Source organism: Carassius auratus, chromosome 37 (assembly GCF_003368295.1).
Source record: "Carassius auratus strain Wakin chromosome 37, ASM336829v1, whole genome shotgun sequence".
NCBI classification, from domain to species: Eukaryota; Metazoa; Chordata; class Actinopteri; order Cypriniformes; family Cyprinidae; genus Carassius; species Carassius auratus.
The window spans coordinates 7,427,794-7,569,319 of NC_039279.1; the positions used below are offsets into that span (position 1 = coordinate 7,427,794).

The 141,526-nt window shown below is 36.7% G+C and overlaps 12 protein-coding genes, 2 non-coding genes and 1 pseudogene across 29 annotated transcripts; 8 read left to right on the forward strand and 7 right to left on the reverse strand.

Moving 5' to 3' along the window:
* Positions 1 to 657: 657 nt before the first annotated feature.
* Positions 658 to 1,525, forward strand: LOC113056489 (probable endonuclease 4; annotated as a pseudogene).
* Positions 1,526 to 22,595: 21,070 nt separating this feature from the next.
* LOC113056039 (cdc42 effector protein 1-like) lies at positions 22,596 to 32,970 on the forward strand. 4 transcript variants are annotated; one of them, XM_026222494.1, is made up of 5 exons: positions 22,596 to 22,781; positions 24,956 to 25,321; positions 25,449 to 25,491; positions 26,234 to 27,023; positions 31,080 to 32,970. In XM_026222494.1, the coding sequence occupies exons 4-5, from the start codon at positions 26,573 to 26,575 to the stop codon at positions 31,688 to 31,690; spliced, it is 1,062 nt and encodes a 353-aa protein (XP_026078279.1). In that variant the 5' UTR covers positions 22,596 to 22,781; positions 24,956 to 25,321; positions 25,449 to 25,491; positions 26,234 to 26,572; the 3' UTR covers positions 31,691 to 32,970. The 4 variants fall into 4 exon arrangements, with proteins under 4 accessions (XP_026078279.1, XP_026078278.1, XP_026078277.1 ...); XM_026222493.1 differs by having other exon boundaries at positions 24,956 to 25,491; XM_026222492.1 differs by lacking the exon at positions 25,449 to 25,491 and having other exon boundaries at positions 24,956 to 25,384.
* LOC113056038 (SH3 domain-binding protein 1-like) lies at positions 32,844 to 42,662 on the reverse strand. Its single transcript, XM_026222491.1, has 18 exons — positions 42,445 to 42,662; positions 40,160 to 40,202; positions 39,911 to 40,015; positions 39,256 to 39,332; positions 39,005 to 39,116; positions 38,845 to 38,921; positions 38,632 to 38,719; positions 37,968 to 38,036; positions 37,465 to 37,555; positions 37,217 to 37,353; positions 36,934 to 37,045; positions 36,439 to 36,520; positions 36,240 to 36,320; positions 36,010 to 36,123; positions 35,831 to 35,928; positions 34,695 to 34,824; positions 34,317 to 34,585; positions 32,844 to 34,241 (listed from the first exon to the last, which is right to left on the reverse strand). Exons 1-18 carry the CDS (start codon positions 42,489 to 42,491, stop codon positions 33,955 to 33,957), a joined length of 2,019 nt encoding a protein of 672 aa, XP_026078276.1. The 5' UTR covers positions 42,492 to 42,662; the 3' UTR covers positions 32,844 to 33,954.
* A 1,426-nt stretch (positions 42,663 to 44,088) lies between these two features.
* Positions 44,089 to 49,871, reverse strand: LOC113056041 (28 kDa heat- and acid-stable phosphoprotein-like). Its single transcript, XM_026222496.1, has 6 exons — positions 49,639 to 49,871; positions 49,180 to 49,262; positions 48,991 to 49,059; positions 48,116 to 48,240; positions 47,873 to 48,024; positions 44,089 to 45,230 (listed from the first exon to the last, which is right to left on the reverse strand). Exons 1-6 carry the CDS (start codon positions 49,649 to 49,651, stop codon positions 45,196 to 45,198), a joined length of 477 nt encoding a protein of 158 aa, XP_026078281.1. The 5' UTR covers positions 49,652 to 49,871; the 3' UTR covers positions 44,089 to 45,195.
* A 3,006-nt stretch (positions 49,872 to 52,877) lies between these two features.
* On the reverse strand, positions 52,878 to 55,425 carry LOC113056536 (monocarboxylate transporter 3-like). 2 transcript variants are annotated; one of them, XM_026223311.1, is made up of 5 exons: positions 55,208 to 55,425; positions 54,979 to 55,122; positions 53,854 to 54,124; positions 53,294 to 53,778; positions 52,878 to 53,200 (listed from the first exon to the last, which is right to left on the reverse strand). In XM_026223311.1, the coding sequence occupies exons 1-5, from the start codon at positions 55,422 to 55,424 to the stop codon at positions 53,025 to 53,027; spliced, it is 1,293 nt and encodes a 430-aa protein (XP_026079096.1). In that variant the 5' UTR covers position 55,425; the 3' UTR covers positions 52,878 to 53,024. The 2 variants fall into 2 exon arrangements, with proteins under 2 accessions (XP_026079096.1, XP_026079095.1); XM_026223310.1 differs by having other exon boundaries at positions 53,294 to 54,124.
* Positions 55,426 to 60,231: 4,806 nt separating this feature from the next.
* On the forward strand, positions 60,232 to 74,404 carry LOC113056042 (zinc finger CCCH domain-containing protein 7B-like). 4 transcript variants are annotated; one of them, XM_026222497.1, is made up of 22 exons: positions 60,232 to 60,479; positions 61,483 to 61,543; positions 61,661 to 61,697; positions 61,811 to 62,008; positions 62,175 to 62,333; positions 62,952 to 63,032; positions 63,115 to 63,174; positions 63,305 to 63,347; positions 63,454 to 63,704; positions 63,807 to 64,107; positions 64,328 to 64,386; positions 64,525 to 64,627; positions 64,729 to 64,890; positions 67,149 to 67,354; positions 67,460 to 67,560; positions 67,688 to 67,869; positions 68,543 to 68,619; positions 68,735 to 68,985; positions 69,171 to 69,276; positions 70,974 to 71,082; positions 71,201 to 71,334; positions 71,431 to 74,404. In XM_026222497.1, exons 2-22 carry the CDS (start codon positions 61,485 to 61,487, stop codon positions 71,467 to 71,469), a joined length of 2,718 nt encoding a protein of 905 aa, XP_026078282.1. In that variant the 5' UTR covers positions 60,232 to 60,479; positions 61,483 to 61,484; the 3' UTR covers positions 71,470 to 74,404. The 4 variants fall into 4 exon arrangements, with proteins under 4 accessions (XP_026078282.1, XP_026078283.1, XP_026078284.1 ...); XM_026222498.1 differs by having other exon boundaries at positions 64,528 to 64,627; XM_026222499.1 differs by having other exon boundaries at positions 63,454 to 63,695.
* Positions 74,405 to 75,221: 817 nt separating this feature from the next.
* LOC113056043 (thyrotroph embryonic factor-like) lies at positions 75,222 to 81,143 on the forward strand. Of its 2 annotated transcripts, none has more exons than XM_026222502.1 (5): positions 75,222 to 75,446; positions 77,687 to 78,055; positions 78,280 to 78,488; positions 79,106 to 79,317; positions 79,451 to 81,143. In XM_026222502.1, the coding sequence occupies exons 1-5, from the start codon at positions 75,371 to 75,373 to the stop codon at positions 79,470 to 79,472; spliced, it is 888 nt and encodes a 295-aa protein (XP_026078287.1). In that variant the 5' UTR covers positions 75,222 to 75,370; the 3' UTR covers positions 79,473 to 81,143. The 2 variants fall into 2 exon arrangements, with proteins under 2 accessions (XP_026078287.1, XP_026078286.1); XM_026222501.1 differs by lacking the exon at positions 75,222 to 75,446 and adding an exon at positions 75,793 to 77,044.
* A 1,254-nt stretch (positions 81,144 to 82,397) lies between these two features.
* On the reverse strand, positions 82,398 to 83,792 carry LOC113056045 (PHD finger-like domain-containing protein 5A). Its single transcript, XM_026222503.1, has 4 exons — positions 83,645 to 83,792; positions 83,293 to 83,316; positions 82,757 to 82,923; positions 82,398 to 82,589 (listed from the first exon to the last, which is right to left on the reverse strand). Exons 1-4 carry the CDS (start codon positions 83,694 to 83,696, stop codon positions 82,500 to 82,502), a joined length of 333 nt encoding a protein of 110 aa, XP_026078288.1. The 5' UTR covers positions 83,697 to 83,792; the 3' UTR covers positions 82,398 to 82,499.
* A 2,466-nt stretch (positions 83,793 to 86,258) lies between these two features.
* Positions 86,259 to 89,103, reverse strand: LOC113056046 (PHD finger-like domain-containing protein 5A). The gene is made up of 4 exons (XM_026222504.1): positions 88,965 to 89,103; positions 88,660 to 88,683; positions 86,907 to 87,073; positions 86,259 to 86,740 (listed from the first exon to the last, which is right to left on the reverse strand). Exons 1-4 carry the CDS (start codon positions 89,014 to 89,016, stop codon positions 86,651 to 86,653), a joined length of 333 nt encoding a protein of 110 aa, XP_026078289.1. The 5' UTR covers positions 89,017 to 89,103; the 3' UTR covers positions 86,259 to 86,650.
* Positions 89,104 to 92,784: 3,681 nt separating this feature from the next.
* LOC113056047 (aconitate hydratase, mitochondrial-like) lies at positions 92,785 to 103,563 on the forward strand. Its single transcript, XM_026222505.1, has 17 exons — positions 92,785 to 92,904; positions 93,880 to 94,022; positions 94,231 to 94,489; positions 94,659 to 94,751; positions 94,906 to 95,064; positions 95,175 to 95,325; positions 96,974 to 97,078; positions 97,169 to 97,260; positions 97,366 to 97,471; positions 97,587 to 97,744; positions 97,855 to 97,928; positions 98,482 to 98,593; positions 98,704 to 98,982; positions 99,057 to 99,248; positions 99,364 to 99,496; positions 99,594 to 99,715; positions 102,280 to 103,563. The coding sequence occupies exons 1-17, from the start codon at positions 92,869 to 92,871 to the stop codon at positions 102,418 to 102,420; spliced, it is 2,355 nt and encodes a 784-aa protein (XP_026078290.1). The 5' UTR covers positions 92,785 to 92,868; the 3' UTR covers positions 102,421 to 103,563.
* An 839-nt stretch (positions 103,564 to 104,402) lies between these two features.
* Positions 104,403 to 109,249, forward strand: LOC113056048 (cold shock domain-containing protein C2-like). Of its 2 annotated transcripts, none has more exons than XM_026222506.1 (4): positions 104,403 to 104,684; positions 105,140 to 105,349; positions 108,220 to 108,342; positions 108,799 to 109,249. In XM_026222506.1, exons 2-4 carry the CDS (start codon positions 105,174 to 105,176, stop codon positions 108,959 to 108,961), a joined length of 462 nt encoding a protein of 153 aa, XP_026078291.1. In that variant the 5' UTR covers positions 104,403 to 104,684; positions 105,140 to 105,173; the 3' UTR covers positions 108,962 to 109,249. The 2 variants fall into 2 exon arrangements, with proteins under 2 accessions (XP_026078291.1, XP_026078292.1); XM_026222507.1 differs by lacking the exon at positions 104,403 to 104,684 and adding an exon at positions 105,047 to 105,050.
* Positions 109,250 to 110,837: 1,588 nt separating this feature from the next.
* LOC113056049 (BTB/POZ domain-containing protein KCTD5-like) lies at positions 110,838 to 123,975 on the reverse strand. Of its 6 annotated transcripts, none has more exons than XM_026222510.1 (7): positions 123,445 to 123,975; positions 119,073 to 119,181; positions 118,420 to 118,511; positions 117,998 to 118,141; positions 115,472 to 115,597; positions 115,063 to 115,191; positions 110,838 to 113,617 (listed from the first exon to the last, which is right to left on the reverse strand). In XM_026222510.1, the coding sequence occupies exons 1-6, from the start codon at positions 123,796 to 123,798 to the stop codon at positions 115,087 to 115,089; spliced, it is 930 nt and encodes a 309-aa protein (XP_026078295.1). In that variant the 5' UTR covers positions 123,799 to 123,975; the 3' UTR covers positions 110,838 to 113,617; positions 115,063 to 115,086. The 6 variants fall into 6 exon arrangements, with proteins under 6 accessions (XP_026078295.1, XP_026078298.1, XP_026078293.1 ...); XM_026222508.1 differs by having other exon boundaries at positions 110,840 to 113,617; positions 117,998 to 118,144; positions 123,445 to 123,971; XM_026222512.1 differs by having other exon boundaries at positions 110,843 to 113,617; positions 118,046 to 118,141; positions 123,445 to 123,968.
* A 6,627-nt stretch (positions 123,976 to 130,602) lies between these two features.
* Positions 130,603 to 130,675, reverse strand: trnar-ccu (transfer RNA arginine (anticodon CCU)). The gene has a single exon. It is a non-coding gene; the product is annotated as a tRNA-Arg (tRNA).
* Positions 130,676 to 131,009: 334 nt separating this feature from the next.
* Positions 131,010 to 137,978, forward strand: LOC113056051 (ran GTPase-activating protein 1-like). 2 transcript variants are annotated; one of them, XM_026222514.1, is made up of 16 exons: positions 131,010 to 131,117; positions 131,583 to 131,712; positions 131,812 to 131,939; positions 132,022 to 132,081; positions 132,329 to 132,508; positions 132,663 to 132,797; positions 133,042 to 133,200; positions 133,290 to 133,403; positions 133,496 to 133,595; positions 134,720 to 134,804; positions 134,923 to 135,055; positions 135,191 to 135,295; positions 135,395 to 135,497; positions 135,794 to 135,882; positions 135,974 to 136,098; positions 137,202 to 137,978. In XM_026222514.1, the coding sequence occupies exons 2-16, from the start codon at positions 131,601 to 131,603 to the stop codon at positions 137,278 to 137,280; spliced, it is 1,707 nt and encodes a 568-aa protein (XP_026078299.1). In that variant the 5' UTR covers positions 131,010 to 131,117; positions 131,583 to 131,600; the 3' UTR covers positions 137,281 to 137,978. The 2 variants fall into 2 exon arrangements, with proteins under 2 accessions (XP_026078299.1, XP_026078300.1); XM_026222515.1 differs by having other exon boundaries at positions 131,026 to 131,117; positions 131,567 to 131,712.
* A 2,621-nt stretch (positions 137,979 to 140,599) lies between these two features.
* trnaq-cug (transfer RNA glutamine (anticodon CUG)) lies at positions 140,600 to 140,671 on the forward strand. The gene has a single exon. It is a non-coding gene; the product is annotated as a tRNA-Gln (tRNA).
* Positions 140,672 to 141,526: the final 855 nt, after the last annotated feature.

Consider the following 141,526-nt stretch of genomic DNA (forward strand, 5'->3'; position numbering starts at 1 on the left):
TAAAAGTCCAATAACTCCTAAATTGGCCGTTTCTATAATAGTAAAAAAAATTAATGTTTATTTTGAGGCATTGTACTTTTTGTGTGGTTGTTCAGTTGCGCATAAAGTACAACGCTACATCGGTCTGCAGGATGAAGACTAATAACGTTACCTCATTTTCAAATCTCACGTTATTTTAATATAGATAATATTTTTTTTTTTATAAGTACGTTTTCACATTTAAATAATAGTTTTTTTATGCTGACATTGTTATAAAGCTATTAAAGACAAATATGTTATTTGGGAAAAAAAATACTTATTTAATCTTTCGTCTAACCACTGTATAAAATTGATCGATTAATCAGTTATGTTTAAGAACACAGAATGAAATAATAAGAATGTCATTTTTTATTTATTTATTTATTTAATTAATTTTTCTATTTTAATTTTTTATTATTATTATTTTGGTCCCTTGGGTGTCCCCGGATCCAAGTTCGAAGTCTGTAAACTTTAAGTATCACATATTGTTTGAAATATGTGCTTTATGTCAGATCACAAATGTCCTGCCCTTAAATTTAAAGTATTATTAGTGTGTTAGAAAAAAACATTTGCTCTCCAGTTTTTGCTTCATCGTTAGTAATGTTTTCATAAGTACAGATTATCATTAGTGGTGTTTTCATGAGTATAGTTTATTTTTTACGGTGTTTGAACAAGAATGTCTAACCACGTGTTTATTCTTGACTCAGAAAAATATGGCCGCACGAAAATAAAAATAAAAAGTAAAAAAAGGCGAGAAGAAAAGAAAGACGGAGGTAACTGAAACAAAGGAGTTAGAACATTCTGTTGCAGAACCATCAGATGGCAGCAGCAGAGAAGAAAAAATGGCATGGAGAAGGAAGATAAAGCCAAAGAAAAAATACATAGGCGCTCATGTCTCCATATCAGGTGATCAAAGATGTTTTATTCTAAATACAGTGTTTGTGCTGAACACATATCACTTTTACAATAATATGTTTAAGGAAGAATATGGAATGCAGTTAAATCAAGTGTGACCATAGGAGGTCATGCTTTTGCCCTTTTCTTAGGCTCCCAGCGCTCCTGGGCGATACCAGCTCTTGATACAGCAGCTGCAGTTAAATTTCAAGAAGCCTGTGCTCAACATGGCTTTGATCCGATAAAAATCGTGCCACATGGATCTTATTTGATGAACTGCGGTTCCCCCTGTGGAACTGTGCATCCACCAAATCCTGCTTATTTAAAGATGAAGCCACAATGTTGGCATATTTAAAAACAGTTCTGTTGATTTCATCGATGCCCAGTCAACAATTAATACTCTGTTTTTTTATATTGTAATCTTGTAATCCAGATGTGTTCAGTAAGAGCCAGGCCATGCTTGTGGATGAACTGAGTCGCTGCAGTGCACTGGGCCTCAGCCAGTTTAACTTTCACTCTGGAGCTTCTATAGACTCCATCCCAGAGAAATGCATGGAGAACATTGCCCAAGCTATATAACCACGCACACCAACAAACCCCCTGCTATGCTTGATTCCTCCTAGATGCTCCACAGATGTTTTAGTGATAGTTGTTTATGAGTCCTTTGTTTGTCCTGAACCGTTAAACTGTCTAATGTTCTTCAGAAAAATCATCCAGATCCTGCAAATTCTTTGGTTTTCCAGCATCTTTTGCAAATTTGAAATTCTTTTCAGCAGTGACTATATGATTTTGAGATCCATTTTCCACAACTGAGGGACTCATACGCAACTATTACAAAAGGTTCACACGTTCACCGATGCTCCGGAAGGAAAGAAGATGCATTAAGGGCCAGGGGTGAAAACTTTTGAACATTATGCAAATGTGTACATTTTTCTTATTTTGTTGGAATTATACTTACATGTTTCCCCAAAAAATACAAGTTAACTTTACCCTGATCTTCAAATTCAAAAAGTTTTCACCCCCTCATTAATGCATAATGTTTCCTACTTGAGCATATCTGAATTAGTCCCTCAGTTTTCATCAACGTGACCTCTTGAGTAATTAACATTTTGCAGATTCTCCAAGATATGTATTTGATGTTATTCTCTTCAGGGTAGGTTGCGACATTTCACCGTCCAGAGGAGTGAAGAACATGCTTGATGAATTTGACCATGTGGTAGGGCTGCATTATTTGAGAGCCGTTAATTTAAATGGCTCCAAAGGCATGCAACATTAATTTGAACTTATCAGTATAGAGTGCTGCGGGAATTTGGAGGCCAAAACCTAGAAACATGTTAGTATTTAGCAGGTCCTCTTCCATTATTCTTAATGCTATTGTTTTATTGGGGGGTTGAATGCCTGAAATAAGGCTGTGGGTAACACAAGCTCAATACCTTTTGACGTTTCTCCATCTAGAAATACATCACTTATGTGCCCATATGATTAAATTTTTTTTTAAATAAAGCAAATTTGGCTGGCCTACAAAAATATGTCATCACTACAGCACTTTATAATTGCTGTAAGTGTTTGTGCAATTACTTAATTTATATGCAAAACGCTGACAGTGTGACAGGTTTAGCTTAAATGTCACATATTATGTAGCATTGTTCCTTCTTTTGAGATTGTGTAATTTTAAAAAATTAGGCTGCCATCTGGAGCGCCATGAAGACATTGGACGTGTCGTGGCCAAATAGGAATTACTGCTTTCCGAGAAATTGTTAATGAGCCTCGACTGGATAATATCCCTCTGATTCTAGAAACACCTGGTCGGCAAGTTTCAGGTTGGATAAACAAAATTTTTTTTGTGAATTAAATGAACAGGCACCACTGACATGCATTTAATCTGAATCCTCTCTCTGTCTTTGAGTATTCTGAACAGATAGAGCTCCTTTACTTCCTTTGTGAAAAAAGGGGAACAATTAAACATCTGCTTGATGCCAGTTATTATTGATGAAGCATAATACGTATTTCCCTGATTATGACGGCCTGCATCCTGTTAAATGAGCATTTACTGAGGTCTTTATTTAATGAGGTCATCTTTATTGCTGTTCTTATTGTTTACAAATACTGTTTGTATTTGTTTTTTGTCACATTATGACAAATTTTCATTTTTTTTTTTCTTTTAATTAAAAATCAATGCATTTAGTCTTCACACAGATTAAATATATCAACATTTCATAAGACTCTGCCAATCCTGGTGTTATAAATTTGTTTAATGTATTCAAGTAAATGTTTGTAAATTGCTGTATTTGAGTATATTTTCGGATTCTCTGTAGTTTTACTGAGTATCAAAGATATTAGCAACTTTTACTCTCTACTTCTCTACATTTTGTTTGTAAGTATCTGTACTTTTTACTGTACTGCATTGTAATGAGTGCTTCAATTACACATTACATTTTGCATGGCGTCTAGTTTTGACTTTTTAATTTACTTTACTTTACATTATTTTATTTATCCATTATACTGAAGATAACTTTTTGAAGGATTATTGTTTTTTTGTGCAATTTTGAGTATTTCAGTTATATTCCGGTTTTAGAAAATAAACGTGATTGATCTTCTCAGAAAAAAACTCTTTCTTGTTTTTCACTGCCATGTCTCTTTGACTAGTGTATCTTTGAGCCTATATTTAGCATAAGTAAAATACTTAAATACTGTTAAAATCAGTTACTCCAAAACATTTACTCAAGTTTTTTTTGGAATTGGTGGCTTGTAACTTGTAATGGAGTTATTTTCCCTGTAAGGTATCTGTACTTTTACTGAAGTGTCTTTACACCTCTGGTTATAAACAATATTTTGACCATAAGAGAGAATCAGGAACCAGAATATGGACACAAATGTCAGAAAAAGCAACTGTAACCTTGTTCATTGTGTCATGTCTTTTCAATGTTGTAAACATGCAGTCTTGCAACAACACATTTTTGGTAAGGCTGTCGTCTGTAAGAATGAGGAGGACATTTACGCGATGAAATTGGAATTTGGGAAGTTTAGCATGTTTTGCCGAGACTTTTAAAGTAACAGTGGGAAGAAGGTTTTAAAGTGTGAATTTCATACAGGAAGACAGAAGTGCCTTATACTGGAATCCTTTACTCTTTGACAGCCAACAGTAAAAATAATTCAGGGCGTTAATAAACTAAAGGCCAAACCAGGGATTTTGAAACATAATCATAAGAAGTATTTGAATGAATATGTATTGATATCTAATATTTTGCCCCTGATCTGTGTGTTGTTTTGGTTTCTCTTTGTGTCATGCAGGGATAAAACATTTGGTACACATATGGCCCGAAAAAGTTTCCAAGTCTCATTATGAGTTACTTGAACTTTACTTGAAATGAAACAACTAAACTTATTTATTAGACCCTGAGGTTTAAAACTCTGAGAGTCTGATATACTTTGTGAAATACTCAATTCTAGATAAAAAGGGCTATAATATTGTGTAATCATTTATATCCAGACATGCACAATTCAGCTTGCCTTAAAAACAGCTAAAGGCAAAGAAGAACAAACTCCTGCTAATGCTTGGTTGGGCCTTCACATAATCAGATGTTACTGTTTGACCAGTAGTTTACCCCATGTCGCACATTTGTTGGGATCCATCAGAACAAACCTTTTTGGGTTAAAAAAATATTTTAAATCCTTTGAGGTTTTCGTTGGCCACAGTTGCTGAGTGTCCTTAAGAACTGCAAATGCCAATGTTTTGGTAAGTGCATGTAACATTAGGCTTAGCAAAGCCTTACATCAACAGACTGAGAACCTTATGAGCCAGATGAACAAAATCAATGGACCACACAGACTTTTTCTACTGCAATTCTCACAAATCCCAAACCAACTGTAATAACTCTAATTTAGTTCTAGAGTCATGTTCGTCAGCAAGGAAAGCAATGTATTATTTATTTAAAATGTGGAACCACATGAATGTGCATCTTTTTGACTTGCATTCTTCAGCAAACACATTTAATGATTTAACAGTTCAGTTAGTGAAAAGGCTGTGTATGGCTTTGACTGTATCTCCGCTGCTGACCCTTACCGAGGAATTTTCCGGAGTGGTTGCTGGGCATAGAGCCACAGAGTGACAGGCCTTCACACACAGCAGCCCAGCGGCCGCAGGCTCCAGCCTGGTCCTCCAAGAGTCCTGTTGCTATGGTAACCATATAACAACCACATAGTCTGTGCCTGCCAGTGAATATGTACATCCCTGAATTTTAGCTGAAGGATGCAGATGGAAATTTTTGATGGAGTGCTAATGAGACGACAGATCTGAAACTCATGAAAGCATGTCCAGGTCACTTTTTACTCTTTTGTAAAGCACCCAACTAATTGTGATTCCAATAATGCTTCTCCAGTGACCCTCAACCTTCTAGATTCAAATATCTTATATCAATATATATTTCCTCTGGTATTTCTCATGTACTTTTGACAATTATAATTATAAATTATAAATTTTTTTACATATATTTTATTTGATATGTCAAATTCATTAAACGGCTTATTTTGTGATTCTGGAATTCTGGATTTATCAGCATAAATTAAAGGCAGTAACAAATGTTACCATGATGTAAAAAAAATTCATGCATTTTTGCAATAATAGACATTATGTATTCAAATGGATAAACTATATATAATCCATGCACTATTCTTAATTCAATAAACCCCTAACTTTCATAAGACCTTTTTTTTTTGGTGTAAATTGCATTAAAATGATTTGAACAGTAAGAAATTATGAAATGACAAAAACATCTATAATATCTATCTGTGTATGTGTGTGTGATTTTAATTTCTCCACTTTAAAATGCTGCTACTGTATGAAAACACAGATTACTTAGAGTGCCATGCATTATGCCCTCCTTGACACCACAAGGGCAATTACACTGAGATATGTGCACAGACTTCAAATGCACAGGCAAAAGGATCAAAGAGAAACAGACTAGAAACCCCAAGTTTGCTCAGACAGACACAAGCATTTATTTGCAATATACACACGATGCTAATTCTGAAAGAATGACAGGTACGTGAGGATACAATGGTTCATTTGTTTGTTTTAGGAAGCGTACACTTTCATGTGCTTTACTTTGACTATGTGGAAGTCCTTGTCAAGGGCCAGCGGGAAAGATTTCAGATCCTTTTAAGCGTGTGTGTGCATGAGTGGACTCACAAACACATAGAAGGGTCAGAGGTCAACTTGAACATTACTCACAGATCTGACACACACACACACTCTTGACCTGTGTTTTTGTCCTTGGACACACTCTAAAGACAGGCTAAACAATGTAAACAAACACACAGTTATGTAAGCTGTCCTCCCAAGTGTTATCACACCATGCAATTAGATACAGGATTAGGGAATGGTACAATATTTCCCATGCGATCAACAGTAGACCCTTCACATCTCATTGGCCACTTTGACTTCAGGGAACTGTTTGAAGTCACAAAAGTTGATTCTGACACTGTGGGCATTTGTGTGTGTGTTGAGTTTCCTGCTAGCTCAGGTCCAGCCTCACAATTGCCTATTGTCTGGGCTGAGTCACACTTCCTGACAGGGCAGAATTCACGGAAGCAGGGACATAGTCCAAACAAATTCTTTGGGCTACACCTCCACCCCGGTTTAATCGCACCCGCCACTCCAAGGAGCCTTGTGCTAAGAAAAGGCATGTTCCCAACAGGAAGTTAATTAGCATCTGGCTCCTCAGGAAAGCAGGGTGAAGCAGGTGGAGTCGGGAATATGACAGTCATCATGTAATCTACTTAGTGAAAAAAAATATGGATGTGTTTATCTTAATTATGTGTTCAATTAGTCTGTAAGGTCATAAAAATGCTCTATCTTTAGATTTTAGGTTGATTTTAGATGCTAAAAATTCTCTAATAGCCCCGACCCACACATTAAACACCCTATCCTCCATTCAACCCTAGACCCACACACACAAGAAACAAGAAAAAACTCTTTCCTTTTCAGACGGCAACATCTGGCTTTCATAACTCAAGTTAATGCTCCTTCCCAGCTACTAATGGACTTTAAATTGGAGATCTGACCACTGGGCTCTGTGTCTGTGCCTTGGCGCAACAATTAGACAAATATTTGCTTTTAGGGGAAAATTGGAAGGAGAAATATGTGAAAAAAATATGTTAGAGTTTGCGAGCATGACATGTATTGGCAGATGCTTGTATAATTGACAGTCTCTGAAACTCTCCATTGTTCTTGTCAGTCACTTAATACCAAACACACACAAATCCCACAAAGAGTATTCTTCAGAAATGTAAATGATGGAGTAGATCAGGAAATTTGCCATTAAAACAAGACAGACGGGATTCTCTGATAGTTGAGTAATGTTTGGCAAGTAAATAATTCACTGAATGATTCACTGCATGGATTCCAAAATCCTAAATTTAAAGCTCCAAAATAGCAAAAAGAAAATGGACACGTTCTCAACTGCTTGAGTACTTAAGAGGTGGAAACTTCTGATCAAGAAAAATTATTTCCACAAGCTCAGTCAACACAAACCTTCCTATGTGGTTTGTAGTCTGATTAAAATCTGATTTTTAATCATGCTTTTAAGCCTGGTAGTTCATTTATGTCACATAAAGGGGAAAAAAACTTACTTTGGCAAATTTTGACAGAAAAAATAATAATCATTAGAGAAAAGTCCAAATTATGAGATACTAAGTCATAATTAAGAGATAAAAAGTCAAACTTATGATATACTGAGTTTTACGTATGAGATAAGAAAAACCCTGAACTCATGATGAAAAAATTATTATCATAATACAACATTGCAATTTTATTATAATTAATGAAGTGACATTCAGCCAAGTATGGTAACCCATACTCAGAATTTGTGCTGTGCATTTAACCCATCCAAAGTGCACACACACAGCAGTGAACACAAACACACACACACACACACCCGGAGCAGTGGGCAGCCATTTCTCTCTAACCACTAGACTACGACTTCCCCTTATGACTTTTCAAATCATAATTATGACATAATATCTCATAATTCTGGAATTCTTGGGTCAAAAATGGGTTTTCATAGTATGGTTAGGTCAGTTTTTTTGTTATTTGTTGTGTGGTTAGTCATTACGAGGGTTTACTTTTATGAATATATTAAACGTTTTCACATGCCATCCTTTTCCCATTTTTTCTTTGAATTTGTACAGATTTCAGACTGCCCTTATGAAGAACATAAACAACGGTGAAACATCCATTGCTTAAGTTTCTAAGTTTGTGTTGTTACTATAATAAACAATTACACACTAGCAAAAGCGAATGCTCTGGGCATATATATATCGGCAGTTTAAAAAGCTGATCTACATTACAGAACAAAGATTTGTGAACAAAATTATTTGAGAATTGACATGGACACCAAATTGGAGACTTCTGAAAAGATTAAATGGATCGCTTTTTGAAAAGGTTTATTTAACTAACCTGCACTGTCAGAGAAAAAAGGTAAAAACTATTACTGGTTTGGAAACCCTTTGAAGAGGTACATTTTTGTACTGTGTTTACCCCAAAGGGGTGTATATTGCAGAACCTGATTTTACCAAGTGAGACATGTTCCTGGGACAACATCTTTGTTGTCCCTGGAACAACATTGTGATTTACCAATCAGATTTGAAGAACCAGTTTATAAATTTTGTGAAGTTTACGCTTAAAATCAATGTTTGGTGCTTGCACATCAGTGTCATTCATCTATCATTTCCTCTGATTTTAGGGATTACTCATGGTTAAGGTTAGGTTTAGGTGTAGGGATATGGTCAAGAATACATTTTTGGAGTAAAATGTTGTTCCAGGGGCAACAAAATTTGTTGAACTAGGAACACATCTAACTCAGCAAAATAAGTATGTGCGGTGCATATTAGTACTATAAAGGTACATGTTTGTTCTTTTTGAAACGTTATGGCAGCAGTGACAACTTCAGTTCCATCGGTTTTCTAAGAGTGCATGAAGTATAGAAAATATTACCAAAAAGAATATGATACTTGAGTTGGACTTGTCCTTGAAAGACTTGAACTGGACACTTTAAACATATAAACATGCCTGTTATTACCTATAACAGCACAGAGACGTGAAAGAGCATGACTGTTTTGCTTTGTGCAACTGAAGGAATTTAATTTCACACCCAGACAAGAGAAGTCTAACTAAATAGGTCACAATTTTTTGTTACGTCAAGATGTTACTACATCCAGTTTACTACATGGATTAAACAGTTTAAGCATAAAAAAAAACTGAAATGCTGACAGAGTTTAAATCCTTGGCAGGCTTTGTAACCTATGCAAAAGTAATTTCCTGAGGAGAAGTCCTTTTTCACCAGGAACATTTTTTATTTTGTTTTACTGTTGCCCTTTCCCCAGCCTCCACCTCCCTTCCTTAACCTCCACTACTTTAAAGTGCTCTTGATCCTTATCCTTACACTGCACAATCCTTGAAACCTGATAGTGATATCTTGTCTTTCAAATGCATTTTTACATGTAGGATTTAACCAAAGCCTTGTCACACTGATCCAGCAAGATATCATTGATATTGACATCTAATGGTATTTTGCTGTAAGCAAGAAACACAGTCCCAGTCACACGGACAAAACACTGGGCAAAAAGATCCATCATCCAAGATGTAGATAGGTTTGTTTCTTCGTCGAAATAGATATAGCATTACATCATTTACTCACCAATGGATCTTCTGCAGTGAATGGGTGCCGTCAGAATGAGAGTCCAAATATCTGCTAAAAACATTACAGTGACTCAAAGCATGACAGAGGATGGACTTTTTTACCGGATGAAGGGTTTTTATGGATTGTGGATTATGGACACATATTTTGGTCAGAAGCAATGGTTTAAAGTTAAAATATATCAATGATGGATTTGTGTTATAGCAAACACGCATATTTCATTTCACAAGATGGCAACTGATGGACTAGATTTACATTTTACTTTATCCAAAAAAAAAACAATTGCTTTATATGTCAGAGGTTGCACGCCCCTGGAGCAACTAAGGGTTAAGTGTGTTGTTCAGGGACACATTGGCGTCTCACAGTGGATTCGAACCCAGGTCTCTCACACCAAAGACATGTGACTTATCCACTGCACCAGCTGTTGGGACTGTCATTCTGCCGGCACCCATTCGCTGCAGAAGATCCATTGGTGAGTGAGCAATGTAATGCTAAATTTCTCCAAATCTGTTTCTGTGAAGTAACTAAATCATCTTGAATGGCCTGGGGGCAAGAACATTTTCAGCAAATTTAAATTTTGGGGTAAACTATTCCCTTAAAGACATAAGTCTCTCGTCAAGCTATCCTCATGGAAATAGGATGATCAGTATCTCTACAAAGAGATGATGGCCTAGACTAAACACAGAGAAGAGTGATATTGGTAAGAGGAGCGGATGCAAGAAGAAACACTTTTAAATCAGTGCAACTCAAGAACAGGATGAGACTGAAGTGAGTTTTGAATACAAAATATGTCAACAGTCAAAAAGGAAATAAACAAAAAGGCCAAAGCACAAAATAAAACTTAAAGCACAGGAGGGAGGAAACTCTGATAAAATTAGACTTGTAGCAATGTATACTGTACATACACTCAGTTACAAGCTTATCTTGCTTTTTTTTAATAATCACCTCACTATCAATAATAAGCATCAAGTGTAGGAAAAAAAGAATCACATTGTTTTCTCAAAGGCATTTGTCATCATCAGATCATGTGTGAACATAGCTTTAAATGTTTAAATGACTTTGTGACCTGTTTGAAGCTATCAAGCAAAACATGATATTACAAACTTCAACACTTGCTATTTGTTAACCCAGAGTTCATTATGAGGAAGCATAGAGGAAAACCAACCCCAGGACATCGCTCAAATCTGAGCTCTGTAAACATTGCCATAATAAGCTAAAAATAGTCTGCTGGATCCGTTCCCTTTTTGGCACTGATCTCAAGACAGCAGTTTCTACATCATCATGGGAGACTGTAGGAAGAAAGCAGGAAGACAAAACACATGGATGTGGTAGACACATAGGGTAGCAACTTACAGCTATTTATTTAATTAAGGCCCAAGCCATGGGCGCAAGGTACTATTGTTCTTCTAAAAAAAAAAAAGTTTCTTTTTTTTTCACGTTTTTTGAGGTGAATTAATGCATACTCCTTCTAGGAGAATGCTGCAATTCACAACAAACTTTGTCAACATGATGCCAAGATACTGAAGATTAGCATTGCATTGTGAACGGATTTTGGATATGTAGAAAGGTGTCGCCATGGGTTTTTAGAAAATCACAGTAAATAAGATAACAGTTATTTTCTTATAACTTTAAAGTGCATTATCCAAACTCTTTAAAAAAAATTACATATGGAGAACAAGTAATTCTGAGGAAACATGCTTAGTTTTGTAAATTGTAAATCCTCAGGGGCCAGCTGAAAATTAAAAAATATCAGACATTTCAGCTGACAGATGAAGGCTTTAATACTAAGGATGTCCAATATATGAAGCCATATGATTAGAAATATTTTAAGCCTAATTTTGTTCAGCTCAATCTCCATCTATTAGTATGACAAATACATGCATAGGATCAGTTGATATGTACTGTACTGTTAGTATACTTTTACATAGTTATTTTAGAAATCCTTATAGAGCATTAACTTTCAACACACACACACATCAAACACACCTGCCTTTAATTTTTAAGTGATCCTGAAGTCCTTAATTAGTTGCTTCAGGTGTGTTTGATTAGGATTGGAGCTGAACTTTGCAGGACGATCGATTGCCAGGAGCAGGGTTGGTTACCCCTGTTATAAATCATTAAAAGTTTGATATATCAATCAATCAATCAATCAATCACCTTTATTTATATAGTGCTTTAAACAAAATACATTGCGCCAAAGCACTGAACAACATTCATTTGGAAAACAGTGTCTCAATAATGCAAAATGATAGTTAAAGGCAGTTCATCATTGAATTCATTGATGTCATCTCTGTTCAGTTGAAATAGTGTCTGTTTTAATTTGCAATCAAGTCAACGATATCGCTGTAGATGAAGTGACCCCAACTAAGCAAGCCAGAGGCGACAGCGGCAAGGAACCGAAACTCCATCGGTGACAGAATGGAGAAAAAAACCTTGGGAGAAACCAGGCTCAGTTGGGGGGCCAGTTCTCCTCTGACCAGACGAAACCAGTAGTTCAATTCCAGACTGCAGCAAAGTCAGATTGTGCAGAAGAATCATCTGTTTCCTGTGGTCTTGTCCTGGTGCTCCTCTGAGACAAGGTCTTTACAGGGGATCTGTATCTGGGGCTCTAGTTGTCCTGGTCTCCGCTGTCTTTCAGGGCAGTAGAGGTCCTTTCTAGGTGCTGATCCACCATCTGGTCTGGATACGTACTGGATCCGGGTGACTGCAGTGACCCTCTGATCTGGACACAGACTGGATCTGGTGGCCACGGTGACCTCGGAACAAGAGAGAAACAGACAAATATTAGCGTAGATGCCATTCTTCTAATGATGTAGAAAGTACGGTGTTATGTGAAGTGTTCCGGTTCCAGTTTACCTAATTAATGCAGCCTAAAAATCCTTACGGATTTGGATATTAAAAGCATATTAGTATGTTATGTGTATGCCAGGTTAAAGAGATGGGTCTTTAATCTAGATTTAAACTGCAAGAGTGTGTCTGCCTCCCGAACAATGTTAGGTAGGTTATTCCAGAGTTTAGGCGCCAAATAGGAAAAGGATCTGCCGCCCGCAGTTGATTTTGATATTCTAGGTATTATCAAATTGCCTGAGTTTTGAGAACGTAGCGGACGTAGAGGAGTATAATGTAAAAGGAGCTCATTCAAATACTGAGGTGCTAAACCATTCAGGGCTTTATAAGTAATAAGCAATATTTTAAAATCTATACGATGTTTGATAGGGAGCCAGTGCAGTGTGGACAGGACCGGGCTAATATGGTCATACTTCCTGGTTCTAGTAAGAACTCTTGCTGCTGCATTTTGGACTAGCTGTAGTTTGTTTACCAAGCGTGCAGAACAACCACCCAATAAAGCATTACAGTAGTCTAACCTTGAAGTCATAAATGCATGGATTAACATTTCTGCATTTGACATTGAGAGCATAGGCCGTAATTTAGATATATTTTTGAGATGGAAAAATGCAGTTTTACAAATGCTAGAAACGTGGCTTTCTAAGGAAAGATTGCGATCAAGTAGCACACCTAGGTTCCTAACTGATGACGAAGAATTGACAGAGCAACCATCAAGTCTTAGACAGTGTTCTAGGTTATTACAAGTAGAGTTTTTAGGCCCTATGATTAACACCTCTGTTTTTTCTGAATTTAGCAGTAAGAAATTACTCGTCATCCAATTTTTTATATCGACTATGCATTCCATTAGTTTTTCAAATTGGTGTGTTTCACCGGGCTGTGAGGAAATATAGAGCTGCGTATCATCAGCATAACAGTGAAAGCTAACACCATGTTTCCTGATGATATCTCCCAAGGGTAACATATAAAGCGTGAAGAGTAGCGGCCCTAGAACTGAGCCTTGAGGTACTCCATACTGCACTTGTGATCGATATGATACATCTTCATTCACTGCTACGAACTGATGGCGGTCATATAAGTACGATTTAAACCATGCTAATGCACTTCCACTGATGCCAACAAAGTGTTCAAGTCTATGCAAAAGAATGTTGTGGTCAATTGTGTCAAACGCAGCACTAAGATCCAATAAAACTAATAGAGAGATACACCCACGATCAGATGATAAGAGAAGATCATTTGTAACTCTAAGGAGAGCAGTCTCAGTACTATGATACGGTCTAAATCCTGACTGGAAATCCTCACATATACCATTTTTCTCTAAGAAGGAATATAATTGGGAGGATACCACCTTTTCTAGTATCTTGGACAGAAAAGGGAGATTCGAGATTGGTCTATAATTAACTAGTTCTCTGGGGTCAAGTTGTGGCTTTTTTATGAGAGGCTTAATAACAGCCAGTTTGAAGGTTTTGGGGACATGTCCTAATAACAATGAGGAATTAATAATAGTCAGAAGAGGACCTATGACTTCTGGAAGCACCTCTTTTAAGAGCTTAGATGGTATAGGGTCTAACATACATGTTGTAAGTTTAGATGATTTAACAAGTTTATACAATTCTTCCTCTCCTATAGTAGAGAATGAGTGGAACTGTTCCTCAGGGGGTCTATAGTGCACTGTCTGATGCGAAACTGTAGCTGACGGCTGAATGGTTGCAATTTTATCTCTAATAGTATCAATTTTAGAAGTAAAGTAGTTCATAAAGTCATTACTGCTGTGGTGTTGGGAAATGTCAACACTTGTTGAGGCTTTATTTTTCGTTAATTTAGCCACTGTATTGAATAAATACCTGGGGTTATGTTTGTTTTCTTCTAAAAGAGAAGAAAAGTAATCAGATCTAGCAGTTTTTAATGCTTTTCGGTAGGATATGCTACTTTCCCGCCAAGCAATACGAAATACCTCTAGTTTTGTTTTCCTCCAGCTGCGCTCCATTTTTCGGGCTGCTCTCTTTAGGGTGCGAGTATGCTCATTATACCATGGTGTCAAACTGTTTTCCTTAACCTTTCTTAACCGTAAAGGAGCAACTGTATTTAAAGTGCTAGAAAAGAGAGAGTCCATAGTTTCTGTTACATCATCAAGTTGTTCTGAGGTTTTGGATATGCTAAGGAATTCGGATACATCAGGAAGATAACTTAAAAAGCTGTCTTTTGTGGTAGAAGTGATGGTTCTTCGATACTTGTAACAAGAAGTAGAATTTACAATTTTGGCTATATGAAGTTTACACAGAACTAAATAATGATCTGAGATATCATCACTTGGCTGAATAATTTCAACACTATCAACATCAATTCCATGTGACAGTATTAAATCTAGAGTATGATTTCGACAATGAGTAGGTCCCATATCCTAACCTCTCTCACGCAAAGGATAATACATCTTTAAGCCTGATCGTTTACTTCACAGTTAAATTAGTTAGATAGACAAATAAATACATAAAATAAGTTAATGTGTACTCAAATGGTAATGTGGTTTCATATAATTACTTTACAAATGCTTATAGGTCATTATAGGGGTCATACGGCTTAGCTAAAAATAAGATTATTTTGTGTATTTGGTTTAATGCAATGTGTTTACGTGGTTTAAGGTTACAAAACACATTATTTTCCACATAGTGTGCATGATTTGGTTCTCTATGCCCCGCCTTTCTAAAGTGCATTGATTTTTACAAAGCTCATCGTTCTGAAAAGCGAGGTGTATGCTGATTGGCCAGCTATTCAGTGTTTTGTGATTGGCCAAATGCCTCAAACATATGTCGGAAATGTTATGGCCATTACCATACTGTGATGCGTGACATGACAAAAACAATTAAACCCATTACAAATGAGGCTCTGTGACGGCTGGTGAAAGACAGTCCGGAAACAAATGCGAGTTAACAGGATTTAATGAAATGAAGACAAGTAGAACAATGATACACAAAGACGATGGGACGATAACACTCCAGGGAGACGGTGGTTGGTGAGAAATCCGGCCTGAGGTGGAGTGTAGGTGGGAAGTCCGGGTCTTGGTGGCGTGAGGCAGCAGGAGAGAGTGGCACAGGAACTGCGGGGAATAGAGCCGAAGGTAAGTGTCCGTGGCTGAGTGATCGTGCGGAGAGTGGATGAGGTTCTAGGAAAAAACACAGACATCCAAACACAAACTAACACTTTAACCAGACGGGGGTAACACAACGACATGAAACAACGATCTCACAAACACAAGACGTGAGACAAGCCATATATATAGGAGATGAGTAATGAGTGGCAGCTGTTGCTGATACAATTAACGGAGACGCCCACAACTAATCAGTGCAAATGCAGAACACACAGAATTCACCACAAAGTGTAAACAACCCGAGATCACAGTTTACCAACCGTGACAGTACCCCCCCCTCTAAGAACTCCTCCTGGAGTTCCCAGAAGGGCCTACCTGCTGATTGAATTCATCAATAAGGGAGTGATCCAATATGTCCCTAGCAGGTACCCAACTCCTCTCCTCCGGACCGTAACCTTCCCAGTCCACCAGATACTGGAATCCTCGTCCCCTCCGTCTCGAGTCCAGAATACGATTAACCGAATATGCTGGTTCCCCTTCTACGAGACGCGGCGGCGGGGGAACCGGAGTAGGCGGATTAATACGTGCATAAAACACGGGTTTAATTTTGGACACATGAAAGGCGGGGTGTATCCTCTTGTACGCAGGAGGTAGTTTGAGGCGGACTGTCACCGGACTAATGATCTTGGTGATAGTGAACGGGCCGATAAATTTGGGAGCTAATTTGTTAGAAACGGATCGCAATGGAATGTTACTGGTAGAAAGCCACACTTTTTGACCCACGACGTAGACGGGAGGCTTTGACCGGTGGCGATCGGCCTTGGCCTTAGTGCGCTCCCTCACCCGGAGCAGAGTCTCACGGGCTCTGGTCCAGGTGCGGTGGCACCTCTGGACAAACGCGTGAGCGGAGGGGACCGTGACTTCAGATTCCAGACTGGGAAATGCTGGTGGCTGGTACCCTACACTACACTGGAACGGAGAGAGGCCCGTAGCAGACACTGGCAACGAATTGTGGGCGTACTCCACCATAGAGAGTTGTTGACTCCAGGAAGAAGGATTCTTGGAGACCAAACATCTCAATGTCCTCTCTAAATCTTGGTTGGCTCGCTCAGACTGTCCGTTGCTTTGGGGATGATAACCCGACGACAAGCTAACTGACGCTCCTAATAACTTGCAAAATTCTCTCCAAAATTTGGATATAAACTGGGATCCCCTGTCTGAGACCATGTCTACCGAGAGGCCATGAAGCCGAAAGACGTGATCTAACACAGTAACCGCTGTCTCCTTGGCTGTAGGTAATTTGGACAAGGGAATGAAATGTGCCGCCTTCGAGAACCGGTCCACTACAGTCAAAACGACTGTCATGCCATTAGAGGGCGGGAGGGCGGTAACAAAATCTAGAGCGATATGTGACCAGGGTCTCGAAGGGACAAACAGCGGTTGAAGGAGCCCATCAGGAGGTCGGTTAGATGACTTACCACTGGCACACACTGAGCAAGCCAAAACAAAATCGCGGACGTCGCGAGCCATACGTGGCCACCAGAATCGTTGTCTAACCAACCCATTAGTTCTACTTATCCCTGGATGACAAGCCATGTTGGAACAATGACCCCACCGGACAACTTCGGACCTTAACTCCTCCGGCACAAATAAGCGGTTCGGTGGGCAACCGGACGGAGGCGTTACCCCTTCTAAGGCCGTCTTGACCTTCGACTCGACCTCCCATACGAGTGCTGAGACAACTAATCTCTCAGGCAAAATACACTCAGGAGTAACGGGACGGGCGGAGGGATCAAAAAGACGTGACAAAGAATCGGGTTTAACATTCTTGGAACCCGGGTGGTACGATAGGGTAAAATCAAAACGAACGAAAAAAAGTGCCCACCGAGCCTGCCTGGAATTGAGTCTTTTAGCAGTTCTAATGTATTCTAAATTCTTATGATCGGTCCAAACAATAAAGGGAACCCCTGAACCCTCTAACCAGTGGCGCCACTCCTCCAACGCTAATTTGACCGCCAACAACTCTCTATTGCCAATGTCATAATTACGTTCGGCAGGAGATAATCGATGAGAGAAAAACGCGCAAGGGTGGACCTTATCGTCTGAAGCAGCACGTTGGGACAACACTGCTCCTACCCCCACTTCTGATGCATCGACCTCCACCACGAACTGCCGTGTGGGATCAGGGGCGATAAGGATGGGAGCCGAAACAAAGCGGCTCTTTAGGTTGGAAAACGCAGTTTCAGCTGCGTCAGACCACCTGAACGGAGTACTGGGGGAAGTCAAGGCTGTCAGAGGTGAGGCTAGTTGGCTGTAATTACGAATAAAACGCCGATAGAAATTGGCGAACCCCAGAAACCGCTGTAGGGCCTTACGGGAATCTGGAGATGGCCAATCTATCACAGCCTTTACCTTGTCAGGGTCCATTCGTATTCCCTCAGACGACACGATAAACCCTAGGAAGGGGACCGACTGTGCATGGAATACGCACTTCTCCGCCTTGACAAAAAGCCCATTCTCTAGTAACCTCTGGAGCACTCGTCTGACATGTTGGACATGTTCCTGGAGAGATGAAGAAAAAATCAGTATGTCATCCAGGTAAACATATATAAACTGATCTACCATATCTCTCAACACGTCATTTACGAGTGCTTGGAAAACCCCGGGCGAGTTGGAAAGCCCGAACGGCATAACCAAATATTCAAAATGCCCTCTAGGGGTATTAAAGGCAGTTTTCCATTCATCCCCCTTCCTGATGCGGACCAAATGATAAGCGTTACGTAAATCCAATTTTGTGAATACCGATGCTCCCTGCAACCTCTCGAAAGCTGAAGACATGAGTGGTAATGGATAAGTATTCTTAATAGTAATGTTGTTCAGCTCCCGGTAATCAATACAAGGTCGCAGAGAACCATCCTTCTTACCCACAAAAAAGAACCCCGCCCCCGCTGGAGATGAGGAAGGACGGATGAATCCAGAGTCAAGGGAATCAGAAATGTATTTCTCCATGGCCTCCCTCTCAGGAATAGAAAGAGAGTATAACTTGCCTTTAGGCGGAGATTTACCTGACACTAAGTCTATGGCACAGTCGTAGGGACGATGCGGAGGAAGAGAAGCAGCCCGGGACTTACTGAACACTTCCTTCAGGTCCAGATACTCTACGGGCACGTTTGGCAACGCCATGATCTCCTTCTGAAAGACAGACACAGGAACAACAGGACAGGCAGAAACCAAACAAGACTCATGACAACTTTCACTCCACAATGTGATAGTGTTCGAACCCCATTCCACTCGTGGATTATGTTTGGACAACCAGGGGTGACCTAAAACAATGGGAGCAACAGGGGAGTCCATGAGAAAAAAGGATATAGTTTCTTGATGATTGCCGGATGTGATGAGTGTGATGGGTTCAGTATGATGGGTGACAGGAGGCAGTTCCTGGCCGTTGAGTGCGGTGACATGGATGGGGAGAGACACAGGAAGGACAGGAATGTTCAGGTGATGTGCAAGTGAAGAATCAATGAAATTACCTTCGGCTCCAGAGTCCAGAAGAGCTTGGCATTCATGATGTTGATTCCTCCACCGCAGTTTCACCGGAAGGAGGGTCGAGGATGTGGGTGAGGACTTCTCGGCGGAGATCCCACCCGATAGTAGCCTCAGGTTTACTATCGGGCTGACTCTTTTACCGGGCAAGAGTAGTTGTTATGATTAGCGCCTCCACAGTACAAGCATAGTCCTTGGGACCTCCGCCGTTCCCTCTCCCTCCGGGATAGCCGAGCTCGACCCACCTGCATGGGCTCGTGATCGTCGACTGAACCGACCGTGTTCTCTCGACTCAAGCGCCCCCTACCGGAAGAGAAGGGTTGTCTGGAGGGACTGTGTTGACGGCCCAGGCGATTAAACCTGGCCTCCACCCGCAACGCCAGGTCAATGAGTTCGTTGAGGGTAGGAGGCAGCTCGAGGAGGTAGATCTCCTGCTGAACACGGTCGGATAACCCATGCAGGAATCTATCCCACTGCGCCGCCTCGTTCCACTGGCACGCGGCCGCCAGGGTCCGGAACTCGATGGAGTATTCAGTGACAGATGAGTGTCCTTGTTGGAGTTCCGAGAGGCGATGGGCGGCCTCCCTGCCGGTCGCGGCCCGGTCGAAAACTCTCTTCATCTCTTCAGATAGGAGGTGGAACGAGGCACAGCACGGATGTTGATTCTCCCACACCGCCGTTCCCCATAAGGCAGCCTTGCCTGATAATAGTGTGAGCGTGAACGCTACCTTGGATTCTTCTGAGGCGAAAGTGCGGGGCTGCAGAGCAAAATGCATAGAGCACTTGTTAAGAAATGTTCTGCAATAAGTTGGCTCACCAGCGTAATTCTCCGGTGCCGGAAGTCGCGGCTCAGGCCGGAAGTGGTCCTGGGGAATCCCCGGGGGAACGGTCGGCGCAGGCGGGGCGATGGGCGCAGTGGGAGACGTGAGCTGATGGATCTGCTGGGTGAGCTCGGACACCTGTGCCACCAGCGCTTGGACAGCGCGTCCGGTGTTCGAGATGCTCTCCTGCTGCTGATCCATTCTCTTGACGCTATGGTGCATGAAATCGGTGAGGGTGTTGGTGCTCGCTGCTTCCATGTTGGGTGAGATCGTTCTGTGACGGCTGGTGAAAGACAGTCCGGAAACAAATGCGAGTTAACAGGATTTAATGAAATGAAGACAAGTAGAACAATGATACACAAAGACGATGGGACGATAACACTCCAGGGAAACGGTGGTTGGTGAGAAATCCGGCCTGAGGTGGAGTGTAGGTGGGAAGTCCGGGTCTTGGTGGCGTGAGGCAGCAGGAGAGAGTGGCACAGGAACTGCGGGGAATAGAGCCGAAGGTAAGTGTCCGTGGCTGAGTGATCGTGCGGAGAGTGGATGAGGTTCTAGGAAAAAACACAGACATCCAAACGCAAACTAACACTTTAACCAGACGGGGGTAACACAACGACATGAAACAACGATCTCACAAACACAAGACGTGAGACAAGCCATATATATAGGAGATGAGTAATGAGTGGCAGCTGTTGCTGATACAATTAACGGAGACGCCCACAACTAATCAGTGCAAACGCAGAACACACAGAATTCACCACAAAGTGTAAACAACCCGAGATCACGGTTTACCAACCGTGACAGGCATTTGTTGCATCCAGTGGGGACATAATTACTGATTATAATGACTTATACTCTCTTTTTTGTCATGCATTGTGTTGTGTAACGCGCTGCGTAAACATAAAACCATGTCTGGAGAAATGACAAACATCAAGTGCTACTATACAGTACACTGATCAGAACTCATGTTTAAATCATCAGTGGCAAATTCTTTAAATATGAAAACATACTTACAAACTGTAAAGAGTCAGAAGCTATTATAGTTAATGTTCACAACTGAAACTTTGAGTTTTATATATTGTTCTGTGTGTGTGTGTGTTTGTGTTTAACACTCTTTTTGATACAGTGTAACCCTTTCATTTATTTAACCCTTTAAACCAGACTGCCAAAGGGTTACTGTAAAGGCATGTCCCTGTTGTGTAGCATTTTCCTGATGCCACTGGGGTGGCAGTTGCACTGGTGGCTTGGGGCCATCATGGGTTTTTGTTTCCTTGTTGCATTTGTATTAATATAAAACAAAAATAATTAAAAAGACCATAGGCACTGGACTTATGTAAAAGGAAACGGAGGAAATGGGGGGGAAACAGACTGAGAGAGACAGACTTGGGTGGACAAAGGAAATGATAGACTGTTGTGAAGTCAAAAAGGGAGAGAAAAATCTAAAATTATATCCCTGCCTCCCTTTTGGGGCCAGCATCTGAAAACTATCCAAAAGCTACATGTTATTCACAGCAAATAGCTGGCATGCTTGAGCAGAGGGGATTGTTTACTCTAGGAAGAACAAGATAGAGCAGCTGATGGGACAATAAAGGAGCAGAGAGAAAAACAGAGAATAAAGATGAAAAGATATATGACCGAAAAGATCAGACAAACAGACACAGTCAAAAACAGAATGAAATTCTTGTAGCTGATATTAAATGCAATCGATGCAGTTACATCTCTGAAATGGCTGTTTTATAATCCATGATGACTTTAGAAACTTTACCTCCGCAAATGTATTATTTATTTATTTTTATTTTTTTACCAGTCCATCTCTTATTTCTAACAGCAGCAGTGGTTTTGAAAACATCAGCTTGTTTTTCCGGGCTATTTTCCCTCTCAGTACATGAGAGGACTGTTCTGCATCACAATCAATGCATCACTTATGCTCATGCATTGCCCTTGGATACACACTGCAGGGCTTCCATTGATCTACTGATCTGCTTACATCAAAAACACTGCTCTGGGTTATGAATTTTTTTGACCCAGTGGTGACTCCAACACTATAAAGCCATCTAGACTTTGATCACAGGCCTTTTTGCAGTTTATGCAATCCCTGCTGAAAGCAAACATCCTCAAACAGTGATGCATTATCTACATTTGAAAACTGAAGACTTTATAATTACAGTTCCCTGAGCACAGCACATGCTTTGATTAAAATAAATAAATAAAAGAAACACTAAGTCTACACATGAGGATACTTAAAATGGAATCTTGTTGCCGAGCTGAGCAATAAACCTATAAACTGCATAACTATTTAATGTTTTTATTATTAAATTAATAATGTATTATTATGATTATAATGTATTATATGTTTAAAAAGACATTTGACAGGGCTGGCTATGGGATTTCAACATAGCAGCACCCATGACGGGGTAACATAAAAAGCTTTGTCTGGAAGACTAATGTTTGGAGCCTTTCTCTTATATAAGCGCATCATTAAAATCGATGGCATTAGCTACCCAAAAATGCTTTTCATTTTCAGCAAATAAATAAACAGGCCTAAATAAAAACTGCTTTAAACATAAGATATGTGACATTTCAGCACTAAACACTCGATAAATGTCTGCAAACTGAAAACTACTCGAGGGATATACAGTCGTAGCACTGAACACACACACTGGGAACATGGAACTTGTCCAAAGTGTTCGAAACGCCCGCCCCGCGATTCTCGCCTGACCAAACGCGACACGGAGCTCCACACTGACCGCTGCCTCTCAAACTGAAGTCTGGACTAAAGAGAAAAGATTTATGGTGGACTGCATGATCTTGCTATGTGGAGATAAATCTCATTCATCGCTTTTTTGAGGCATGATACACGTGTATTTAACAACACATGAGGTGAGTTGTACTGGTTTACTCAATTGTAACATTGATGCCTCAGCATTTTGAATTGTGTCGACTTATTTAAGAGCATATTCAGTTTCCTAAAGTCGCTTTTTGTTTAGTACGTACTATTAACAGCTTATTCTATTTGTTAATTTAGTCAACAAGTAGTCTACCTATGGCATATATTCAGACTAGTCGTGTGTTATTGAGTGCATGACGGAGGAAACCTAGTATGTGCTGCTGTAAAATTAGTATGCGCGCTCCACGGCATACTTACAGTTCATGCCAGTTATGAACGGTGGTTATTAATCACTTCATTCTTTATAATAAATTAATTTAATTAGTTGTTTGAATTTAAGGTTTACATACTTGTCAATAAACTTTATTCAATATTTGCTTATGGTTACCGATGAGGTCTTGCAAGTCTACTTTTAAGTTAAACTTTAGGGTAGGCTACATTTGAAAAGTGAATAAACTAGGTTGGCATTTCTGTGAAGCAATGAAATCCAAAGTTCACAAATGACTAGATCAATGGACTGTTACAGCAACATCGATCTGTCCTTGTCCCATATAGCCTATTCAGTTGCTTTTATTTGTCATTTTCTTATATTGTGCATTACAGGGTAGAGGTCTGTTATGGTATTCTATTGTGTTACTTTGCTTTTTTTAGATTCGTTTAGATTAGGTATTGTTCTGAAGATAGCATTTAGATTTCTAGATAAAGAAGTTTAAATAGGAAAATATGGGGAATAATGACATGAGTAAAACAGACAGGGCATGTTACAGTATATTTTCACACAGAACCATTGAGATTTGCATCGGTGGTATTTTCCATAATGGTCTCACTCCGCCAGACGGTCATGCCGAGTGCTTTGTAAAAATAGGATATGCTCAAATTATGAAATGAGAATATTTGTAATCATGCTTTATGCCTTTGCAGCCTTTTTTTTTCTTCTTCTTCTCTAGACCACACAAGATGAGAGAAAAAATGGGGTGAAAAGGAAAAATGAGGCCTTATCTTGAATGTTTGTTCACCTAGTTAGCGAAGTTATACAGTAATTTAGCCTAGCTGATCAAGAAGTAGTTTCAGGGGCATGCGAGAAATATGTTAGGTACTGTATATTGAACTCCTTTTTAACCCTTTTTCAGTGCAAAAGATTAAATGTTCAATGTGACTGATGTTAAATCGTTTACTTAATTATATTATATAAATCTGTATTGGACGGCTGCAAAGAGCAAGTGCTATTAAGATTGGCCAGATCAACATGAAGGACGGCCGACATGTTTCTAATCTTGAATGTGGGTATTGTACTGGATGTCTGACAGAGATGTATCCCCCAGGAATGCATGCACACACACTGGATCTATTAGACTGGTGTTTAGGGGTTGACGGCACATCTCCTTCTCTCAAACAATGCCCAGACATAATTGTATTGTTTGCATTCACTAAAAACAGCTGCAATAATGATGTGTTTTAGTTTACTGCCATTTGTCATGTCAAGAGGCAACAGCAGCTCTGCTGAATGTCAGTGTATTCGTTTGTTAAGTTATGTTAAGCACATTACACAACACCATACCCCACCACCCATTCCTTCTCAGATGTTTTTGGTGAAAAATAGTTATGACAACGTTCCCAAAATAAATTTTTGACCATAAATCTAGATATGGACATGTGATTTCATGATTGACCAATACTTATTAAATCCACTTAATGTCAAGACTTTGAAAACATATGAACAAAATTTTTGTTATAATATTAAGAATTATTTAATGTTTTTGCTTGCCAAAGCTGAATTTGATTAAAAATACAGTAAAATTTGTGATACAGTAATAAAATAACAATATTCCACAATAATACTGTATTTCTGATCAAACAAACCCAGCCTTGGTGAGAAAACATGATTATTATTATTTTTAATTATTCCAACCATTTGACTTGCAGTGTAATATTATTTAATATTATATACTATGTAAAACAAAGACATATATAAATAATAACATACTTTAGAAATAAACAATACATAATATTAATAAATAAATGCCAAGACATTCTGAAATTCATGTTATTTTTTAAATTCAACTTTTCACTCAAATTGTTATGCTGATAATATCATTTGTATTGGACTTTTAGTCTGCTTTAATCATGGTCTGTGTTACGCATCCACCTGTTTCACTCTCTCATACAGGACGTTTGTTGATTTTACAAGAACCCCACTGGGACGACTGATTGGAATAAGAGAGCAGGATTCGGAGTGAAGGAAGGGAAGAGGGATTAGGGGCTTATCCTGAACATGACCAGTCCTTAAGGAGCCTCCGTCAAGCCATAGGCTACTATTGCCCAGATTATTACATTTAATTTATTGCCTTTTAAAGACCTTTTATCTCCCCCTGGAGATTCCTGGCGAGTAAGCCGTTGGATTTGAGTATCTTTAAAAACAAAGGATCAGGAGCAGAGGCCAGTGGGAGTGGAGGAGCATGAGGAGAGTATACATGCAGGGATAAAGCAACAAGCCTCCCTGCCACCTTACACTTCAGCAGGGTGCAGGTCAAAGGTTACCGAATGAACTTGTATTGGAAAAGCATGTGATCACATTGATTACTCAAGTTGGATTAAGGTATGTGGCCGGTGTAATTTTTAGCAGTATATTTAAATGATATATATTGTAGTGTTTCTCATAGGTCCAGCAGAATCGATAAGATTTACAACCTTAACATTTATCAGGTAAAAAGTTTGGCTAATTGACTTGTGCTTATCACAGATAGTGAGTCTTTACTGGTAATTTAGCATGAAATGTGGAACACAGCCAAAGCAAAGCTTGTCGTGGTTTGATGGAATGAGACTTTGCTCCTTTTAAAATGTTTCTCATGACTTTAACTAGTCAAGGACAATTTAAAAGTCTGAGCTGACCCAATGCTAAACAAAATGTTTTTTCTATTAATTGAATGTTTTTTATATGGAATTTTTTTTGGAGAAAATTGTCAAACTTCATGTCATTGTGAAATGTAACCTTAGCATCTCTTTACATTTATATTCTGAGAGTGGACAAATTCTCTGGTAAATATGCATACTTTGGTAAAAGGATACCCTTACAGTGCAAGTGAGTTAAAGCAGAATTTAGGTTTTTAAAGGGCACTGCACTCAATAATTCAACTCAAATTTACTCAAATTTACTCAGTTTTACAAAACATGCAATATTAAAAACATATACATTTGTACATTAAAATTTGATAATTAGTGTAGCATGTCTGTGCATATGTCTCATACCATATTATATCACTTTCTTTTAAGCAACTGAATTGTTTACAGATATTTTGTTAATATTTGCATCTTCCAGAGCATGTAGCAGCAGACTCTCTGGACCTTACTAAAGGAGCACATGGTTTCAGTCCTAAACCACATATCTGCAGTCTGAACTAAATTTATTTCTGAACTGATTTTTTTTTTCTTCTTTTTTTTTCAAAAGCACAAACCCAGAACAACTGTGAGGCCCAGAATCTTTTACCACATATGCAGCCGAGGTTTTCAGGAATTGGAGTCATGCATATTTTCAGCTCACATTTATCTTCACAGAATCTTTTTGGATATGAACAAAGACCGATGGCCAAAACGGGACAAAGCTGAATGCGTCTGCCTTTTGAGAAACTGTGCAAAAAAACTTTCCACTCAACTGCGGTTGTTATTCTAAAGGGGGATGCATGTATAATCAGCTTTTTTTTTACAGTGTTGTCACCATTTTTTTAAACAAAATTTTGGATTCTTTTTTTCTGATTCTGGAAACGTGCTTATTGTACCCGGAGAAGCCATGAACCTGGGCAAGCTCGCCAGCCTGAAGGGCCTGGTTTCCCACTCCTCAGGAAAGCGTCGATTTAAAGGTGACCTCACCCCAGAAATGATCAGCCCCCCGTTGGGCGACTTCCGCCACACCATGCATGTGGGCCGTGGAGGGGATGTGTTCGGGGACACCTCGTTCCTCAGCAACCATGGTGGAGCAGGAAATAGCACAGACGGAGACTCTTGCACTTCAGAGAAGAATGAGGGATTCTTCTCCCGCACGCTTCGCCGTGTCCGCAGGACCCCCGAAAGGCCCCGCGGCAGCTCCAAGGACCTTTCACCCCCACCACCACCCATTTCTCCAATCATAAAGAATGCCATTTCCCTCCCCCGGCTGGACGTGGACTCACCCAACGGCTGTCCTGTGAAAGTGCTTTTCCCTAGTCCACCCAAAACACCAGAGACCTCCACATACTTGTACGGTGAGTTTGTAAGTGTTGTTCACCTTTGACAGACTCGGATTCAAATGCAGAAGTCATGGGCCTTCTGTGTGTGTACATATGTCCCTCCTGATATGATTGAAACCGCATGGCTGATTGAAGGTATGATGGTACAAAATCATGGAATTTTAAATCTGAGATACCTAGGCTTTAGAAGGTCATGAAAATAAACGAAATCCTTATAAAGATGGATAAAATCTATGGAAGCATATGGGTAGCATTATTCAATTTGGGATGTAATATGCAAAATGACAATGCAATATGTAAAATGGCAATGCATTTCTGTATTTACATTTACATTTTCCAATACATCTGTGCAACGTTTGGTGCAAAATGAAAATGAAAATTAAATTACATAATTTTCATTTGGCATTTACTACACCAGTTTTAATATGTAAAATGAATATTAATTTTAACGCTTTATAAGTTGCAAAATTAAAATGAAAATGTATTACAGAAATGATTAGATATGTCTAACATGTTAAAGCAAAAACTGTGGCAAAATGATCATTTAAATGCTATTTTTCTTAATTGCATTAACACTCACAGTCAAGACACTTACGATTGCATTTTCATTCGGTGTCCCGCAATGAATGTAGCAAAATTCAATGTGCACATTGAAAATGCATTCCGAGCCGATCACGTGTCCCCGCCCTCGCGCCACGTCAATCATTGTGTGAACAAGGCGGGGCTTACAGAAGGTCAGAGACTCAAGTCTCAAGAAGAGGATTCAATCAAGTGAGACAACATGGACAAGACAGTTAGTCCGTGTATGTTTTGATCATTTCGGTTTATGGCTTCAATATTTCATTCGGATTTGTGGGCGGAGCTGAAACGCTGCTTTCATCTGATTGGTCGAATCGGATCGGTTTTCATCTGACAGCCTTCAGCTGAAATGTCTGAAACTACACTCACTGTTAATTAGCATAATATTTGAATCAGATGTAGCTGGGCACATAATTCGTGCTGCTGAGACCTGCAAATTATTTCTAGGTTGTAGTATTGTATGAATATTGTCCCACTGATAAAAACAGTGCAAATAGTTCTGTCCCTTTGGATAACAGTAAAGTGGAAATAAATATAGTTACATTTATGAAATAAAATTAAATAGGATTTTTTGGGAAGGTAAGTCTGGCCAGTTATACAAGCAACACGAGTCGGACGAGTCTAAAGATATGAGCTGAATTGGGTGAAACATTAAAGTTCTAGTCTGTGTCAATTACTCTCATAATAAATAATAATAATAATGTTAACTGTATTTTTCGGTATAAGTTGCATCATTCCAAAAATACGTCATGACGAGGAAAAAAACATGTATAAGTCGCACTGGACTATATGTCACATTTATTCAAGACCAAGAGAAAACATTACCGTCTACAGCCGCGAGAGGGCGCTCTGGGGTAGGCTACAGGAGCACTGAGCAGCATAGAGCTAATTTTACTATTTTTATTTAGAAATGTAACTATATTCATTTTTACAATTATTTATTAATGTCACACACACACATACCTAGTGCCTTATGACTTAAAATATGAGAGTGGTAAATGTTACAGACATGGAACTGTTCAGTCTATTATTGATTTTAATTTCCACTTTACTGTTATCCAAAGGGACAGAAATATTTGCACTGTATTTATACAATATTCATACAATACTACAACCTAGAAATAATTTGCAGGTCTCAGCAGCACGAATTTGCCCAGCTACATCTGATTCAAATATTATGCTAATTAACAGTGAGCATAGTTTCAGACATTTCAGTGCTTCACTCGCACTGACTCTTATTTTGCCTGAAAGAATGACAAGACCGAGCTGAAGGCTGTCAGATGAGCGTTTCAGCTCCGCCCACAAATCCGAATGAAATATTGAAGCCATAAACCGAAATGATCAAAACATACACGGACCAACTGTCTTGTCCATGTTGTCTCACTTGATTGAATCCTCTTCTTGAGACTTGAGTCTCTGACCGTCTGTAAGCCCCGCCTTGTTCACACAATGATTGACGTGGCGCGAGGGCGGGGACACGTGATCGGCTCGGAATGCATTTTCAATGTGCACATTGAATTTTGCTACATTCATTGCGGGACACCGAATGAAAATGCAATCGTAAGTGTCTTGACTGTGAGTGTTAATGCAATTAAGAAAAATAGCATTTAAATGATCATTTTGCCACAGTTTTTGCTTGAAGGTGTTAGACATATCTAATCATTTCTGTAATACATTTTCATTTTAATTTTGCAACTTATAAAGCGTTAAAATTAATATTCATTTTACATTTTAAAACTGGTGTAGTAAATGCCAAATGAAAATTATGTAATTTAATTTTCATTTTCATTTTGCACCAAACGTTGCACAGATGTATTGGAAAATGTAAATGTAAATACAGAAATGCATTGCCATTTTACATATTGCATTGTCATTTTGCATATTACATCCCAAATTGAATAATGCTACCCATATGCTTCCATAAAAATCATGAACCTTACCCTGATGAATATAATCTTGCACATTTTTGTAGCACCACATCTGCATTAACAAAAACATTCAGTTCCATACACATTACGTTGATTTAATATACATTAAATGAAAGCAGTAAAATGAAATGAAATGTAAAATAAAATAAAAGAGAAGAAAATTAAATATGAATAACTGAAATGTGTGTACTGAACAGGATTAAGCAATATAAAAACGGACACATTAAATTGATTAAAATTGACTGTAAAGACATTTATGATGTTACAAAAGATATTCTATTCATCAAAGAATCCTGAAAAAAAAGTATTCATAGCTGTTTTCACAAAAATATTAATCATTGTTAGTATATCAGCATAAATATTAATCATTAACAATGGTACAAAATAAGGAAATTTTACTTGAGCACCAAATTAGCATATTAGAATGATGTCAGAAACAATCATGTGACTGAAGCCTGGAGTAATGGCTGCTGAAAATGTAGCTTTGGCATAACAAAAATAAATAATATTTTTAAATAGAAATGTTATTTGTAAATTGTTATATTTTGTAATTTTACTGTTTTATGGTATTTTGGTCAAATAAATGCAATCACCTTGAGCATAAGAGACCAAATTGTTTGAATGGCACTGTGTCACGTGTATGTTTTGTCTGAATTAAAAATGTTTGTTTACTAGCTTTGTGTCCTTCAGGGAAACACGTGTCAGATCAAACAGAAATTGTTTGATAAACCATCTAAACACCTGCGGCAATCCCAGACTCCTTAGACCCAGACATTACAGTTCAGTGATCAGCGTCTGCCTCACCCTTTCAAATACCTCAAACATGCCTCACTGGCTGCTCTACAGGAGAGCCTGTTCAAAAACAACCCCCTGCATACCAAAAAAAAAAAAAAAACATGCGCCAAATGCACACCCAAACAGTCTGATGAGTTTAATTATCACTATATGGAAAGTTTTAGTAAGCAAACCAAGTGTTTAATTCAGCTGACTGAATGACTCCCCATCAGACTGTTGTTTTGACCGGGAGCTATGAATGAGATGTTTTAGTGCTGAGCACACATCCTGTCTTAGAGCCCTGTTTTCAATCATGTGAAGAGTTTCTGTATCCAAGATTTTCCTGTAAATTGTAATTGCTGCCCTTTCTGTGCCAAGTGTGCAGTGTTACAGAGTTCAATATGGTCATGATCTTAAAAGGACAGTTCACCTAAAAACTTACTTTCTTCGTGTTGTTCCAAACCTGTATGACTTACTTTCTTTTAACACATAAGAAGATATTTTGACTGCATTTGTCCATATAATGAAAGTCATTAGGGGCCATAATTGTATGGACTCCATTGACTTTCATTGTATGCAGAAAAACACTGAGACATGAGGGTGAGTAAATGATGACAAAATTGTACATTTGGGCTGAACTATCACTTTAAGGCCATTCAACCATCTGGCAGAGATTATTTGCTACTCCTGCTGCTTTCCGAAAGTTCTAAATGCAAAGTGTTGGTTCTCACTGCCCTCTGTTGGCCTAACTCATAAGAAACATTAATTTTGTTCTTTCTTTGTTTTGAAGGTTTGGAGTCTGGCTTTGTAACCTTGCCGAGACTGTCCCGCACTGAGCGTCCAGCCCAGGGCAGTTCTCCATCAGCCTGTCTGCCTGAAATCCAAAGAGGCTCGCTCACAGACACGGGTATCCCGTCCTTCCCCTGTTCAGACTCCATCAGTCCTTCTGACTCCATGAACTCCTTCACTCTTGACCTGGGCCCTTCCCTCATGTCTGAAGTCTTTGCCCTGATTGACAGCCCTGTGTGTGAGAAGACTGATCCCATCAGCGAAAAAACACAGTCTACCGATGATAACTCTGAGGTGGACTCGGACCCAACCACATCTTTGGTGGACTCTCTCCTGAGAGAAGACTATGACGGTAGGACACGGTTGTATGGAGGAGAGTGGAAGCATTCAGACTATGTAAATGGTGAGTCACCCAAAAAATCCATGCTGGGGGATCAGATGCACCCAGTCTCCATTGAGGATCACGGCATGCAGCCGGAGAGTTTCCAGAGGGCTGCTGATGTGCTGGCACGTCATTATGGGAGTGGAGGACTCAGGAATACAAACAACAACAACTCTCATAGGAGAGGACCATACAGCTATCCTGATGAAGAGGAAGAAATCAAAGTCTAACACTACGAGATGCCTAACATCCAAATACAGCAGTTTTAAAGGGATACTTTAAAAGTCAAAAATGAACATTCTGTCATAACTGACTCGTGAACCAAATCAATTCAGTTTTTGAACGAATCATCCAGACTGGTTTTCTGTATTTGATAAACTGATTCATTTAAAAGATTCAATGTTCAGTACTTAAAAGATTCAATTCCATGTTGTTGGGTTCCCAACATTCTTCAAAATATTTTGAAAGAAATGCTTGGAAGGTTTGGAATGAGATCAGGATTTTTCTTTTTGGGTGGGGGGTGGGGGTACCTTTAATAACAATTAAATAATAAACTGTAAATGTAACAATAATTAAATTTGTTCTGTTCCTCACAGACAGCTATGGTAGGACTCCAGGAAACTACTTGCAACCCAAAAGTGAACGGGATTACTTTTGTTAAAGTTTTGGTGCTTTTTTGTCATTTTGGAGTGTACAGTTATGTGGAAAAGAGCACCATATTCACCTAAGATATTCACCTAAAATTTTGGTTCCTCAAAAGGAAGGTCTTACAAGTTCATAATGATATATTTTTTTGGATGCACTATTCCTTACAATTTGGGGGAAAATGAAAGCGGATTATTTGTCATTTACCCCTTTACGTACATAAGAGTAAAACTATACATTTTCTAATATTGGACAAGAACATACATTTTGGCATCTCAAATGTTCACCTATATTTGATCCTACCTTCTCATTCCTAAAATATTAGATTTGACCCAGGGAAATAAAACCTGCCACAGTAGCTTTGTAATGCACAATAGACACCGCTAGCTATACAGTGATAACATTATACCATTAAAATACGCAAAATTTGAGTTTACAGTATTTAGATTTCAAGTAAACCTCAATCGTATGTAATGAACAGTGATACCATGTAGAAGTACAGACATATACCTGCTAGCTATCTTGTATCTAATACAAGTGTATCTAACACTTAGCATTTTGCATTCATGTAGTTTTAATAGCTCATATTCCCATTGTGAACACTGTGTGGCAGTTGGAAAACAAGCAATCTTTAAAAGAGAAGACGGAGACCCACTGGTCAATGTGATGCACAAAGCTGTGATGTGCTTTATGTTTTCACATTAGCACAAACAAAACAGATAAAACAACCAACCATGACTTTCATTTTTCTTTCATTTATTACATGATAAATATCTTAAGAGCAACACAGTATATAGTAACATTATATGATGCCCAACAACTTTTATCAATGTATTATGAAATGATGATTAAATATCAATATGAATTTTGTTTGAATTTACGTTTTATTTTGACAGTTAACCTCTCAATTCCCTTAATCACAATATAATATCTACATACTGTACGTACGAGCGGCTTTGCACAAGAAATTTACAAAATAGCAATGTATGTTACCCTTCAATGACAGCAATAAAGTTTCATTAAAAGAAGCTATGAACAACATCAGCCTTAAAATGCTTTAACAAGGTTGTAGATGATTGTACTGTTATGGCGTTTATAAATGTCATGCTTCTATATAAGCTTCTATATTAATATCTAACGTGAAGCTTGTCAGTACGCCTTAAACGAAAACCAAAGGATGTCAGATTGTGCTGTGGTATATTTGTGTTTGACAGTTCTTAAAACCCGTATCTCTAAAGCTGATCTAAGATACCAAAAGGAAAACCAAAACGACATATACTTTTGTTCAAAGGCTTGGGGTCAAAGGTTGTTTTTTTTTGAAGAAACGTATTCTTTTATTCAGATTGCATTAAACTGATCAAAACTGAAAGTGAAAGATATTTATAAATTTAGAGGAGAGTGCGGTTCTCTTGAACTTACGTTCAAAGAAACAAATGCATCACGGTTTTCAGAATTGATAATAAAAAATGTTTCTTGAGCACCAAATCTAACATATTGAAATGATTTCTGAAGGATCATGTGACACCGAAGACTGGAGTAATGATGAGTAATAGAGTAATGGAAATTCAGCTGTGCCTTCACATGAATAAATTACATTTTGAATATTAAAATAGAAAACGGTTCTTTTAAATTGTAACAATATTTTACAGTATTACTGTTTTTTTACTGCAATTTTGGCAAAAACATTTTTGTTTTTAAATCTTACAGACCTCAAACTTTTGAACACTAGTGTATTAAAAAACACTGCAGTTAAAAGCTTAACCAGAAGATACTGCACATGAGAAAGTACAAACTGTTAGATGTCATAGCAAACCAGTGCTTTTTCCCAGTCGACTTTCTTTTCCAAGACTCACTGAGCTGGAGACGAGAGCTGCTTGATCAGTGCTTGGGGGGGTTGTGGAGGAGGAACTTTAGGTCTTCTGCCTTGGGGTTTCTTTTGTGGTCCTCCTTCAGGCAACGTGGCCAATGAAGCTTGGGTGTTTTCGGGCTTGGGTGAAGGTGGTGGTTTTATTTCAGAGCTTCTCGGCAGAGGAACAGGAAACACTTTCGTCTGGGCTGCTGGGAAAGCACCTGCCTGATTCAAAGGAGGGCCTTTGGCAAGGTTTGGTGCCTTGTGCTGAATGAAAGACCTCCTTGCTGCAGAAATCAATTGGAAATTTAGGTTCTACCACAATGAGACAACACAAACAGCATCTATGATCACCAACATACGTTTAAAAGGAGCAGCGATCTTCAGGGTGGGCTCCTGGGATTGGGAGGGCAGCTCCTGAGTCGGCTCTGATTGGCTGGAGCACTGTGTCTTAGCCTGTGATTGGCTGTGGGCGTGTACCGGAGTGTAACGAGGAAGTGCTGAAGGCATGTGATTGAGTACAGGTGGCTGAGCAGTTGTATAAGAATCGTTGTTGTCCCACACAACAGCGTCACGGTTCACCAGAGGTTTCACGACTACTGTCACCCCAAGGTCCTCCGATGATGCAGAGCTGAAATTAGAAGCACACAAAGCCAAAACAAAAATAAGACTTTTGTAACTTTATTAGTCTCATTAAGTAGAACGTTTTGAGCATAAAAATGACAAAGTTGGTTGACTACCTGTCAGTTTTTAATAGTGACGATCGAGCAGAGGAGAAAGGGGGAGAGGGTAAGATGCTGTCAGAAAGTGGTCTCCGGGATATTTTCGGGATCGGGCTTTCAGGAAGTTCTGGGACCTCAAATTCAACCTCTAAAAAGAATTTAAGAAAGTTTGTGTTTAAAAAAAATTATATTTAATTTAAAAAAAATTTATTCTTTGCACTTCAGTGTTTTAATTATATTTTATATCTGATAGTTAATTATTCAGCAAAAATAAAAACAAAAAACTTCCTAATAACATAGAATTAAGCAGGGTTGCCCCAAAGGAGATTCATGAGTTGATGGGAAGCTAAAAATATCCAATTAAAATGAAAATATTGGGCGACACAATAATCACAATATAGTGATTATCAAATGAAAGGTTTCAGTCAAATTAAATATTTACTAAAATACATGTAAAAAAAATGTGTACACATTTGCATAATTTCCAACATTTGTGTGAGCAAAATTTGCAGCAATTCAGCAGTATTCCACCATAATAAGAGCTTGAGCATCTGACATTTTTAAAGCTCGATGGTTTAGACATTTGAAATTTAAGACAATAATAAATATTCATATTGTAACTGAAATTGAAATAAAATTATAATTATTAGCAAATATTCATTTGTATTGTACAGTATAATTGTAAGTTACAAAATAAATATAATTTACAAAAGATAATAAAAGTTACAAAAGATATAAATTTTTTGTAATTAAAGTAAAACATAATAATATTGATATAGTTTTTATCAGTATTACTCAATTTAATTGGGTTCTTAAAACAGCGGTGTGAATGTAATGTGGACTGAGACCGTATCAAAGCTAAAAAGAGATTTGTGTCTACTTTAAAGACAAAAAAATCTTTTATCTTGTTTGTATGCCATGTGACCTTAAAGCAACATCAGAAAATTATAAACATGCAAAAGTTTAATAAAATGACTGAAATATTAACTTAAAATACCACGGGGTACTTCAAGAAGATATTTAATTTAAAAAAAGTTTGGCAACCTCCGCATTAAAGAATGAACAGAAATGAAATTCTGGAAGCAATACGATATTAAAGATATTTAATGCTGTTTTTACAACAGTGAACCATGACTTATGTAACATTCCATTACCTTCTGGGAAGAGGCTCTTGGAATACTGTATAAGCGGCTCTATGACAGCCACAACTTGCACTGAAGAGGCAGATGCCATGTCCAGCAATGCTGTCTCGCTGAAAAAGAGAAGCAGAGTGACATTTTAGGAGATTACATTTTAGATGCATACTTTAGTCTAGACTTGGTGCTATACTGACTCTTCACTGCGAGGGCGCAGAAGATTAGGTCCAAGCACTATGGCTATATTACTGGGTGTCATCTTATTCACCGCTTGCTGCTCTGACAAGTATGACAGGAACTGGACAAGGTATCTGATGGAGAGGTAGAGAAATCAAAGAAAGATAGACATAGTGAATGTGAAGTGTGAAAATGTGCATTAATGGTTTGACGTGGAAAGGAGACATTCAGAGTTGAAACTCTGACGTACTTCAGGTTGTCATAGTTTTCTTTAGGAAGTTTTTGCAACACTGTCCGCAACTGCTTTAATTTTTCATCCGTTTCTTTTTCTCTAAAAAAAAAAAAAAAAAAAAAAAAACACGTCAAGACAATTAAAATGCATCCAAACTCAGTATCTAAGGAGTTTTATCACTGATGCAGAAATAAACAAGCTGCATGTACAGACTTACGCTGCAGCTTTGAACCATTCATTATACAACTCAAATGTCATGAGCGGTTCAGGCAACTCTCTCAAGTAACTCTTGAGAGCCCCTGCAAACACAGTACAAACAAAATAACATTAAACACCAGTATAGGAGGTTAAAGCTTAATTCAAGTCATTTTTAGACACCATCAGTCCCTGTTTACTATTAGCATATATAAAAAAAGAGCAGCCTGAACATTTTGCTAAGTTTCTCTTATAGTTTTCCACATAAGAAAATCATATGAGTTTGAAACAACATGAAGAAATGATGGTTGAAATGTTACAGTAAGAATCCTAACAACATTTTTTTTTTCATATATGCTGCAGTTTGTTACTTCAACCACATATTGTAACCACGTTCGGCGTATCACAAAGCACTTTCCCCGTTATCATCAGTTAAGGCATCAGCTAATACCAAACTCATACAAACAAAGTCAAGCTCACACAAATCGCACAAAAAAAAGTCACTATGGCCTTTCACCTGCCACAGCATGTGGGTCATAGCTGAACTCTTTCTGGTCGACAGTCCCTGAATCCAGACAGCTCTTCAGTTTTTTTACAACCGATGCAGCAGCTGCCAGCCTGAACAAACCCTAGATGACAGTTGTAAAGATAGATAGTGAGAGAGTGTTTAGATGAGAGTGGAGAAGTGAAACACTATGCTCATGATACTGGGCATGCAGTTATGTGGGTGTGCAGTCATCTGTGTGTAGGTGCATTTGTGGCTTGTAAATATGCATGTGTGCGCGTGTGTGTGTGCTAACCTCTTCCCTCAACCCTGTACGTAGCAGCATGCCGACACACTCCTCAATAGGGACAGCGATCTTTCTTCCACAGCTCTGAAGGTGAGACAGCAGAGGCTCTCCGAAAACCTTTTCTTCTGATGAACTCATCTGGGGCTCTTCAAGGAGACAGATATACTTGTCAAATAAGTTGTGCTAATGCTGCGGTTTGTACGATTTGAATGTTTCGATGTTTTATTCACTGATAATCAATCTTTTCCTCTGCTCACCTGTGTTGCTGTGACTCTCTTTGAGCTCGGTTATGTTTTTCTCCAGGAATTCGTATGAGGCCTTGTGATATTCAGCTTGCAGATCTAGAAGCTATGAGAAAAGGAACGCAAACAATCTCAAGTATGTTTTTTTAACCCCTTGACTGACGGAAAAACTTCCAAGGAGTCATCCCAGGACAACTGAATGGCAATGATAAGATCATTATTTATATACAAGCCACAAGTAAATAAATCATTTTATACACATAATACAAATAACGCAAAATGTCAGACAAACACATTTGCTTTTTCCAACTCACTGTATTGACTATTTGTTGATTTGATAACTATTAATTAACATTTTCATTAGATCAATGATAATGATCAATGATATCGAGTGCAATAAGAGTTCAAAGGAACACAATTCTGACATGGTATCGGTGAAAAAGGGCACTTGGGCATTACTGATGATGGGTCTGTGGGGATGCCAAAGTTTGAGAAACACTTAGGACATAGGTACTCACACGGATGAAGTAGCTGGCATACTCATCCTCTTTAGTGGCAAAATGATAGAGGTCTGCAGAGTACTGATCCTGAGAGAAAGAAAATGTGTTTGTGTTATTGATTTCCTTGAAAATACGACAACCTCTTCTGATGAAGCCACGCGTTTCATGTCGACTTCGTAAACCTAAAAATATTTGTTTCGCTAACCTTTTTCACAGTACATTCAGTACACACAGGCCTTCTGACAGTATGAACAGTAGAGGAAGGAAATTAGATAATCGAGTGGTGTAAGTTAGATTTGAACAAGCTGTAATGTTTCAGTTGGTAGCCAAATTGTATTTTATCATAACCATTCGTATAAGCACCCTAGTTTAAAACAATCTGAAGAGATCTACTTTCATGATTCTGGCTGGAGATCAGATCTGGGTGTCCAAACTCAGTCCTGAAAGGCTGGTGTCCTGTAGAGCTTAGCTTCAACCCTAATCAAAAGAACACATGAACCAGCTAATCGAGCTCTTAATAGAAAGTATGCCTTCCAGGCAGGTGTGCTAAAGAAAGTTGGAGCTTAACTCTGCAGGACTGAGATGGGACATCCCTGATCATGACTGAACTAGATATTGAATTGGCCATAATAGCATAATAAATCTGTGATCAGTGAAGAAGCCAACTATATCCAAGTTTAACCTTAATAGACTCCAGTCTCTTCCAGGCCTCCTCTAAATCCTCTCTTAGTCCGTCTTGCTTGGCCTGTGGGCCTGTGCTGGTCTGAGATCTACAAGTGAGACACATAAAAGTTCATGTCTTCATAAAAGAGGATCGCAAAGTTTTGAAGGTGTGACTTGTGTTTAAAGAGAAGTTGAGACGTATTCTGGTCATAATGTTGAAAATAGAAATCACCTGACGCGAGCATTATTCCAGTCTGTTGTAAGTTTAGCAAACTGTTTCTTGTTTTTCAAGATCTCCGGCAGATCATCCTGCATAGATAACAAGGTTCATGAATGGGTCATGAATACGGACTGTTTCGGCTCATATAGTTTGCTAGTAAGAAAGAAGCTACCTCACTGAGCTTATTCAGAGGCACAAGGACTTCTTTCTCCAGCTTCATCTCAAAGTCAGCCAGGGTCCGTGCCAGGAAATTTTGCATAAAGCAGCACATTTCCAAAACCTTTCTGCAGGAAAGTTCAGGTGTGCTTAGAAGCAGACTGTAAAGGGTGTATTTCCAAGGCAGCTTTGCTATAATGTCATTTACTCTTAACTCTGCCTGAGGTAAATGAACATTACACAACATTAAAACATTGAAATATTTACCTTATGGAGGAATCGCCATCAAAATCCTTAAAGCTCTCAGCCATACTGACAGACAGCAACATGAGGGGTAACTTTTTCTGGAAACAATGAAAAATTTGAATGAGCGAAGTGATTGAAGAAATCAGGAAGTATTGCGTAGCAAGTTTTCTGATAGTTCTGCTTTAGAACTAGCTACTTATATTGGTTTACATGGGTATCGCAGTTAAGGGACGATATAAAATAACAGTGTAAATCCATGACCCAAGGCGATACGCAAAAGGAAGAAAAATTAAAGGAAAAAGAAAATAAAGGCCTGTGTTTAGCACTTATGAGCAGCTCCCGCATGTTAAAAGCATATCCAAAACTTTTTCTCCAGACATAATCATCCACATTTAAAGACAAAACGAAAACCTCAGAAGACAGATTCAAGGACTCTCCATCAGCAATTAGGGATTAGCTTTTTTTAACACAAAATGATAGGCCAAGATAAACTATTGAACTATTAAACTGTGATGGTGGTCCATGTAGATGATCTTCACAGCCACAGCATTTCATCATATGATCATTTCATATGTCTTTTTGAACGCTACTCATTTTTCATATACAGCAACTGCTTAATCTGCGTCAAAATTTCATCCAACACACTTACAAACCACATGATTGAATAGGGGCTTACCATCCGTTTCTCAGAGTCCAGTCCCTGCTGACTCTGCAGGCAGCCTACCAACTTCTTGTAGATGATCTGGGCAGCTTTCTTTGCTGGCTCCACACGTTGTTCCACCTTAAATGAACCAGATGGAGTATTCATTTACAGGGCCCTGTATTCATATTCTGGTAACACAGCTTGTGTGTATAAAGGCCTCTCAAGAACTGTGCCTTAAGCAGATGTATTAGTTTAGGTGTAATAGTGGTGGAAATGCCTCACCATAACAAGATCCTCTGAGAGAAGGTCAGTTGCATCTTGTGACCTACAGTAAAGAAACAAGTGCATTTAACATTACTTAAATAACACAGATATTATGGTAATATTCTGACCAACAGCATGACTGCAAATGTAAAACTGCTTAATAAGCAAGAAGTTCAATAAACAGGTAGTTTACTGAGTAAATTGGTTTGAATGGACTTGAATGGAAAGATTCAGTGACGCACTCGTGATGACCTTTTTGTTCCTCAATGATTCAGTGGTTTTTGAACAAATTGGATGGATGAATGATTTAATGACTCACTCATAAAGACAGTGGCTGCGTCTGAATATGTATAGTTCTCTACTATTTAGTAGGTTAAAACAGTATGTAGTATATCCGAATATACAATAATCTACAACATTTTTCAAATGGTAACAAATTATTTACTTGTGATTTTTGACGCAGCTAGTGTTCCTGAATGATCAGTGGGTGTATAAACAAATCCACTGAATGAATGATTCAGTGACTAACTTCCCACAGAGACCATTTTCGCCAGATACTGCTAAAACACAGACTAACAGTGATGCAAAATTAAAAAAATAAAATAAAAAAAAACCCAGTTTTGTTGTACTGTGTATCCATACTCCTGAAACGCTGCTTGGTGATTAAATTTAAGGGCCAAAACTAACTGCTGTATAAATATATTAAACTCATAAAGAGAGTGTAAATGACGTATAAGTAGCTAATTTTGAAACCTAGTTAGTATTTAAACAGCTGAAACTCATCCGGATTAAGAACTGCATCCTCTACGCTTTCACTTTTCCTTATTTCCTCCTTGTTCTAGCTTGTACTTTTCTGAACGACGGCGGAAACATTCTATTACTAGCACTTCTCGTGTATATTGCATCTGCTAAATTAATGAATGTAAATGTAAAAACTTAAATCAAAAGAAATTCTAAACTTTTACCTAGAAAATGTTGCAACCCACTGTGACTCAAAGCATCTAAAACTAAAATTAGAGAGCCGAGGCCGCTGTAGAAAACAGGCCAAACGAAGTGGGTAGAGGGGAAGTGGACTGCAAACTGAAGCACAAACCATTTTACTCTCTCGTTTTCAATCACAGTCTGTTGTGTAGCACGTATGATACGAGGACATACACAGAACATAATTTCAAGCCTGAAATATCATCACAGAGACAGATGAACGGTGTCATTTCTCACTTTTGAAATGTTTCTAAAAGCATCCAATCAAAAATCATGAGAAGCCATTTTTGTGTCGCTTAAGTGGTGATCAGCTTACACTGTGATTGCATCAGATATTCTTATCTGTGTTTTTAAATCTTATCAGTCAGTGAAAATGAGATGATGTTAGTCATCTTTTTTATACCGTAACATTATAAATGTACTATCACGTTTGATCAATTACAATACATCCTTGCTGAATAATATAATGAATCTTATTGACCCCAAACTTTTGAACACTTACATGTGTACATTCAATATATCAAGGACAAAATAATATATATATTTTTTTTGTTGTTGTTGTTTTTTCCTGGCTTTATTCATTGTATTGCGGATTGTAAAGACTAGTTCCATAGGACCAAAACAAGCACATGCAGTACGTGGTATACATTTTCCGCTTCAAAGGTCACACAAACAATTTTATCAGCGTGGTATTGTCTCTGTTATGAGTCTGGGGTTAAGAAGTTTATTAATATCCTGTTAACGTCATATCAGTGCAGGCTGCAAAACTAGCATCCTTGCAAACTGCAGATGTGCTCTCCACCCTCACAAACTAAAAATGTACACCTTTTATCATGGCCTCTTTCAAGACAATCACCTAATCACCGTCAAGTTATTTAGACTACATAATTACATGTAGAATGAAATCATATTTTAGGTATTCACAGAGAGAGGAAACGTCAATTAAAATCCAAAATCTAATGTTGGTACACAATGTTAGCACGACATTTCATTTTCAGGCTTAAACAAGACCTAAACCGAAATGAATTTACCAATCAATGTAAGAAATAAGTGCTAAAGTTCTAGACATATCAATTAATGAACTACTGTTATTATATTAACGTTTTCACAGAATATGAAACAAATCGCCTTCTTCATTTCAAACCACCTTACACCACAACTGACTCATGCTAGGATACATAAAACAGCTATCAATAATATTAATATTTTGATTTTTGATAAAGGCTAAAACAGTCACTTGGTCACATGTAGTGACATTCCTGTAACAGAGTCACGTTAAACACCACAAACATAGTCTGAACGCAACAAATGAAAGTACTTACTTCCCCCCATTTCCAAACTGTTTTAAGATGTTAAACTGCTTTAGCATGATTGTGAAGAATCTGTCGCCTTTAGGTCCTTGTTTCGTACATGCAGGTTAAGAGTATATTAGTTTCATTTGAAGGAGAATATTGCTCTCTGAAGTCAGTAAACAGGCATGTCATTCAGACTCGTGTCAGCAACAGTTTCGACTTGACTGTTTCACATTTGTGCACACACCTCATCGACACGGAGAAAGAGGAAGTTACCAAATGCATAAGAGGAAAGACATTTTCGTATCATGCTGTGAAAGTCATACAGTCCTCTCTGGCCACAGAGAACACTGAAGTAGATTTGGACAACACAGAGCATTCATTTGTGATTCACCTGCCAGGAGTGAGGTCGATGGAGTAAGGGCTTTACATACTAGAAAGAAAATGAATTAATAATGTAATTACTTATATATACATCAGCGTTAATTGTAAACTGGGAGTTGCTTCGCCATAGTTAATTTGGTAGCATTAATAAAGGTTTTCTTATTCTTATTGCTTTTGGCAATCAATTTAAAAATGCACTGTTTGTGTGTGCAAACAGCAGGATGTGAAAGATAGGTGAAAGGGGAAATCATTTTTTATATCATATATATATTGTGGTGTCATCACAAAATCCTCTTGGGAAACACTGTGGTTATGACAATGAACTGAAACCAGTCCCAAGTTAACATGCAATGAGGCGGAGATGGAGCCTCCTACAGGGAGCCCAATGAAACACAGACAAATACAATATCAGTTCTAATGTAAATAAATAAATAATAAATCGTAAATAAATCATGCCATACTGGCGCACGCAATCTATGGTTAGCTATGGTTTTTGTAAGTGACAAGATGAATCCGCATTGGACGTTTTTTGATTTGCCTGTCAGAAACATTGGATAGGAAACGTGTGTTTTAAATATTTACTACTAAGACTACGTCTTGTATACATTTTTCTGGAAAATCCTGTCATATGCACACAAACGGACAGTCACCACTTATAAAGCTACTACTAAATATTGTAGAAACGTAATTTTCTGTAAAGTTGCTTTGTAATGAAAAAAGGTAAAAAGGCGCTATACAAATAAGCTTGAAATGAAATATTTAAAATTACATGGATTGATCTATGATATTTAAATGGAAAAAAAAAACTAGTGATTAACTTTCGAATAATAAACTATTCAATTATTAAACACCGTTTTGAATACTGGAAAACATCTATTTGTGTAACCACAAGCGCATACAATTGGTCCTTTCACGTCAGCGTTGAGAAAAGTAACTGGAACAGGTGACTCTCGCTCCTCGGCTTCAGGAGACGAGGTACAGTATTATGCGACACCGAAGCAATACGAGTATTTTATTAGTTAAGAATACCTAAATAATCCATAATCCACAGACCATTTGTTCACCTTCTAGATCCTCAACGTCAAGATTTATCACATCCTTAGATTAAATATAAGATACATAAAATGAACTTTTCAATGAATCTTAAAAAATGAATAAATGTAAAAGAAATTAATATTCGATTAGCTTTTATTAAAGTATTTTTATTGCAAATGTCTACATCAATAATGGGAATTAAATATCCCTGTGTTGAAATGCAAAAGTACTGACTGACAAAAGAGAAAACACTTATTCTTTTACAAATTTATTTATTTGCATACAACAAAGTTTCAAATAAGGAATACTACTGATCACTGATTTCATACCAATAGCCCAAGTAATTACTTACATCAGTACAGGTGAGTGCTTTACAAATGTTAAAATACTTTGTAAATAACTGAGTTTAAGAACTGGAAAAAAAGTTGCACCATCATCATCATCATCGGTAATATTGCTTTCCTTTAACGGTCAAGGCAAGTCAGGTCCCAGCAATGGGCTAAAGCATAAAACTCTTCAAAATACTATGAGGATACACCAGTGAGTCTAGTAGTGACAACAACAACAAAAAAAAAGTTATATTTGAGCAATGGTCCCACCTCAAGAGAACTGCAAAACCCCTGAGTAAAGGGGCATTATAGAAGATGATGTGGTGAATGTGGAGACAAGCAACAGCTCAACGGGCTGTGACGAAGCAGCTACTTTAATACTGTCCTAGTGATGCCTTTTATTGATATTGCATTATATTGTGTTTAAGCACTTAAAAACAATAACATTTTAAACGAGGATGTAATCTGCAGCATCCTGAATTCACCAGGTAACAACCAAAATACCCTTCTATTAAACTTTAAATGACTACAGATGCATTTTGTACTTAAACAGAATGAGGCCACACAGACAGTACAGTAGAAGGGCTGATGTCGTTCTTTACATAAAAAGACAAAATGTCTAGTTAGTGTTTGTCTGTTCCACACAACAACCTACTTCATTCTTTCCTATCAGCTCACGTGAGCACACCTGCAACCCTACCTCACTCTTCCATAACATCCCAAACTTAAGTAATGGAGATAGCATCATAGACATGTAGAAACAGAGCAAACTCCAGCAGCTTTAGAGTCTGAGCACAGTGAAGGTGTCAGGGAAGGGATATGGTGAGTGAAGATTGGTGGTATTGAAAATCAAAAACCCAACAAACTTCAACGCCATACACAACCTCCCATTCGACTTCCTACAAATCTCCAAATCCTCCAAACTTGGATGGATGGATGACATGTATGGATTCCCCTGAGCTGTTTCCTCTAAATAACTAGTCCCCTTCCCACCCTCCCCAGAAAAGCCCTGTCCTGTGTGATGATGCTTGGACTAGCGTTTCGACTTGGCCTCTTCTGCTTCTTTTTCTGAAAGAGATTTTAAAAAGCAGACAATATCAGTGTCATTATTAAAAAAAAAAAGAATAAGGAGTTTTTTGATGAACTATCCCTTTAACTAGTTCATCAGTATTATCTCAAGGAGACATACCAAACATATTACTATGAAAATCCATAAGTCAAACTGAAGGACTTTGCCCAAAGGTAAATGCACTTTCTTCAATTGTATTATATTAAAATGAACAACACATTCACTTATATTTACAATGTTGCTTCAATGCCTTTTTTTTTTTTGTATTGCAGGTCAAAAATTATCATGGCAAACTTTGGCCCACTGGCCTTGGTTTGGGCATCTCTCAACATGTACACACCACAAAACAGGAAGATTTGTCCATTACATAGGTGGTCATTAGCAATGTTTCCATTCACGTATTATTATGCACATTTTGGGATATAGCATTAAAAAAAAATGCTGAATGGAAATGCCAAGATGCGGATAAATTCTAAAAATGTGCATAAATGCGTTTAAAGGATTTGCAAATTCACGGATTACATAATTACATTGGAAAGGTCACGCAGACATCATAAAAGTGTTTTATTTGAGTACTAGAAAAATACAATAAGAACAATTTGAGTAAGAAAATTAAGAATAATAAGAAAAATAAAAAAAGATTTAACTTTGTATGCCAATTACAGAAAATCCTGAGACAGCTAGAAATGCAGCATTTACAATGAATTATGATGCAAATAAGTGCTGATGGCCACTTATACAGATGGTAATAACACAAATGCGCCATAAAGTAAATAATCCACTCTCTCTATTCATATAGACGCGTTCACTTTGATAGCCGTGATCATGCAGTAATAGCGAGCTGATTTGGGCTGATTTGCACTCAAACAGATGGTATTCATGCAGATACATTCACATTCAACATAAAACACACTCTCACATATATAAAAACTGTCGAAAAATAAAAGATACAAAGAAAAAGGCGATCACTATAAGTTCCGCCCCCATCAGCTGACAGGTGCATCAGAGCGCGTCACGAGGGAGTGCCAAAATTCAAATAAACTATCTTTCACTCATTCTTTTTTCCGGTGGATTGCCTCATTCTGTTTGTGACACTGTACGCTGCAAAACCATGCCGTGTTTTTACTATCAAGACGCAGTTTCTGAGCGTGATTTATTCCATATCGGATGCAAACAGTTCTGTCGCTGAAGAATTGAAATTGGACTAAACGTGCTCCCCTTACCTTTCTAACTAAACCGGGATTTACAGCTGTGGATGTGTTTATGACTCAATGAACGCAAATACAGTCTTTATAAGCTTTCCATTGAAAAACAGTGATCTGTCATCGATGCCTGAGGCTTAGATCTTTATAATGATATATAGTTTGTCAAGATTAAATTTGTCCCGTAAACTCTAAATTTAACTCTAAAAAATCTATTCGTAAACACTGACCTGTGCGAGGGGCGTTGATTACACCCGTGTCAGGGTGTTGGCTAACAGGTTAAATAAGGATATATATATTTTTTTTTTTTAGAAAATGACCTATTGTTTCACTAGATAAAACCCTCCCTTATTCTTTGGCTGAGATCATGAAGAGCCCTTTGAAGCTGCATCGAAACTGCAATTTTCACCTTCAGCCCATTGGCCACCATTTAAATCCATTATATGGAGAAAAAATCCTGGGACGTTTTCATCAAAAATCAACAAAATTTCTTTGCAACTGAAGAAAGACAGACGTGAACATCTTGGATGACATGGTAGTGAGTAAATCATCAGGAAATTTTTATTCTGGAAGTGAACCAGTCCTTTAACTTAGTCTGACAAGTTTTTTTTTAACCTATAAGAAAATGCGCATAAACTATGATGAAAAACAATTACCGTATTTTCCGCACTATAAGGCGCACCTTCAATGAATGGCCTATTTTAGAGCTGTTTTCATATATAGGGCGCACCGGATTATAAGGCACATAGAACAGAAGATACTGCAGTCAAACGTTTCACTGGGTTTGCGTTATGCATCCACTAGATAGAGCTGTGCTAAAGGGAATATCAACATTTTGACAGAGCGCCTTGATCCATATATAAGGCACACTGTCGTTTTTTGAGAAAAGTAAAGGCTTTTAAGTACGCCTTATAGTGCGGAAAATACGGTACTGAATAAATTCCTCAATGCCCATCAAAAAACATGTGACTTTGCACGATGGGATGGGATGACTAACCAGCAGACCAATCTTGTTAAACACTATCTGAAATGTTTGTTATGGCCATTCTAACATGCCTGAGCCAAAGTTGTTAAGGTGATTTGGTATGATAACATCCCAGAATGGTCTTACATGACTGCGCTCCCAAACAACAGGCATCTGCCTCCAAAAGTAAAACATGAGCACATTTAATCTGTACATTATGATGCACAAGTAATTTATTAAAATACAAAAAAAGAACCAGAGTGGCTGCTCCTACTGCAGCAAATTACCTTTTTCTTAATGATATTTAGTGCCAGTTTTTAAAGAAACAACTATTTTGTTGGATGGAAACGGTGCTGTATTCACAAATGTTTTATGCGATGTTCCAATTTTTGTGCTCAAGTTACATTTGCAACGCTGGATGGAAACATAGCTATTGATTGATCTCTCATTAGAAGACTTTATGCGATCAGCTCACCTTTCCTTAGATCTTCTCTCTTCTTTGCTGCGTCCTCCCTCTGCTTTTTTATAATGGCCAGCCTGGCAAGGTCTGCCTTGGCCTGGTCGGTCTTCCCCTCTAGATGCAGCTTCATGTACCGCTCCTTAGCCTTCTGCTTTTCAATCTCTTCCCTACACAGGGAAACACATATACATTTATAAAAAATAAAAATAAAAAGTTTATTTTACCCTACGGTTCTCAAGTATATGTTGTCCCCCATACCTTTCGCGACGTGAGAGCTCCTTAGGTGCATCGACATCGACTTCCACAACCTTCTTGTTCTTCTGGGAGACCCTATTTGGATTCTCGATTTCAATTAGACCTTCTACACCTTTCCTTTTAGGTTGCTTCAAGAGAAAAGAAAACAACATAAAAAATAAATAAAGCCCTTCATAAACCATAAAAAGCCTTTTGCAGCACCTTCCCCATCTTATATAAAATGGTTTATGTATTAATACAAATAATCATAATATTGTAGGGTTATTTCACTCAAACATTTAAATTCTCTCATCAGTTACCCACCTTCATGCCATTCCAAACCCACATGACTTATACTCATCTTCAGAACACAAATTAAGATATTTCTAATATTTTCTCGTCATTTTTGTCCATCAACTGAAAGTTCACGCAACCAAATAGCATTTAAATGTAGAAATGTTTTCTGAAGAGACATGATCGCTTAATATGATGAACAGATTTAATTTAGATCTTTATTCATATGCATGCAAAGGCTCAACTGTTCTTGCTGGATTTCAAGCCTTTTTTGAGTTTTTGTTTACCATATGTGCGTTGATCAATGTTTATAGGTAAATCAAATTTAAATTAAATCTGTTCTTCTTGGAAATACATTTCAGAACAGCTAGGTTAAACCTAGCTATTAATATAAAGGTATAAATATTTTGAAACATCAAAATGTTGGTTGGGTGGAATTCTATTGGAGGGACAGAAATGTATTTCTCATGTTTTTCTATACAAAATATCTTCACTTGTATTTCAAAGATTAACTTAATTCTTTCAGGTTTGAAAACGAGGGTGAATTAAAAAGACATTTCATTTCTGGATGAACTGTTTAAGTGAATTTATTTCAAATCTCATACTTCATCATCACTGCTGCTCTCCTCTTCAGATTCTGATGAACTTCCACGTTCAGCCCCTTCATTCGCTTCCTACACCCAAAATAATCACAGTTTCCATTATACAAACTGATGCGGAGCAATCATCCCCTCCACTGTATCAATTTCAGGAGTGTGTAGGTGACAGAAGATGAACACTAATGTTACACTCACCATTTCCCTCTGAGCTTTCATCTGTCGATCAATCTCCTCAGGGTTGCTGAACTGCTTCCCACGGCCCTTATGGTTCTTTTTGCCTAAGGTGGTGGGCAAGGCAAAATAAAATAAATAATCAACAAATACATACACACAAAACACTAAGAGGCAATGGAAATACATGCAGCTATGTAATACTACAATTAAGCTGAGCATGAATAAGAATCGTCGATGAAACTGTACACTTATCGGTCAGACAATACATGTGCGGCTACACTGGTCCAGTATGGCCTGAGTTTGTACTAGAATAACGTTACATGCACCGTGATTTACCCATTAAAGCTCTAACCATTAACAGTACCCTATAAGGTCATACATTTAACTTTAATATATATAACGTTATATTATTACACTGCTGTCTCTATCTGTATGTTAAATAGCTCTCAAGCAAGCACACGGTAACGTTACGTTACTCGCCTCCTCTCGGCATTGTTGAAACACTCTTTTGACGATGAAAACCTTCGAAATGAAAAGGATTATTTCTTGTCCTTAAATTAAATATACCCGAAAGGAATGGATAACGTTATTGTGTTCTGTGAACCTTTTAAAACGGATTATTTTAAAGGTAAATACGACGCAACTTGACCGACTCAAATTGATACCGATGAAAGCACTATTTTGCCGCTTCCTGAGAGTGACGTCAGGCGACCGTACAGTTGATGATTGACTGCTGGGTTGGCCAATAAAAATTCTAAATAGTTTGTACGACAGAGATAGTAGCCAATAGAGACGGAGCGTGTTTAGGCCACGCCCACGCCGGGGGTGGGGGGAATCCAACACTCTCCATTTACTTTCTATCGCGCTAAGCTGTTTCCTTTTCATTTCTGACTTATAACAAAAAACAGAGCAATGCCTAACAGTTGCTATGTGACCAGATGTACAGCAAACAAGCTAAAAAAAAACTACGTTTTCATAAGCTGTCGACCCAAAAAACGAGCGTTTAGGACACAAAAGTGGAGCGCAACGTGTCATATTACTTTGAGAACTGCGCCCACTAGAGGGAAACGTAACCGACGACAGCAAACATGTATTATTTTTAACCATGTCAAAGGATTATTTCACCACCCTATGTGAATAAAAGCGGAGGAGATATATTAAGAAACTACATTTTATTGGTCTATATCAGTGTGCCTTTTCCTAACCTTCCTTTTGAAATACCCCGACATCTACAACTATTTGTGTCCTAAATGCTCGTGTTTTTGGGGTCGACATCTTATAAAAACATAGGTTTGAGTTTTTTTAGCATGTTTACTGTAAACCTTGTCACATAGCAGCTTTAAGGCATTGCTCTGTATTTTGAGCGTTGGATTGTTTTCCCCACGGTGGGCGTGATCTTCAAATTATGACACTGCGCTCAGTCTCTATACAAAGTCATGCAATTTTCGTATAATTGATCACATTTCTCATTACATTTAGATTAACATTTACAGTTATTCATTTAGCAGACGCTTTTACACAAAGCTACTTACAAATGAAGATTACAATAAATTCATCATTAAGAGCAAATAAACACAAGAAGCACTATTAATACACCGTTTACAACATTGTTTAGAATAGTGTAAGATAGAACAATGAGGGATTAAAGAATAGTGAAAGGGATGTGCTGACAGAAGAGATGAATTTTCAGTTGGGTCTTTGATACAGTTATGATTTCTCTATAATTCTGACCTTAGACGTTCCCCCTCCAGAGCATATATATTCATTATATGCAGTGTTGTTTTATTATATGACTTGTTTTATATTATTTATATATCATTATAGAATTTATTAATATTTTGAACTTTTAGTATTTTCACTTTTCACATAAATTTTAGTTAGTTTTAGTCATGTGCTTTTGTAAAATGCACTTAAAAAATTGTTTAATAGTTAAACTATTTATCTTTATTTTGTTTTTGTTTTTTCCGTTTTAATTTTATTAAATTAATCTGTCAGTGTAGATTCATCACTAAACCATCCAGGTGTTAAAACATTCTAAACAATTTAAATTTGTATTAAAATCAGTTGTAAAAACAGGAAGTAACTCTGGCAAATATATCACATGCTCATCAGACCTACAGAGGTCATATGACTACTAGATGTGCACACATGCCAGAGTAGATGGTGTTACTGCTCAGGGGCACCATCATGAGCAGTAACACCATCTACTCTGGAATAGTGTGACTATAGTCTCCGGACGGAGCAGCCTGATCTCTCTTTGCAGCGATGTGGCAGTGTTTCCAGCACAGCATCATAGGCGAGGGACAGATGATGTCTCAAACCCCCTTCAAAGAGGGACACTCCACCTTTACATTAATCACTTCCTTTACTCCTCTTTCAAACCACCTCTGTTCTCTTTCCAGTATTCTCACCCCATGGTTGTGAAAATTGTGTTTTTCTTGTTGTAGACGCAGGAAGACTGCTGAATCCTGCCCAGAAGAATGTGCACGTCTATGCTCCACCATTCGTCGATAAAGTGGCTGTTTTGTTCCTCCTATGTATAAATCCTCACACTCCTCACTACACTTAACAGCATATACAACATTACTTCTTTGATGTTTGGGAATCCTGTTCTAGACTAAACGTTGTCTCAAAGTAGTCATTGGTTTGAAATACACAGCAATAAACCCTTCTGAACTCCTCAGATTCTCCAGCTACATAAGGGATAGCGTTTTTTCCCCCTGGATATTCTGTCTCCTTTGTTCAAACTCCCTTTTTTATTTTCTTTGAGTTTTGATAAATGTCCTATTTCATAACCGCATTTCTTTTAATGCTTATTTGATGTGTTTATTCTCTTGCTCTCTGGCCTCTGGAAACGTGGCTATAATCTCCACTCGATGTTGTAAAGTGTGAATCACACCCAGTTTTTGTTCTAATGGGTTGTGTTAATCAAACATATGATACTGGGCCATATGAGTGGGTTGATGGTACACTTCCACTTGTAATCTCCGGGCACCACCCACTCTTAGCACACTCCAAGAAAGGAAGTTTGTTGTCCCACATCTCCTCTTTAGTAAACTTGATATTTATATCCACTGAATTAATGTGCTCAGAGAATAAATCATTTTCCCTTCTCTTAATCTTTACCCACGTATCGTCCACATATCTGAACCAATGGCTTGGAACCTCACCACATATATGTGTCCAAAGCTTTCCTTTGCACTTCCTCCATGTACAAATCAGCCACTAGGAGACACTGGGGAAGCCATTGCTCATCCATGCTTCTGTCGATAAAACTCATCTTTATACTTGAAATATGTGGTGTTTAAACAATTCCAACGTTTGTATAGTCCAGTGACTTTAATAAACATTTAAATTATTATTATTATTTTTTTTTTTTACTAAATTAAGTATTTCAACCTAAACTTATTTCACTTAGTTGCCAAGATAACATTTCTAATTTTCTAAGTCTTTTTATCCAATATTTCAGCTTAATCTTAAATACAAAAAAAATAGTTTCCATTTTAGTTAGCAATAGCAATGATTCTACAGTTAAAATGTCATTTAAAACATATAAAAATGATATTTAACGACATTTGTTTTGGTGTACATACTGTATATATAGGCATTTAGCACATAAAATCAAAATCAATATAAAATATCCTTTCTAAGAACATGGCACTCAAAATCCTTTTTATTGTCTTAGACTTCCTTGACCCACGTGATCAAAAAGTGTTTTGCTGATTGTGGCATTGTGTAATTTATATGCAAGAGTTAGAAATTAGGAAAATCTAAACACTAACACACAAAATATTAATAACACACATATCTAAACAAAAGATAATTAATTGAACATAAGTGTCCCACTTTTCGGCTTTCTCCATTGTTTATCTTTTCGGATTGATTGCCACATCACCATGATGTTTCTGCTGTCTGTCTTTGTGTTTCTTTCGTCTAATAAAGAAGAATGATGCAAGGGCAAGAAATAGCCCAGCAGTGATCAGCTCTCCTCCAGCCATGTAAAAAATCAGTTCGTAGTTCTTGTACTTATCCACCAAATAACCTGTGGAAAAAAAGATTACATTTACCAATTTATCATAAGAATGCATTTCATAATGGACGATTCAATCTAATACAGGTTTTCATCATAACTGACCAGCAGAGGGAGGTCCAATCAGTACAGCCACTGCCTCGACAAGGAGCACTAGGCCAAGTGCACTGGAAAACCCGCTTTTTCCCACAATACCCATCAGCACTTCGAATTGTAGAGCACCCACCATGCCATAAGACAGCCCGAAGAACACACAGAATATAATCAGCCCCTTATAGTCTGTGCTTGTAGCTGAACAAACATCTGTAAGGCCGTTGAAGAGCAAGGCAAGGCTGAAGAAATAAGCCATCTTGGGTCGGATCCATTTTAAACCGGCTACTATGCCACATGTGGGACGAGCAAAGATGTCAACAAATCCTATAATAGACAACAAAAAGGCAGCATCCTGGTCAGGCACTCCTTGGTCCTTAGCATAGTTGACTAGTAGAATAGTTGGAACAAATAGGCCAAGAACAACTATAAATTTTGCAATAATATAGATAATAAGCCCTAAGTCAGCAAGTACACTGAAGTCCAAAAGCTTCTTTTTACTGAGCTTTTTATCATTATTGTTTTCACAAACAATGTTCTCTTGTCCAGCCTCAGGAGGGAGCATTTCCCTGAGCTCTTGGGAACAGGCTATCACTTTCCTTTCTTTGTATTTTAAGGGTCTCATGACTGCTCCACAGGTGCAACAATTGAGCAGAAGACCACCGGTGATGAGAAAGCCTCCTCTCCATCCATAGCGGTTGAGAAGAAGTTGTCCTAAAGGAGAAAGAGCTGACAGAAATACAGGGCTTCCAGCTGCCGCCAGTCCATTGGCGAGTGGTCTGCGTTTGTCAAAATAAGACCCCAGCATAATCAGTGATGGCTGGAAGTTCAACGCCAGTCCAAGACCTTTAAAGAGACAAAGGCATTATTCATTCAAAATATGGAATTTTTTAAATAGTATTTAATGTTAATAAAGCAAAACATTTTTTTAACAACAAAATATAAATATCAATCTTACAGTCATGCTGTTAAGTCGGTTTGGAGCCCCGCACATGACATGCAAGAAAAAAAAAAAAAATTGTGTGCACGATTTACTAATTCGTTCCCTCAATGCGCACGATTACTATTCCGTTTCCTCGATTTGCTATTGCGTTCCCTTGATTTGCTAAATCGTGCACACGATTTAGGAAATCGAGGGAACAAAGGAGTAAATTGTGCACACAATTTCTAAATCGAGTGAACAAAATAGTAAATCGAGGGAACGCAATAGTAATCGTGCGCACCATTTAGCCCGCTATTTTTCCTGCATGTCATGTGCAGGGCTCCGTAAGTGGGAATTTCAGCATTGTGATTTTGTTACATTGTTAGCCAGTAGGTGTATAAGACATAAAATACTTTGAGATACGTCTCCAAAACGGAAACTTTTTGATGATGTGAATTATTACGAGTTACTACTAAGAGAATATTTTTATTTTAAATATAAGTCAAAGCAGACTGGATGTCTCCAAGCAATACAGATGTTTAGTTCTCGAATTAATCAGTCTATTTGAACGAATTGGATGAACCAACGATGAAACGACTCACTAATAAAGGCACTAACACAACGCCACCTACTGGCGTAACAATGTAACATGCTGAAACGTTCACTTAAAACTCTCCACATTCCATAGCCAGAACAAAACTTCAGTCTACAAACAGTGAAAAGTTTGAGTACTAAAACTGTTTATGGATTTATAAATTTAGTTTAAACTTTTAGTTACCAGTAAGGACTCCTGCAGTGAGGTAAAGCTGGATAATGTTAGTAGTGAAAGATGCAATTATCATCCCTCCTGAGGCCAGTAATCCTCCAACCAACATGACTGGCCGGCATCCAAATTTATTAACCATGATGCTGGCGATTGGTCCTGGATTAAATGAATATGAATATATTGAGCATTCAGAAAAAAAAAAAAAATCTAAAACATTTTAATTCAGTTTACAGCATCTTACCTGAACCATACAGCATTGCTAATATTATAGATGAAATCCAGGCTGTGTCACTGTATCCACAGTCAAAGTCCTTCATTAGTTCTTTGAAATACACACTTATAGCTTTCGGGAAGGCATAAGAGAAGCCAGTGACGACAAAACATCCTAGCAGAATGATCCAGCCCCAGCCACCATCTGGGGCACCTACCGTCTCTCGATCCTCTACAGTTGTTCCCATATTTGCTTAGGTCTCCAAAAAAGAAGACATTAAAGATTTTTAGAATAAAGAAAAACTTTTCAGACAGAACAATTTCTATTCAGTTGATACTGAACATGTGCTGTTGATAGAGCACCTGCATCACATTCACAAAGTTAGTTAGTTCATGAGCACAAGCTACATGTTTCCCAGGAAGTACAGAAGTCAATTTACTCATTATGTGACTGACACAGACAACATAATCTCATATTGAGTGAATCTTAGAAATTTAGACAAGGAAGTATCTTAATATATATTTTTTTTAATTATCAAATGCCTATATCAAATATCAAAAAGTTCCTGTGTGATTCATTTAACAACATGCATTATTTGTACAATGTTGAGGGATTTCCTTTAAATATATATATATATATATATATATATATATATATATATATATATATATATATATATATATATATATATATATATATATTCTACTTTGTGCATTACTGTAGTATAATCTGATTTAAAATGTCTGGCTTTTGATGTAATCAAACACCTGACAGATTACAATTGGGACAGACTTTTTAAAATGACAACTAAATGTTACAATTCTGCAGTTCATCAATATAATGTTGTAAAAATTTTATTTTAATTGAGAAATGAACCTCTACACAATAAAATGCTTTTTATCAAGCAAATGTGTAGTGCTCACATTATTAAAAATAATTTATTTTAATTTTGTATCAGTGTCCATGACAATACATTGTTGTACAGAATTTCTTAACTCTAATAAAAATCCTGGGTTATTTTTTATATTTTTTAAATGTTCAGATACAAATAATGCAGATTATTTAACATTTCTGAAGCATTTGTTTTCCATAAATTGTTTTTTAAACTTTTCAAAATAAATTTTTTTGTTTAAATTAGATTTTGAATAACAGATTTTCAGTGTGACCGTACTGTAACTAAAAACAGTCTGTTAACTGTTTCAAGCGTTGCACGCGATGGTGACGCCTGCTGGTCAAAACTGTGTAAATACAACAAAAAGTCAGCCCAAAGAAATAATATGCATAAAAATAGTTTTACAAACCCATTGTAAATATTTTATTCAAGTTAATATTTTAAATACAATTAGCAAATCATTAAATACCATTTCATATGAGGAATACGAACCATTGAAATGAAACATTTTGAAACAGTTATGACTTTACAAAGACTTGTTTACTTAAATAAAATGACTTTAGCAGTTTAATACGCTTTCAGAACCATTTGTTCGAAATAAATTATTCACAAATGTTTCCGATTAGGCCTACCTCAAATGTACTTCAGTATGCAGTTTTCACTGTTGTTCGAAACAACAACAAAAAACCAGGGGGGGCTTATACTTCACCCCCACTGTTGGGGCTTTTTGCATCCTCTTCAGGAGAGAGTGGTTCTCAGCGCTGCCTAAATGGTGCATTTCTTCATTGAAATTAATGTTTGTATATATCTAATTTCATATATGAAGTCTTTACTGTGCTGTAAATGATTTTATTTCACATAATACAACATACATACAGAGACGAGATAGTCGGCAGAGGAGGTTTTGCATGATAAAAACGCCTTTTACCTTGCTGATTTTATTCATTATATTATTGAACTTAATTTATTTTGATGGTAAAATATGTTATCTAATTTCAGTACTGTTTGTTTATGGGCAGGTTATGGAGTCAGTTACTGCACATTTCAGCTACGAGTTAAACGTACGGCTCAGATAGGCTATCGGCGGCAAGAGTTTCAGCACTATTTCAGTTAAAAAGGATAACAGAGAACATTTGGATTAAAATTTAAATGTCACTTAAAAAAAGGAAATCTAGAGTGCTTGTTAAACGAGTGTAAATGTAACTATGCTGTATTCATCCCATAAATTTATCATATTTTGTCCTTGGTTGTTCACCTTTTGATTATTACTGTTGCTTCTAGTAATAACTCTGTCAGTGTTTTCTAATTTCGAAACTATTTTAATATAGCTATATTAGTATATGTTTAAACAATAGCTGAGTTAAATAAAATAACCCATGTGTACTGCTCAATATTTAACCAGTGATGGGTTGCCAAATAACCCAAAAATGATTGTTTTTAACCCAACATTGAGAGTGTAGATAAATAAACATAAAACTCAGCTGAACAACAACTATTTAATTGTTCTTAAATTGCTTGAAACACAAGAAAATGTCTTACCTGGCTATTGAAATAGCAAAAAAATCGCTTCAGAAAGCTGTATGATCTACCTGGCCTTATTAGTAGACATAATGTATATAATATAGATACATAAGGCACTACGTATTGTCATCAAGCAAACCCTATGGCACTGTACATATGAATTACTTTAAAGCATAATCTGCTAAATAAGATGCTGGTGCACCTCCTTCCTCTCCTTGTACTTCCTGCTAATAATCTGTAATTAATCTGCCCACAAGTCTCTCATTTATAAGTAATGAGGTTGCTATTACAGAATTATTGTTTGGTTGTTTACTTGTTCTGTCAATACGATAACTTGCACAAAGCATTTTAAAAACAACACAGAGTCATACACCGATGAAAGTAGATTGGATCGGTTTTAAAAACATTTGGAAAAATGGAGTTTAACAGCAAAATATTAAATTAAATGTTCAAACTGGTCAAACTGCATAATAGGAAAACTTGGAAATAATGCTTTATTTTGCAAATAACACTTTGGCATAAAAATTTGTTAACATTTATTATAATTCAAATGTATTTGATTTATTGTTATTGAAAAGAAAAAAAGAAGAAGCCAGATCTAGAGTTTGCTACCCGAGGCGTGTAATACGTGCCTCACACTCCATATGAAAATCCTCTTAAATCAGCATGTACATGTTAAAACCTTTACAGCTCTTGACTAATCTTACTGTTGAACCAAAGAAAGAGTGCAATTGTTTTCTGTTACTTGAATGCACATTCAGATCTACAGTGCAGAAAGGTTTTGGGACCGTCATGTAAAAGCACTTACTGGGGCCAAAGGAATGAACATTTGTTATAACTGGCTATAAGACAAGTTACTGTATTCTAAACACATTACAAGTACACCTCATACATTGAGTGACAGAACACTTCTCTTTTATTATATATATATATATATATATATATATATATATATATATATATCATATTTGGTATTACTGGATTCAGCACAACCCCACCTTTCCAACAAGCCATCATATGTGTTTCTATGATAATGCCAGGCAAAGCAAGCACAAAGTAAACGAAAACATTCTGCATAGATATAAAATTTGTGCATGTCTGCTTATTTTAGATATATGTTTACATGTGTCTATTTATTCCATACATCAAGATATTCACATCCAGTCTTTTCTAGTAGTTGAATCAACTTCCTGACTACAAACATGTCAAGTTTCAAAGCTCTCAGAGCTTGTGTGATTGATCTGCATTAGTTTATATGCCTTAACTCCCATACGGACAGGCTATATTTTAGTCCTTTATTGATTTTGGGGTGTATAACAATATCTGTTAATTTAACAATCTTAGCAGTAAAATATTTTTAGCCAAGAATCCATTTCATATATGGGAGACCTTAGAGATAGGAAAAACATTGTTGGGTTTAGTTCTACCTCCGGTAGGGGTATCTCGAAAATTCAGGGGCATTGTCACTAGCCTAAAGTGAGCTTTAGCTGATTTTATATAACCTGATGACATTTTGTTTAATTCAGCAGATGTTTTTAGTCAAAGGTATTTTGTACACAACCTGATGTTTTAAGGCATAATAAACTGTCCGGATATATTCTAATGTATACTGTAGCTCTTGATATTATTGTCATTCTGTTCTTTTTGAATACATTCATGAATTTGTAAATCAACTTCAGATAGACTGAAAACCCAAGAAGGAATTGAAAAAATTTTAACTGTTGATGAAAATACACTGGAAGTTCAATTTTAATTGTAAGTTAAAAGTACATTTCCAAAAACTACCATAAACTTAAATATGACATATTTAAGCATATTTTAACTTGAGGGTGAATGTTAAAAGGAAAGAAAAAAGGAAAAAATCACACCACTGTTATGATTACTTTATGCTTTGATCTTTCTTGAAAAGGTTTCCATGCATGAGGTTAAAATCTGGACATATTCATGTAAGGGCAGCCCTCTGACACGCTCTAAAATGTCAAATAATAATAACAATAATACTCCTGTGATATTTCTCATATCACATATAAATGCACATCTAGATGTATATAGTGCAGTTGCTTTGTAAAACGTTGACCTTCTTCCACTGTCATTAAGCTAAAATAATTTTGAATGCTTAATGACATGCTGAACGAGCTCCGTTTCGTGAATAATATATTAATACAGGCTCCATATAGGATATGCAATCATTTTAAATCACTAAACATGATCACTAAAAACATATAGTACAAATACTTGGAAAATAACTTAAATCTGATTTAAAGCTATTAGCTATGATAAACAGAAAATCATTATGTTTATTTATTTCCTTATATTGATGTGATACAGTTTCAGCTACTGTTATTATTTAGTATTTAGTCAAAAATATACATAATTTATTTAACTGATTTATTTATTTTTTCTATGAACTAAAAGCTAAAACAATTCTAATACAGATAAATAAGAACGCTATATCCATATAAACAATTGTTCTCCAGACCAGAGACTCACATTTGTACCTGTATTAATTGTATTATTATTATTATTATTATTATTAATGATAAAGAAAGCTAGAGTTTTGGGTTCGCCTTATGAAAGAGTTGCCAAGTTATTGTAAAGGAAGTCACCCTTGCCTCTAGTGGCTGAATGCTCCTCTTGAAAAACAGAAAAAAGTCTCCATCTCTCTGCCTTTAGGACCTCACAGCCTGGACGCTTTAGTTCAGTTTGAGCTCAACCTGGGGGAAACGATTTAAGTTGCACGTGCTCTGTCCGTTGATTTTTGACAGGCGAATTAATTATTAAAAGTATGATTCTGAAGGAATAAAACACGCAAACCTTTTACCTGATAGTTAAAGGGATTTGTTGCATTAACAAACAGTTCCTGGTGGAAGAGAAGATCTGAAGTCTAAGGTGGGTTGAATGTCCTTCTAATTTGGTTCTGTTTTAGTTTGACTTCTTAAAAAAAAGACTAGCTTTTATATACAATTTTAATAACCAGCTCTCTCTAGTGTTTACTTTATCGTCTGGTGTTACATCCCAGTCTCTAAACGCGTCCCTGCTGCAGCAGTTCGCGAAATGTAGCTTGCTAATTGGCTACCAAGAGAATTTTCAAGAGATTTTTATACAGTATTTTGTATAAAAGCTCCGTTAGAATTTAATTATAAAAGATTATACTCTAGGAATATGTTTTGAATGTTTGTTGGAACTGTTTTGTGTCAGCATATAAAACTCATTGATATTAACTGGTGTAAACAAACCTGAAGTTGACAGCATCAGCGGGTTAGCCGACCGCTGGATAGCATTAAAGCTAAAGCTAACCCGAGGCCCGTGCAAGTTAACTTTCTCAATAGTGTGTTTTACTGCTAGCCTCTTTAAACGTCAAGTTGGTAAAATGTAATATATTTTAATTTTATATTTAGGAGTGTTTCAAGCACGACTAAAGGGTTGCTGGTATTTGATTTTGTTTTCTGAAGTCCGGAGAGAGTTGCATTAGTGGGTGTTTTTTTCTATGCGAGCCCGGGGATGTGCTCCGAGTCGCTTATCTCAAAGTTTAGGCCTCAAAAATGATATATATACAATATCAACTGTTTGTGCATATAATTATGTTTTGAATTACTTAAGTGTGTTCAGTTATTTCTATAAATGTTTTAATCTTTAGTCTTTTCCTGACTTATTACGGCAACTACATTTACTACTAACGTTACTACATTTTATACAGTAGTATATCAGTTTCAATTGTTACTTATGTTAAACACATATAAATGAGATGCTTTCACTTAACATTTTGTGGTTTTATCCTTTTGTAAAATCAGTTACAGTTAAGTGTGTGTTTTTATTTTTCATTATACGTTAGGTTTTGTTGAAATGTAGTAAAATGTTTCAAATGTATCTTATTTGTTGTGATCTGTTACAGCTATGGATCTGGAACGACAAAAGCGTAAGGAAGAAATCCAGAAAGCTTTGGGATTCATTCAGTAAGTGTTTGTGCTGCATCTCCATAATTCAGATAAAACATCAACTGCTTCGCCTCTACTGTGTTGATGTTAATCATCCCAAAATTGCTAAATGTATTTTTCTTTTTTTTTCCACAGGTCATCTTTGCCTTTCCCTGAACCTGAAAGTTATGAGGTATGGTTTATATGTGATATCGCTGAAGAAAAATGACCCCTCCTATATAATCCATATTTCTTGTATTTCATGAGCTTCATTTAAATAGAAACTCTCTTGCTTCCTTTCCTCAGGCATTCCTGACTCAGCTAGTATGTAATTTGCTGGATGAAGGTAACGCAGTGTATCGCAATGGAGAGTGGAGACAGGCAGCCATCCATTACAGCGAGGGTGTGAATGTAGCTCGCTATGCTCAGTCTGAAGCACTGGTCATTCCCCCGGAGCTGTTAGAGAGCCTTTATGTGAACCGGGCAGCTGCACATTATAGTCTGGTAAGTTAGATTTGTATTGGTCAATTGGTTTCCATTTAAATCTGTCATTGTAAACTGAGGATGTAATGGAATTCAGTATGTGTTCATTCAGTTATGTAGTAATTCAACAGTTAGTGTTGCAAAGACAATGTCTTCAAATCTGCCTTCTCTTGTATTTTATGTTTAGGGGGAGTACGAGCGGGGCGTGCAGGACTGTGATAGTGCACTGTGTGTGTCGGAGGGCAGTCGCAGGGCACTCTACAGGAAGGCACTTTGTTTGAGGGAGCTGGGCAGACTCAGAGAGGCTTATGAGTGTGGCACCGGATGCCTCTTAACTGCTCCTCATGTATGTTTTTATATGCCGAATGAATGGCACTTTAATCTGCAATTTGTATTTCTATTTAAAAACATTTTTTTGAATGCTTTTATTTAGCAAGGATGCATTAATCAAAAGTGACAGTATAGACATTTATAATTTTACAAAATATTTTATTTTCAAATAAATACTGTTTAATTGAACGTTCTAATCAGAGAATCCTGAATAAAATGTCTTGATTTCTACAAAAATATTAAGCAGCACAACTGTTTTCAACATTGATGATAATACAAAATGATTCTTGAGAACCGAATAGGCATATTAGAAGGTTTTCTGAAGGATCGTGTGACACTGAAAGCTACAGTAATGGCTGCTGGAAATTCAGCTTTAGCATAACAGGAATAAACTATGATGATATTGTGATAATATTTTACAATATTACTGTTTTTACTGTGTTTTTATTAAATGTAGCTTTTCTGAGCAAGACTTCTCTCAAAAACATAAAAAAACTTATCGACACCAAACTTTTGTACGCTAGTGTATATATATAATTTGATCTATTATATGCATAGAGATTTGTATGACTTGTCTTGCCAGTTCATGTAATGCTTAACTAACAAAACGTGTTGCTTGATCTATTTTACACAGGACCGGCAAGTCAGTGAGCTTGCTCAGGATCTAGCTAACAAACTTGGTTTAAAAATCCGCAAAGCATACGTCAGCCCACAGGTTTGTCTTCTAGGTTGTTAGGATAAAATATTCAGTTTATGTAGTTGTACTCAACCCAACATATCACACATTCATATTTCAGCTTGATTCTACAACAGCTGCGGCAGACAGCAATGGAGAAACTAATTCTCCTACAGGGGAGGCAAGTTTTACAAAACCAGACCTTACCTCTGTTGGTCATAAAATTGTTGAATAAAATAAAAGCTATTTTGTAAATTGAGGATTGCATGGTTTGGCTTACATTAACAAAGCTCCTTGTTCGTTCTTTTCAGACCTCATCAAATGGCCTTGAGTCTTTGACTGATATTGGATCGGGTATATACATAATATATATAAAAAAAAATAATCCAATGTGCATTATTGATTTTTCATTAAGCAAAAATGAATTGGGTGATTCAATGTTCTTATCATTATCCCACAGATTTAACGAGTGCCCAGTGCATCCCTGCTCCTCTGGCTACACCGATCCCAGTAAGTGATGACCCACAGATGCCCTCACTGAGCCCAGTTGTGCCCCAAGACATGCCAGAAAGCCCAAGCCTGGAGCCCTCAGCGCGGGTGCCGTACTCTGTGCCTGTATCTGAACACATGGGGGAATGTGTGATGAATGAGGACACCTCATGTCTGGACACCTTGCTGGAAAGTCTTCCTAAAGGAGCTGAGGTCAGTGTGGTGAGTGAAATGGAGAGCTGTAGGGAGGGACAGTGGAACATAGTTGCTCAATACCAGAGTGATCAATGTAGAGGCACTGATTTTTCTTATTTTATTAATCAGAACCCAGTTCAAGGGGCTATTCCTACTAATCTACCAAACACTGCTGTGGGATTGAGGCCTCCATATTCTCCAGGTCTCCCAGCATCCTCTGCTCAGCTATCGACTCCATATTTCAACTCTGATCTCAGTCCGCTCCCGCCTCTGGAGTCCTCCTCAGTTCTAGGTCAAAGCGAAGCCTCTTCTCAGACGATGGACTCCCTCGGCTCCTTTAGCTCGGGAGCTAGAGATGCTGCTGGGAAGGGGGGGTCTGGATCATTAAGCACCGGAGGACTGGATTCCCTCTCAGAGTACACACTTCCTGGTGAGGGTTTTAACTTGGAATGTGATGCACACTACCGTTCAACACACTACCGAGTGATGAACTGAAAGCTTTTATTTAGCATATGAGACTTCTTTGAAAAGTATTAATAAAACCTTACTGACTGCATACCTGTATTTAAATGATACATAAAATGTCTTGACCTGACATTAACTTAATATTGAGAACTCAAGCATGTTTATCCTTTCTTTTTAAATCTTAGGTGGACGAATCTCTCACAGTTTCATCCCCAGTTTGCGGAATCACAGTGCCTCCAGTGCAGTGAGTTTTAACTGATCTGGACTTATAAACTGCTCAGTTTTAGCTCATAGTCTCAATCCTGACTATATAAATTAAAATGTTTGTAAACAAAAAAAATGGTTTGCCCTCACCTAGTCAGAGAATACTTCTTGCTTCCAGCAGAATGGACCAGTTGGTACCAACCTTTCTCTGCTGTCACGAAACCCACTGGCTGCCACGCATGATTTCAGACAGGCCTGTAATGCTTGCTACAGTCGCATAGGTACTGTACCTCTTAACTATGTGATATGAAAAATAAGATACATATTAACTATTCTTAAACGTTGTACCTGTCTGAAAAAAAGTGAATCTTTTCAAAATAAGGGCCACGGGTCATGGACTACCATTATCAACCTGATGCTGCACATCGCTGTAAGAGAGATGTGCTGCTCTGCCGCCTCAAATCCACAGATGACCTCACCTGGAAGAGGGTGCGACCCCGTCCTGCTCGTAATAACTTTCTTGGGGCGTTTGTTCTTTGCAAAGGTACGGCTCTATATTTATTGAAGAATTGTAGAAACTAAAGAGGTCCCAAGATTACGAAAGAGTGGATGAACTTTGTTTTTAATGAAGTTACAGACCACGTCAGTAAGAACTTGGTCCTTTGTTCACGTCATCACAAATGCCCACCTTTGTAAATCTATTGAAATGTATGTAGTATTTATGCATTTTTAACCTAAATCATAGCAGCGTCCATCTGTGAAAAACGGCAAAACTGTTAGCCAGGCATAGCAGTGGGCATTTACTTCCAAGTCTATAATCTGCCACACCTAACAGGACAGAAAAAAGACCATTACTTCTTAAAAAAATAAAAAGCTCAGAGAAGAGTACAAAATAAAAAATGGCAGTGAAAACACACACACACACACTGCGAACACACACCCGGAGCAGTGGGCAGCCATTTATGCTGCGGCGCCCGGGGAGCATTTGGGGGTTCAGTGCCTTGCTCAAGGGCACCTCAGTCTTGTTATTGCTGGCCTGAGATTCGAGCCTGAGAAGTCTTAAGCCAAGAGTAAGGGTGGGGTTGACTTGGTTGCTATGGATGATGTCAGCATACTTACTATGCACACAGTTATTGGCTGATAGTCTGTCATTTATTCATAGAAATATTGTAGAGTGAAATATTAAGCTGCCACATTCAAATAAAGATTTTAAAATGCAGGCTTAGTGACACTAATTAAACAAGTAGGCTTTATATTCAGCTAATTGTCAGCCTCTTATGTGTATACCTCTCATAAACAAGTAGTCAATATGCATTAGGGCTGCCCTCGACTAAAGATTTTTCTGATCTGCTAGAAGTCGTTCATTTTAAGCATTAGTTGACTAATGACTATTAGTCACACTTTTATTAATAAACCATATAAATCATCATAATGAGCCTTTGCCTACATAGCCTAATAAGCACTCAAAACAAAAGGCTTGCCACAGCACACTGGCAAATATAATAATTATGAATTTGTTAGGAAAAACTGCAAGTACACTGAATTAACATTTTAATTTGTTGTAACATCGTAATTTGTTACACTAGTGCTTACTGATTTTGGTTTAAGCGATGAAGTCTGCGACAGTGACTCATCTCCGCGGGACCTGTATGCATGTTTCATATAGATTACATAATGTGAGAATATTTGTTTTTCTATTTGAATTGGTATATTGGTAATATAAGCATACACAGATTTTTGAAGTGACATGCTCAAGTTCACGGTCCAAGATGGCATCATGTTTGCTTTATTTTACAAATGCGCAACCTTTAGTTGCTATTCTGAGTGTGCACAAATAAACGTAGAGTCTTTGCAGATACAAAAGATGCATTACTCTTATCTGTATGAACAAAAATTACAAAGTATTTTAAGAGCAAATGATCGCAGTGGTGCCTCCATCTGTCACGCAGTAGCCCAAACGCGCCACTGTTCAGCTTCCACACTCCGCACAAACATGCACACTTTTTTCTAGGCTAACATTAGACTAAGCTGCCATCATGTAAAGTTGCTACTACATACGTATCTCGGATGATAAGCCATATTTGAGGTCGATAAATGTTAGGTGAGCATATAGATCTCTTGCCCAATGTAATATTACCACATAGACCAGCCGTTAATGATTTGTCCATCATGAACCATGTGATTCTGTCACTTCATGAGGATTTTTTTTTTTAAACAGCCTTTTAATTAGCAAAATAGTCATGGCTAATAGTAAGACATGCAAACATGAAAGAAAACCAAACTGGACGTGAGAGCAGCTATTTATTAAGGATATAATCAAACATTTGGAGTTGGGATAACCTCCAAACCAAAGCTGGCAGATTGCTGGCAACCGCCATTTTAGGATATTTTAGATTTGGTCTTAGTGACTTAGGAGTCCTCTTCACTACTCCTAACTCACAGATTGAACGTATTATATTGCACACTGTAAATACAATCAAAGCTGTTGTTTTACTGGTGTAATTGTTTGTATGGGGCAGCAGAAGACATTAAAGGGTCTTTGTATATAGGAAAAACCTAAAAAAAAAAAAAAAATAGACCATTTTAAAGTATAGAAAATCCTTAGAAAAAAATAAAAATATGGAATGCTGGTTTGCTTGGCTCTAAAATATTTTGTCACATTGCACTCTGTTATATTAAAAATAGCCTGTGTGTTCATGTTTAATGTTTACTTTAAAGTGTAATAATTTTACATAAGTACTTTATAATTTTAATAATGAAATAATTGAATAATTAAGCTCATTGGTCATTCTCTCTTTGCAGAGGTACAAGACCGTCAGGAGTGCCAGTATGGTGAAAACTGCACTTTTGCCTATTGCCAGGAGGAGATTGATGTTTGGACACAAGAGAGGAAGGGAGCTCTAAGTCGTGAGCTTCTGTTTGACCCTCTGGGCACCAATGAACGACGCGCCCTCAGTGTCACCCGTCTCCTTCAGCTCCATATGGGCATGTTTATGTTCCTCTGTGAGGTAATGTGCACCTTCATATTTAATGCCAGTCTCACAGCTTGAAATGTTACATTCTTGTTTTGATGTGTCGTTTAACTGGTTATTCTGGCCTCTGGTTTCCTGTAGGAATGTTTTGACAGTAAGCCTCGTATCATTAGCAAACGAAGCAAGGAGAATCTCGCTGTGTGTTCCAACCTCACTGCACGACATCCCTTTGATGATAACAAGTGAGTCCCACGCTGCATTGAGACTTGTATCACTAATATGATTTTGCAGCACTTGAGCAGCTGTTGCATCATATCACCTCTCATACCTCAATACGTTTGTGTCTTATGATGCTGTCTAACCGGACAGGTGCCTGGTGCACGTGGTTCGCTCCGCAAACGTGCGCTACAGTAAAGTACGCCCACTTCATCCACTCTGCCAGTTTGATGTGTGCCGCCATGAGGTGCGATATGGCTGCCAGCGGGAGGACAGTTGCTCCTTTGCACATTCAGTCATAGAACTCAAGTGTTGGGTGCTTCAGCAGGACACAGGTACATAAGACACACTATAATAATGTTTGTATGCATGCACACACACTGCAGTCTGTTATTTTGCTTTATAATCTTGAAATGTGTTCTATCCATTTAAGAAAGCTTTTGATTAATTTGAAAAAAAAAAAAAATTATGAAATCCACTTCCATTCCAATGTTGGGGTCAGTAAGATTATTTTTTAGATTTTCCTTTTTCTTTTTTTTTTTCTTTTTTTTGTTTCTTTTAAAGAAAATAATACTCTGCATGGATGCATTAAATTGAGCAAAAGTAAATGCATTTATAATGTTTCAAATAAATGCTTTTTTTTTTTTTATCAAAGAATTATAAAAAGATTCACACATATATTAAGCAAAAAAACTGTTTTCAACTTGGACAATAATAAGAAATGTTATGTGGATGATTAAAATACAGCTTTGCTATCACAGGAATAAATCATTGTTTAGTCCGTAATAATATGTTACAATATTAATGTTCAGTTTTTATGAACAGAAGAGACCGGTTTCGAAAAAGGTGTCTTAATGATCCCAAATGTTTAAACCGTAGTTATTACTGTCATTTTTTTGTTTCTTTTTTTGGCTCCACGCTCTGGTTCATTACTGCCTTTGACACAGACGATTGAAAGCAACTGATGGTTAAAAACTAAAAATTTGCTTGTGATTTGTGTTGGGGCAGGTATTACCCATGAGGAGATGGTGCAAGAGTCTAAGAGACACTGGCACCGATTGGAACAGAATGCACAGAGACAGAAGGTGAGGAACACTGTGCTGCATTCTTTTATTTGATTGGCCCTGCTGCAGATTAAATTGGATGTAAATTCTGTTGTTTTAAGTCTAATAAAATTTCTTTTTCACCCGCCGTCTCCAGCCCATGCTCGGCCCCCACCAGCCCAGCGGGAGCAGCAGCAGTGCTGTCAGCAGTAGTGCAGTGGTCTCTGGAGCAGGAGATGGCATCGGCGGTGGAAGCACCGGAGGAGGTGGAGGAGGACTTGTGGGATGCGGTCGAGGGCGCGGCTTGAATCTGAAGATGAAGTTTGTGTGTGGACAGTGTTGGAGGGAGGGTCAGGTCAACGAGCCAGACAAATCACTGAAGTACTGCACTGCCAAAGCCAGGCACAGGTTAGCTTCCCTTATTCATGCAGGCATCATCTTACCACCGGGATGCACAATATGTGCTCATTAAAAATTAACCTACCTGGAATGTTTACTGGAACAGTTGTAATGTGACTTCTTTTATTGGACACAGCAGACAGCAGCTTTGCCTGAGGTCGATAATGATTTGCTTTGTCTATTCTTCTCTCCAGCTGGACAAAAGAGCGCAGGGTGTTGCTAGTGAAATCGTTTGAGAAGAAAAAGTGGGTGGTCGTGCGACCGCTCCCATTTTCCCGTACCTACCCCCAACAGTATGATGTAAGTCAATCCTTTCTTACAGATTTCACAATTTGATTCTAATTCATAAGTTATAGATTCGATTTGTAGATATTTCAGGTAAAGAGACTACCAACTAATGCTGTTAACTTCAAAACTATTAAATGAACTGCTGTTCAATTACTTTTTATGTGTAGATATAATCATCAATGCTTGGATGAACCGAGTTTACATTTAAATTGCACATAAGGCAGTTATTTTATGAAGTGTAATGATATAATTATTAATAATTCTGTCAAGATAAGAGTTCATTTCAAAGTATTCAGATTCTAGGAACAAACAGAGGATATTGTGGTTTCTCATAAGGGTCCATTTTTAAAAACTGAAATCATCTGAAAGCTGAATAAAATAAGCTAAATAAACATTCCATGGATGTATGGTTTGTTAGGATAATATTTGGCCCAGATACAACTATTTGAAAATCTGCAAAAAAATCTAAATATTAAGAATAGTTGTCCAAATGCATATTAATAATGAAAATACTTATATATATATATATATGTTAGGACATCTACAAAATATATTAATGGAACATGATCTTTACTTAATATCCTAATGATTTTTGGTATGGAAGACAAATCTATAATTTTGACCCATTCAATGTATTTTTGGCTGTTGCTGTGTATATACCTATGCTGTTTATGACTGGTTTTATGATCCAGGGTCACATTTAAGAAGCTTTGAAGCTGATTTGGTGGAAACAAAAAAAATTTATATGCATGTGTTTGTGTATATCTGTGTGTGTAAAATAGTATAGTAAACTAAAACATTTACTAGCCAATGGCTATTATATTGCCAAGGTGTGCCTAGAGGGTTGTTTCTACTCTAATTTGTGTTGAATTATAATTATTTAAACACCTCTCATAACTAGTTTGCACAAGAGATTTCTTCAGACATACAGGAATGTAATGAAATATAATTTAATTTATAGAGTACAGGTAAATGAGATAAAAGTTTTTTCAAAGTATTAATAGATCGAAGTGATACTAGATTTAAAGTGTTTTAGAGTTCATTCCAGGCATTTGGTGCAAATGAAGAGAGAGCTTTTTTACCAATGGCTTTTTTTGTTGTTGGAGTAATTAGTAGTATTTTCTTTGACAACCTTGTCCTGTAAACCCTATTTTGGTAAATAAGCAAATTTGAAATATAGATGGGTAATTTACCCATTAGTGCTCTAGCAATAAAAATCAATAAATTGATTTTCCTTCTGAGGGAGAGGGAGGACCATTGTACAGTTTCATACAGAGTGTACTGGTGAGTCCTGCTGCACCTGTAATGAAACGTAAAGCTGAATGCTATAGTACATATGGTTTTATTTAATAAAAATGTATATAATTTAGGTCACCATAAATTAGATCCCCTCTAGAGTTTTTTTTTTTTTTTTTTTCAGCTAACCGATGAGTTACTAGAAATTGCATGTACATCTTTACTAGTGTTAGAATTCATAAACGGATCTTTTTAAGGGGTTTGAACTAGAAAGAGTTCCTGGCAAACAAATCTCAAAATAAACTATAAAAGTTTAAATGATGTTTAATAGCTCACAACAGAAGTTTTGTTCATTGTTTCCCATTTAATATTACTTAAATTAATTGAGAAATTTGAGTATTGTTACAATTTCTACACATCTACACTCATAGGTTTTTTTTGGTTTGTTTTTTACTCTCCATTTGTGTTTGCAGATGTGTGTTCATGTCATGAAACAGAAGAAGTGCCACTATATTGGGAACTGTTCTTTTGCACACAGTTTGGAGGAGCGGGATGTGTGGACCTATATGAAAAACAACAGCTGTGAGAATCCATTTCCTTCCTTATTTTTCTAATGCATTTTTGTGGGTGTGATTCAGTGATGTTCCCTTAATCCATTAATGTGTTTTAATACAATCTGCGTATCTTTGTGCACTCTAAGTGAGAGACATGCAGCAGATGTACGAGATGTGGCTTTCATTGACCAATCAAAACCGGCGTGCAGAAGACACCCTCATGACTCCACCCCCAGAAGAAAAACAGATTGCCACGCCAACTGACTATTCTGAGTCAATGGTGGGTGGCTGCAGAAGAAAGTGATTTGTTTGGAATAAGTGAAAAGCTCTTTTTTTTTTTTTTTTTAAACTGTGTTATCTGTGCTCTCTTTGACAGGTCGGGCGACGGATGTCTGGTGGTGGAGGGGATCTGTGACCTGGGCCTGAAAGTGTGTGGTTACAGGCGGTCTGGATGAGTCTTCCTGATCAGATGTCAGCTTCTAAGGCGCTTTCTCACTCTTTCAGTGCCACTCCGGGAAGTACCAGACTCTGCTGCCCTTCAGGGCAGAGTGCTTGACTATAGGACTAATACAGTGATTGTTGCCACATACACACATCCCACATACCCCAATTATCAAAACATTTGTCCTCTCACTGTCATGACACTTGGCACAGTATTATAGGGTGTATGTGAGTGCACACTGGTACTTTTACAGCTAACTCAAAAAAGGGCCGTTTGTTTTTATGTTCCCTAAACACATTTCTTAGGAGTTGAAGATCTATTCCCATAGTGCTTTTTTAACTCAAAACCAAAACAGACATGTTGTCCCCGTATCAAATCAATGCACCTGTCATGAAGGCCACTCGTGTTATAGTCAAGTATGTAGTGGCAGGTGGCAGATTGATGATTTTGTCTGAAGTTGTGAAGCGGTGCTTAACTGTTCCTGCCATATTGGTAGAAGAGTTTGAATGTACAGCCAAAAGTGGCCATTTACAAGAAATTTGAGATTTGTTCAGATGTCGAATGTATTTAATACACCAAGGCAATTAATAACGGACTAACAAAGTAAAAACCACCCCAACTCGCAAAATGCCAGTCACAGATCTTGTACTGGTATGCAGTCATTTCCTCATTCTTCCCATTTGCACTGAGTTGAGTTTGGCAGTGCTTGATAAAGAAGAGGGTAGAATGCCCACAAGGGCTGTTTGCAGTCTTGAGTGATCCGAGTATTTAGACTGAAAATACACTTTGTGTTATTATAATTTTATTCTTTGATCGAGTGTTTGGCGGTTGGAAGATGCTTCCGTGTTTGTTCATTCAGGCAAATAGATTGGAATTTGAAGTGCATAATCTGTGACACCCATAAACATGCTATTAAGAGACTCTTTGTTTGCCACAGTTCAACGTGGGCCAGTAGCTCATTAGTTCTCCATATGTACTGTTTATTGATTTCATATTAAGAGCATGAATGGATATACAAGAATATAAGCAAAAGAGCTGTATTTGCCCTGCCTATTTGTAGTTATATTCATAATATAATGTCAAGACATGCAGTGCTACCCTTAGTACGCCTTGTCCTTACTTTCAGACATGATATATATATAAATATGTACACAAACACACACACACACAAATATATCTACTATATTGGCATACTAATAAGGATTATTGATAACTTAGCAGTTAAGCTTAAGTATAACCTTACCTTGTATTGATTACATAGAACTTCTTGTTATTGAGCTATGCTATATGACATGTATTGCTGATTAGATGGTTAGTGATTTTTTTTTTCTTCTTGTGAGTCATTCCAGAATTGTCCGATTTGTGAGGTCTAGATGAGAATGTGCTGTCTCAAACTGCCTATAAATGCTATAGAAAGGTAATCAAATCACCCTGAGATAGTTTGTTATAGAAAATAGAATCAGGGTTGTAATTTTACATTGAATTTCAGGGTTTAAATGAGTTGTGAAGGAGCAGATTTGCCCTGGTAACAGATTCCAGCTTGTATGGAGATTGAGAGGGACGTTCTGGAGTGACCTAGTACGCTTTACCGAGGGATCATATTATTATTATTACTACTACTATTATTATGATGATGACAGTGATGATAATGATTGCCATTATGACTACTTCTATCTTCCTATATGCTATTGATATATGTATATGTTAATTGCTATGTATAACACTTTAAATATATGTATCCATGTATGAATATAATACTTAACAGTGAATTATGTCTGTGTATGCTTTGTGGGCTGTCCAGAATAGAGGAATTGAGATCCTAGGGTAGTTATCTTTGTTTTCTTTCAGCCTAAACTCAATGAAAAGCAAGTGACACCATTAACATTTAGAGTGTCATGCTTTTGTGATGTGTGTTAGTTACTGTCAGTTTTCTGAAACCTGGGATCTCTTTTAAGAGGGTTTATAGAGTAGTTGTAGTGAAGAGACATCATGCCTTAGCAAATTCCTTCTGCACCACGCTCATGATTGTTTCGATTCGATCCTCACAGCTCTGTACCGTGACGGAACACAAAGCATGCATGGATATTTATGTTTGTCTGCATAGCGCCTTATACAATACATTTATATACCATTATAAATACCTTAACAAATAATCCTACTCTTTCAGTATAATGATATATATACACCTTTAGACAACTTGTTTAAAGAAATAGGGGAGGGAAGTGTATTGTAAACGTTCTCTGGTTGACAATGGAGGCTGGTTTCGCGCATAACTCTCGTCTGAAATATTCTGAGGAACATGATCATGCTGAGATTGTGTGCATAACTGTTGAGATAAAGAGAACACAACCTGAGAGCCGAGAAACTGTTAAGAGTCTCTGTTGTTCAGACATGGGGTGGAGTTTGCAGTCAATCATATTCATATCAATGGGTTAGTACTGCTGGCCATTGACTGGCTTCAGTAATGGTCATTTACTCCCATCCTCATTCTTCATTTGTTTATTTTATCACAGAACTGGACAGTTCTGGGCTCTTTGGACCTCAAAACCAAGGTAGTTTTTTTTTTTTTTTTTTTTTTTTATGACCTTTTGTGTTGCACACTTTCTGGACGAAGTGTAAAGCAGGAATATGTTCATAAGTCATGTTCAGCCTAAAAAGACAAAGTGGGATTTAGCAAATGTTGGATTGTATAGGTTGAGATGGTTTATATTTCACCTGCTTCGATAACCAGTAAAAATCAGGGTTTTGAAAAAAATGAAAAGGAAAAACAACAATGCCTCTTTTTGTACTGTATTTTTACATTTGTCTGTTTTGTTTCTCCCTTTTCTCCCTGGTTGGAAGTGAAATATTGATCCCAGTGGACCAAATCTCATGAAAGCGTTTAACAATAAATAGACAAAAAGTTTTAGAAAATGTGTCTGATGTTATTGACCTTCACTGAAATGCTTTTTTCAAAGACATTAAAATAAGAGTTGTAACTTGATAGCTTTGAAGTCATCTATGTTCTAGTGTACTCTTAAACAATGAAAAAAAAATCATTTTAAGAAATGCATTTAACATGTACAGCGTGTATCTAATGTTGATCACTCTTTAATGCACTGCATATATTTTTATCCAATCAAATGCTCTCTAGAATGAGAAGTCTCCTCCCTCAAAACCTGACTAGCGTGAAGACTAGTATGCAAAAAGCAGCATGGCAAATGTCTGTCCGATCAGACTGTATTCATTAAACAGTGGGTGAACAATACCGGGATAGCCTTTAATAAAAAAATTTTTTGCCTCTGGTTAGTATGTCGTAGGTCAAAGTATATAGAGGATGGCAGATGTATACTGTACCTGCATAATTAAGAATGCAGTTAATACCTGAATACAGTACATATTCTGAAATATTATTTATTATTTATTCAGAAGTTAATTATCACATTTTAAAAACATTTTATTAAGGTCTGACTCTCTTTGCCTCTGGAAAGTGAATGACCGTGATATAACGCAACTGGACTGAACTTCTGCCCTGACTTTCATAACATTGAAACGCAGATGTTTTAAACTTAGATAACTTGTCTTCATTCTTATTGGCTCGCGGAGTGAATACATGCAGCTAGAATGACCAATAAACTACCGCGCCTCGTTGACAGGCTCACTGAAACGATATTGATTGGTCAAAATCTTCAGCCCTGTGGGAATAAGGAAATTTGAGGCGGGACTAGTTAAGTAACTTCGTAAATAGGACAGACCACGTGACTCGCGATAAAAAGTTTGAGAATCTAGTGGCGCATCAAATTTTTTGTGAGAGACCGTTTGAAGTGGAAGCTCTGATCTAGCGTCTCCTGTGTCCAGTTTTTCCCAGGTCTTGAGAAACTCATACTGTTTTGAAATGTCTTCAGAAATTCCGGAAATGTTCAAAGCCTTGCTCGAGTACCCTTTCTCTGTCCCTTCGATTGATGACAACGGTAAGAAATTTCACTGTTGGCTCAAAAAGGATAATTGGAAGAGTCAAATTTACCTGAAATCCCTGTACAGTCTGCACAATTGGTATAATGCAGGATTGTTCTTGTGACAGTAGATACTACGACATGCATTTAGTAGATCAAATTCTTTATTTATTTACTTAGCAAAATTATACAATGTATTTATCCTATGTATAGTTTCATTTCATTGGCGGCAAACGTACTGTCATTATAAAAACGACAAAAATTAATTTATTGTGGTACCAAGTAATTGACTAAATCTGTAGAACTAGAACTTTTATTTCAGTTAAATCAAGTAACTTAAGTTATGAAATTATGAAAAATAATATTCTGGGACAGTATGATTCTGTCATTTGTATTAAATACAATCGTGAAATTGGGACTTAAAATGTAAATGTGATGACGCAGATCTTCTTAAATCCTCTTAAATGTTAAAGGTGCAATCGTAAATGAAATGTGCAAACAATACACAAAAATATGTCTACATTGCAGTCTCTGATTGCTACATTGATTTGTAATGTATCTTATTGTCTATATGACATAAAAAATATAAAGCATTAAACATGACCGAGTAACATAAATTTCATATCGCCTGCAGTAAACAAGGCAAGATTCTACACGTGAAAGGCGCGATATTTTTGCTGCTTCGTGATTGGTCCGTGTGTAAACCGTGCGTGCCATGAGTGCACGTGCGAGGTCATGTGCCAAAACCTAACCAGAGAGACTGAATGCGATACGGGCGAGCGGTTCTCCCGCGAGACATGAGCTAATTAGGTACAATGACAAGGCATATTTTTGTTGTTATGCCTGATACTTGTTGTATTAATAATGCTGACTAAGTTAAGTTTAAAAAAAGTGGCCTTTATGGTCACTCGTACTATTAAAGCGATTTTATTTGGAATGAATTGGTAAAAGTGCAAAAGGCATGCGATTTTAAAGCTTTATATGGAATTTATGCCCACACTTAAAGCCCCACTGTTTCAGTGTAATGAATGTATCTATTTGGGTCTCGTGATACATTTTTCTAATATATTTGTGAAAATAAAACCGTTTTGACCGACAACAAATGTGGAGTCAACAAATGTGGAGTCGACGAGCCCTTGCTGTACTACTAACCATAGAGTGACACGCCTCTGTGTCGTCACGCCTAATTAATTATTCATGGAGGACATCGCAACCAACCTATCAGCGTTTAAAAAACGTTTCTTTCCACCCCCTACAAAGGGGCACGGTTTACGTGCATAATAAAACACTTCTGCAGCTAACTGGAAAATCGGGTCAAACACAGAAGTCTGAATAGAGAGTTGTCAACCGGCGAGGTCATTTCAGATTAGATTTTTCTTTTTTGAGTACACGAGAAACTGAAAAGATTAACATCTATTTCTAGGTTAAACTAGGGATTTCAGGTTGTCTTTAAAGTTACGCTGTTCTTACGCGCGGCACGAAAGCGTCGGTCAAAATGGACGTGGTCCCTGTTTCCGTCACGTTGGACGTAGGCACTGATACTCCAGCTGCTTTTCCAGTAGTTTTAAAGAATATAATGGAAATTCCGCCACCGAATCTTCTAGAAGGCGACGACGGTAAGTGCCTCTGCAGCAGTCGCGCGCTCGCGGTCGGTGCTCGCTGTGCTGCTAAATTATTGTCAAATGCATCATGTATGTTAATTATAACAACAGACCAGTAAGCTTTTCTCGTTATGTAAATAGAGATCGTGTTATTTATAACGTGGTTCGAGGAACTTAATATATCACTGTTACATTCTCAAAAACTGTGGAACTCCGTGAATGAATAATTTTTAACGCAAGATCTTTCCATGAGTTAGTAGAACCGGGTCACAATAAAAAAACATTTTTTTTTATCACTGTTTAATGTAGATGCACAAAATTAGCTCCGCCCCTCATGTGTGAACAGCTTCTGAAGGCTGCGCGCTTGTTTGTCTGCTGCATTAATTGTCTGGCTCACAAATGTTTGTTTTTGTATGCTGATTTTTTTCTGTCACAAACTGAACTGTAACATTTGAAATAAAAACATTCATTCACTTTAATAATGAATCTCTTCGCAAGAACCGATCTTTGATACAGTGTCTTATTTTCCAAATCTGCAGTTTATTCTGCCTAGTTTTTCTGATGCATATTACGTTTAGATGCTTAGACTTGCGATTGCAAAAAAAAAATAAAAAAAAAAAATCTGTTATAATTTCTAACTGCGTTTTTAAATGGCAGAAAATGATAAAGAGAAGCTCTTCGAGGATGTTGACTCTGAAGGGGTCAGTGGAATGGGACCATCAGCTGCCTTAACCCCTGCCATCTGGGAAAAGACCATTCCCTATGATGGCGAGACCTTCCACCTGGAATACATGGATCTGGAGGAGTTTCTCATGGAGAATGGCATTCCTGTCACTGGAGAGGAGGGTCAGAAAAAGGATCCAGAGGAAGAAAACTTACAGCCGACGACTGAAAGATCATCCACGACATCTGCTAGTAAAACCGCCGCAGAAATCTCTCTTATGCCACTCATGGAACTGGATCAGTGTGAGGAGGAAGTGGTCACAATTACGGCATCCAGCTCTAGCTCAACAGACAGCAAATCAGGTCAGCAGAGAAAACAGAACACTGTGTACTTTCGCTCACAACACACTTAACCATTACACAGTCACGCTGTTTATCATGAAGATCTGACTTAAAGTCTCAACAGCAATTCAGTGATGTTTAAACCTATTGAACTGAAATAGCAATAAAGTATCAAAGCAATGAATCCAAACTATATTTTGGTTTTATTTCATTATTGGAATTCACTAATTCACTTCTCACCACAGATGAGGACCGTGTGACGCCAGAGCCCATTAATCCAGACGATATTGTGGTAGACATTAACTTCGAGCCGGATCACACAGATCTTGTGCTGTCCAGTATACCTGGAGGTGAACTGTTCGACCCTCGCAAACATCGCTTCTCCGAGGAGGAGCTGAAGCCTCAGCCTATGATCAAGAAGGCAAAGAAAGTGCTTGTGCCTGAGGAACAGAAGGTAAACACACAGTCGCACCTTCCTCAGGGTTATTATAATTAACTAAAACCATTAAAACAAAAAACTGTTAATTGAAATAAAGTAAACTTTTCCTGAAATATCTTTAAATCTAGTTTATTTTAGCTATTTGCTAAGGCATTATATTAACTTAATGTACTCAAATAAATAAAGAATACTATATAGACATTTAAAAAAGAACTGATGACAAAACACAACCGTATTCTAATACTTTCAAAGAAAATGTAAAGCTGAAAATTGATAAGTAAAAACTAATTCAAAATATGAATACTAACTATATTAATATCTCAGTGACCCTAAAATAACATAATGTCTGAAATATTACCTTAATATCGTGTAACAGTATACTTGACTCTAATCGACAACAGCAAGCAAGTTTTTGTGCCTGAGGTCCAAAACTTAATTATACGGTTACACCCTGAATGTAAAGTCAGAATGAGATGTTCTGAAATCTTTGTCAACAAATACGTGAACGTGTTCTGTAAGAAGATATTAACAATTGTGTTTAAAAAAAACCGTGCCATTCGTAAAATAGAGAAGAAAACTTGTTCCCCAACATTTGATTTAATGATGTTGTTTTATTTTTCTCACTATTTCAGGACGAGAAATACTGGCATCGGAGGAAGAAGAACAACATTGCAGCCAAGCGTTCACGAGAAGCCCGGCGGCTGAAAGAGAATCAGATCACAGTACGAGCAGCCTTTCTGGAGCGAGAGAACTCTGCTCTGAGGCAGGAAGTGGCAGAGTTACGCAAGGACTTTGGGCGCTGCAAGAACGTTGTGGCACGCTATGAAGCCACATACGGACCACTGTAAGGGACAAACAATTTGCATATAAACACATAATCAAAAGAGCCCCACAGAATTAAAACACTGCAACACCTAAAGGTAAATTTGTACTCTTACCAATATGGTGATTAACAACCTTCTCTCTTCTTTTTCAAGTGCATCGACTGAAGACATCTAAACAATTATTGATTTATTTGCATTTTTGAAAGGCAAAAAATTAATAATGGTGTGGAATGAAGAGGAGGAAACTGGAGATAAGTGAATATGTGATTAAAACTGTACAGTTAAGTGATGGTCTTAAATCTTTAACAGTCACTTATATCAGCATATCCCTTTCAGTGTAATCTTACTTCATTGCAAAAGCACTGAAAGAGCAACAGCTTTTAAAAGTGTGTTTTGTTGTTGTAATGCACCAGTGTAGAAGAGGCCTTTCCTTACCTGTTCTTGTTTTATAATATCTAAGTAGTTTTAGAGTGTGAAATAATTTGCATTGGAAGTCTCTGGTCTTTATTCATAAAGAATCACTGGCATTGACTTCAATTTACTTTCTTATGTATCTTCAGTTTGTATATCTTCGAATTCTTTGAACAAGTACATCAATTCAAAAAATTTCCTTTGGCAAATTTGGTACAGGGTACCAAGTGGTGCATTTTGCCTGCAAAAGGAGAAATAAAAGGCTTTTATTGAAATAAGGGGAGAATGTATCACATTAAAACTAAAAATGAAAACAAAACTGTAAAAAGGAAATGTAAATGTTTTGTCATTACTGTCAGTAAGTGCTAGAATTCCGCAGAACCTGTAACTGAAAATATGTGCTCTGTATATTTGCAAAACCTACAAATATTTCGATAGTGTCTTTCATAATAGATCTTCTAAAATCAAAACTTGTTTACTTCATAGTGGTAGTTTGCCATTTCTGGGACTCGTGCAGGTCAGTTTATGTACGGTAATAACGAACTGTACATGTGACGGATCTTGTATCTGCTTAGAACTTAGCAAAACGCTTGAAGTGGTGATATAGGAGTTTTTTCATATGTATCATATGATATATATTTTTTCAGATAACTTCAAATACTTTACAAAAATGGCTTTGCAGTGTGAACCACACCATTCATAGTTTAATATGAACCCATAAGTGTCCTCAGAAGAGTGCTTGTTTATAAAGGACGCTAGTGTTACATATCAGAAACTAAACTCAAACCTCTCGGAAGGGCATCAGACCCCTGCTTGCAGCTTTCCTGATTTTCAGGCTCATATTTTGTGCAACTTGTCTCTGTCATTTTGAAACCTATCATCTTGTGCCCTCCATTCATGGTTGTTCAAAGAAAGTTTGGCTGACGTTTATAACCAGGTTTAATTATGCAAAACTCACGTGTCCTTATCATGTGTTTTGTGGAAAGTGAAACTGATATGTAACATAATCTTGACCAAAGCTAACTTTGATCGAACGCAGAATGACTCGTGTTTAAACAAATTTGTGGTCTGTAGAGACTTTTTTTTTTAAGTGCTCTATGGTTTGTCATTTCTCCTCGAGCTTCCTTTCTGAAAAGTGAGATGTGAGATGAGGGACAAGACAATAAAATGCAATGGAGCTTGAAGACTGTTCTGAAAGGAATAGTGACTGTTCCTGATAAGACGTGTTTCTTCTGTTGAACTAGAAGAAAACTCAGTTGCATATATGAGATGTCAACTTTGTTGCAGTAAAGCTTTGTTTTGTCAAATTTGAATGTTTTTCAAATTGTTACTGTTCTTTTGCGAGGATTGAAGTCTTATCAAGCATTTCTTGACTTGTAAATGTTGTCGGTGTCTTGCTTTTTTGTGTTGTACATATTAAAGAATTTAAAAATGTTTCTTGCTGATATGTCAATTTTTTTATAAGTAACAGTGCATTTGATAAAAAAAAAATTATTTGATGCTCGAGAATTATGAGTTACAGAAACTCAAATTTCAGATGGGAGAGGAGTGTTTTGTAACAGACAGATGTCCAAAAAAAAAAAAGTTGCATAACACAAAGAGGGCGTGGCTAAAGAAGGCGGAGAGATATGCAGATCTACTGAGCTGACCCAAATAAACTTTTGTCTGAAAAAGAATGCTGCCGTTCTTGGTGCTGTCCACTCTGTGTAGATCTTCAGGAACGATCACATTTCAGTCAAGACTACCTACCATTTAGATACAACTCCCAAAGGGTTGTGAACAGCATATGACTAGCAGGCCTGTACAATCTCCAATCACTTATTGATTATTTTTCTCAAGGCCGTACCCACCATTGAGGTCCCCGGTGTCTGGACCTCGGTATTTTTCCAGAAGTTGTAAAATAGTTAACGTTAACTGATAGTAAGTCTGCTTTTGGTACTGTAAGATAACAGATCTTCTCATCTGAGATGCATCAGCGGTAGGTGTGTGCGATATATATCGTCTGCGATGAAATCGTAATTGTTGATGTGCGATTTGACATGATCAAATAATAAATGCGTTTAGAATGACCGCAAAATACAACATATGTAAATGTCTAAATGTAATTCAAGAAAATGTACATATTTATATCAAACCCCCTACCAATCTCGATTCTGGGACCTCAGTATTAATAAAAACCTGTGTTCAGCCCTGCTTTTATTTAATTGGACCAGGGCTGATCCAAGTTAAAAACAGGTTTTATTCAATATATTCACACGTTGTAGCTGGTTTATGTTGATATATTTTGATACATACAATTTGACGACTGATTCAATGTTGGATTTTGCTGATACAACAATGTGCTTAAAGAAAAGCAATAAGAAGATTGTGCTTATACTAGTAAAATCTGTATCTTTTCTTCCTGTGACGAAGCCACAAGAGTTAAATCAAATGAAATACCAGAGTTTATTGTGTATCAAAATTACAAATAATAAGGAAGATTTTATGCATAAATGCTGGACTTTTAATCATAAATAAGCTCACCAGGCCTCTCATTTTGAAATCTCTATACTACTTCCAGCTGCTGAGTCCAAAGGTTTGTAGTCATAAAATATTCATCCTTACAACCATTTAATCATTTGAAAGTGTAGTCAACAGCCAGGTAAATACTATAAGTACGCAGATGAACCAAATCAAACAGAACAGAATATTCATCACAAATTAAAAAAATTTATTGTAACAGCAAGTCTGATTAACAAAATGGAAAACTCTTGCATGGAAAAAATAGTGACAAAAACATCCCTCTGTTTCTTCACCTCTTCTTGAAGCCGTATTTCTTTCTTTCATAGAAAAGGTCAGTCTTCGAGCTGCCGAGGTTCACGATCTTGGGGCAGCCATCCCTCTGTGTAACAATAAAACAGTTTAACATTTTATTCAGTATGAGATTAAACAGCTGTCTAATGACTGAAGAATTGAATATACTATTACAAATCCTGATACTGGGCAATATAAACAAAAAAAATATATAAATATATACTTAAGTACCAAATGTAGAGCAGATTTACTCACATCTTTCTCCTGGATGGTGCACTCTTTGCAGTAGTATGCATCAGATACTCCAGGACCTCCACAAATAACACAGCGCCCTTGGTAAGAGCCATAGTTGCATTCATCACAAATACGAACTAGTGTACAAGGCCTGACATAAGAGTCACAGATAACGCATTTGCCATCACCTTAAAAAGAAAAGACATAGACATCTGTTGAGTTAAAGAGCGCAACACTGTAGAACTTGTGTCATATTTGTCTCACTTAACAGCCTCGGAGCTCATGTTAGTTCGGTTATCAAATGTTTTTATGACACTGTTAACAATCAATTTCTACTCCTGGATGCCATTTATTTAGTATGCACATAAAACAGTGATTCATTTTCTTTTATCCACATCTGTAAAACAAATACATATTAAAATGAACTTAATATTTGGAGAGAAAAAAAATCAATGAAAACAAAAAGTTATATATATATATATATATATATATATATATATATATATATATATATATATATATTTATATAAAGTTAAAGATTTAAATCAAAAACTTACATTTTTCACATAGTCTTCCAATGGCTGCAAAGGAAGGAAAGATCAAATTAGATTAAATGTAATTCACACTTGATCAAACTGAAAACGTGCAACAAAACAGCAAAAGGATAAAAATTATAACAATACTGCCACTATCTGGTAAAGCCGTTGACTACTATCTAAACCAATAAATATATCGCCTACAACTTTCTTTTTAAATTCTAATATTCATTCACATGATTTTAGCGCTAACTTAGCAACAATTCTCACTGTATTGTTAGCTTCACATTTGTTCCTTAAACAAATATATTAAATAGGTATTAAACTAATGTAGGAACCCTTTAAATCTAGATGTAAGAAACAGAAACATTACCAACTCCAGCCTGTTTCCTGCAAAAAATCAAGTCAGGGTGATGTTTTGCCATTTTGAAAGAACGAGCGCAGAATGCTAGCCACACACTAGCGGCGATGAACTCTGACCTCCCTTCTTCTGGTGATTCGGGCTGAAGGCTCCTCAGCGTCTTAGTGCCACCTACTGGACACAGGACAACACTTTACAACACTACATTTTTAAGGTAGACGACGAAAAATCATCTTCATGTGTCATCTGTTCATTTCAATTGTCCATGAAAGACAAAAATACAAGCTCATCTGCACACGGGATTGCACTTCAAGGCGCCTGTGCTCCATTGCAACCAAACTTCTTCATACCGTGACTCTCTCTGTCAAACTGTGGGTCAGTAGTCAAGAAAGTGACTGGCGACTTCACTCCTGCCTCTTTGGCTTTGACTAAAACATGGATCTCAGCACACAACACTGCTTCTCCATCAGCCATCTCCGCTGACTTCACTTTCTCCCACATACCTTGTCTAACTTGTGGTGGGGGGTCTATTTACTTTCAACACCTGGAAATTCACTTCTCTCTGCAATTACACTTCCTTTGAAGGCCACATGCACCATCACTGCAAAGATGGAGCTCCTGGTAATCCCAGCCAAACCATCAGTTGACCACAACATCTCTGTGAAACTGGGGTCCACAAAGACAGCTAACGTGAAGGTAATGTTTAATGACCAACTGCTAACCACACCATACTCTTACTCTTACTCTTACTCTTACACACACACACACACACACACACACACACACACACACACACACACACTCTCTCTCTCTCTCTCTCTCTCTCTCTCTCTCTTTTCTAGCTGCTTGCTTTCTTCCATCTAGTTATCTAATAAACCTGGCATTGTGCATTATGAATATTGTTAGCTCAATGATGACATGCTTTGTTCCTCTTTTGTAAGTCACTTTGGCTATAAGTATCTGCTAAATGAAATTTAAATCTGTTAAAGATCATAACATGCAGTAGATCACACAGAATTGTGGCTTCTACGGTTGTGAAACATAGTACAAACTTGGAGTTACAGTATATCTTCAAATGTTTATATGTTACTGTTACCAGTCAATTTTCTCTAGAATACAAATATGAAATTCAGCTGTAAGCATGTGTGGGGCCAAGCGCAGAAGACACAGCAAATACAGCAAGTACAGTATATACAGCATACACAAAAAGCACAAGAGTTTACAAGGAATCAATAGTCACCAAGATCATGATTTTCTGACAAACACTTCAAAAGTTATTTCCGTTATTTGGATCTCATGACCTGTGGGGTGCACTGTTCCTGAATTTGGCTTGTCCTCAGACAATGGAGCTGATGAACTGGACCAAGTTTTGTTCAGATAAAACAAAGTACTGCTGAGATTTAGCTTCTAATCTCATTTTGGGTCAACATGGTTAAATTCACATAATCACAATATTTGAACAAGGATTAATAAAATATTACTTTTTGGATAAAATTTGACAAGATTTGTAAGAGGAGCAACAAAATTATTTAATATCTTTAAAATGGGCAATAAATTTTTTTAAATCGATTATTGGTAAATCATTCAAATCAGTATAAATAATGAAATGTAATAACAGAGAAAACTAATTCTGTACAATGTTTTCAAAAGTTCTAAGTATTTTTAATTAATTAATTTAATTTAAATTAAATGTATTAATTTAATTTAAATTAAATGTATTAATTTAATTTATTAAATTTATAATTTATTTTTAATTTAATTATTTTTTATTTAATTTTTAATTTATTTTTTCCTAAACAAACGTATCAGGAACGCTAGATGGTACTATGTTCAAACTTGTCACGTTCCTTCATGTTCTCTATGAACCACACCAAATTTGGTGCTGATGTGTCCAGTTGTTTAAAAGTCGTTTTAAAGGGATAGTTCACCCAAAAATCTAAATTATGTCATCAATAACCCTCATGTCATTCCAAACCCGTGAGACCTCCAATTATCTTCAGAACACAGTTTAAGATATTTTAGATTTAGTCCGAGAACTCGCAGTCACTCCATTGAAACTGTGTGTACGGTATACTGTCCATGTCCACAAAGGTAAGAAAAACATCATCAAAGTAGTCCATGTGACATCAGAGGGTTAGTTATAATTTGTTGAAGCATCAAAAACACATTTTGGTCCAAGAATAGCAAAAACTACCACTTTATTCAGCATTGTCTTTTTTTTCATCTTAGTAATCATTTCAAATAATGTACTAGTTTTTCACGTTTTATGTTTAATATATCAAAACATTATTAATGCATTTGTAATTGCAGTTAAATGCATTCATTTCTTGCATTAACCAGCGTGTAAACATCTAAATGCCACTTCAGATGCATATGAGAAAAGAATGGGACAACATTCCTATTCCTAAACTTGAGTAACATCTCTCCTCAGTCCCCAGATGTTTGCAGACTGTTATAAAAAGAAGAGGGGATGCCACACAGTGATAAACATGGCCTTGTCCCAATTTTTTTGAGATATGTTGATGCCATGAAATATAAAATCAACTTGATACATTTTCTCAGTTTCAAAATTTGGTGTCATCTATGTTGTATTCTGAATAAAATATTGAAATTTGAAACTTCCATATCATTGCATTGTTTTTATTCACAATTTGTACAGTGTCCCAACATTTCTGGAATCGGGTTTGTACTAAAATCTGTATCTTTCTTCCTGTGATGAATTAAATACCAGAGAGTTTATTGTGTAGCAAAATCAACAATAAGGAAGATTTTATGCATAAATGCTGGACTTTTTATCATAAACTCAAAATACACCAGGTCTCTCATTTTGAAATCTCTATACTACGTCCAGCTTCTGCGGCCAAAGGTTGGTAGACAAAATATTCATCTAATCATCTAAAAACAAAAAAACAATATTCATCACAAAATTAAAAGAATTTATTGTAACAACAAGTCTGATTAACAAAATGGAAAACTCTTGCATGGAAAAAATAGTGACAAAAACATCCCTCTGTTTCTTCACCTCTTCTTGAAGCCGTATTTCTTTCTTTCATAGAAAAGGTCAGTCTTCGAGCTGCCGAGGTTCACGATCTTGGGGCAGCCATCCCTCTGTGTAACAATAAAACAGTTTAACATTTTATTCAGTACGAGATAAAACAGCTGTCCAAGGACAGAAGAACTGAATATACTATTATAAATCCCGATTCTGGGCAAAATAGACAAAAAAATATATAAATATATACTTAAGTACCAAATGTAGAGCAGATTTACTCACATCTTTCTCCTGGATGGTGCACTCTTTGCAGTAGTATGCATCAGATACTCCAGGACCTCCACAAATAACACAGCGCCCTTGGTAAGAGCCATAGTTGCATTCATCACAAATACGAACTAGTGTACAGGGCCTGACATAAGAGTCACAGATAACGCATTTGCCATCACCTTAAAAAGAAAAGACATAGACATCTGTTTAGTTAAAGAGTGCAACACTGTAGAACTTGTGTTATATACACAGTGTTCCAAATTATTCTGCGAGTGACATATCAATAGGATTTTGTTACAGTAAAGAGTCAGATTTTTGTTTGTTGTTTTTCACATCATTTCAGGTAACTGGTATCAATCTCAGACTGGTTTGGTCAATAGTTTGCCAGGTCTTCTTGGGTAAATGGAAACCCTTCTTAAAGAAGTGGTTCCACATTATTAAGCAAGTCACAGTTCTCATGAAATATGGCGAGGAAGAAAGAGCTTCCTGAAGATGAAAAGTATGAAACAATGCAATATCTTATAAAAGGCATCAAAACAAACAATATTTTGCTAAAGTAAACAGAGATTATTGACCCGTCAAAAGATTTGTGAGTGACTCACTGTAGAGCACATAAGATCTTGGTCAGATGAAGATTTATTAAGGAAAGTTTCTGTCAAACAAATGAACTGTATAGTAATGCTAGCTGTAAAAATACCACTGCTGAGCAGCAGACAGGTGTTTGAAGCTCCTGGAGTCTCAAGATCCTCTCCATGCAGACTGACAGTTGTGTTAAAGCTGCGTTTCAGTCACTGCTAACCAAACCTCACATAGAGAAACTCATGAAGACTTGTTTTTAAAGAGTTTTATTCACTTACGAATGCTTCAGTACAATGGATGGTCCAGATAAATGGATTTCTGATAGTTGATGAATGGCCATCCTATTCAAATGAGACTGCAACATCAGCAAGGAGGCGGTGGGTGATGATTTGGGTTGGCATATTGAGATGTGAGATGTAAGGTCATTTTAGGGTGTCAAAATGACTTCTGTAAGATACGTGGAGTTCATAACTGACCATTTTCCTCTGTGGTATAAATTGAAGAATAACGTTCTCGGAAATACAAGATTTTCATGCAGGATGGCACACTATCCCATGCTGCATTAATACCATGGTGCTAAACAGTTTGAAAATGTGTTTCTACAGCCACTGTGAGTTTGGTTAGCAGTTACTGAAATGCAGCTTTACACACAATCACAATCTCTATTTGCTTTAGCAAAATATTGTTTGTTTTGATGCCTTTTGCAAGACATTGCATTGTTTCATACTTTTCATCTTTAGAAAGCTCTTTCTTCCTCGCCATATTTCATGAGAACTGTGACTTGCCTAATGTGGAACCACCTCTTTAAGTAGGGTTTCCATTTACCTAAGACGACCTGGCAAACTATTGACCAAACCAGTCTGAGATTGATACCTGAAACGATGTGAAAAAACAAAATCTGACTCTTTATTGTACCAAAATCCCATTGATATGTCACTTGCAGAATAATTTTAAGTGAGACACAGTGTGTCTCAATTAACAGTCTCTGACCTCATCTTAGTTTAGTTTTTACATGGTTTTTATGACACTGTTAATAATCAATTTCTGCTCCTGAACGCTATTTATCTAACTTAGTATATGCACATAAAAGAGTGCTTCATTTTCTTTTATCCACATCTGTGAAACAAATAATCGTAGAAATGAACTGAATATGAAAAAAAGGTAAAGATTTAAGTCAAAAACTTACATTTTTCACATAGTCTTCCAATAGCTGCAAAGAAAGGAAATATCAAATTAGATTCAATGTAATTCACACTTGATCAAACTGAAAACTTCCAACAAAACAGCAAAAGGATAAAATATATATATATATAACAATACTGACAATATCTGGTGAAGCCGTTACTCCAACTTTATTTTTAAATTCATTAAATTCATTCACATAATTTTAGTGCTAGCAAACATTCTCACTGTATTGTTAGCTTCACATTTGAATATATTAAACTAAGGTATTAACCCTTTAAATCTAGATGTAAGAAACAGAAACATTACCAACTCCAGCCTGTTTCCTGCAAAAAATCAAGTCAGGGTGATGTTTTGCCATTTTGAAAGAACGAGCGCAGAATGCTATCCACACACTAGCGGCGATGAACTCTGACCTCCCTTCTTCTGGTGATTCGGGCTGAAGGCTCCTCAGATTCTTAGTGCCACCTACTGGACACAGGACAACACTTGTATTACATTTTTAAGGTCAGTTTTTTTAAGGATGAAAAAAAAATGATACTACATTCAAAGTTATATGTATTAGACCAGATAGACAGCTAACGTGAAGGTAATGTTTAACGACCAACTGCTAACCACACCATACTTTTACACACAGACACACACACACACACACACACACACACATACACAAACACACACACACAGGGTTGCCAACTCTCACGCATCTGGCGTGACACTCACGCTAGGACTTCAGCGTGAGATTGATGCTGAAAGTGTGAGTGTCAAGTCAGATGCGTGAGAGCTGGCAACCCCACACACACACACACACACACACACACACACCAAACACACACACACACTCTCTCTCTCTCTCTCTCTCTCTCTCTCTCTCTCTCTCTCTCTCTCTCTCTCTCTCTCTCTCTCTTCTAGCGGCTTGCTTTCTTCCATCTAGTTATCTAATAAACCTGGCATTGTCCATTATGAATATTGTTAGCTCAATGATGACTTGCTTTGTTCCTCTTTTGTAAGTCACTTTGGCTATAAGTATCTGCTAAATGAAATTTAAATCTGTTAAAGATCATAGCATGCAGTAGATCACACAGAATTGTGACACATATTGCAAACTTGGAGTTAATAAAAATTAATGCAGATAAAAGAGTGATAATTTCCTTTAGTCAAATATCTGTAAGTGAAATATCTGTTCAAATCTGTAAAATTGTTTAAATAAATGTATTAAATGTAACATTGGTAAAGCATCAAAATAAAACATTAAAATCCAAAACTTATATTTTTCACACTGTCTTCCAATGGCTGCAAAAAAAGGAAAGATAAAATCAGATTCAACACAATTTACACTTGATCAAACTTAACCAATGGCAAATTCATCTGTAAGCAGCGATGTGGGGCCAAGCACAGAACAAGTACAGTATACACAACAAGCACAAGAATTTACAAGAGCAGTGACATACGCACACACACACACAAACAAGTGGGAATCCTTTATTCTGCAGTGTGGGTTTAGTCATGGTATTGCTGGCCCAAGACTGGAACCCACAACCCTAGGGTTGGGAATTAAACTCTCTAACCAATAGGCCACGACTTCTCCACAAGGAATCAATAGTCACCAAGATCATGATTTTCTGACAAACACTTCAAAAGTTATTTCCGTTATTTGGATCTCATGACCCGTGGGGTGCACTGTTCCCGAATTTGGCTTGTCCTCAGACAATGGAGCTGATGAACTGGACCAAGTTTTGTTCAGATAAAACAAAATACTGCTGAGATATAGCTTCTAATCTCATTTTGGGTCAACATGGTTAAATTCACATCATCATAACTTTTGGAAAAGGATTATTAAAATGTTGTTACATTTTGGACAAAATTTGGACAAGATTTCAGGAGCAACGAAAATATGGATTATCTTTAAAATGAGCAATACATTTTTTGAAAACGATTATTGGTAAATCATTCAAATCAGTATAAATGATGGAATGTAATAACAGAGAAAACTAATTCTGGACAATGTTTTCAAAAGTTATAAGTATTTTCCCTAAACTAACAAACAAACAAACAAACATATCAGGAACGCTGGATGGTGCTATGTTCAAACTTGTCACGTTCCTTCATGTTCTCTATGTACCACACCAAATCTGGTGCTGATATGTCCAATTGTTCGAATTGTTGTCATTTTGGTGATGGCGCTGTGGAGTATGTAGGAGGGACAACAATATTGGTCAGGTTACTAATCTGGACCACCTGTATCAGTGTACCATGTTTCATAATTGTACTATGTTTCATAGGACTGCCATAGACTCCCAGTGGTGGGGGAAGTGTAATAAGAAAACCAACAGATACAATAGCGGCTAGCACCTTCAGCACCTGGCCCCTAAAATCAAAACAGGTCAAAAAAAGATGATGACAACACTGCCCTCCAACTACAGCTGACACTGTAAACAAACGACTAAGTGTGTTTCTATCTGTTGTTACAACATTTCACCAGGATTTTCTCAGAAAAAATATTAACTGTACTATATAATGACTATACATTTATCTGTTAAACAAATGTATCAAATAGGTATTAAACTTAGATCTATATTTAGAGTTTAATACCTAATAGATATAAAATCTTACCAACTCCAGCCTGTTTCCTGCATTAAAATCAGATCTAGGTGATGTTTTGTCATTATGAAAGAACAAACCCATCCAGTTAGCAAGATACTGGGCAATTTCCAAACAAACAATCCAATCATAAAGATGTCATGTGTGTCATAAAGAAGATGTTTGTCAGTCAAAGACAACATAGTTTTAACAGATGTTCTCCCATAGGCCTAAATGCAACCATTAGTAGAAACGGTATACTCATATTGTTTCTGATACATGTACTATTTGCAACATATAAGAAGATATTGAAAAATAAAATGTTCTATTTCATTGTGGATTGATTCTATAATGGCCATGGCTAATTTTTTTTTACAAAACTCTAAATGTAGAAGCTTATGACATTTTTCTTTATTTTCAAAACCCAGATTTTTTCCTGAAGAACAAAACTATGTACTTTTGATTATTTAGGTTTTTTTAGTCTAAATCTGTAATACTGATCTCACAGTATACTTTAAAACTCTTTCAAACAACACAACATAAAAGAAAAAATTCATAAAAGCAATAGAAACTCGAAAGCGTTTCATTTATGAAACTACCCACATTTTACACAGTAGGCTACTTTGTATTTGATTTAGTTGATTTAGCCAATAAAATTACATACTCAATTATATAATCTTGAAAACGTATGGAAACCTTTAAATTTTATGCAATTGTATAAAATCTCTAGAAACAGTTCAAATTTTTGTCTGTGAAAAATAATCTAATGTTGACTTTGCAAATTAAAAAAATAACATATAGGAATATAAAACACTTTCTATATTAGGCCATTTTAACGAGTTTAATACAGTTTTTTAAAATAATCATATATTTACATTAATTTATATATATTATCATATAAATTTTTTCAGTATGGCTACACTTTACATTAAGGTTTATTAGTAAATATTTACTAACATTACAATGAGCAAGGCATTACGGTATTTATTCATCTTTCTTTATGTTATTTAATAAAAATTCAAATTATCATTATTAGACGTCGGTCCATTAAATAATTTTAATAAATTAAAAACGAATCAGTAAATTTAGAAATTAACATTTGAATCAATTAAGATTAATTAATGCTTTAGACGTATTTTTCATTGTTAGTTCATGTTAACTAATGTAGACTCTCTAATTTTAAGGAATGGACCCTCTGTAAAGTGTTACATAAAACATGAATCTATGTTTGGCGTTATATTTTTAAAAATAATTTTAAAGAAGTGTTTGTTTATTATACAAGCCTGTCGTATGTTATTGTATTGCTTTTATGGTTATGTTAAATAAACTAATAAGTTGTCACATAAATAGAGATTTAGAAACGCTTTTTGTCATTTTAGACAAGGTCCTAAAAGCAAGATATGAACACCTGGCCAAAATTATTAATAGAATTCACCATTAATGTTTTTCACCCTGTTTGTTGACATGTTTTGTTTAAAAAAAAAATAATTAGGGCAAAATGTCAACATCTTAAATCGCTGGTCTTTTACAACTAGACACAATTAGAGCCAACCGTTTCAACATCCTTCCAAGACAATGAGCTCGTTATACCGCGACGTCATCTTCTAGCGTCACATCTTTGTCAGTGAACAAAATGGCAACCTACTGCTTAACCGTCGCCCGGCTTCAGGTACATGGAAATCTACATTTGTTATTGTCTCCAAGCATAGTTTGCATTTGCTAATTCGTTTATGAATGCCATTCAGAGCTGTGCTTGTGATAGTGAGTTGCACAGATTGAGTGAACTGACCGTTTTCATGTTCCCGAGTGTTAACAGGTCACTGTGGCCAAGGATGTCACAGCAGACGCGAGGAGGGCGTACAATTTTTAATTTCTAGTTGTTTGATACAGGACAGCCAAAGCACGAAAGCATAAATACTTAAAACTTATTTATCGATTCACCTATTGTGGATTTTTCATGTCTGGCTGTTAGGATTCAGTCGCAAGGTGAACACAAGGTTAACGGCGCTGCCGAAGTAACGGTAGATTAAACGACCGCGTTAACGTTACTCACACCACAACGCGATATCTACAAAACCAAATGTTTATATTTTATTGAAGTTTTGCCGCATAATTTATATGTATTTCAGAATTAGCGTAGCCTCACATCTGAGGTTGAAAAAAAAGTTACTAAAGATAACCTTGATACTGTCATGTTTTTATCGTGAGGTACCACAGGTAACGTTGTAGCAATACATTGTGGTTAAGATTGACAACATGTATGTTTATTTGCTGTGTATAAATAATAACAATTGAAAGAACGCTAATAATATACAATGTTCTCACTGTCATGTGGAACCTTAAAATATTAGGGAATTTTTCAACTCATTTCCAGACCTGAAGAAGAGGGGGAAAAAAACTTCTCATAAAGAGACTTCTCTCTAGAAATTATAGATTATTATATTTATGCTTTGCGCAAAATAATGTAATCCAGTTTAATTTCCTCAATAAGAGAGCAATGCCTATAAAAAATAGATTAAAAAAAGGGAAATTATGGATCAAAAGGTATTGGAATATTGTTTATAATGTTGTTGTTTACTATGTGATTTCTCAGTTTGTGTTCCAGTTGTTTGTGTATTGATGATTCCCTATTTGTTTATGTCAGCTGGTTTTGGGTCACGGTGCCCGACGCTTTCATGTGGCGGCGGCCCTCAATGCAAAGGCCAAGGTGGCCATGAGCCGCTTTGAGCCAAACTCTTCCATCAACTATGACAAGCTTCGCTCAAATATTGACATTGTGCGCAAAAGGTCAGATTGCATTGCAGTATTTAACACTTCATTTTATCCCTCCTTATCTTTTGTAAGGGTGGCTTAGTTGCTATTTATTTATTCTTACATAAAAAAAAAAGAAAAAGATTTGAACTTTTTTTTTTCTGCACTTTTTATTCGTTTTTAAAAATGTACGTTTTGTGAGTTTTTCCAAGTAGTTACATGTGAAATCGCATGCGTCCTCCAGACTCAACCGGCCACTCACTCTGTCAGAAAAGATCGTCTACGGCCATCTGGATGACCCGGCTGGACAGGAAATAGTTCGAGGACGTACATACTTGCGTCTGCGACCCGATCGAGTTGCAATGCAAGATGCAACCGCACAAATGGCCATGCTGCAGTTCATCAGCAGTGGACTTCCGAAAGTGGCCGTGCCATCCACCATCCACTGTGACCATCTTATCGAGGCCCAGACCGGAGGAGCCCAAGATCTACAGAGGGCAAAGGTGAATAATGCTGTGGTGGTGTTGTTGAAAGGCTTCCATGTGCATATGATTGTTCTGGATATGTCTCAAGACAGATTAGGCTCAGTAGATGACATTTGTACTGTATGAATGAGTTACTTTTACTCTTCACTGATGCATAATTTCATTCCTTTTCCCCGCTGTGAACCAGGAAATTAATCAAGAGGTGTACAACTTTCTCGCTAGTGCTGGGGCTAAATATGGTGTTGGCTTTTGGAAACCTGGCTCTGGGATCATCCATCAGGTACTGTAGAAAACACACTTTTGATTATTCGTCATCCAGTATGGGTTTTATATTATATCATAGATGATCACAGAATGCAGGGTGCATTTGTTACTGTCAAACCATATGGATTTTCTTTTTACATCTGTCTGTTTTTTTTTGTGTTTTTTTTTAGATTATCTTGGAGAACTACGCATACCCTGGAGTGATGTTGATTGGTACGGACTCTCACACACCTAATGGTGGTGGTCTGGGCTGCATCTGCATTGGAGTTGGTGGAGCTGATGCTGTTGATGTCATGGCAGGAATCCCCTGGGAGCTGAAATGTCCAAACGTGAGTTCCTATTTGCCACTTTCTTTGTTGTTTATATTTATTTAAACTTAACATTTGCTGTCTGAAATGGGGCAAATGGCAGTGTTTATAGGTTATATCTGCTTTTCCAGGTCATCGGTGTGAAACTGACGGGCACATTGTCTGGCTGGACCTCACCAAAGGATGTCATCCTTAAAGTGGCTGGTATTTTGACAGTGAAGGGTGGCACTGGTGCCATTGTGGAGTACCACGGCCCTGGTGTGGACTCTATCTCCTGCACAGGTGAAAACTTGCTTAAGCAATATTTGGACTGGTTTAATTTTCTAAAAGGATGTTTGAGTTCAAATGACGTCTAGTTTTTTGTATATCATTTAAAGGAAAACACCAACGTTTTTCCATATTCCACTATGTTCTTCCCTCAACTTGACTGAGTTGATGCATACCTCTCCCATCTCAGTGTATGCAGGTGATCGCTGTAGCGCGCGATGCTACTATGCTAGCATTTAGCTTAGCACCATTCATTCCTTAGGATCCCAACAGGGATGAATTTAGAAGCCACCAAACACTTCCATGTTTTCCCTATTTAAAAACGTTACATGAGTATCTACACAAGTAAGTATAATGATACAAAATAAAATAAAATGTGGCGATTTCCTAAGCGGATAAAAATTATCATTATAATGTATGGCGGAAGAACACTTTGCAGTACTTCGACCTTGGCGTAGTAATATCATAATTTCTGAAAACTCCCCGTCCTCCCTCCCTCTGACATCCATCAATACAACCAACGTGAGGAGTTTTTAGGAGTGATGATATTACTGCATTGAGGTCGAAGTGCTCTTCCACTATACATTAGTTATAATTTTTATCCGCTTAGGAAATCGCCACTGTTTATTTTGTGTCATTATACTTACTCGTGTAACTACTCATGTGACCATCTTTAAATAGGGAAAACATGGAAGTGTTTGGTGGCTTCTAAATTCATCCCTGTTGGGAACCTAAGGAATGAATGGTGCTAAGCTAAATGCTAGCATAGAGGTGCCATACGTATCAACTCATCTAATTTGAGGGAACAACATAGTGAAATATGGAAAAACGGTGGCATTTTCCTTTAATAAATCATCATTCATATCAGCATTGATGTAAACAAATGACGTGATTAATTATATAAATTATTTAAGGTTTATATCTGTAGCTGCTACTCCACTTACCATTTTGAGCTGTTTTGGGATTGAACTTTCCTCCTTTATTTTGGTTAGATTAAATGCTAACAGTACTTGTGACTTTAAACTGAAAGTTTAGATCCATAATGAAAGGTCTAAATACATAATTATAGTGCACCAAGGCATGCAATGATAAATTTAGCTTTAGTTACGGTCTTAATGAATGGGAAGTGTTCAGACGTTATTGTCCAGATGGAATTATATTTCTTAGAGGATGGTAGTTTGCTGACAAACAGTACATAATTTGCTTCGTAATTTTTACAGAGGTTGAGTGAGGAGAAACAGCCATGTTGAATACAGATGGGATTGAAATCACTTGTATATCTGTGAAACACATGTACAAAGTATAATGTGACTGTTTATAGTTTCCCATGTTGGGATTGATTGTAATTCTTGGATTGCTGTTCTTTTAAACTTCACAACTGTTACTGTTGTCAGCAATGTCAGTTCCAGTCAAAACACATTTCACTGTACAGGACTTGGATCGTTGACAGGTTAAGATATTTAATCTACTAAATATCTCTTGGGCATTGCCACATGTCTTAGATAATGCAAACATAGCGATCGTCGTGTGAAAAACTCACAAATTGGGCTTCAATTTTGAATCAGCAAGTGGAAAATTCAGTGCTAAAATTTTGTGTGGGCCACATAGATGTGTTATGTCAATCATTGTAAAAAATGAAAATGTTTTGGGTTTTTCTAATCAGGAATGGCCACCATCTGTAATATGGGTGCTGAAATCGGAGCTACAACTTCTGTATTCCCTTACAACCACCGAATGAGGACCTACTTGGAGAAGACGGGTCGTGGAGGTAAGCAGCAGAGAAAGACTCATATCAATTGATAATATAGCTTATTGCCTAAAAAAAATTTTGGCCTGTCTTTCCATTTACCCTTTACAGAAATTGCTGCTGTAGCAAATGAGAACCAAGATCTGCTGGTACCTGACTCGGGTTGTCATTATGACCAGATCGTTGAGATTAATCTAAGTGAGGTAAGAGCAGGTCAATTAGGGTAAGTTAGCTGAAAGTATCTTACAGTTACAAAAAAGCATCAATAATTAATACACTCCAGCTTGTTTTTTAATGCTTCCCTACAGCTGAAGCCTCACATCAATGGCCCATTTACTCCTGACCTGGCCCACCCTGTTTCAGACATCGGCTCTGTTGCTGAGAAGAATGGCTGGCCCCTGGACGTTAAAGTTGGTCAGTGATTTAGCGTCCACTTCATTTTAATGGTCATTTCTAGACTTTTTATAGTCAATATTCACTAAAAATGGCTTCCTTTTTTAAATGCACTCCCTTTACCTGAACATTTCAGGTTTGATTGGAAGCTGTACCAACTCCAGTTATGAGGACATGGGCAGAGCTGCTTCCTTAGCCAAACAAGCACTTGACAAAGGACTCAAATGCAAAGCCCAGTTCACGGTCACCCCTGGGTCCGAGCAGATTCGTGCCACAATTGAGCGAGATGGCTATGTAAGTCTGAGCTGGAGAGCCCTGGGATTTTATGATTCAGGATCGTTTCATTAACCATGTGTAGATCCAAATGACTTAATTTATATAAATGCATGTTTCTTTACCTGCAGGCTAAAATGTTGAGGGATGTTGGTGGAGTTGTCCTGGCTAATGCCTGTGGACCCTGCATCGGTCAGTGGGACAGGTAAAGTATTTGTCATTGTAGAAACCATGATGCTATCATTTTTTGTTGTTGTTGTTGTCAAGATTTTGATCCTTTTGATTCTGTGCTTATACGGTTCAAAAAGAACAGCATTTATTTGAAAGTTTTTTTTTATATACATTATAAATGTGTACTTTTACTTATTAATCAAGAATACAAGCAATTGATAAAAACTATGAATTTCTTTCAAAATATGTATATATTTTTGTAAATATGAAATGGTTAACAATGTAATTTGTAAGGAAATGTGCAGTCAGAAATGTACTGAAATGTACATCTGACTATATTTTTCCAGTCAATACAGGGTAAGATGCTAAAATAAATGGGTAAAAAATTGTATCATGATAAGAGAGAGATGGTGCTGAGTCACACGAGATGTGAAACTAGTCAAATTAGAGGCCTGGGACAATGGTTTATGCCAAAATATTTGATCTCAATTCCATGATTGACCAATCAAAATGAAGTAGTTCAAAGAACTGTGTCATAAGGCTATATAATAAAGCCGTATCATAAAGCAATAAAATCTTTCTTGCAGGCGTGATGTTAAGAAGGGAGAAAAGAACACCATTGTTACATCATTCAACAGAAACTTTACAGCCAGAAACGATGCTAACCCTGCCACTCATGCTTTTGTCACTTCCCCAGAGGTACTCGTTGTCAATCTGTTTTTAAATGTGCCGCACTCTTTTGAGTGTTTTGCTAAATCCCTTTTGCTCTCTTGCAAATATATTTAATTATATCATTTGTTGTCTTGTAGATAGTCACAGCCCTTTCCATCGCAGGCACACTGAAGTTCAACCCTGAGACTGACTTCCTCACAGCCCCCAACGGAGAAAAGTTTAAACTACTGCCTCCCACAGGAGATGAGCTTCCTGCCCGTGATTTTGACCCAGGTCAGGACACCTACCAGCACCCACCAGCTGATGGGACTGGCCTGAGAGTAGATGTCAACCCTCAGAGCAACCGTCTGCAGCTGCTTGAGCCTTTCGACAAATGGAATGGAAAAGACCTTGAGGACCTCCAAGTGCTCATCAAGGTAAGTTTTAGTCATGGATGTTTTAAAATGGGGTTTTTTAAGTATACCTCTGAATAATGTAACTCTATTGTCAGGTGAAAGGAAAGTGCACCACCGACCACATCAGCGCTGCCGGACCTTGGCTGAAATTCCGTGGCCACCTTGATAATATTTCCAATAACCTGCTCATTGGTGCTGTTAATATTGAGAATGATGCTGTCAATAAAATTCGCAACATTTTGACTGGAGAGTTTGGTGGTGTCCCTGATGTTGCCCGCTATTACAAAGTAAGAGCTAGTTCTTTCTATTCTTTGTTTTGCGCACTGTATCATTGTTTTCTGCCTACTGAAAGCATTTGTATTCATAACGGTTTCTGGATGTCCTGTAATATTCCACTTGCAGAAGCACAATATTTCATGGGTAGTTGTGGGAGATGAGAACTATGGTGAGGGTTCCAGCAGAGAGCACGCTGCTCTGGAGCCCAGACATCTTGGAGGGAGGGCAATTATTGTGAAGAGTTTTGCTAGAATCCATGGTGAGTGTGAAATACCCACCAGCACCCCCCTCTCCCCACATAAAGCTAAGCATCATTAAGCAGATAATTTTAATTCATCTGTCACATCTGTCAACAGAAACTAACTTAAAGAAACAGGGTCTGCTGCCCCTCACCTTCTCCAACCCAGCTGATTACGACAAAATCTGCCCAGATGATAAAATCTCCATTGTAGGGCTTAAGAGCTTTGCCCCTGGAAAGGTAAGAGCTATTGTTAAATCATGATTCTAGTTTAGATAACCTCTTTCCTGGTTTGAGTTAGTCATAGGATGGCGTTTGAGTGGGCGATGTGACCAAAATCTTCTATCATGATTAATGGCCAACTGATATATCGCAAAGACCGATATATCGGCCGATATTTGGCATTTTTTTTAAATATCGACATTGGCTGATACGTTTTTCCTGCTTTGATGATGTGTTTGAGGCGGAACATTTATTTTGACCGGGACTTTTATTGATTTATTTCATGGCGCTGTGAACGCAGCACCTAAGCACAGAGTGCTTGCATTCTCCCTCTTGTTTACTGTTTTTGTTAACAGTTCTTTCTAATACGGATAGAAATCTGTCTAATAATCAGATAGAATGGTTAAACAAAGGAATTAATTTATACAAAAATTATTATAACGATTGCTTTTGTTATTAGTAATAGAAAGGCAAACATTATAATACCTTCTCGTTTGCGTCAGCATCAAGCAAATACATTTATATAATTTAAACAAATCTTTGAATGACTAATAATATTTATTTTCACAAACCTTGCAAACTTAGTCGAATCCAGCTGTGAGATCTTGTGAAGTGTGCAATTTTATCCAGCATGATCTTGTGTTCTCTGCGTGATGGTCAGTTTGTGTGAACTGAATGCTTTAAACTTTAAACTCGTTATTTCAAATTATGCTGCACTTTATGCATGTATGCACTGTGTGCTGTATGTAAAATTAGTGTTATCTTGGCTTTATTTGAAAAATACGATTCCCATTGCACATAAACTTCCCAGAATACTCTGTGCCCTGTTGGTTACAGTGTTTACTTCCTTTTTAATTATATTTTTATTAATTATTTATTTGTGAAAAATACTTTGTCATCTAAAGTATAAGTATGTTTATTTTACAATTTTTTTTAATCAATTGTCAAATGATTTCAAATTTGTTAAATATTATTTAAAAAAATTATATAGCCCCGTTGCTTTCCAAGATATCGGCATCGGTTGTGTCAAAAAAAAAAACAATATTGTTTGACCACTAAACATGATATGAGTAATTCATGGTAACAAAATATATCATGATATAGTTGTTTTGCTTTGAGTACGGTCTTTACGATATAAAAAATGTTTGATACCAAAAACATTTAATAATTTTTGTGACCAGTGTCAATATCACAAAAAAAATAATACTAGCCTTGATGTAAAAAAAAAAAAAAAAAAAAATCAAGTGTTTAAATAAGATCATTAAACCAATTACAAGCAGTAGGACAAAACTACAGTCAAACAAATAAATAATAAATGCTACATACATAGTATAAAGTAATCAAATGTATAAAAACACTGCATATTCTTCACTTCTTAAATTTAATATATATTTCTTATTACCGTATTTTTTGAACTATAAGTCGCACTGAAGTATAAGTCTCATCAGTCCAAAAATACGTCATGACGAGGAAAAAAACATATACAAGTCGCATTTATTTAGAACCAAGAGAAAACATTATCGTCTACAGCCGCGAGACGGCGCTCTGTGTCTTCAGTGGTAGACTACAGGAGCAATGAGCAGCATAGAGCACCCTCTCGCGGCTGGAGATGGTAATGTTTTCTCTTGGTTGATTTCTCTCGGTTCATGTCAAATTAATTCAGATAAATAAGTTGCACCTGACTATAAGTCGCAGGACCAGCCAAACTATGAAAAAAGTGCGACTTATAGTCAAGAAAATACAGTATTAAAGTTTCAAAAGTGATTTAGTTAAGAGCAGTGAGAGATTTTTCTCTTTTGTTGTTTGATTAACATGAATGACAGACAACAGGAATATTAGACTGCTGTCACTTTAAGAGCTACCCGGGCCAAATATACTGTTACACATTTTCTTTCTCCAGTGTTTGCTTTCGCTTAAGACCTAAATTACTGTGTGAGCGTGTAACCGTGTATAGTCCAAAATCTCTACCTTTTGACAAATTTCTACTGGTTAATCATGTCTACCAGTGTATCGCCTAGGATGGACCTTCTGTATTTACAGTGGTTTTTGTGGCTAATTAAGCATGATATAACCGAATAAGGACCTCATACTTGGGGAGGGAAAATACTTCATTATTCAAAGGCCCAAACTGAGCAAAAATAGTCTGATTTGGTGTAGTTGCTGACATTTATATGGTCAAAAAGTTGAAATTTTGTAGCCTGTAATGTAAATCAATTAGATATTTATAACAGTATTTTTCTTATAAAAATATAAACTATCCATACCCTCTGTTGCCTGATTGACAGTGTATTAACATAAGTTTTGATCATGTCGATATTTTAGATGCCTTAATGTGTTTGTTTGACATGTTCATGGTCATGAGATTATGTTGGTCAATGGCCACATGAAAAGCAAGTTTATGTTCTTCATTTTTAATTTCTTAAAGTTGTGATTTTAATTAGTTTTAATCAACTCACAAACTCCCTGTAGTTACCTTAAGAACCAGTTTGGCAAACCCTGCTGTAATTGTTTGCTTGGTTATAACCTTTCCTAATATTCTCAGTAATTTTAATAAAAATAATTGTCATTTATTTTTCCATTAGCCCCTCAAGGCCATCATCAAGCACAGTGACGGAAGCTCAGAAACCATTGAGCTGAACCACACCTTTAATGAAACCCAGATCGAATGGTTCCAGGCCGGCTCCGCCCTCAACAGAATGAAGGAGCTGCAGAAATTAGTGTGATTGGCTGTAAATATACATATTTGGGAGGGGAACGGGTTATTCTTCAAACAGGAGGATTGATATATGAAAGGTTTAAATACTCATGTAATTATGAACCGAAGTATACGCAGTACATAATATACAATTTAAAACGGTGTTGCATAGACAAGTCATATCAATACTGTTCATGCTGATTAATACATCGCAGGGCATTTGACAACTGTAATGCTTATAAATTTCAAGCTGGGTCTGTGTGTATTCCAGAATGGATAATTAATGCTAGCAGCATGCTTGTTAGTGGGAGATACCAGAGTTTAATTCATAAAATCGTTCAAAATCTGTGTTCAGGCAACTGTTGATTATTCATTTCTGCTTTGTGTAATATTACACCGAACTGTAATGAGAGCTGCTTGTGAATTTTCTCTCCTGTAATCCGTTCTATTAATGGAATATCTTGCTTCACATGATTCTTTTAGCAGAGATTATCATCCATTCATAATAATTGTTATTGTTCATGTAGCTTTTCTTACTGTGAATCAGAGTGATTTGTATATGCCTATTATTCAAATCTTGGCAGATCATGTCATCCTCACTACCACTATCAAATGTGTCTGGTACAGTGCGCACCACAGGTCAAGTTTATAAATGTTTTAAACAGAATGCTAATTTATAAATGTGCAAAGAATCTCCAATGTGCATTATCTCAAGTGTTTTGGATGAGTTATTGAGAAATGGATCAGTAATCAGACCTCCAACCTCTTGAGCACGTTTCCTGTATATTTGATTGCCCTTTTTTGTAGGGTTGTATTTTTACCCCCTTTGAAACAGAGCCATACCCATGTCAAAGCGGTGACATCAGTCACTCTGATCAGCAGACTATAGCAGCTGCTTTCAAGATGCCAAGCAGTAAATGATTAGCTTTGTCTAACTCAACATGTCATGCTCATGCAATGCTAGCCAGTGCAGTTAATACTGAAGAATACTGTCTGGGTGTATTTGCAACTCTGTGAAAGAAATAATGGGTTTTGTGCTGCTTTTAACACCCCACAAACACATCCTCTTGATTATAACTCCATTATTTTCATGCTCTCTTTTTTCATTCTTGAGAAAATGAATGCTGATTGGTCACAGTGAGTTATAAAATAAAAGTCATTTCAAATAATTCTTTCCTTGTTTTATTCTGTATTATATAAATTGAGTTAATTGAATTGAATACGAAAGCACATATGCCCCTCAGCCTGTTTATATTGAATTGTACACACTATATTGATACACCAAATATAATAAAATCTAGTTATATAAAGCAGAGGTTTTCATTTTTTTAGATGTCACAATCAGCCCCCCCCACCCCGAATATAATCATTTTTCTACGAGACTCCCATCCTTCCATTTACAACCAACTATATATTTCTTAAATGTATAAAAATTCAATTTATACTGTGAAATTCTATTAGAGATGTATAAAATATTATTTGGAAAATATTTATCTTTTACTATGGAAGACAAATTATATTATATATGTATTGTTTATTTAAAAAAATCTCATGATCTCCAGATGCCTGGTGGTCCCCTGACCCCAGTTTGAAAACCCATTATGTAGACACACACACACACACACACACACACATATACGTACTTGTGTGGTAAAATTCTTCTTAATCTATTATTATCTAGTATTTTTCCTTAAGGACAGTTGACTAATAAATAAATATAGAAATATTACAATAAATTTTAAACATTACGAATAACTTATAAACTATATATATATATATATATATATATATATATATATATATATATATATATTATTATTATTATTATTATTATTATTATTATTATTATTATTTTATTATTATTAACATTACGAATAACAAGCGACACATTTTCATTGCGTCGCGTCAAAACTAGAACGCGCCTGTATTACATTATGGGTACTCTGATTGGTCGACTGAAGACTGACGTCAGGATTCTGTCGCTTGCTTTGTAGCGTCTTTGATTATAATTGGAGCGTTTTTGTTTTGTCGCGTCGCCTCTCTCGCGTTCAGTTTTGATGGGGTGTCCCTCCCTCTCCTCCCAGTCCCATAACCTCTTTTATTGTGTGCTACCGCCACGTAGGGGTCTATTGAAGCGAATATGTGGACCACGAATGATAGTATTCAGGCCTTTAATAGTTCTGGATTCTAATGTAGCTATGTAGCGTTAGATATATTTAACGTTACATAGATCGAGATATCAAGCGACAGATATCAAGCTACAGATTGGTATCCGCTATAACGTACAGTACGGTAAGAATTTCATCGCTATCCTATTATATTTTTCTGTCCATATATTACGAATACGCCTTAACAGTTGTGGTGTCGCATAGGCTACTGGGGACTACGTTTGTCAACAACCTGCATTGTTGAGCGGGATGATAACATGAGAATAAAACACACGTCCTCACAGTTCAATCACAGTCATTGTCGATTAGGCTGACATGGAGTCTGCTGTACACAGATGATTGGTCTTTCTTAGAAACCCTTGGCGCATTGGAAAACAATGAAAGAGAAACGGTATGAAGGGGAAAACAGTCGCCCCAAGTAATAAGATCTGATGTGGTCCTGATGCAGCTGGAGTGCAGAGAGAACAACACAACACGTACAGCAGATCAAGTCAGGCAGGATGGATATTTCAAAGTAACGGTTTAATGTTTCATATCACATATAATACATGTTGTTTGTTTGTTTTTCAAAACCAACAGAGGCCTCATCTCATCTCCAGTGAACTTCACGCCAATGGCTGATTCAGACAGCACGTCTACATCTGATCGAAAGCCGCACTGCCCACATAAACCTGTCTCACTTTCATTACCTTTCCTGAGAGAGGGCAGTAATGTCTTGGAGAGGAAACCGCCCCAAACAGGGGAACCTCTTAGTCCACTGCCAACCAAACGCACACGCACCTATTCAGCGTGAGTACCTGTGTTAACAGTGTAAAAGCATTTCATGTCCTTTGAGTGAATGTAATACAAATAGATTACTTTTTTATTTATTTTTACAGAAATTGACACTTTTCTGCTTTCTTCTTCAGTATCAGCAGAGCTGGGTAGATTACTTACAAATTGTAGTCTGTTACTGATTCCAGATGACATGACAAGAACTGAAGTTAATAACGTAATCCATCACATTACACATGTTAATGTTATACATATAATCAGACTACTTTTAGATTACTTTTGACCTTACTCATTTATCACATTGATTAAATAGGAGATTCTTGTACCATATAAAAATACAAAAGAGTAAGAAAATGTGTTCCATTCGTTGTTATTAACAACATGAAGTGCATTAAACATTACTTGCACTGGTGTCAAAGTATTCACATTCATTACTCAAGTAGAATTATAGATACTAGGGTTTAAAAAGACTTCTGTAGAAGTTGAAGTATCAACTCAAGCTTTTTACGCAAGTAAAAGTACTGGTTTCAAAACTACTTAAAGTATAAAAGTAAAAGTAATGTAAGAAAAAAATGCCATTAAGAACAAAAGCTTAGGCCGCACCACAGGGGCTTATTGTGCACTACCCCACCTCCTCAAAAAACATTTTTCTAAAGGCCATAGGCCATAATGACTATAATGTTATATTAAAATGTTCATGTTGAAAAATTTGGGATGCACTAGGCTACCTGTTTCAGCCGCATATATATACCCATTGAAAATGAACACACTTTAGTACAATGCAAATATATTAAAGAACTAGAGATATGATGACTAGTTGCCTATAAGTATTGTAATGGTGCAAAAAGTCAAATTTCAGAGGCATGTCATCAATAACCTTTAAGCTGATGCAGTGCTGAAACACTTCTTACACCAGAAATGATTTTTGTACATGCAATGGTCAAATGCTTTATAACTACTTGACTAGTGACTGGTCTCTTTGTGAATGGCCACAAAACTAGAAGACTTTCTGATTTTATATAAGTGGTAGGTATTTTAGAAAGGAACATTTAATAGAGATGAAAAAGAAGAATTAGGGAGGAATTTAAATTATGAATAATTTATTGCTGTGTGAATAATATGTAATCATGTAATCAATAAAAAAGTAACTGCAGTCTGATTACAAGTATTATAAAATATAATTTAATCCAATTACAAATACTTAATTTTGGAATCTGAGTATCAGGTCTACTGATAAGTGACAAAGAGGGAAAAAAGATATCAGCAATTTATGACATGTCAGAGCAAATGAAATAAAATAAAATAAAATGAAATATGAAAATGTGACCATTGTGTAGAAGACAAAATTCTGACAAGATTAATATTATAATGTTATATAAATATGTCTGGTCTGACCTGTGCATTTCTGAGCGCCGCATACACCCAAAGTGCGCACACTAAAGCCTGTCAAACAGCATCTGATTATTGAACTAATTTATCTTTTGCACTAATACTGTCAAAACACGAAATGTTTACATGTAGACTCAGTTGGTTATGTCTAAATTGAAAGTAAACAGTTGAGAGAAAAATGTATACGTACCTGTATATTAGGTGCGTGCAGGTCTTAAAGGGACAGTACACCTATTAAACATGCAGCCTATTGTCATTACTGTCAAGGGATAGATCACCCTAAAATTCAAATTCTGTCATTATTTACTCACTGTCACATTGTACCAAACCTGTATTAATTTCTTTCTTGGGCTGAACACAAAAGAAGATATTTTGAAGAACATGGGTAACCAAAGAGTTGCTGGTCCACATTGAATTTGATAGTAGCAAAAGATACTATGGAAGTGACTGTGTACCAGCAACTGTTTGGTTTTCCACGTTCCTCAAAATAGCATTAAAGTTCCGAAGAAATAAACTCATTCAGGTTTAAAACCACCTTTGAGTGAGTAAATAGTGGTATAAAAATAAAACATTGACAGAATTGACAGACAGCTGACAGAATTTTTTATTTTTGGGTGAACTATTCCTTTTATCGTTAATAAAACAACAAAACACAAAGAGAAAAATCACTCACTGCTATTGACTGAAGAAATTTAATACAGTTGCTTTAAGAATCAGTTTATATAGTGTTTGATTTTTATATTTGTTCATTCAGTTTCTTGAATGCTTCTGCTAAATACACCTATTGTACCTGAAACAAAAGCACTGTTTGATTTATTTGTATATAATTTGTAGTTGTAATATACTGTATATCTTTGTAATTCTTTTATCTTTGTTATTAAAAAATAAGAGCAAAGATTTTTATCTTCGCCCTCTTTGGCCTAAATATCTGCCATTCTTTTTTTTGTTTTGTTATCTTGAAATTCTTTGTCTTTATAATAGGGGAATTAGTTTGGCTGTAATGCTCAGACAACTTGTAAAATAGTAAAACAAACATGACTAAGAATTATGATAAAATCGTGGTATTTAAAAAAAAACCTGTGATGTAATATTTTTCCATATTGCCCATTCCCCCCCCCCCCCCCCAAAAAAAACAATATATATACACACACACACACACAATTTATAATGCATTTTTATTATTGTAATGATTATTTATTAATGTCAAAAGCAGAAATAAAATGATAGCAAAACAAAGTTTGGAGGGAGTTCTGCATATTGGCTAATGGATGCTAAAATACATATAAATATAATAATAAAAATAATTGTCTATATTGTAAAATGGCATAGAAAAAATGAATTGAAAAAAATTATATTGGACAATCTTTGTTAGAATGGATAAACCATATATTGTTGTGTTAAATTCAATGAAGCATAAGGAGATGTTTTGCTCTTATATTTATTATAGGAATCATATAAGTTGATTCTGGAGCCTCTTTACTCTGGTATTTTCTCAGATCGGTAAGAGCCAAATCTGGACCCGTCTTCAAGGGCATTTGCAAGAACTTCTCAAGGTCACAAGGTCATGGATTCATTCGCCCCTCCCATGGAGGAGAAGACATATTTGTTCACATCTCGGAGTAAGAATGAAATTAGTTTAATTAGTTTAGCATCTTAAAATATTATATCAATTTCTTTTTAAGAATATTTTTAAATATTAGAGAAAGTTTTTAAATATTATATATATGGTGTCAAATCGATTAATCATGATTAATATTGTGTTTATATAATTTATGTAAGTGTGTACTGTGTATATTTATATATATATGTGTGTTTGTGTGTGTGTATATATATAATGTATTTATTTAAGAAATATATGTATAATATATTTATCTATAAAATAAATCATATATAAATATGAATATATGTACACATGCAAATATTTCTTAAATATATACATATAAACATACCCAGTACAAATCTCTTATATTATGTAAACACAAACATTTATTAACAGTGATTAATCGTTCTGACAGCATACACACATATATATTATATTTTATTATATTATTTTATATACTCTCTTTTTTTTGTAGCATTGAGGGTGAATATGTGCCGATGGAGGGGGATGAGGTGACCTACAAAGTGTGTCCTGTTCCTCCCAAGAACATAAAGTTCCAAGCCGTTGAGGTGGTCATCACCAACCTGTCTTCCGGAAGGAAGCATGAGACCTGGTCTGGGCAAGTTATCAGCTCCTAGCTCACGCGTTCAGAGCCCAACAGAAGAATAAAGGCAGAGAGGGAGAGATAAAAAGAAGGCTTTAACTGGAGGTCCTTGTGCTGGTGTAAAATGGTGTTGTGTGTAAGTAGGATAGGGATGGAATAGCAATTAGGGTTATGCAACTGTTGTTTTCTCCGGCCTGGCAAATAAGCAACAGGAAGTCAGTGAGAAATCTGTTTGGAAAATGTTTTGGGATGCAAATCAGATGAGCTTTAATATAGCATTGGCAGAACATAACATAACTGTGAAATAAAAAGCAGCAGTGTTGCCCCATTGTCATTTTTATGTAATTAATAATGTATTTATTATTTACATTTTATGTACAGAGACATTTAAGTTCATTGTGAAGTGTATGTTCAAGTCATTTATGTAAAACTGATTTCCTCAAATCAATTAATGCACATCAGTGGAAACTTCCTTCCATTTCTTTAATTGTGATTGACAGGACTGATAATAGTTTTCTGTAAGAAAACTACAAATCCCAAAATCACAGTAGTCAATTTTGTCAAGAACAATACTTCTTATGATAATTCTAATAAAACTGAAATAACATGAATGTTTATTTGAAGTGCTTATAAAACTTCCCAAGGAAGGTATCCGGCGCTGGATGAAGGTTTCCTGCGTGTTCTGTCTTTCAGCGCGTATGACTGAAAATATTAAATATACATTTTTGGGTAACTCTTTAGAATAAGGTCTCATTTGTTAACATGAGTTAATGCATTAACTAACATAAACTAAGAATGAACAATTTATTTCACAGCGTTTATTAACCTTTGTTCATATTAGTTAATAAAATATTCATGTCAGTTCACAGTGCATTGAGTCATGTTAACAAATACAACTTTTGATCTTAAAAAAGGTAGTAGTTAACGCTGAGATTAACATTAAGATGAATAATTTTGTAGAAGTATTGTTCATTCTTACTCCATGCTAATGAATTAACACATGAAAAGTGTTTCCCAGTTTCCTTTATACTTAAATATAAATGTTTATGTTAATTAAAGATATATATTTAATGTACTTTTCACCAGTTTTGTCAGCTAAGTGAGGTAACTATAGGTCCCATATTACTTGGTTTCTCCAGGTGATCATGCTGATCAGTAATTGTTGGGACAAGGACTTCAGAAAGATAGAAATCCCACTATGGAAGATTGCCAGGTCTCTCTTTACAGGTGCATCTAAAAAAATTAGACTATCATGGAAAAGGTCATTATTTTTTGTAATTTAATTTAAAAAGCACATTTTCTTGTATTCTAGATTCATTGCACACAAACTGAAATATTTCAAGAGTTATTTTTGTTTTAATTCTGATGGTTACCACTTACAGCTTAGGAAAATTAAAAATTCATTATCTCAAAAAATTTGAATTCCATTTTGAGCTTAGTTTGATTAATTTTAAGTATAAATACTTGGTACCTCTTCGGCTAGTTTAGAACATGCACCCACAATTATGGGGAAGACTACTGACTTGACAGTTGTCCAGAAGACGATCATTAACACCCTCCACAAGGAACATCATATTGTTTTTACTGAATTTCACCTCCAACAGCGTGTTTACCATTTTATGATCCTTATTCATCCTTAAAACTCGACTTTGAACTCATTACTTAGATTTCATCACTGTGAACTTTCCTTCTGGCAAGGAAAACTTCCAGAATCTGCAGCAGTACCTGTCTCAAATGATAAAGACATGTCTAGAGAAGCGGCCCTCCAGCTTGTGGAAGAGAAACACCCTTTCAGCACATCGCAGGAAGCTCATAGTGGAAGTGGAAATGGATTGCACCAGAGCAGCCGGAGGATCCAGACCTGGTTTTAGCAGATACCTGTAAAGCCAACGCTAAACACTAAGAACACTCTGCCCTATAAGCATCTTGCTAACAGAACTGTCATTTCTGTTGTATTGTACTGTTGCATGCAGTGATTTTAGGCACTGTACAAACTGCAGCATATCTGCTGTTAGTCAGTGTTCATGGAGCATGTGAGTGCAACAGTGTTTCAGTGGTAAGATATTTAATTTTCATGAAAACATAACAAACGTGATAAATACTTCAGACAAGGCAGAATTTTTGTGAAAGAAAAAAAACATCTGAACTTTATTTGAATTATTCTGACAACTTTTTACACAATAATGCTGCTTGGACATCTAATTCACGAATGTTTTCTGTGCTAAAAGATATTCGGTTGGCTGAGGAGAAACATTAATCTAATTTTCTTTGGCATACATACACTACTAAGGGTCTGTGCCCGGTTGCAATTTTAAGTTTTTATTACTAAATGTTTTCTTAATTTGAGGGGTTTGTCTCGACAAGCTAATGTGCTTTCAATGCTAATCAAAAGTCATGAAATATACAGTGTGTATGAATTAAAGTACATCACTTAATATTACATCTAAAGTACACATATAAAGAAAACACGAAATAAATACAACTCTATTAACTTTTAAACCAAGAAGAATCAAATAAGCCAATAAACATCCCAGATTTAATAAATAAGTGAAATGTGAGAGCTCAAGAGTGGAAGTATGGCATACAAACTGCCTATAAATATAAAAATAGTCGAACATGAAAGTAAGAGGGCAAACTATTACTTAATTTTGATGACACTGTAACATAACATACATGAAACAAAAGCGTAAAAAATAAAATCAGCTTTACATGTGTACAAAATAAAATTCAATATAAACCAAAACATCACCTGTGCCCTGACAAGCAACATAATCTGACATTTATAAGACTAAATTAAATACAAATGATGACACAGTATGATTATAAAAAAGGCCATATAAAATAATGCTGTCAACACTTACAAGATAAACTTTCAAATTAAAACATACTTCTAAAATTCAATGCAGTGATAAGATTGTTTCAACACACCAGTACAAACTTTAAAGAAATGACTACAGCACTGACAGGCTAATAATATGTCTTTTGTATCAAAACTTTTGCTGCTTCTACATCAGTTGCATCTAAACAGTTGGAGTCTGATATCTCGGTTTCAGATAGTTCACTGTTCTCTGTCTAGACACAATTATTATCCTCACAGTTCTAGAACATAGTGGCAGCTAACGGGGACAGAGTAAGAATCGATTGACCCAGTAACACACTGAGCTACAAAATTGTGTTTGCAAACACCCTTTTCCTCTGTTGAAATGCAGTTATAATCGTAACAGGTCTTGTTGCGATTACAAACAGATTAAAATATAATGTTTACAAAAAGACAATTTTAAATCAGTCTTGACTGATAATGCTGTCATCAAACATGACAACAAATTATTTTACCCATCCAAATAGTTTCTAAACACTTAAGTGACATTTAAAACGCATTTAAAAATGAATTTTACTGCATTAAATAGGAAAAATCAGACCAAGTGGCATCTGCAAACAAATGAAGCATGATCTTTTCTCAGAACTAAGCATTTCTTTCAATTATTTTTAATCGACTGGTCCCAAGGCTATTTTTTTAGCATATACATGATCAATGAAACCAGTTTGCCATCAGAGTAACTACAAAAAGCTAATAAACTTCCTTCTTACAAAGTGGCTTTGGCTATCAGCCACTTGGTTTGCTATTCTGTTATATAATGCAATTACATTCATATATGTTTAAATGCGGCTTAAGTGTTCAATGATGTTTTGGGGCCACTGTATCTTTGCAAATTTGTGCAAAACTATAGCATATTTAATAATACAAGCTTATGCATGCAAACCAGCCCACAGCACATAAAAAAACCCAAAGAATGCTATATGCACGGCTGTAGGCTAAAGGGAGCAAAAGTGCTTGATCATTTGTTGAATTGAGGCATGTCGATTTGAGCGATATTGATTGCCAGGCTTTGTTCCTTTGAAAGCAATCTAGCCTTCACACAAAACACATTAACAAGTGACACAATATCATAATCCAGCACATTATCTGAACTTCATTTTAAGTAAACTCTGCACAGGACCTTTTAAAAATCCCTAACAAACACAAGCAGAAGCACAACATCCCGAGCCCTGTAATATCATGACCTCTAACGACACTCTGACCTTCCAGCTGGCGCCAGCGACTATCAAAATGAACCGCCGCAGACTGTAAATGGGGCTAAAGTGTACAGCTGGTGGTCTGCCAGGGTGACACTGATGGCACTTTACCCACAGCTGATGCTAAATGGAACAGAACTTGACCTGTTCATGTAGCAGAGCCGCCCTTCTTCTGCTATAACAAAAGTGCAAAACCTAAACTCTAAATAACTGATTACAGTCTCAAATCCACACAGTCTTTCCATCCTTGATGACAATGTATTTCCTGACTAAACCTGACTTAAGTTCTTTAGTTTTTGTTAAATGCCTTATATTTTGTGAAGTATCCCATAACTAGGTTGCGCTCTTTGGTAACAGGCCATGTACTAAGATAGTAACTGTAAGTAACAGTGTCTTTTTTAATACCTTAAGTACTTTTTTCTTTCAGGAACATTTCAATTTAAAACATTATTTTTTTGTTTTTTTGCTGCTGGATGTGAAGTTCTTGTCTCCCGGTAATACCCGTTATTCAAAAAGTATGGCTATAAAAACAGCATCATGAGCACATGATAAAATGGATATCTAGAAAAATAAATTTCTTTGCATCCTACAGCCGGGATCCATGGATCTGGAACAGCTGCAAGAGAGTTGGAAAAGATCTTATAGACACAAAAACACACTACCGTTCAAGTGTTTGTGGTCAGTAAGATTAAAAAAAAATAAAAAAAATTAATTATATTATATTCAAAAATTGCATTAAATTGAGCAAATGTGACAAAGACCTTTATAATGTTGTTACAATCGATTTTAAATAAATGCTGTTCTTCTGAATCTTATTGGAATTGATTAAAAGTATCACAGTATCCACAAAAATATATAGCAAGACTACTGTTTTTCAGAATTAATAATAAGAAATGTAGTAAAGGGGTCATAAAATGCAGTTTGTATTGTTTCAAGGTTAGATCATAAATTTTGCAAAGTTTTTTGTACCAAAAAGATCTAATATTTGTACAAATGTTCACTCTCTGTGAAAAACACGTAGCAGAAACAGAAGTAAAAGCCCACTGCTGTGATTGGATAACTTCACTGCACCATATCCAGTCATTTACTGAATGTATTAGCAACACTTACAGTGTTAAATGTTGGTTTGACGATTAAGATTCTAAATAAATGCATTTACCTGCATTGCCCCGAAGACAAAACACACTGCCATATTGTTCAATAAAAGATCATTAGAAAAACCAGCAGAATCCCAAAACAATCTGTTTTATAATGTGTAAAACAGTCAGGCATATCATAAAAAATCAACTTTAGCTATGCATTTTTTTTTACATCCTACAGAACCCCTAAAGGGACCTTTGCAAAAAGAAGAAACATACACAGTCTGTGTCCCTTTAAGGACTCTGTAACATCCCCTGACAGAACAGTGTTACTCGACATCTTTATCTGTATTTTTGATCAAATAAATGCACCCTTGGGTGAGCATAGATGATGTCAAAAATATTACAGACCCCAAACTTTTGAATAGCAGTGTATATCTACAGAAATATATAATTAATAATCATTTCTGATATGGGTAGTGTAGATTGTCAAATATGCCACCTTGTATAGTCCATATAACACAAAGATCAGTTTTGCTGAAGATGTGGATATGGGTGGAGATGGCAGTGATTTACAATGGCAGTCCATGGAACAGACGCTGTGCTAAATATTGAGGAGTCATGGAACGACCTGTGTTAAAAATCCCTTTTTTTTTAAAGCTATATTTATCCAAGTTGTACAATAGATTGTCCTCACACTTATGAATTGTTTTTAATAGAGTTACTTAAAAGAAAATCATGCTTGGAAGTTTCTACGAGGTGAAGGCTATTGCATTTCAATGCACTGTTCATAAAAGAGAAGTAAAACTACCACCTTACATGAGAGGACTATTTTAACAGTCAAACAATTCCATATAGATTTACTGTTGTTCATAAGAGATAGTTTAATTTGATGCACTGAAATGCAATTTACCGAAACTGTCCGACTGCTAGATTAAAGACATCTACCACTAATACAACCAACATGTCGGCATATCCTCACCAATTCCTTTGACACATGTTTCTGCTAATCTCTAATCCACTCATTGGGGGTGGCATTTCTCTCTCCCTCTTCCTCCTCCTCATCCTCCTCTTCCTCCCTCGCTCCATCCTCCACCTGTGTGTCCGAGGTCTAGTCGTGTTATGAGTGGACAACAGGGTGAACAGAAACCAGAGGGATCGCAGCACGACAGATGATGGCATAGCAAAAAAAAAAAAAAAGATTTATGAATATGTGAAGAGTAGGTGTGCAAATGGATCTCAAGGCTACTGATGTGGATTGAGATGAAAAGATGCAGATTTTGTACGCTGTAAGCATGTTTCGGATGAATGAGTCACTGGAACTGAGCTTTAGTGTTTGTGAGATGGCACGAGTGCGTAAAATGAGTTTGTGTGTCTGTAGGTCCTCGAACCTTAGTCTTGTGGCTCTGCTCTGTCCCCAAACCTCCACCTGAGGTATGCAGCTCTTTTGACACCACACAGAGAAATTCAGCCTGGTCCTCTGTTCCATAGCTGTAAGATGAGCCAATGTTCACCATCTTGTAACAGCCAAGAGAGAGAGAGAAAGAGAGAGAGAGAGAGGTCTTTCATCATGAGGTACATGGGACTGAAGGAAAGGGGTTAGGAAATGAAGGAAAACATCAAGATGGATGCAATGCCTGGTCAGCTGTGCCAAAAACATTATTAGAGATAATATGGGCAAATAGTCATTTAACAAGAAACTATTTGTGAGGTTTACCAAGTTTTCTTTTCAGTTTGTTTTAGATGTAATTTACATCCAATGTAAATGGGTGTACTTTCAAGCAAAATAACTTCTCAGAGGTGTTTGACATATTGATAGTGCTGATATCGTCTTATTCTTAAGCCTGGTTTGCATAATGTTTGCATAATTTTTGTGTAAACCAGTGATGTTAATGCGTAAAAAAAATATTTAATGCAATTAACACATAGGCGAAACTAGGGTTGGCCATCCCACTCACATCTGGTGCTTCTGTCTCTTGTTCTTGAGATTCTTTAAGACCACGTCAAATGGGAGATTTTTCAGACATGCTCTCCAACTTTACCTCAGCGCCAGGTGTTAGTCAAATGAATGTGGTAAAGGTACAGGTGATATCATTAGAACAACAGTGAACTGATGAGAAGTCAGATGAGATGTTGTCAGGCCATTTCTCAATAAAAAACTATTTTCCGGTCTTGCATGCACAAATATGGTGGCGCATGCTGTATTATATTAAACCGTTTGATCATATTAAAGCACAAATGAAACTACGAGCATGCAATGTCATAGTTATGTTGTCAGTTAAATCATAAAGTTACAAAAAAAGGTGATTAAAACTACCTTAAAACTGTGCATGTAAGTTTTTGTTATATACGAGTCACATTTAGGAACATGTCTCTGAACTCTCCCTCATCTAACACACCCGATTCAACTCGTCAGCTCATTAGTAGAGACTTTAAGCCTGAAGCAGTCCAGAAAAGGTTTGTATAGAAAATATGATGGGTGTCAGATTTGCATCATGTTCAGCAGCGGCAGCTTAGTTTTTTTTTCACCCAGTCCCTCCTCTTCAGACTTGATGCACACACAGGTTGCCAGATTGAAGACACCAACAGGAACAAACACACTTGACGATGAATGAAATGAAAAACGCAATGTTTGTGCCAACTGGCAATTGGTTAAACTGGCAGTGGGTGGGTTTCACAAACCAAAACAGAGACCGACATTCCGCCCCAAAACGCACATTTTGAAAGGAGAATAACTGACTGTAGCATTGTTTTTCAAATAAACACGTATGTTAACTTAGAATGTTTCTTAAATATCTGAAAACGTATTATGGCATTTTTATGCTTTAGTTGAGTCAAAAACCTACATACGCATTTGCATTTGATGGATGACCGTTTCGTGAACTTAGGAGAGGAGGTCATTCTGACTTTGCTACGACAATCTGGCCCTTCTGAATCAGCTACTGTAAGTATGTTTTGTTATTAGTTTAATATTTTCTACTGACTGTTCAAATTCAGAGTTTTGTGCGTTGTTTGTGTGTGTGTGTGTGTGTGTGTGTGTGTGAGAGAGAGAGAGAGAGAGAGAGAGAGATAGATATGAGCTTCATCACTGTGTCTGTCACGTTTCCCTTTCGGGCTTGAGCTGATGGTAAAACTAAGGACATTATTAACTGTCTATACATTTATTTTGAAAGATGAAGCTCGCAATTATGGAAAGAGGCATCACATTTCTGAAGAGTGCTTGCGGTGTTGGCCAATCACAATGCACGGGGTCAGTTGGCCAATCAGAGCAGACTGCACTTGTCAGAAGGAGGGACTTTGTAGAAAACTACCTGTTTGTGAGAGGCGGGGCATAGAGGACCTACAATAATGTACAGTTTTTTTTAAAAGCATCATATGACCTCTTTAAATGGATAGTTTGCTCAAAAATGAACTTTCAGTCATCATTTATGACTTACTTTCTTCTGTGCAGCACAAAAGAAGATAATTTTAGAGACATCTGTTTGTTATTTTTTTTGTCCATACAATGGAATTCAATAGGCAGGCACCAACATTGTTTGGTTACCAATGTTCCTCAAAAATTATTTTCTGTTTTACAGAAGAAAGAAACGCATACAGGTTTGCAATAGCTTGACACGGAGTAATATTAGTCCTACATATTTGATGAAATTATATTTATACATTTATATAGCAAATAATTAAATATCTAATTATTGAGACTGCTAAATATATTCAAGTGTTTTTAGGACTAACGGAGTAAATATGATTAAAAAAGTTTGGTGCAACTGACCATTTAAAATGTAGTTGAATGAAAATGGGACAAAGTTTAATTTCAGACATTAGCTAAGGTTCTGGACTCTGAATCTGAGGGGAGAATTTGACACTGGGAGCATTTGGGTCAGGGGAAGGGAAATCGACTCAGTGTCAGTCCAACCCACAGTCCAGAGCAGTCCGGGGCGGGGTTTTCGGCAGGTGCGAACGCTGACCTGCTCAAACTTCCAGCCGTCCGACATGGTGGACACCATCTGGGTCAGTTCCTCTTCCTGACACTGCAACACCCGATACACATGCTTTGGTGGCACCTGCTGTAAGAGAGACGGAGAGAGAGGGTGAAGACTGGTGAAGTGTATAAAAGGAGTGTGGTGGGAAGTAAAGGATGATGCCAAAAGGCAAGTATGAAAAGAAAAGCATGAGTGGGTGGGAAACTGATGGCTGTTGCATAAGCACGTAAATATAGTCATTCATGTACAGTAGAAACAGAGATGGACAGCAATACAATTGAATAAATTGATACTAATGACAAAACTAAATGCTATTTTTGGGAGGTATGTGGAGGCATGATAAAGGCCCTGCTAATTACCTGTGTGGCCTTGGAGTCTCGCTCAAGAATCCTCTCTTTGATTAATTTAATCAGCGGTGTGATGTTGTAGAATTCTGCCTCCTCCAAGACACCTGAAGGCACAGACACACTTTGCTTTTAAAAACTGAACTTGGATTTTGTTACGGCTATGTGGTGTTTTGACTAGATATGCTCCAATACTGGAATTCCAAATAAATTCCCAATAAAACAATAAATAAATGAATTGTTGTAAATGCTACACGTAAATTTAGGCATCACTACATTATAATGTACAGTATGAAAAATGGATATTCATTTGGAGACTTGCTAAATATATTCAAGTGTTTTTCAAAGATCAAATTAGACACTAAATACAAAAAAACAGGGAAAATGTACAATTAAGTATCCAAAATCAACATAGTGCAGTTAACAAACTATTATCAAAAGATTTTTTATAAAATAAAATGTAAATATGTAAAAAACCTTAAGCTAAATGAAAATGTGAAATATTGACAACTTCAAAAATTAATACAATTAATAATCATATGGTAACTATGCATTCCTAATTATGATGTGTTAATATTAAATATAAATTATACAGTATAATATTAAAATATGCCCATCCATTTTAAAAAGCATACACTAACAACAGTTAAGAAAGTGATTTAACAGACCTTCTTCTGCCAACTCCTTGTTATAAACCAGCTTCCCGTGTCGCAGATAGTTGAGTATGGGACCAAAATAGGTGGGGTCTCGGTCGATCACATAAGCACCACTTTCATCCTACAGAAAGAGATCGTAGCTCTCTCAATAATAAGATATTTCATTATTGGCTATATAAATGTCTAAATATAATTTCATCAAATATGTAGGACTAATATTATGTAACAATAAATACACATTGTTTAATCATGATGCATTTAACATTTTATTAATATTAGTTACTATTTAATAATGTGGTGACTGTCAGGAAATTCCCTATGTAAATGTACCACTGAGTCAGTGCTGAAGCTGTTTAACTGATGTACAGGATGCACTGAGCAGTACATCGCCCCAGGGGATAAAAATGTGACTTGGCACAAGAGAGAAAAGAAAGCGCAAAGGGCATGTGGAAAGTGGCAGTGAGCGCAGGTCACATTAGCATTGCCACAGTTGTTGTTCCAGAATGGCTGGAGTCTCCTCTCTGCATTGAATGAACTTTAATAACTCGGCACAGCTCTAGCAAGAGCAGGACATCATGTAGTCTACAACATGCCCAAAAGAGAACATTACACAACTGAGCCCAGGGCATGAGCACTCAAAACCCACAAACAGCAATAAGAAAAACAGAGAGTGCACAGAAGCGCACTAGAGTGAAAAAGGTAAATAGAAAGAGGAAGATGTTGGCGTAACAGACTGCATAGAGGCACTGCAATGTTATAAAAGCACTTAAGTAGAGAAAGAAGAAAGCATAAATAAGATAACTCGCTTTGCAGATTCACAGCACGAACATGAACAACATACCTCCACAAAGAAGATATTTGTCATGTATAAAGAATAAACACTCTCCGTGCACAAAAACAGAGTGGCTTTGCCAAGTCAAAAATGCTAAATACTTGTCTCTTATGCTCACCAAGACTGCAGCTGTTTGATCAAAAATACAGTGAAAACAGTAATATTTGTAATATTATTCTTATAGTCTATAATCTGTAGTCTTTTATTAGTATTTTTTATTTATTTAATATTTTTTCTGTTATAGTAAAGCTGAATTTACAGCAGCCATTACTCCAGTTTTCAGTGTCACATGACCCTTCAGAAATCATTCTAATATGCATATTTTTTGTTCAAGAAATATTTATTGTTATTATCAATGCTGAAAACAGCTGTGCTGCTTTCTTTGTGTAAACTGGGATAATTCCAGAATTCTTCAATGAATAGAACGTTCAAAAGAGCATAATTTATTTAAAATATGATTATTTTGTACAATTATAAATGTCTTTATTGTCATATTTTATCAATATAACATGATCTTGCTTAATAAAAGTATTATTATTATTTTATTTTTTAATTAACAGTACTGTTATTATTTATTATTAACAGTAATGTATAGTTTCAAATAAATAATGTAACACAGTTGCATGGCCCATATGAAATATTTATGCCTGGTAAACTTTCTTATTTAACCTTCCATTCATTTTGGACCCTGCATGTGACTCACTCCAGATTCACAACATGGACATGAACTTCAAAATAAATATCATATAGTTGAAAAAGCATCAAGAGATATTTTCATTACATACATCAATAGTAGCACAGAACATCATTTGCAGTTTGCACACACATACAAAAATCCCATTTTCGAAACAGGAAGTGCAGCCTCATATAAGACATGACTAGACTTGACAGCAGGCATGACAACACCTGCGCATGAGTCCTGCAGTGAGTCAGAAGAGACAAGCTGGCCCCCCACTCAGCACTTCATAAGAACAAGAGGATTTAACACATAATACTACTGTATATGTCCTAAACACACAAAAATCAAACGTGTCCGTGCTCAACTCATCTTGCATTAACATTAAGCTCTGCATTTGCTATATATAAGTATAAAAACCATGTCCCAATGGGGAAATAGCAGCATCCCATGGGAACTACCTGGTAGGCAAACAAAGAGCTTATTAATTTCAAAACAGAACTGCATAATGACCTGTGCCATGCAAAGCCTCACAGCATGCTATTAGAAGGCCGAAAAAATCATTTAAACTTCATCAATTCTGGCTTATGCACATTTTCATTCAAACAGTTGAACTAGCTAATAATATTCACTATAACAATAGCCAAAACCTCCTCATGAAAAAAAATAAAAAGGCCATGTCTTAAAAGGGTTGTGCACCCAAAAATGGAAATTCTTTCTTCATTTACTCACCCTCATGTCATTCCAAAACCGTATGACTGACTTTCTTCTGTGGAACTTTTTTGTTCCCATTGACTTCCGTTGTTCGGTCAAACAAAACAACAGAAGTCAATGGAAACCAAAACTGTTTGGTTACCAACATTCTTCAAAATACCTTCTTTTAAAAAAAATCATATGATTTTGGAACGACACAAGGGTGAGTAAATGAAGACAGAATTTTCAGTTACAATCTGTCAATGTCAAATTCTCAATTACATACAATTTTCTGTGAGCAACAATTGCTCGACACAAGGATTATACATATATATCATTTTACTATATCAACTTTTTGAAACTATTCGAAAAGGAATAATGCATGCAAATCACCAATGACGAACAGACCAGGTCAGGAATAGAACAGAGAAGCCTCCATAGATATTTTTGTGCAGAGGGCTGGAAGCCTTCAAGGTGCCATGACTCTAATCTGATTAGAAGAGTGACATGTGCAGTGAGAGAGCACACAACACCATAGACACAGCAGCCAGTAATAACTGAGCTGTGATGGGAGATCGTCTCTGCCTCATCACTTACTCTGGAGATGGAGGAGCTTTGAGTGGGGAATAAGAGGATAGCTTTTGAGGGTGGATACTGTGAAGGCAGAGTACCATCTGTTAAGTCTAATACTTTTTGTATGCCTTAATGCTGTAAGAGTAAATGGTAGCTAAAAATAAAAAATAACATACACTCAGACACATAGACTCACTGTATATGTGTCTGTATGTGTTCCTAATTCTTTTCAACAAAAAAAATCACAACAAAAAAAAATTACTCATTACTGTCCTCATTACTGTAATATGAAGGAAAAAATGACTAAAATATATAATTGAAACCATTGCTGATGGCACATGGGAGAACATATGGTGCCATGCCAAAAATATATCCGTTTCTATATACTGCTATGCAAAAAATACAATTCAATACAAAATCATCCATAGATTTCATATATTCTCCATCCGCTGACCTTATTTATTATCTCATTGTCATGATGTGTTTAAAATGTAAAACAATAATAAGTACCTTGCAGGTTTTAGGTATTAGAGATATTGAAAATTAATAATATTTTACATCTAACTAGAATAAAATCCTGTTTCGGGCCTTCCAAGCAGACACAAAGACATCAGCCAACAGTGTAATATATTAACCTTTGCAGCCAGAAGAAAAAAAATATATTGCAGTGGGTCAGTGATAAGGCCCCCTTCACATAAGAGTTGGCATAAGGTGATATTTGCTCTGATCCCACTGGAACTCCTGGCATGTGCTCTACATTCTGACAGATCAGTTCTATAAAGATATGGATGCTTTATTTGGATTATCTAATGCCTCTTTAACAAGAAGCATCCTAACTTTAAAGGGACACTACACCTAAAAATGAAAATTATGTCATTATTCACTCACCCTCATGTCATTCCAAAACTCTCTAACTTATTTCTGTGGAAGAAGATATTTCTCCAATGTGGTTTGGTTCCCAACTTTCATCCAAATATCTTCTTTTGTGTTCCACACAAGAAAAAAATGCATACAGGTGCGGAATGACTTTAGGATGAATAAAAGATGACACAATTTTAATTGACAGTTCCTGATTTACATGCTTAATTGGCTGTGTGATTCACCAATGTAATAAATAATAATGTTAAAATGAAAAAAAATATAATAATATGATTACATCAATTACTGCCTGATACAAATATTGTATGAATAATATTGATATAAATAACATTAATATTGATATTGAATAACTTAAACATTAGTTTCTTTATTATTATCATTATTATTATTATTAAATCGTTGAATATTAAACAAGTGATTAGTCAATAATAATACACAAATAATTGCTTTATTATCTGCATGCAAAATAGAGATTCATGAGATTCAACCTTATAATAAATTGAGGGTGTACCAATGATCTGGCGATAAACCTATCAAGAGATCTGGACAAAATCAGCTTCAGGTGGATCACATTAATTATGGATATTTCTGGCTTAACACTGCGATGCTGCTCAAAAGCACAAACACTGGGGGTCCGCGTCATTAAGCAGCGCAGCACGTGCGCATCCATCTGACGCCCGCCGCATCATTAACACACAGTCATACACTAACATCACTCTTGGCTGTCTTACCGTGTCAGAATGTAAGTCCTGCTGCTGACACAGTCGGTACAGAAATGAAGTTTGTTCCTTTAGCAGCGTCTGTCGTGTCGTTAGAAACACCGTCCCCCCGACGTTGAGACGGACCCATTTGCCGTTATTGCCTCCGGTTGTATTAACCGTTGAACCGTTCCCTATGATATTTTCAGCGCCCCCGGGCTCAACAGTAGTGGATGTGGCTGTTGTGGCTCCTTCACCTCCCTCGTTGTCTTTGTTGTTATTATTGTTGTTGTTGTTATTGTTCAGATTGTTGTGTGTTGCTGAAAGGGATCTCGTTTCCGGTAAAGCCTGAGGCGCCGCCGTTTTTCCTTTGTCCTCCGTTGCCATTAGGGCACTACACTGAGGCTGATGCGCGGTATGTATGCGGACTCTCGGTGCGGCTCGATGCTGTTCTAGTGCCGTTCTGTCTCCCGCGGCGAAGCGGTGAAGCGGTGTGCTGCTGGTTTTGTTTGTTTCATGGAAGTAGAACAAGCGCGGCAGTTGATTGGCTCGTATCCTGAGACGTGCTCGCCCCGCCTACATGCACGGTGATGAACTTTTGACGCAGAAACCTGCGCAGATTCTTCTTGTACTTCTACATGTTCCTGCGCAGATTCTAGGATGCTGATTGCGTTTATGCATTAACAGCAATGAGTATTTAAGATCCTGTTTAGGACAGTCGACTTGCTCTCTTGCACATTCTCAAATGTTCCTGGCAAAATGATTGTCAGGTTTTACACATAAGCTAGTAGCCTACGGTAGATGAAGATCGAATGCTACTGGTAAAGCAAAAGAGGAACAACTTTAACCATATTAAAGATGATCAAAGATAAATAAATAATCAAAGAAGCTTTAAAAAGTGTCAATTGAAAACCAACCCGATTGACCACTATTCTGAATATTAAGGTGGGTTCGAAGGGTATATCCTTTTAAGCCTTTTTAATGTTTCACACTTTTGACCCATATATAATTTCCAACACAAAATAAAATTGTACATCCAATTATTGTGTAGATTGATGGTGTAAATTCAATATTATTCAGCTAGAAATTATTCAGCTTGCAAAGACAGAGAATAGAGTTATATAAGTATATATATATATATATATATATATATATAATACTTTTAATATAATTGATACTTTTAAAGGAATGGTTCACCCACAAATTAAAATTTGCTAAAAAATGTATTCACCCTCAGGGCATCCAAGATATAGATTAGTTTTTTCATCATCGGAACAGATTTGGAGAAATTTTGCATTCACTTGTTAACCAGTGAATCCTCTGCAGGGAATGGGTGCCATCAGATTGAGCAAAAATACAAATGTATTGTCCGCACACTGATGTTAATGCTCCATAAAAATAATTTAATGATGCAATGTTTCGACCATTAGGTTTTATTAATATTATTATGACCATTAGGTCAGCCATCAGAATGAGAACAGACAGCTGATAAACACTTAACAATCCATCTCCATTTAAGATCTTGTGAATGGTTAGGGAGTTGGACTCGCAATCGAAAGGTTGTAAGTTCGAGTCCTGGGCTGGCAGGAATTGTAGGTGGGGAGTGCATGTACAGTGCTCTCTCCACCCTCAATACCACGACTTAGGTACCCTTGAGCAAGGCATTGAACCCCCAACTGGTCCCTGGGTGCTGCAGCATAAATGGCTGTCAGCTGCTCTGTGTGTGTTCACTGCTCTGTGTTGTGCACTTTGGATGGGTTAAATGCCTGAGTATGGGTCACCATACTTGGCTGAGTGTCACGTCACTTTCACTTATCAAGTCCCCTGTGAATGCTATTCCTTTTCTCCAGTGAAAAGGTTTGTTGACACTGCTGACGTTGTTCAGCTCAGTTTATCTTAATCTTAAATGACTGCCATTGATAAAAATGTTTGTAATGTAATTTGCTTATATTTATAACCAAGAGCTTTATCATTATAACAGACATATCAGTTCGGCTGTCAAGTTAGGGCAAATATTGTTACTGTAGTCATTTATTGCATAAACACATGCCGAGCACTGACTGGAAGTATTATGCATTCAGTTGCAAAGTTTTATCGGCAAAATTTTTCCCAATGCCTGTAAATGTATGATGCAAAGTTGGTTAAATGCTTTCAAAGTCTTGCACCTGTATCCTCTAGACTGCTGTTCATAAACTGTACCAGACTATCAGTCGTAGCTTGATCTCTGGAACCAAAGAGCAGGGGCTGCATGGTGATGAATGTAACATTGTAGGTCTGAGAGAGCCCATGATGAGCTGTCAGATTAAAACAACTCCAAGAGAAATGTGGAAGACCCACCATTCTGAGTAGTGGATCCATTCACACTTTCAGCCAAAAACATCTGGGCCATGTGATAAACTGTAATACATTTTTGCAAGCTCCATTAGAATCACACTGTATCTTTACTGGGTTTTATGTAATAATAACATTTAGACCAAAACGTCTTATTTCTACCTTATCATGGATTCACAAGGGTGCTTCTTTGAATATGGGTAATATCTGTAATCTAATATGACAGAGTGCTACTAATCAAGAGGGCAGATTAGTTTGAAGAAAAAGTTTTGAATAATTTCACCCCCCTTTAAAATAATCACATTTTGTTGCTTTCCAGCCTGAAATGATGACGGACACATTTTTCTGTTTTATCCAGCTGTATTTACTCGGTGCATCCTATAAGATTGGGTGGCAAGGCAATGTCAAACGATCTCTGGAATAAAGTTGTGGACAGGCACAAGTCAGGAAATGGATTAAAATATATATATATATATATATTAAAAGATTTAGCAATGCCTAGAAGCACAGTGAAGTCTATTATTAAGAAGTGGAAGGTATTTGGTAGAACAAAGATCAGGACGTTGCACCAAACTGGATGAAAGAACAAGAGGAAACTGGTCAGAGAGGCTTCCAAGAGGCCTACAGCAACTGCAGCTGCAGGAATTTACGACAAACAGTGGTCATTATGTGACAATAACACAAATTCTCCACAAATGTGGCTTGTATGGAAGGTTTGCTAGAAAAAAAACCTCCTCAAGAAAGGCCACGTGCAGTCACGACTGAGCTTTGCCAAAACACACCTTGATGATTCTGAGGCAGATGAGGAACAATTTTTCCTCAGCACCAAACGATATGTCTGGCGAAAATCCAATACATCTCACCATCCAAATAACAGCATTCCTGCAGTAAAAGCATGGAGCTGGTGATATCCTGTTATTGGGGTGTTTCTTTGCAGAAGGGACTGGAGCACTTGTCAGGATAGACGGAAAAATAGATGCGGCAAAATACCATCAAATTCTTGAGGGAAATCTGATGGCCTCTTCTAGCTAGTTGTCAATGGGAAGAAAGTTTACGTTCCAATGACATAACTGACCACACAGTGGTTAAAGGAGAAAAAGGTGAACATCCTTACATGGCCTAGTCAGAGCCCAGACTTAAACCCCATAAAAAATCAGTGGAATGAGTTGAAGATTGGAGTACACAAATGCTCAGCATTAATGCAGTCTAGATGTGCAAAGTTAGTAGAGGCATATCCCAACAGACTAAAGGCTGTAATTAAAGCAAAAGGTGGTTAAACCAAATACTGACACAGTATACAGGGTGATCATTTTTTCAACTCAGTGATTTTGTTTTTTATTTTTTTCTGGTGTGTTGGTGTTATATCTTTCACTTGGATGTCATAAGTTGCACTGAGTAAATACAGCTGGATAAAACAGTTTGTCCCTTTTCTGGCAAGCTGCAAAGCAACAAAATGTTATTATTTTAAAGGGGGATCATTATTTTATATACCCACTGTATAGCTGTATTATTACATATTGCTGTGAGGTCAGTTCACCCAAAAAAATAACATTACTGTTATCTTTTACTCGTCCTCATTCAAAATTTCTGGTCACACTTTATTTTAAGGTCCAGTTCTCAATATTAAAAAACTATTTTGCCTCAACTAACTTCTAATTTTCTGCTTATTAATAAGGTAATTGTTAAGTTTGGGTATTAGGTAGGATTAGGAATGTAGAATATGGTCCTGCTGAATACAGATATGTACTTTATAAGTATTAATAAACGGCCAATATGTTAATAATAGGCATGCTAATAAGCAACTAGTTAATAGAGAGAATTTATATACTGAAGTGTTACCCCATTTCTTTATTCTGTGGAACACAAAAGAAGATACATTGATCCACAAAGATATAAGTCAACACTATCAATGAACAAATAAAAATATAAAAATTAACTTGAGAAACCTAGGCCTTTGCAATTGTCTATATGAGTGTTATCGAACTCGCAGAATGAGAAGTACAGTACTAAAAAAACCATGCACAATTCCATTTTCCTGACTACTTTTGGCCCAGTATGCTGCCACGGCATGCAGTCCAGCCATCTGAGCCACTAGAAGACCCACATGATGCCACATGACACAAAGGATCAGTCTTGTGTTCTTGTCCATGAGTCTTGCTCACTATTTTAAAGAATGGAAGTTTAATAAAGATACATCTAGTCGTAGTTTAGTAATATATTTGTTTAAGGAATAACAATTCTAAGATTTTGGAAAGTCTTTAAAACCTCTAAAAACATGAATACATACTACAGTGATGTATATGTAGGCTATTGTGTGTTTAATATGAGTAATGTTTTTTCTGGAGTCTGTACATACACTGCAAGTAGGTGTATTTTATCATACCTGAAATTATTATTTTAATTTTGGAATAGTGGAATCAATTTAGATAATAAATGTCACTTACCTCATAAAGAGTTTGAGAGGTTTCTTAACATTATCCTTTATCATCTGAGGATACATATTTTAATAATGGTTTATCATCTGTCTGTGAATAAAAAGTTATCGGGCTGTTAATGAACTGAAATGTTGTTTACTTTGGTTATTATTATCCAAGGCAAAGTATTTTAGTATACTAATACACTCAGACTTATTTTACCTTGAGAAAAATAAGTTTGTTTAATTTTGCACTTTTTTTTTAAATTTGCAAAATTGTGTAGAATACTTAAAGTATAAATTAAAAGTATATATCTTTAAAGAATATATTTTTTAAAAATAGGTGTTTCTTAAAAAAATTAAAAGTGCACTTTATTATGATGCCAAATTAAAAGTTTCCTTTGGGTACAATTTAAATCCTGTGTTTCAATAATCTTTTGTCATGCTTTAAAAAGTACACTTATAAAAGCCAGACTAAATTACCCTAACCCACCTCAGCCCCTAATATTAACCTAATATTAGAACATACACACCCTAATTTTACAGCATTAAAAAAAATCTTTGTGAATGAATTTATGCCAGCAGCATTAAACAGTATGCAGTATGTAAAGATACAGAAATGACACTTTGCCGTGTTCACTTAGCAATATTTTTAAGCATATTCTTAAGTTTTTTCCATTTTCACAAGGGTTACTCAATATATTCAACTTACGAGGCTGTAAGGTATCATTCAAGGTATCCGGCCAAAAAGTATTTCATCTCATTGTTCTCCTGGGACTGTTCATAACCAGCCTGCACTTCCAGGACTCCCAATCCAGAAACAGATAAACTGTCACTGAAATAACCAAATTCATCTCCCTCCTCTTCCGTTGCATCCCCTTTCAGCACCACAGACCTCTGAACAGCATCCCCGTGGCTCTCTGACCTTCTGACAACAGAGAGCACACATCACTAAGTGTTAGGGGTTTCATATGCAAACATGTTTGATTAGGCTATATGTTTTATTCTATATGTATATCTCATGGCGCCTCGTTTGGAAACCAATTCCCAAATCTGACAACCGGTAGTCCGTTACGGGTTTTTATATCTCCGATCCGTATTATTCAATTTATTTTACACGTTATTCTTCTAATGTTATGCAAACATGCAAAAAGGCATAAAAGACGACATATTAAAAGATAAAAAACTCTGAACCTTCACGAAGGCCGCCGTTAGGACGCCCAAAAAGAAAACCCAGTGCAATTCGATTCCTAATTTCTCGATCTGACTCACTGATATATTTGTTTTTTTATAAGCAAACTTTGTCAAATATAGGCGTATTGCAGGTGGGCCGCCAATTATTTTCTGTTCATTTCCAGTCCATTCTTGGGCTGTGCGATTAAAAGAAAACGTCCTAAAATCACGATTTGAGCGTGCGCATATGCCTAACTCCAGGTTCACACACGGTCTGTGATGTGCCTTTTTTCTGAGCCAATGTTGACGGATCAGAGCGTTCTCACTGCGGTAAAAGGTTAGAAATAAAAACGTGCGAAAATAATTCATGTCTAACACATGAGCATAGAGTGAATTTGTTAGTGAACAGGATGCAGTTTAAGTGAGAGGAGACACGTTTTAAGTGTGCACATTCTCTCATCGCAAAGCAGTGTGTATCTGAGCAAGCACGACCGGTTTTGTGACAGAGCAAAGGAAATCTGCTGCGAACAGAGAGATTCGCACTCCTGTATTATTTTAATGTGCTTTCGCGTTATATTTATGCGTTCTCACTGCTGACCGCATACACATACTGTATACACACTGCAAACACCTGAGGCACCGCTCTGTAATGAGCTCTATGAACAATGCATGGCCAAAAAAGAAAAAAAAGTCCCTGTATAGAGGATTTTTTTTTTTTTTTTTTTTTTTTTTTGCCACAAGTCTATACATTTTTTTACATCTTCACTATAGTGATAATTTTGACTTATGTCTGTTCTAGAGATGTTACAACTTTTTGATAAAGCTCTGATTGGTTTTCTTTTGGAAATATGTTTCAAATTAATCCTGAATGCATTTATGACTGTAAAAGCACAATTGCAAAATTTATCAAAAAAATTGCGATAGTTTTTTTTTTTTTTTTGTCCATATCGCACAACCCTAGTTTATTCAATAAATATAGTTTAAAATCTAGCTTCTGAGTACTAAGTTATTAAACCAACAATAGCGGGGTCAGTTATTTTTTTTGAAGTGGCCGCGCAAACATATGTGTTTGGTTGTGTGGGCCGCGAGTTGAAAAAGGTTGGGAACCACTGCACTAGAAGCTAGTTATTCAGTGGCCGCTATAGCCGGTAACGACTGAATAGCTAGATAATTTCCACATGATTCAGTCTAAAAGGCTAGTTCGCACAGCATTATTATATTTATAGGCACACATTTAGCTTTTAATGGATCGCTAGAAGCGTTTTAAAAGTATCCACCCCAGATGGGACTCGAACCCACAATCCCTGGCTTAGGAGGCCAGTGCCTTATCCATTAGGCCACTGGGGCTGGCGTCACCAGCGAAGTAACTCGTGGTTTAGAAAGAGGTAATACAAATAAATATATGTTACATATTTAGTTTTAATATATTACTTTTAAGTTAAATATCTGAATTTAATTCATCCCATCTAAAAATTATCTAGTGTATGTAACGTTAATTGATCATTATAACTTGCTATTCAGATACACCTTTACGTATTAACTGGGTTCCAATTCACTATTTCAACAGTTGTAAAAAATCATCTTTTTATCACATAAAAATGGTATATTCAGTACGAGTAGTTATAACAGTCGAAAGTCATAACAGGACGAATGGTGCTTTTATTATGAAAGAATGCGACACCGGCACTTTCAAAGAACTGCCGCCTCACGTGCCTCCTGTTGTGATGGGTTTCCTCTAGTAAGGATAGTTATCTGCTGACTTCTGTTAATATCTGCGCCGAGGTGGAAGGTAATATTCGTAGGTTTAAAGTTCAATAAGATCTTTAGATTTCACTTATATTGATGCGATTGAAGGACTAGTTTAAAGTACTGGATGAGAGTAAAGTTTGGTAGCTAATTCTCCGAACTAGCCTGAGCGGTGTGTAGCAATGATGCAGCGATATTAGCATGCTAACTGTGGGAGTTAACGTAAAGTCAGCAACATCTATTTTGGGTGTATCGAGCTGCAAGGTGCAACAGCCCGTTTTAAATCGAGCTCTTTTCATCGTCAATCTTTTATTTCCATGTAAGGTGACAGGCTAGCATGCTGATCTAATGCAACAGTCCTGTTAATAATAAATTAAAAAGTTAGGATGGTACCCTGATCTATAATAGCGTGGGATGCAGTTATCTGTATGAGTAAATTCAAATACGTGCGAGATCTGGTTTAATGTGCTTAATGTGTAATATTTGTTTAAGTATTATTAACTTACAGAAAGCAAAGGGAAAAGCAATGGCCTCTGGAGATATCGCTCAGATTACAGAGGCGCTGGCCAAGACCCATGTTGGAGAAGTGGAGTTAAGTTATAAGGGACAAGGACTGAAGTTGGACAATGCTGAGTCAGGTGAGTAAAACTATCTGCTAGCAAATATTAAAATTTTTCATGTGTCAATGCTTCAACCACAACACTCTTAACTTCCCCTTCTGGTCTGTGATGTTGCAGTGAAAGAGATGGTGCAGGAGATCTCACAGTGCCAGGGGCTGCAGTCTCTCAGATTGGAGGGAAACACATTGGGGGTTGAAGCAGCACAGGCTATTGCAAAGTCCCTTGAAGCGAAAAGGGAATTGGAGGTACTTTTAAATTGCCCCTGGAAATTGTTCACTCTTTTACTTTGTTGTTTTTAATCTTAGCTTTTTTTTTTTTTTTGCTAAGCAATGCCATTGGAGTGACATGTTCACAGGTCGCCTTCGCTCAGAAATCCCTCCTGCTCTGGTAAGACAATGCTGAATAAAGTCATCATTTTTGTTATTTATGGACCAAACTGTATTTTCGATGCTTCAACAAATTCTAACTGACCCTGTGATGTCACATGGACTACTTTGAAGATGTTTTAATTAAATTTCTGGACATGGACAGTATACCTTTCATACATTTTTGGGTGAACTATCCCTTTAAATGTATTTTTAGTGAGTAAAAAAAATCTTGTTTTATTTCAAACATTTTATTCAAATTTTTTTAGATATCATTGGGCAATGCTTTGATGACATCAGGGGCCAGACTGACTCATCTGGACTTGAGCGACAATGCCTTCGGCCCTGACGGTGTAAAGGGAATTGAAAGCCTCCTGAAGAGCTCTGCGTGCTATACCTTACGTGAGCTTAGGCTTAATAATTGTGGCATGGGCATTGGAGGGGGAATGGTAAGTTTAGGCTGAGATCAACCTGATGTAACCAGTTTAAGAGTGGCTATGATGTCAGTTAGATGTGTTTGAAAGCTTTGAAACTGTTTTAGACATGTGAAGTGTTTTAGGGCTCATGGAACAGATGGAGTATACCTTTTTATTTTTTTTAAAGGTCCTCGCTTCTGCCTTGACTGAATGCCATAAGCGGTCTAGTGCAGCTGGCTCCCCCCTGAGGTTAAAAGTTTTTATAGCTGGACGTAATCGGCTGGAGAATGATGGTGCCACTGCACTTGCCAAAGCATTTAAGGTAATAAGGTGTAATGTTTTATAGAAATATATGTACATTATTGTTCAAAAAGATTGGGGTCACCACCTTTTTTTATTTAGCACAAATGCATTATATTGATCAAAAGTGACAGTATAGATATAAAAAAAAGAAGACTTTTTTTACTTTAATCTTGGTGACTATTTCAATAAATCTTAAAAAATATTACAAACTCCATTGTCATCAAAGATTCTAAGATGTGCTTTTTCTTAAAAAAACAAAACAGTTATTAGGCAGTCTTGAGGAGGTCCATATGCCACAGAATGGAATTAACCATCCCGGTATCACTGCTCTAGCCACTGCCATAAAGCACAACCCAAACCTTCAGGTCCTCAACCTCAACGACAACACGTTTACTAAGAGAGGATCAACAGCCATGGCAGAGGTATTCTGAGCAGCTCTGTGTCAGGTCACAAAATAGTTTACATGGTTAGATGTTTAATAATGGCTGTGTGTGATTTTGTCCATGTTTAGGCTATCAGGCACCTCCAGTGTCTTAAGGTCGTCAATTTTGGGGACTGTTTGGTACGCTCAGAAGGTGCTATTGCTATAGCAGGGGCCCTTAGAGAGGGACTGCCATTCCTCAGGGTGAGTTGATGCATGATACCAACATTGATTCAAACACTTCCATTCAGTTTCTGTAGATATTGTGAGCATTCTGAAATATTTGTTTCGTTAAGGAGCTGAATTTGTCATTTGGAGAGATTTGCGAGGCTGCAGCTGTAGTAGTTGCGAAGGCTGTTCGGGGGAAAGATGATCTGGAGAAACTGGACCTCAACGGTAAAAAAAAGTTATACACACGCACACTGTCATTCAAACGTTTGGGATCAGTACGATTTGTAATGTTCTTTTAAAAATGTTATAAATCAAAGAATTAAAAGTATCACAGGCTCCAAAAAATATTAAGCATTCCATAATAAGATTCCAACATTGATAATAAATCATCATATTAGAGTGGTTTCTGAAGGATAATGTAACTGGGGTAATGATGATGAAAAATCAGCTTTAAATCACAGATATAGAGTATATTAAAATAGAAAATCATTATATTAAATTGTAAAAATGTTTCACAATATGACAGATTTTATTGTGTAATTGTTAATCAAATAAATGCAGCCTTGGTGAGCATAACATACTTATTTAAAAAAACATTTGAACTCTAGTGTATGTATATGATTTAGACAGTAACATTAATTTTCCTCCCTCTTTCTAACCCCTCTCTAATCCACTGTTGGTGCCGTCTTTAACAAAAGTTTCCTTTATAATAAACTCTACTATACTGTACTGAAATATGCTGCAAAAATGATCAAGATTATACTGAAAGATCAGGAGTTATAAATGCTTTCTTTTTCCCCCCAACCTTTTTGACTCAAAGTCCCCCTGTTGTCCGTCACAATATTTAAAGACTCCCTAGATAAGATTTTATGTCTGTTGTAATTATGACAAGATGCTTGTTTTCAAACTTTTTAACAAAAATTGGTAGCTTTGATATATATATTAAATAAATCATGATTAATTTTGTGATTTAATATGCTGCACACATTATCTACACACTTCATTAATAAAAAATACTTACAAACTAATTTGCATGAGCATGTTACTTTCTAAACAAGTGAGACCTGCTTTTACGTTTACATGAATTGCATCACAGTTCCATTGCCATTAAACTTAAGACCTCCTCCTCCAAGTAGACTTGGGCTCTGTACTTCTGGTTCTGCGTGGCAGTTTTTACTTTACCAAATTTTCAAGCAAACTGTGCTCATTTAAACTGCAAGTATGAAAGCTCCATCAACAACTTGATCTTTTTTTATAGTTTAAATAGTTTCTCTGTTCTGTTTTATTCAGTTTGGGATCAAACTTCTGTTATTCTGTGGGAATTTGATCTTTTGTGGTTGCTTTTTTAGGAAATTGCTTTGGAGAGGACGGCTGTGAGGCTCTCAGGGACATGATGGAGGGCATGAACATGGAAGATCTGCTAGGCTCACTCAGGTATTTATCTGGGTTTTTGTTGGTTGTTTTTTGTGTAAATAAATTGAAGGCAAATGCATGTCTTTCTGTGTTTGAAATTATTTTACATTTAGACTCATAAAATATTTGCTTAATGCAGTGATGATGAAGGAGAGCCTGAAGAAGAAGACGATGATGAGGAGGAGGAGAAGGACGATGAGGAAGAGAGGGAAGACGAAAAGGATGCTGAGGAAAATGGTGTCAATGGAACAAAAGATGTCATTGAAGACAAGGTGATGCTAGCAAAGATAGACTCCTAAACCTGATGTGTGCCATCAGCTGCTTTTCTGTTTTACTTCAGCAGACCACTGATTTTTAATCATCAGAAGAACTATTTTGAGTTTACCTGCATTGTCCTCTCGCCACAGGAAGAGCCTCACTGCAGCTCTGAGCTCTCGTCTTTCCTCATCTCCCCGTCAGCCGAGAAACTGATCTCGCTTGGAGCCAAAAGGATCCAGCTCTTTGAGAAACAGGTACAGTTTTGATTCATAAAGACCAGTTGTACATTAGGATGGTTTAGTTTGTTCTAAAAGCCCTGAAATCGTTTCCTCTTTTTTTTTTTTTTTTTGTAGGTTGACCTCTCCGATGCTAGTAAGGTGTCAGACGTTTTTCTCAAGATTTCATCAGTATACAAAGATGAACCAGAAGTAAAGCAAGCTGTTTTTGAGAGCACTGGTATGAGCAACTTACTAGCATTTAAATAAACTTTTAAAGGGACAGTTCTTTTTTTTTTTACTTGCCCTCATGTTGTTCCAAACCTGTATGACTTTCTTTTCTTCTGTGGAACACAAAAGGGGATATTTTGAAGAATGTTGGTAACAAAGAAAAAAAAAAACCCTGAGACATTTCTCATATGTTCGACAGACCAAAGAAAGTCATGCAGGTTTGTAATGACATGTCATGAGCGCAAGTCCTTTTAACCACTGGATATGTCATTGCTATTAAAATCAGCTGTTCACCTTCTTGCACAGATGCTCTACTGAGGAAAGCCTTTTCCGACTCCTACTCTCAATCTTACGGTTTTATCTCCTCACTGATGGTGAAACTGGGACTTTTAAAGGTACTATACTTGATGTGATGATCAGTCTTGCATCCCCCCCCCCCATTTCATTTCAGTGATGTACATCTATTGCTGCTGCTTGCTTTTCCAGAGTGAAGATAAGAAGATAAAGAGGGTGACCATACTGCCTGGACACTTGCTCGCTTTGGAGCATGCAGCTGCGCTGGAGTTCTTCCCAGCAGATCAGGCTGATGTTCTGGAAACATTTCTGTCACGGTTAGTTTGTGTTCAAAATATAATGTATATGTAGTAATTGCATTTTCCTGACCACCTATACACTCAGAATGAAAGTTACGACCATAGACTGTATAAAAACATGGACGTAGTGTCCGTGACGTCACCCATAGACTCCTGAAATGCGTTTTTGAAGCCATCTTGGCAGGAGCTAGTTGCTGAAGCCACGCCCACTTAGTGCGAAGGCACTGTCAGCAGCGGCAAACCACCTGTCACTCAAGTGGCCACGCCCTTAATTATGCAGAACTTTAAGTCTTAATATTATTTAAACAAATGAGTTATAAAAAGAATTCACCCCTTTCACAGTTGTCATGAAGGGCAAATTAGCTATATAGACTAAAATCATGTTTTGCACCAGGCTGTAAACATGTTTTTTCCTTGTTTATCTGCTTACCCCCAGGGCATCCAAGATGCAGGTGACTGTTTTTTCAATAGAAACCAAACTGAGATTTTGAACTCGAACCAGTGCAGTCTGTCAGTCATATAATGGAAGTAGATGGGAATCACGGCTTTGAGAGTCATAAAACATACGCAAACAAAACCAAATTAAACTCTATGGCTCATGACGATACATTGATGTGTAAAGACAACTGTGCAAGAAACTGAACAGTATTTATATAGTTTTTTTTACCTCTGATTTTCACCGCAATGTCTGAACTGAATGACAGTTCTGACATTGCAATGTAAATCAGAGATACACATCAATGTATCGTCAAGAGTTTAATTTGGTTTTGTGTATGTATTATGACTTTTAAAGCAGTGATTCCCATCCAGTTCCATTATATTACTGACAGACTCCCACGGTTTGAGTTAAAAATCTCAGTCTGTTTTCTACTAAAGAAAGAAAGTCATCTACATCTTGGATGCCCTGGGAGTAAGCAACTGTCACTTTAGATATTAAAGTGACAGTTCACCCAAAAATGAAAATAAAAAATGTTCATTTTTTATTTTTATTTTTGGGTGAACTGTCACTTTAATATCTAAAGTGTTCATATCAGTACCTTTCGAAAAGGTTACCATGCCAGTTACAGTATTTTCTGTGTACTATAACAATATTAAGCACATTTTATTTGTTTGTTTTCCAGAAATGGCAAAGTCTTAGAATCCTGCTGCAGTGCCAGAGATGCTCTCAAGACCACACTGATGAAAAGGACCACTGCTTGATTCTTAACCCTCATTACAGAGCCACTGAAATTACTTAATACGGGTCAAAAAAAAAAAAACATGCACTTGACAGGGTACATGAAACTCTCTAAATTATTGATCTAGTTTATCTGAGTTCAGTCAGTTCTGGATCCTTTTCGGCATGCAGATTTCAGACAATTGCAAAGTACAGTAATGACTAGTGCCTCATGACAACTAACCCAAAATGAATTTCCTCATAGATGATCTATAGACCGTTAGATTTGAATAAGATTGTTGTGTTCTTTCATCTCTCTCCTTTTGTTTTTTAGAAATATTGCTTCTATTTTTATACAGGAAAAGGGATAATAGGAAAAAGGCACTGGATGATAATTAGGGATTAATTATCGCTTAAACCTTAAATGATTGTAATGTCATAACTGATGTTTCTGAACAGTTGTTAGTTAAACTGTCACATTGACATGGAGCCTCAAGCATGTTCACTCTCTCATGCCTTTGATTAGATGTGCCATATTGTGAAAAGATTGGTGGTGGAATTCAAACCACAATCAAGTAGAATAAACAACAAATAATCTTTGGATTTAAATGATGAAGGCAGTGACAGTGAAGTGGTACAAATGTTTGGACCTTAGTATATTTAATACTACAACTGGTAAGCACTGAATATTATGTTTGCAACATTCCATTTTGTTGATATTAAAGTTTTTTTTTTCTTGGGAGAAGTCATGTCTGTGTTTCCATGTAATCACCATTTGCAAATATAAAGCCGTTTGCATGCAGTTATAAAGTCCTGTAGGTCAGCTCTCACTCTGTTAGCTTACACGTGTGACAAATGTCCCAAGTGCACTGAACCACTTGCAGGGAACCTTCTCTCCTCCAGTGGTTTATTTATGAGAATTTTATTTTGTACGTATTTTATGATGGAGCGGTTCCTGAGGCCTCTCTGAACTTAATTTGACTTGTATTAGTGAATGAAGACCATGAGAGAATCTCATAGTTATTCCTACAAATAAGGTGGGGAACATTTCAAGATGTTTAAATTTTTGTTTATTATTGTGTGTGTTCACATTAATATACTTAATATTTTATGTCTTTTTATAATGTAAAATATTATTGTAAAAGGTGACTATTGTGTTAAGTGACTTAAATTATGTTTAACGGCAGAAAAAAAGTTTCTCAAATTGTAAAATAAATTGTTCATGTCTAATAGCAGGGCATGTAGTCACACAGATGACTAAACCTGTCATCAAACAGTCTATTAAAAGGCTTTGCAGGAAACGTAAAAACTAAAACAAATCCAATAATGAAGCAGACTTGAGCTCTTTCCAAAATATTTTTTAAAGTCTACTGCTCAGAAAATCAAATGGCTTCGTCTCAGTCACAATTCCCACAATTCTCTGGCTACAGAGGCATTTGAGACCATGACAAGGTGAGTTTAAAGAAACATTTTATATTTTTAATTAATATTATTGCATTAGGTGTCATGAACAAACAGGCATTTTAAGATAAACACTTGACACAATTTGTAAATGAATAATAACCTCAGTGGATCAATGGTTCTTAACCAGATGGTCAGGGCCCACTATGTGCCATCAGCAGAATTATAAAGCATGACTTAAAATAAGTTCAAAACAACTAAAAGTCAAGATATTTCTTATTTTAATTTACCCACTCTAATGTATTTTTCTTTGACGAACTTAAATTTGACTAATTTTAATAGTGTGATTTCTAAATTAAAAATTCCTCAAAAAACGTATCTCCCAGACTCTCCAAGGATCACAGCTGGAGAATTGCAGAAAATAGTTGAGTCTCGGGGGTCAGAAAACCTTAAAAAAATGGTCAAACAGCACCTACATCACCACATGTTGTTTGGGAGGGTTACAAGAAAAACTATCCTTGCTCATCCCAAAACTCCAACATATTCATTTATCAGACACGGCTGGAACTTCAAATGGGACTGGCTTCTATGGTGAGATGAAACAAAAAATGAGCTTTTTAGCAGCAAACACTCAAGATGGGTTTGGTGAACACAGAGATAAAAAGTACCCCATGTGTACAATCAAATATACTGCTGTATTTTTGATGCTGCTGGAGGTCCTGGACATCTTGTTTAGATATATCAACAGATAAAAAATCAAAAAGTGACTGTTAGAAATCTTATAATGGACCATGTTTGGATCATCCAAGCGTACAATAATCCAAACACAAACCTCAAAAACAACACAGAAATGGGTTAATGGGCACAAAACCAGGCTTCTGCTATGTCCATTCCAGGTCCCTGACCTGCACCCAAAATTAGTGTGGTGAACCGAAGAGAGGAAGCACCAACATGGAGCTGGGAATCTAAAGGGTCTGGAGTGATTCTGGATGAAGGAATGGTCTCTGATCTCTTGTCAGGTGTTTCTCTAACCTCATCAGACATTATAAGAGAAAATTTAGACCTGTTAAACTGGCAAATGGAGGTTTAAAAAATAATTCAATAAAAGGGTGTAACTGTGGCCAACATGTATTAGAGAAAAACATTTATTTCACAATGATATTTTCCCCCATTTTAAATTCTTATTATCCAATGAAAGGTTAGAATTTTGTGATTTTTTTTTTTTTAATAAAAGATCAAAAGGATTAACAATGCAGATTCATTTTCACAGCCTTCTTTGATCATATTTTACCAAGGGTGTCCATATTTTTGGGCATGACTGTATATATATATATATATATATATATATATATATATATATATATATATATATATATATATATATATATATATATATATATATAAAATGTTTAAATAGATTAAAAGAACAGCATTATAAAGGTCTGTACTGTCACCGTTATTGTTTTGATCAGTTAAATCTGACTTGCTGAATAAAAGTATTAATTATTTCTTTCTTCAGGGTAATTTATTTCGGGTCTTCGACCTGCTTCTCTCCCTTGCGTGCATTAAAACACATTGCTTGACGCTTTTCAGCACTCATTCAGTGGTGTAAGCATATAGACAAATATTTGAAGAACGTCTGAGAGCTTTGTATAAATGTTAAACTATGACATACATTGACCAAAAGTCAAAGCAACAATATGAACATTGAAGTGTGTAAAAGAAAAAACTCCAAAAAAACACATTTCTCACCTGCTTGGAGTGGGTGGTCTGCTTATCGTGAACAGCGCATTCATTATCGCCATCATCCGGACTGGAGAACCAGATTACGTTACAAAATGGTTTTATACACTGGTTGTTTGTAAAACGATGTGATTAATAAAAAGCCTTAGTTTCGTAGAAAACTATTTACATGAATCTACTGTACATGATTAATCATCTACGCATAACGTAAGTCACCGTGGTTCCATGGTGTAATGGTTAGCACTCTGGACTCTGAATCCAGCGATCCGAGTTCAAATCTCGGTGGAACCTAGGTTTTGTTTTCCGTAAGGTAAAGTCAAGTACTTGTGCTTATGCTTACACTTAAATGTATAATTCTAATAATTTACAAGAAAACCAAATGAGCACTTAACCAAGCATTTGCCATCAAATATTGCCAGTGTGGAAGCTGTAATGCTGAAGTCACATGACTGAACTCATGGTTGGCTCCTCCTTTCTGCAAAGCTGAACTGGATCATAAAAGTAACATGCACTACTAACACTTGCTATGATTGGAAAGATAAAAACAAACTATTCATCCTGTTAAATAAGTTGATTCACAACTACATGTACAAGTTATCTACATGGCAGGAATTTAAAATTTATTTATAAGTAACTATGTTATATTGAATTAATAAGTTTTGTATATGTGAAGTTATTTAAACAAATATAATATGGCCCATCATTCAGTTTTTGTAGGTCCTACATGTAAAGTCAGAGGGGCCCCACTTATACCATTTTGTCCCAGGCCCCATGATGTACAACTCCAAACACATTTGAACTGGCAATTTCTAGGCATTTTTGTGTGTAGTATTCATCAGATGGCCAGTGAATGGACAGTGGGTCAGCTGTTGGTAACCATAACCTTGACAAGTAACCTTAGTGCCTTTAGTAAAGTAAAGATTCTAGCATGGCTGAGAAAAAAGAGAGAGCTTGAGGCTTATATTTTGTAATATGGGAAGACAGATATGTGAAGGGTAGATATTTGGGATTGGGATGCATAAAATTAGGTTATAAAAACAACAGATTAAATTTAAAAAACATGATTTTAATTAATACACTGATTTTATATATGAAAATATAGGCATAACATAGATTTCCAGCCTCAGAAGCACTATTGTAATTCCT

Coding starts and splice junctions, on each gene's coding strand:
- LOC113056039 (XM_026222493.1), top strand. CDS start 26,573: ATGAACCTGGGCAAGCTCGCCAGCCTGAAGGGCCTGGTTTCCCACTCC. Junction 27,024..31,079: donor GACCTCCACATACTTGTACG/GTGAGTTTGTAA, acceptor TTTGTTTTGAAG/GTTTGGAGTCTGGCTTTGTA.
- LOC113056038 (XM_026222491.1), bottom strand. CDS start 42,491: ATGCTAAAGCAGTTTAACATCTTAAAACAGTTTGGAAATGGGGGGAA. Junction 40,016..40,159: donor TCTCAGAGGATCTTGTTATG/GTGAGGCATTTC, acceptor GGTTCATTTAAG/GTGGAACAACGTGTGGAGCC. Junction 39,117..39,255: donor GATGGCGATTCCTCCATAAG/GTAAATATTTCA, acceptor ACTTTCCTGCAG/AAAGGTTTTGGAAATGTGCT.
- LOC113056041 (XM_026222496.1), bottom strand. Junction 48,241..48,990: donor AGAGCAGCAGTGATGATGAA/GTATGAGATTTG, acceptor TTTCTCTTGAAG/CAACCTAAAAGGAAAGGTGT. Junction 45,231..47,872: donor GAGAGAAGATCTAAGGAAAG/GTGAGCTGATCG, acceptor AATCTCTTTCAG/AAAAAGAAGCAGAAGAGGCC.
- LOC113056536 (XM_026223310.1), bottom strand. CDS start 55,424: ATGGGAACAACTGTAGAGGATCGAGAGACGGTAGGTGCCCCAGATGGT. Junction 55,123..55,207: donor AGCAATGCTGTATGGTTCAG/GTAAGATGCTGT, acceptor CATTTAATCCAG/GACCAATCGCCAGCATCATG. Junction 54,125..54,978: donor CACTGCAGGAGTCCTTACTG/GTAACTAAAAGT, acceptor GTCTCTTTAAAG/GTCTTGGACTGGCGTTGAAC.
- LOC113056042 (XM_026222497.1), top strand. CDS start 61,485: ATGGATCTGGAACGACAAAAGCGTAAGGAAGAAATCCAGAAAGCTTTG. Junction 64,387..64,524: donor ATCACAGTGCCTCCAGTGCA/GTGAGTTTTAAC, acceptor TCTTGCTTCCAG/CAGAATGGACCAGTTGGTAC. Junction 69,277..70,973: donor CCTACCCCCAACAGTATGAT/GTAAGTCAATCC, acceptor TTGTGTTTGCAG/ATGTGTGTTCATGTCATGAA.
- LOC113056043 (XM_026222501.1), top strand. CDS start 76,924: ATGGACGTGGTCCCTGTTTCCGTCACGTTGGACGTAGGCACTGATACT. Junction 77,045..77,686: donor TCTTCTAGAAGGCGACGACG/GTAAGTGCCTCT, acceptor TTTAAATGGCAG/AAAATGATAAAGAGAAGCTC. Junction 78,056..78,279: donor CTCAACAGACAGCAAATCAG/GTCAGCAGAGAA, acceptor TTCTCACCACAG/ATGAGGACCGTGTGACGCCA.
- LOC113056045 (XM_026222503.1), bottom strand. CDS start 83,696: ATGGCAAAACATCACCCTGACTTGATTTTTTGCAGGAAACAGGCTGGA. Junction 82,924..83,292: donor TGGAAGACTATGTGAAAAAT/GTAAGTTTTTGA, acceptor TTTCTTTTTAAG/GTGATGGCAAATGCGTTATC. Junction 82,590..82,756: donor GCACCATCCAGGAGAAAGAT/GTGAGTAAATCT, acceptor ATTGTTACACAG/AGGGATGGCTGCCCCAAGAT.
- LOC113056046 (XM_026222504.1), bottom strand. CDS start 89,016: ATGGCAAAACATCACCCTGACTTGATTTTTTGCAGGAAACAGGCTGGA. Junction 88,684..88,964: donor CAGGAAACAGGCTGGAGTTG/GTAATGTTTCTG, acceptor CTTTCTTTGCAG/CTATTGGAAGACTATGTGAA. Junction 87,074..88,659: donor TGGAAGACTATGTGAAAAAT/GTAAGTTTTTGA, acceptor TTTCTTTTTAAG/GTGATGGCAAATGCGTTATC.
- LOC113056047 (XM_026222505.1), top strand. CDS start 92,869: ATGGCAACCTACTGCTTAACCGTCGCCCGGCTTCAG. Junction 95,065..95,174: donor GGGAGCTGAAATGTCCAAAC/GTGAGTTCCTAT, acceptor CTGCTTTTCCAG/GTCATCGGTGTGAAACTGAC. Junction 97,261..97,365: donor TTGAGATTAATCTAAGTGAG/GTAAGAGCAGGT, acceptor GCTTCCCTACAG/CTGAAGCCTCACATCAATGG.
- LOC113056048 (XM_026222506.1), top strand. CDS start 105,174: ATGGCTGATTCAGACAGCACGTCTACATCTGATCGAAAGCCGCACTGC. Junction 105,350..108,219: donor CGCACACGCACCTATTCAGC/GTGAGTACCTGT, acceptor GTATTTTCTCAG/ATCGGTAAGAGCCAAATCTG. Junction 108,343..108,798: donor ATATTTGTTCACATCTCGGA/GTAAGAATGAAA, acceptor TTTTTTTTGTAG/CATTGAGGGTGAATATGTGC.
- LOC113056049 (XM_026222508.1), bottom strand. CDS start 123,798: ATGGCAACGGAGGACAAAGGAAAAACGGCGGCGCCTCAGGCTTTACCG. Junction 118,512..119,072: donor CAAGGAGTTGGCAGAAGAAG/GTCTGTTAAATC, acceptor CTGTGCCTTCAG/GTGTCTTGGAGGAGGCAGAA. Junction 118,145..118,419: donor GAGACTCCAAGGCCACACAG/GTAATTAGCAGG, acceptor TCTCTCTTACAG/CAGGTGCCACCAAAGCATGT.
- LOC113056051 (XM_026222514.1), top strand. CDS start 131,601: ATGGCCTCTGGAGATATCGCTCAGATTACAGAGGCGCTGGCCAAGACC. Junction 133,596..134,719: donor GGAGAAACTGGACCTCAACG/GTAAAAAAAAGT, acceptor TTGCTTTTTTAG/GAAATTGCTTTGGAGAGGAC. Junction 136,099..137,201: donor CTGGAAACATTTCTGTCACG/GTTAGTTTGTGT, acceptor TTTGTTTTCCAG/AAATGGCAAAGTCTTAGAAT.